This window comes from Tasmannia lanceolata, unplaced genomic scaffold (genome assembly GCF_043159265.1).
Source record: "Tasmannia lanceolata isolate RefF3 unplaced genomic scaffold, GAP_Taslan_0.1 ptg000008l, whole genome shotgun sequence".
NCBI classification, from domain to species: Eukaryota; Viridiplantae; Streptophyta; class Magnoliopsida; order Canellales; family Winteraceae; genus Tasmannia; species Tasmannia lanceolata.
Genome location: NW_027518685.1, coordinates 11,910,934 through 12,055,112, shown reverse-complemented (window position 1 = coordinate 12,055,112; position 144,179 = coordinate 11,910,934). Strand labels below are relative to the sequence as shown.

At 37.9% G+C, this 144,179-nt stretch overlaps 4 protein-coding genes and 1 non-coding gene across 6 annotated transcripts; all 5 read right to left on the bottom strand.

Annotated features, from left to right (window-relative positions):
* Window positions 1-17,840: 17,840 nt before the first annotated feature.
* Window positions 17,841-18,289, bottom strand: LOC143882973 (uncharacterized). Its single transcript, XM_077386346.1, has one exon. It carries the CDS (start codon window positions 18,177-18,179, stop codon window positions 17,952-17,954), a length of 228 nt encoding a protein of 75 aa, XP_077242461.1. The 5' UTR covers window positions 18,180-18,289; the 3' UTR covers window positions 17,841-17,951.
* Window positions 18,290-35,768: 17,479 nt separating this feature from the next.
* On the bottom strand, window positions 35,769-90,785 carry DEG7 (DegP protease 7). Of its 2 annotated transcripts, XM_077387884.1 has the most exons (25): window positions 89,968-90,785; window positions 88,771-88,841; window positions 86,720-86,854; window positions 85,350-85,408; window positions 80,138-80,174; window positions 69,398-69,523; window positions 68,448-68,537; window positions 65,367-65,432; window positions 65,115-65,171; window positions 64,923-64,988; window positions 64,126-64,233; window positions 63,816-63,896; window positions 63,428-63,477; window positions 60,910-61,075; window positions 54,914-55,426; window positions 47,555-47,737; window positions 47,367-47,472; window positions 46,036-46,206; window positions 45,846-45,925; window positions 45,509-45,586; window positions 45,174-45,401; window positions 42,797-43,012; window positions 42,452-42,609; window positions 40,183-40,294; window positions 35,769-36,558 (listed from the first exon to the last, which is right to left on the bottom strand). In XM_077387884.1, exons 1-25 carry the CDS (start codon window positions 90,251-90,253, stop codon window positions 36,382-36,384), a joined length of 3,420 nt encoding a protein of 1,139 aa, XP_077243999.1. In that variant the 5' UTR covers window positions 90,254-90,785; the 3' UTR covers window positions 35,769-36,381. The 2 variants fall into 2 exon arrangements, with proteins under 2 accessions (XP_077243999.1, XP_077244000.1); XM_077387885.1 differs by lacking the exon at window positions 45,509-45,586 and having other exon boundaries at window positions 89,968-90,783.
* A 3,225-nt stretch (window positions 90,786-94,010) lies between these two features.
* LOC143882968 (putative aquaporin NIP-type) lies at window positions 94,011-97,274 on the bottom strand. The gene is made up of 5 exons (XM_077386340.1): window positions 97,062-97,274; window positions 96,740-96,961; window positions 95,471-95,671; window positions 95,070-95,131; window positions 94,011-94,334 (listed from the first exon to the last, which is right to left on the bottom strand). The coding sequence occupies exons 1-5, from the start codon at window positions 97,143-97,145 to the stop codon at window positions 94,118-94,120; spliced, it is 786 nt and encodes a 261-aa protein (XP_077242455.1). The 5' UTR covers window positions 97,146-97,274; the 3' UTR covers window positions 94,011-94,117.
* Window positions 97,275-105,018: 7,744 nt separating this feature from the next.
* On the bottom strand, window positions 105,019-105,091 carry TRNAA-UGC (transfer RNA alanine (anticodon UGC)). Its single transcript has one exon. It is a non-coding gene; the product is annotated as a tRNA-Ala (tRNA).
* A 551-nt stretch (window positions 105,092-105,642) lies between these two features.
* LOC143884364 (uncharacterized) lies at window positions 105,643-111,005 on the bottom strand. The gene is made up of 2 exons (XM_077387883.1): window positions 110,488-111,005; window positions 105,643-106,725 (listed from the first exon to the last, which is right to left on the bottom strand). Exons 1-2 carry the CDS (start codon window positions 110,754-110,756, stop codon window positions 105,873-105,875), a joined length of 1,122 nt encoding a protein of 373 aa, XP_077243998.1. The 5' UTR covers window positions 110,757-111,005; the 3' UTR covers window positions 105,643-105,872.
* Between the last annotated feature and the right edge of the window lie 33,174 nt (window positions 111,006-144,179).

Sequence of the window (144,179 nt, the reverse complement as noted above, 5' to 3'; positions counted from 1 at the left end):
CAATATTATTTCATTTTCTTTTCTAATGATTTTCATTCCTAGAATTACATCAGCTTCACTCATATCTTTGGTTTTAAAGTTTGACATTAAAAATCTCTTAGTAGATTTAACTATGTCCAAACTAGTACCCAAAATCAGTATATCGTCTACATATACACACAAAATTACACCTCTATCATCATTAAACTTACTATAAACACATTTATCAGATTCATTTATATTATAGCCATTTGTAATTAAGACACTATCAAATTTGTCATTCCACTGTTTAGGTGTTTGTTTCAAGCCATACAGTGACTTAATTAATTTACACACTTTGTTTTCATGTCCATTTACAATGAATCCTTCAGGTTGTTTAATGTAAATTTCTTATTCTAAATCTCCATTTAAGAAAGCTATTTTTACATCCATTTGATGTATTACCAATTTATGAATAGAAGCTATAGCTAATAATATCATAATTGTGGACAACCTAGCAACAGGAGAATAAGTATCAAAGTAGTCTATCTCTTTTTTCTGTCTAAAGCCTTTAGCTACTAGCCTTGCTTTAAACTTATCAATTGTCCCATCAGGTCTTAGCTTCTTTTTAAATATCCACTTGCTATCTAGTGCTTTAGTTCCAGGAGGAAGGTCCACTAGTTCCCAAGTGTGATTTTCTATTATGGAGTTTAGTTCACTTTTTATAGCTTCTTTCCATAATACAGCATCTGGAGAAGTTACAGCTTCAGTATAAGTTACAAAATCTTTATCTATTAGATAGATGAACATCCCATCTCCTAGATTTGTTTCTTTCCTTTGTCTTTTACTTCTTCTGAGTTCTTGAAACTCAGAGTCCAATTCCTTTTCAGTTTCAGTTTGATTTCTTGAAACATTAGTAGGTTCTTTAGGAATTTCTTTCTTCATAGGGAAGTGATGTTCAAAGAACTCAACATCCCTAGATTCAATTATAGTGTTATATTCTAGGATATTTTCAACTGATTTCAAAACCAGAAATCTATAGGCAGTACTATTTTGAGCATATCCTATGAATACACAGTCACAAGTTTTAGATCCTAGTTTTCTTTTCTTAGGTTCAGGTATTCCAACCTTAGCCAAGCAACCCCAAACTCTTAAGTGAGATAAACTAGGTATCTTGTTATGCCATAAATCATATGGTATTTGACCCTTCTTCTTTGGAGGTATCCTGTTATAAGTTATCTACACACTAGCTTAAAATACAGTGGGGGCCACATTATTTGGGTGATCCAAACCATTCATTTTTAAGGCCCTCACATAGATAGGGTGTCCACAAAAAATTAGATCCATAGGATCATCCTAACCATTCGAACTGTGGAGGCAAAAAATGGACTAATTTGTGAAGGTTTAAAGACATCCATTTTACCTCCACAAATCGTAGGGTTGGGATGATCCTATGGATCTGATTTTTTGTAGACACCCTATCTATGTGTGGGCCTTTAAAATGGATGGCTTGGATCACCCAAACAATGTGGGGCCCCACTGTATTTTAAGCTAGTGTGTAGAGAACTCTCTACACATATGTGTAGGAACCGTTTTCTCTCTCTCTCTCTCTCTCTCTCTATATATATATATATATATATATATATATATATATATATATATATATATAACACGCCGACATAAGTGCTTTCCTCACAAGTTTAAGGGTAAACCAGAACTTATTAACATAGCATTGAACATATCCTTTAAGGTTCTGTTCATCCGTTCTGCTATACCATTTGATTCAGGTTGGTATGGGGCTCTGGTTTCATGGATAATACCATTATCATCACAGAACTTAGTTATAGAGTATTCTGTTCCTCTATCTGTTCTAAGTCTTTTAATTCTTTTATCTAACTGATTTTCCACTTCATTTTTATATTTGATAAAGGCTTCTTCAACCTCATCTTTAGATCTAAGAAGGTATACTTTAGTGTACCTAGAGTAGTCATCTATAAAGGTCACATAGTACCTTTTACCTCATCTAGATTTAAGATTTTTAAAATCAGCTAGATCACTATGAATTAATTCTAATAATTCAGTTTTTCTTTCAACACTAAAGTGAGGTTTCTTGGTGAATTTTGCTTTAACACAAATTTCACATTTTTCTTTACTAGGTTCAATCTTTTCATTTATAAAACCTAAGTTACAGAGTCTTTTAATGTAAGGTGCACTTCTATGACCCAATCTACCATGCCAAATATCAAAAGACTCAACTATGTAAGCAGAAGAAGAAGGTTTCTCATTCAAGATTTCAAGTACATTCAGTACAAACAGACCATTGGCATTATAGCCCTTTCCTACAAACACATTATTTTTACTAAGGATAGCCTTGTCTGCTTCAAAAGAGAGCTTCAGTCCATTCTTGTTCAAGAATGCACCAGACACCAAATTACGCCGTATATCCGGCACATGCAGCACCTCCTGAAGTGCAAGTACTTTTTCTGAAGTTAACTTCAGTAAGACCTTGCCCTTACCAACGACTTTTGAGGTCTGTGAGTTTCCCATGAAAACTTGATCCCCTTCTTTAACTATGGTGTAGTTGTAAAAGGAGTTTCGGTCTCCACAAATGTGCTTGGTAGCACCAGAATCAAGAACCCACTCCTTTGGATTGTTCACCAGATTTACCTCAGTCACAACTGCTGCAATTACATCCACCTCGGTTAGATTAACCTTGGCACTGGATCCGCGAACCGATGCTCCAAGATAAAACAGCCAAAGTTGGCTCCAGTCCACGTGCACTCGCTGACTGGTCCACCCAGAACCACCTTCGAATAGTGCTCAAACATAGAAAGATCGGAGGAAGAAGATGATAAAAAACAGTACAGAAGTTGCCTTTAGAAATCAGAATTCGTGTACATAAATTTGTTTTCCAAACAGTGTTGATCTCTCCTTTTTGTAGATGATGAGGAAGTGACCGTTGGGAGTGATTAATCACCACCATTAGTGTCTTTAACGTTTCTCTCTCAAAACATGGGGAGAAAAAACCGATTTAAATTTAATGGAAAAAATTAAATATGATTTGGGCACTAAAAAGATACTTTAATTGTACCCGGACCCGGACCTCGGGAGAAAGTGCTTCACCGTTTGATCTTCGCGTTTGAAATCAAGATTCTAAGATCGCCCAATCAAGATTGGACCAATAATAATGTATCTTTTGCTAATACCTTGTTTAGGTGTCATAATTGCATGGTTTTAAATTTTGGTCCCCAGAACCGAAATTTCAGCCGAAATCCTGAAATTTCGGTCAAAATTCTGTATAAGGTCCAGAAATGCCTGTTTTTGGACCGACATTTAGGCCGAAATTTGGTACATTTTGGCCATTTCGGTTTCGGTCTCGACCAAGATTATTTTCGGATTTTGGTTGAAATTTAAAACCATGCATGCTTGATTGGACGATCTCATCTGTTGGTTTTAGTAGAGCGTGATGCTTTGTTCAATTGCCATGTGAGGCGCCTTGTAATTGGCCACTAGATCAGCCGTCCATATTAAACACTCATGTCCCATGTGGGACCGATGATGATCTTTAGGATTCAACCCTTATTTCAATACGATCTGTGCTGTCCATTTTTATATAATGTTTAGCACTAAACAGCATTTTAGTGCTAAACATTATATAAAAAGCATTTTTATATAATCTCCACGGAATCCGTTTTCTCAACACGGATTAAAAGCAAAAAAAATACACCATTAAAAAGGCCATCCTGTTTTTATTTTCAACACGGAATCCGTTTTCAAAGTGTTTTCCTCACTAAATGATTTACATAAAAAGAAGATACAAGGCCCATATTAGTATTTCACAACCCTCCGATATATATGGTGCTAGTTTATTATTAAAACTTCTCCATTTGGAAATGAGTTATGTTAGGGAAACCGAGAATATGACCTAAAAGGGGACCTAACAAATTGATTCACGCCACCCCTGAAATTTAGAAAAATATCTAAAAGTAAATTTTTTTCTCAACACATGGCATATTCTCATTGCAGGTCCCCTGCTGGGTGGTACTCTCAGTCTCCATATAATAAAGGGGTTTGGTGGTGCTAGTTTATTATTAAAAGACAAGAATACCCTTTATTAATAGACAAGAATAACCTTTATGGTGCTAAACATTGTGGCCATGTAAAGGTTGTGCCCCATAGTAAAATGTTGTTTAGTGCTAAACATTATATAAAAATGGACAGCACAGATCGTATTGAAATAAGGGTTGAATCCTAAAGATCATCATCGGTCCCACATGGGACATGAGTGTTTAATATGGACGGCTGATCTAGTGGCCCATTACAGGGCGCCTCACATGGTCATGTTCACATGGCAATTGAACAAAGCATCACGCTCTACTAAAACCAACAGATGAGATCGTCCAATCAAGCATGCATGGTTTTAAATTTCGACCAAAATCCGGTCGAGACCGAAACCGAAATGGCTGAAATGTACCAAATTTCGGCCTAAATGTCGGTCCAACAAAAACAGGCATTTCTGGACCTTATACAGAATTTTGACCGAAATTTCAGGATTTCGGCTGAAATTTCAGTTCTGGGGACCAAAATTTATAACCATGCAATTATGACACCTAAACAAGGTATTAGCAAAAGATACATTATTATTGGTCCCATCTTGATTGGGCGATCTTAGAATCTTGATTTCAAACGCGAAGATCAACGGTGAAGCGCTTTCTCTTTCCCTTTCCCTCTTTCGTTGCGTTTTTCAATCTCCCTCCCTGGTAGGGATGCAACTCGGGTCGGGTTGGGTCGTGTTGAGGCCAATCCGAACCTGACCCAACCCGAGAAACCCTTTTTGCCAACCCGAACCCGACTTGACCCGAGTTCAACCCGACCCAACCCGAGATTTTAAGCTTATTAAATAAAAAAAATATTAAGACTGCAGGGTTCACTTGGGTTGGGTTGCCCAAGCCCTCAACCAGAACCCAACCTGAACTCAACCCGAACCAGACCTGAACTCAACCCAACCTGACTTTTTTCTGGGTTGCACCCGTTGGGTTCGGGTTGAGCCCGCCCGAGTTGCACCCCTACTCCCCGGATCGTATATTGGGTATGGGTTTTTATATGGTATAAGCCCCTATAGTCCAGAACTTATCAAAAAGTATTTAGGAACTGCATATTATGGAACACAATGTATATTGATTATGCACCCAAAATCATTTCCATAGGATGATCCCAACCCTCCGATATACAAAGGAACTGCATATTATGGAAATCTCTATAGATCGGAGGGTTGGGATCATCATATGGAAATGATTTTGGGGGCACAACCAATTTACGTTGTGGCCCATCAAATGGACTTTTTGGATCTTCCTGTGGAAATGGTTTTTGGGGGCATAACCAATTTAAGTTGTGGCCCATCAAATGGACAGTTTGGATCCTCGTATGGAAATGGTTTTGTGGGGCACAATACAACAAATTTATGTTGTGCCCATCAAATGGACAGTTTGGATCATCTTATGGAAATGGTTTTGAGGGCACAAGTCACAACCAATTTATGTTGTGGCCCATCAAATGGACGGTTTGGATTATCCTATGGTGTGTGCTATAGGATACTTTTTGCAAACCAGAGGACCCTCCTTGCAATAACGCCATAGGTGGAGACTCTTCTCTGATTTACGAAAATACATTCATATTTTAGCTTAAAAGTGAAAAAATAGGAAAATTAAGACATTGTTGTCCTGATAACAAATTACAATCTGGGTGATATCAGATTAACTAGGGGTTGGTTGTCTCGTTCCCACAAGAAACTGATATTCATCTATTTGGGCAGAAATAGGTTTTACATCATCCATAGCAAAATCCAGAAAATTTCCTATGACATATTTCCTATTACCGGCATCTTCTAAATCATACTTAGTTACCAAAGCATTTCAAAGATCAGCAGCATGTTCATAGGAATAGTAAACATTATATAATTCATTTGATAACCCATTCAAAAGATGGTTTTTGCAGATGTAATCGGCACTATTCCAGTTATCAAAATCAGCATCATCTTCATTAGGTTTTGATTGAGTAAGAACAAAAACAGCCCCAATTTGTTGTAAAGCAAAGAAGATATGTTGTTTCCACCGTTTATAATTCAATCCAGAAAGGCGTTCGATTTTGGAAAAATCTGGAACAGTGTTAAGGATTCTGTTCACAGCAGGAGTGCGAACACCCGTAGTTGGATTGGATTTCTCACCCGTGATGGGAAGAACAGAAGATGGGTTTGGATTATCAGAAGCCATAAGATCAGATCTGTTTTGTTACGATTCTTAAGATTGTGTGGACCCCGATCCGGGAGAGAGGTGGGGGACGAGCCCCCAGCGGCCTCTAGGATCATCCACGTGTGAAGGAGAGCTCTACCAAGGAACTCTTGAAACGGATGCCACCCTCATAGCATAGCACGAGTGGCGATATAAAAGAGATACCTTTCGATTCGGGAACAAGTCCGGATTCGAAACGTACCTAAACAAACTCAGAGTCGCCATCCACGGTATACGGCCATGGATCCTTTAAACAAAAATATGCTCTGTATACCATGGATAACCAGAAATATATATGGGTTCGTGCCTGATTACGAATTGAGAAGGTCTGAGAGCACCCCCAATTCGTCCGAGTGCAAGCACTTGGTCTCTTATGCCATTTATTATTAAATTTAAAGGGTTTCGGGCAAAAATCATATGAAATAGGAACAATTCTCAGGAATCGTCTACCTAAGCATGCATTTCCTGAGGATAAAGAAATAAACATACAAAATGAAATGAAAAATGTGTCACCTAAGCAAAGCTAGGTTATGAGTGACATGTCTAATGGGTGTCTAAGTTCTGGTGGACATACACATGCAAGCTACAGCTAAAGGTATAGTATCAATACAAGAAAGTAAGAAAACACATCAAAACATAAAACACAAATCAAACCTATATATGACAGGACAAGACAAGTCCTAACTCTAATGCGACTTGACTCGGACCAAGATGGCCGTCCATCCCAGCTGCTCTACGTATCCCGGCCTCGGGAAGAATCGGAGTCAACGTAGTTCGAATGACCTATTCTAAACTACGATGCCTAACCATCTAGAACCGCTATCCTAGACTCGATCCACTAGACTCGACTGATTTTTAAAGCTTTTTGCATGATTGCTTAAGTTCAGGTGAATTGTAATTTTTAGGATTCTCTATATGCCTTAACTAATGCAAGTTGATTAGCCTTAAGCTAATGCGGGTGGGCCCTATATCCTATGTGTAACTAGGTCATGCATCTTAAGGAAAACAATAGGATTACTATATGCTTCCTAGTCTAGCCATCAGTTCGACTAAATGTCTAACCGATCGACTCGAGGCCTCCTAACTCTAGGGACACTCACACGACAGGACACACCATATCAAACAAATCAGGACAGACTCCTAACTCTAAAACAAACCAAACAGCTAGGACAGACTCCTAACTCTAGGGGAAGATCTCTTTGAAAAAAGGTTTTGAAGAAGTTTTGCATTTTTGGAAGGTTTGACAAATTTATTTTTAAAAGTTTGGCTGGACTTGGGATAAAGATCCCAAGCTGCACTACGTACCTCATGAAAGAGGATCAAGCCAACGTAGTTCGAAACGAACTCTCCTAATACGCTCAAAAGCTCAAAAGCAATTCAAAATGACTAAAGATTTTTGATATTTTTCAACTGTTTTTTGAATTTTAAGATATTTCAATGTTTTTTTGAATTTTAAAATCTTCAATTGTTTTTGAATTTTAAAAAAAGGTTTTCACTCTTTTGGTCAAAGACCTAAAGAGAACACATAAAGCCATAAACTAGGGCAAAACCCTAAAGCTACGGGGAAACCCCGAACAAGCAAACTAGTGTCAAAGACACTTAAACTAAACCACAAACAAGAAACTGAAATTTTAAAGTAAAAGAGAACGGATAAGGGTTCCGAACAGGTTAAACTCGAACAAGACTAAGCCGGTCTCTAAGCATAAACCTCTAAACCAAACAACACTAAAAAGGAGTTACAAACATATCGAAGACACTCTAAATGAGGGCAAATGAGTCAAAGACTCTCTAAAACTCTAAGAGAAGGTGTAACTGAGTCAAAGTATAACTGAAAACACATAAAAGATAAACAAGAGTGCTAATGAGACTGAGAAAGTCTTCTATATACAAATGGAGAGGAGCGCTACTTGGACTGAGCAAGTCCCCTAAGGATGGGCTTGGGTTAAATTCAGCTATTAAGCTTCAAACCTAGGCTACTTGAACCACTCCTAAATTAAAAACCATAAGAAGAAAGAAATTATCTTCATCATGATCCTATAAATCAAGGCAAACTATTATCAATGAATAAATACCATTATTATACTACTAAGAGATATGATTCATAAGGACTAGTAAATGACAAAGATTTCTTATCTGTTTTACAAATATTTTGTAATAGAATGGAAAACTACCTAACACATACAATATTACAAACGATAATTTCGGCATAGAGCAACTGTTGAAGATGAAGTAATCGTATAAAACTAAATTATCGAAACAAATCATATGAAACTACTGTTTTATTTCTATAACCACTATAATGAATGCTTGAATCTACAACAAGATACTCATGACTTCGAAATCTGCGAAAAGTATATATAATCAAATTTTAAATTTTTATAACTATTGAGTTAAAGACAGGGCAAACTCTTTACATTTGTATTCCTACATTTTGATAACGCTAAGGTTGACAATTCAAAATATTAGTACAATTTTCATCATATATTACTATACATTCAAAACCTATTTTGAATAGGCACATGTAAATAACCACAAAATATAATTGTACATCATGTATTCTATGAATAAATTTGGAAAGGCAATTGATGGCTCCTGTGGCAAGTATTCAAGAATGGGAAATTTTCTAAAGATTCCAAAAATTGTTTTAAAATTATCCAAGGACAAGCTAGAAATCAGCAAACACTATCTCCAGGCTTTTAATATTAGACAGAGAGAAATAATGGGAAAGCTTAAATATACTAGAAAAAAAAAAATAACAGCAACGTAAATGTGGATGGTGTAAACTACTATAAGAAACTTAAAACTAAAATTAATACTTAAACTTCTACTGAAGGATTTGGAGCTTAAGTTCTAGGAAGACAATATAAAACCATCGTATTGAAATTATAATGAAGTAAGCCCACCAAAATAATATAAATACCTAATCATATGCTAAGCCAACATGATTGTGAGGTCAATAATATATATCCTTTGCTAAAAATCAATTAAAATTAGTATTAGTATCAAATGTGATATATAAATCAATTCAATGTCAAGTCTGTCTCACAAATAACTGGAAATAGTGTTACAATTGGGACTGACGCACAATTTCTTTTCTTTTTCTTTTTCTTTTTTAAAATATGATCATTTTAACCTTTCAAAAATAAAAAAAATAAAAAAAATATCAGTTATAATGTAGTGTAAAGACAAATGTATTCCATACATCATAACTCTAACGGATTTAAGCACCAAGTCTTCAACCAAGACAGTTAATGAGTTAATACAACTTCCAGGTCAATCAAATTATAAATCAATACCGAGAGCTTATAATGATATTTGACACAAGTATTACCTCACTTTGAAAACATGGAAACCATAATCAGAGTGGCAAAAACATAGTCACCATGAGAGTTAAAGGAAATTAGCAGGGAAATAAGTCAATTATAGCCATGAAGAGGGTACCAAATTCAAATCAAGGAAAGAAAAAAAAAATATCACATAGATCCTACCCTTATATTCCAAACACATATATCTTGAGAGCTAAAAAAAAAACCAAAGGATATTCAATATTATAACAAAATCCAGACTATTAAAATTGTTATCAGTTTATGAACATGACTACTTATTTGACTTATGATTCCATAATCCTATAGACAACATCAACTAATGATTTCAAACAATTATCAAGTTAATTGATAGTTTTATAACAATTAAAATAGAAATAACAGTCATACCTCATAATCGGGCTAAAATGAATCCACAAAGTATACCCACTGATTCCAACCAATTCTCTTTCAAAACATGATAAATACAAGATGACCTAGTGTTACCCTAAACATTTTTTAGGCTAATTTTCACAAGAATAATAAAACTATTCCAAAAATGATTATCAGAACCATTGTGACTGCCTGCTAGGCATGACCTGCACCTTAAAAGATAACTAAATTGAAACGAAAGGTGAAATCTCTTTCTTGTCTTTTCTTTTGACATAAAGTTATTTTCATTTTCAAAGAGGACCAAAGAAAGGATCAGCTAATTTTACCATTTTACATTACAACAGCTGTTTGGGGTTATATATATATATATATATATATATATATATATATATATATATATATTTTTTTTAAAGAAAACTAAACTAAAAAAATAATGACACCATGATAATAAAATAATAGATTGCTTCATATTTATAAGAAAACTTTCAAAGTTATCAATTAATTAAGATCAGCAAGTAGTTAACAACTTCAACAGAGAAGCATTTGTGGACTGTAAAATCATGGGTAGCAACATAGTGAAAACTGTGTTGAAACAGGGCTGAAGTGGGGAAAACTGTGTGAAACAGGAGGATGAAGTGGGTGAATCTATGTTAAAACAGAGATAGACTTGCGTGTATAAACTATAGAACAGCAGAAATGCGATTATGGGCATCACTTATGTGTTTTTATCACCAACATAATCCTAACAGTGAAGGACATAAATCATATTAATAGAGTAAAGAAACCCACAGGACAAAATTTGTACAAAAACAAAGGTTGATCTATCATGCAAAAAAAAAAAAAAATACTGAACCTAGATCAAAACAGGGCAGAACTGATGGACTGGATTGTGAGTAGAAACGTACAGAATTTGTACCAAAAAAATAAAGCAGATTTGCAGGCTACAACTGTGTTGAAAACTGGGGCAGCAATGGGGCTAAATCTGTGCTAAACATAGGGGCTGCAACATGGATGAATCTGTGTGTGAAACCGAGCTGAAATGTGGACAGATTCTGTGTTGAAATATGAGCTGAAATGTGGACAGATTTTGTGTAAAAACTGTGCTCAAATGTGGACAGATTCTATGTAAAAAATGTGCTCAAATGTGGATAGATTCTGTGTTGAAATATGAGCAAAATTGTGCTAAAAACATGATCTTCTAAACAATAGCCTTCCAATACTATATAAAGTTGGAAAATCTGTATAAGAAATCGATGAATATGACTTTATATAGCTTTTATATTTTAAGCTCAATAATATAGCACAAATCATGACAAAAATGCAAAGTAATCAACTACTCATTCCAATATCCATACTACATAAGTCAACACCTATGAACCTGAACAAGAATTTTAAATATACCAACAGATATAAATAGGAATCCTTGACAGTATATCTTTACAGAAACTTTCAAAATCAGAACCTTACAATGAAAATAACCTTGAGCTTTTCATAGGACTGATGAATAGTTCCCATGACTATGCTAGGGGAATGATACCCCAACAACCATGCTTATTTATTTGCACTATTCCATTTTGTCTTTCATTATTTGGAAGATTGCTAAGCATTTTAAATAGCTTTTCAAAAATATTACAATCGTACTGATTAAATAATGAAGACAAATTAAATTATTATAATTCTTTTGAACACGATGACATCAATATCAACCTATGAAAACAGTTGTAAATGTTGCCCTATTTTAATGACCACACTGACCTTGTCATATGAAATATTTCAATAGAATCCATAGACATTTAACTACACCTATTATAATCAAGATACACTTCTCTATACATATCCAACTGATAAGCTGAACCAAAGTGAACTAATAATAAAAAATTCCAACAGCCCTTTGAATACCCATATATACATCTATAAGTTATGAAGCAAATAACCATAGATCATTACTCTCACTAGGCATTATATTCACCACTTTAACAGCACTATACTAAGAAGATAAATACTGTTAATAATAAATTAGCAAAACACAATGAAACTATTGCTCTCAATTTTAAATCAGAAATACCTATATGCATATAGATATCCATAAAAAGAAAAAATGAACGTATAGCATAGATCTCTTCACTTTTACAAATATGACAATGTAAAAAAGGATATGAAAATGGATAGGGATCATGTTGTTACAAAATTCAAGATCAAAAGATAATGGTAATAGTAATAACACTAAATAACAATGACATGCATAGGCCCAGAATTAATATCATTTTAAATGTTCTGCTTAGAATTTTTCATTTTGGCATCTACAGCATAAAAAAAAATTGTAAAGCTAATATCATAATATGATTACACATACATCAACTAGTCTCATTATTCGATAATATGATTCAAACTTTCTCCCAAATAATCAAAATGAAAGGATTGGAATAACAACAATTTATTAGCCAGATTCCTTATTCTGTACATTTCTATTCTCTTGAACAGTTCTAACAGTCTAGTGTCATGTTATATAACTACTAAAACTATTCACAGATGATAAAGTCAAAGTAAAAATGAAATAAAATAATTCATCATATAATGTATAGCATCGATAAATCTACTTGTAGCTCATATTCAGATAAACATAAGAGAATAAAATCTACGGTCATTCTATCGTATGAAGTACAAAACCAGTCCAACAAGAACACTCAAATAAATGCCTAGATCATATAAATGAAAACTCTTTTTTTTTTAATTTATTTATAAACAAATGAAACAAAACATTTGACATGCAATGGTGCTTTAAATCATTTCGCTTTTTTTAACACCTGTAACCATAGCTTGACTAATACATATGTCTAGGTCATTTCAAGACAATATTAATACTGCTGCTGAAAATAATAGAAAATACTTATATAGAGAACATCCCTTACATCTTTTATGAAGATTTTTGCAAATCATACAAATGATAGAAAATAAGCTATAAAATCACAAATTCATGGGAATGTAAGCGACTCATAGCAGGAAAACCACAAAAAATAAATAAATATACAACAACAATAAATAGTAAAATAACCTTAGATCCCTAAAATTATAAGCACTAGGTAACAGTATAAGCATAAATTTATCATTTGAAACAAATCAGCGAGGTTGCAACTTATCAAAGAACAATAGAACTAATACTATAATTCAAATCTTACAGAAAATATCATAAAAATGACCAAACTTAATGAGAAAAGAATAATACCTCTTATTCTCTCTTTTGACTTCCTCTTTTTTTTTTATAATCCAGATCCAAGAACAGAAGAAGAAACAAAGAGAAAAAGCTGACTTGAGCTCCTCAGACAAACTCTCGATCAAAGCCTGTAGAACCTGAACTTCTTTTCTCTATCTCTTCTTAAACCTCTGTTTGTTAGCTTATACGATGATTGCTTGGACTCTTGCTAAAAATTCCTCACGGATTTCTTGCTTTTTTATCTTTGTTATCCACTAAGCTTTTCTTAAAACACTGATTTATAAAATATAACAAATCCGAACAATAGCAAATCAGATTTAAAGGCTTTGATGCTCGAATCTAAGCTAAGGAAGATCAGATCTAGAATTTATAGGGAGCTAGGATTTGGCAAAAAAGAAATTAACTCGAATCTGAAGTATGAGATTTAGCTAGAGCTTGCCGGAGAAGAAGAATGACCAGCCGGAGTTTGCTAGAGATCAGCTGAAACTTGATCGGAGAAAATGATGAGATGAAGAGATTAGAGTTTGGATCTAAAATTTTTAAAGCTAATAAAAGAGTTTAAAGAAGAATAGAATTCGAAACTAAGGCTTTTCAAACAATCAATCGGCAAAAAGAGCTAGTAAATGAGAGGATCTAACAGAGAACTACTCAGCCGGAGCTGTGCCGGAGATCGGCCGGAGAAAATGGATCGGGGAAGAAGAAAACAAATAAAACTAGGGTTTGGGGATTTTGGGATTTGGGGATTTTGATTTCTCTTCTTTTCTCACGAAAATGAAATTCCTCCCCCTTTTTTATTATTTTTCTATATATATAAAAGAAAACTGTTTATATTGGCACTACCAGTCTTAATGGGCGCACAAAATTGATAAGCGCACAATCCAGCCGCGACAAAAACGGGCTAATTCAACCCCCTCTTATATGAAAATAATATTTCTATCTCCTTTTCCCTATGGACAGCCCCTACCCTGATTAATTCAACCCCCCTCTTCCATGCTTACACCACGGTCCTCTCTCGGCTCGTTCGCTAGGCGAACGTGCTCGGATTTCGATAAAATTTTGAGGGGACCTCGGTAGGACCTTACCCTAGCTTAGGGTAAAGTTTGGGACCTTACCTAGTTGATTTGATGGGATTTCACACAAAATTGGAAGGTTTAGGGTACGGTCAAAATGGGGTGTCTACAGATTGTTGGAAATTAATGGTCTGATCTGTGACTTAATCGAACCCGAGAATTGTTACTTGAAAGGAGAACTTTTTTCTGTTGGAAACCACAAATGTAAATAAACCAGTACTTATCTTTTTTTGTAGAAAAACGTTTCTGGAAAACCCGATTAAGAAGAAAAAGGCTGAGTCGTGCCACTGGTCACTCTCCTTAAGAATCGTATCCGCCCCCTACCGGTGCAACCGGGATCCGCGAACCGATGCTCCAAGATAAAACAGCCAAAGTTGGCTCCAGTCCACGTGCACTCGCTGACTGGTCCACCCAGAACCACCTTGGAATAGTGCTCAAACATAGAAAGATCGGAGGAAGAAGATGATAAAAAACAGTACAGAAATTGCCTTTAGAAATCAGAATTCGTGTACATAAATTTGTTTTCCAAACGGTGTTGATCTCTCCTTTTTATAGATGATGAGGAAGTGACCGTTGGGAGTGATTAATCACCACCATTAGTGTCTTAAACGTTTCTCTCCCAAAACATGGGGAGATTAAAAAACCGATTTAAATTTAATGGGAAAAATTAAATATGATTTGGGCACTAAAAAGTTACTTTAATTGTACCCGGACCCGGACCCGGACCTCTGGAGAAAGTGCTTCACCGTTTGATCTTCGCGTTTGAAATCAAGATTCTAAGATCGCCCAATCAAGATGGGACCAATAATAATGTATCTTTTGCTAATACCTTGTTTAGGTGTCATAATTGCATGGTTTTAAATTTTGGTCCCCATAACCGAAATTTCAGCCGAAATCATGAAATTTCGGTCAAAATTCTGTATAAGGTCCAGGTTTTTGGACCGACATTTAGGCCGAACTTTGGTACATTTTGGCCATTTCGGTTTCAGTCTCGACCGGGATTATTTTCGGATTTTGGTCGAAATTTAAAACCATGCATGCTTGATTGGACGATCTCATCTGTTGGTTTTAGTAGAGCGTGATGCTTTGTTCAATTGCCATGTGAAGCGCCTTGTAATGGGCCACTAGATCAGCCGTCCATATTAAACACTCATGTCCCATGTGGGACCGATGATGATCTTTAGGATTCAACCCTTATTTCAATACGATCTGTGCTGTCCATTTTTATATAATGTTTAGCACTAAACAACATTTTACTATGGGGCACAACCTTTACATGGCCACAATGTTTAGCACCATAAAGGTTATTCTTGTCTATTAATAAAGGGTATTCTTGTCTTTTAATAATAAACTAGCACCACCAAACCCCTTTATTATATGGAGACTGAGAGTACCACCCAGCAGGGGACCTGCAATGAGAATATGCCATGTGTTGAGAAAAAAATTTACTTTTAGATATTTTTCTAAATTTCAGGGGTGGCGTGAATCAATTTGTTAGGTCCCCTTTTAGGTCATATTCTCGGTTTCCCTAACATAACTCATTTCCAAATGGAGAAGTTTTAATAATAAACTAGCACCATATATATCGGAGGGTTGTGAAATACTAATATGGGCCTTGTATCTTCTTTTTATGTAAATCATTTAGTGAGGAAAACACTTTGAAAACGGATTCCGTGTTGAAAATAAAAACAGGATGGCCTTTTTAATGGTGTATTTTTTTTGCTTTTAATCCGTGTTGAGAAAACGGATTCCGTGGAGATTATATAAAAATGCTTTTTATATAATGTAAAGGTTGTGCCCCATAGTAAAATGCTGTTTAGTGCTAAACATTATATAAAAATGGACAGCACAGATCGTATTGAAATAAGGGTTGAATCCTAAAGATCATCATCGGTCCCACATGGGACATGAGTGTTTAATATGGACGGCTGATCTAGTGGCCCATTACAAGGCGCCTCACATGGTCATGTTCACATGGCAATTGAACAAAGCATCACGTACGCTCTACTAAAACCAACAGATGAGATCGTCCAATCAAGCATGCATGGTTTTAAATTTCGACCAAAATCCGGTCGAGACCGAAACCGAAATGGCTGAAATGTACCAAATTTCGGCCTAAATGTCGGTCCAAAAACAGGCATTTCTGGACCTTATACAGAATTTTGACCGAAATTTCAGGATTTCGGCTGAAATTTCAGTTCTGGGGACCAAAATTTATAACCATGCAATTATGACACCTAAACAAGGTATTAGCAAAAGATACATTATTATTGGTCCCATCTTGATTGGGCGATCTTAGAATCTTGATTTCAAACGCGAAGATCAAATGGTGAAGCGCTTTCTCTTTCCCTTTCCCTCTTTCATTGCGTTTTTCAATCTCCCTCCCCGGTAGGGATGCAACTCGGGTCGGGTTGGGTCGTGTTGAGGCCAATCCGAACCTGACCCAACCCGAGAAACCCTTTTTGCCAACCCGAACCCGACTTGACCCGAGTTCAACCCGACCCAACCCGAGATTTTAAGCTTATTAAATAAAAAATATATTAAAAATGCCGGGTTCACTTGGGTTGGGTTGCCCAAGCCCTCAACCAGAACCCAACCTGAACTCAAGCCAACCTGATTTTTTTCTGGGTTGAACCCGTTGGGTTCGGGTTGAGCCCGCCCGAGTTGCACCCCTACTCCCCGGATCGTATATTGGGTATGGGTTTTTATATGGTATAAGCCCCTATAGTCCAGTACTTATCAAAAAGTATTTAGGAACTGCATATTATGGAACACAATGTATATAGATTATGCACCCAAAATCATTTCCATAGGATGATCCCCAACCCTCCGATATATTGAGGAACTGCATATTATGGAAATCTCTATAGATCGGAGGGTTGGGATCATCGTATGGAAATGATTTTGGGGGCACAACCAATTTACGTTGTGGCCCATCAAATGGACATTTTGGATCATCCTGTGGAAATGGTTTTTGGGGGCATAACCAATTTAAGTTGTGGCCCATCAAATGGACAGTTTGGATCCTCGTATGGAAATGGTTTTGTGGGGCACAATACAACAAATTTATGTTGTGCCCATCAAATGGACAGTTTGGATCATCTTATGGAAATGGTTTTGAGGGCACAAGTCACAACCAATTTATGTTGTGGCCCATCAAATGGACGGTTTGGATTATCCTATGGTGTGTGCTATACAGTACTTTTTGCACCCTCCTTGCAATAACGCCATAGGTGGAGACTCTTCTCTGATTTACGAAAACACATTCATATTTTAGCTTAAAAGTGAAAAAATAGGGAAATTAAGAGATTGTTGTCCTGATAACAAATTAGAATCTGGGTGATATCAGATTAACTAGGGGTGGTTGTCTCGTTCCCACATGAGACACCACAACAGACCCACATCATTTGTTCAAATCCCACACATTTATGCCGTGTCAAAGATTATGACAATCGATTGTGAGTCCAAAACCAGCCATCCGTTTGACTATCTGACTGTGTGGGTCCATTTACAATCGGGCATGTATTTTGGAGCTGGTGGATTTTGCATATCTTCCGGGCATCTAAATCGAAGGCACAAATAGTCCAGAAAACAGTTGAAGAAAAATTAGAGAGAGAAAAGAAAGAAGAAAGCAAGTAAATATATTCATTCATTCATCACCGGTTACAATTTATTTTGCACACATAAAAGCCTCCATTAGTTAATAAGTAGAAAGGGTGTTGTGAGACATTCATATGGGAATTGCATTAGAAACAGAAGGATATACAACCGTAACAGGATGGCCCATAATCCGACGGCCTTTCATGTGGTGAAAGCAATAAACAACGGCTCCGATTGGCCATTCCACGATCGCTGTAACCACAAACGCCAAGAAGCCTAGGGTTGGACCCACCACCTTGCAACGGCATGGATTGCTCCTCGTACCACATTCCACGCATAACGGAACTCCGATTCCCATGATTTCCGAGAGATTATTGTAACAAATCGGAGAAATAAGTTATAGAGAAAGGAGAGGGGGTTGAAGAATCAAAAGGTCGCGTGGAACCATGTTAGTGGTTTCAGAAACTTTCACTTGCGTGGGAATCTTTAAAAGAGTGAGTTTTATAGGACACGTGGCATTATCTATGACACGTTAATGTTTACGTGTTCGGACAGGAGAAGTTTAGAGTTTGGAATCCGAGGACGTATGTCGGCCTAATAAATCTCTGCCACGTTTCATGCGGATTTTTTTTATTATGACACGGCTCAAATGATCCCTGTCTGGGATGATCGGGACCATCCATCTCGGACGTATCACAAAGATGATACGACGGTCAGATCTCCCCAGATCAAATCTCCCCAGATCAAATCTCAATCTAATTTATATTAACAATTCTAATCTAATCTCACTATCCCATTTAGCTTAGTTGCCTAATATATCACAGAGATGATCCAACGCTCAGATCTTGCCAGATTTTTTCTCAATCTAATTTATTCTAACGCAATCAATTAAAACTTGAAGAGTTGAACAAGTGTATGAAGGAGAGGTCGAGCCACAGTAGCAATTTCTTTTTCAAATAAGTGGGAGCTATGGACGAAAACACTTTTTTTTTTCTTTGATAGGTAAGCTGGGATTGAACCTCTGACCTCACGCAATTGAGGTAGAGGGGTGCAACTTGGGTCGGGCTCAACCTGAACCCGACAGGTTCAACCTGATTTTGGCTCGGGTTGGGTTGGCATTTTCCTAGGTTGGGTTGGGTTGGAAAAGGCCAAGGGTTGAGGCCTCGGCAACCCAAACGTGACCTCTGTCATCTAATTTTATCATGATCTTCTTAAGATTATGTTTTTTTTTTTGGTTGTATTTTTCTGTTTGGCCCTAGATGAACCCGAAACTAATCCGAACCCAAACCGACCTGATTTGGAGGCGGGTTGGATTAGGGTTGACCATTCTCAACCCGAGGCTCTGGTTGGGTTTGGTTAGGGCTGAGGGAATGCTATCTCGGGTTGGGTTAGGGTTGGCCTCAACCAGATCCGAGTTGCACCCTTACTCAATCCCTAATGGAAGAAAAACCAAGTTCATGAAGATGAATGTCCCACAAGGACTCACAAGTCACAACCTCACTGCCTGCAGTGGGGTTCTACAGCTCTCGGATGGCCGTGACCTCACCGATTCTTAAATAGTTTGGACGATTTAGGTTAAAAACCCTCAAATAGGGTGTTTGCCCGACACAGGCTTGAGTGGAGTTGATGGGACCCACCTCATCAAAATATGATTCAAACAGTGTGTCCTACCCTATGTATGAGTCTGGGTAGAGATGGCGGTCCCCATCCCATCGAAACATAGTATAAAAATGGGGAGCCTAGCATATCAATGTAAATGGTGGACCCCATTCAGGCTTTTGCATGGTTTTAATTAAATGATGGGCCTCACCGTATCATAACATTTGTATAAAAATGGTAAGCCCCATTCGTATGCATAAGGTGTAAAAAAATCCACCATAGAAAAGCTTTCATGACCCAAAAAAAAAAGATTCATTATATTATAAGAGGAATCCTAAACTGAAGGGCGCCCCATTGGACTATCTCACCAATTTGTATTTATTATTCTTTTATTATTAAATTTTTGGTCCATTATAAATGCACTATTGTGAGATTGTCCAATGGGGAGCCCTTGTAGTTGGTGTTTGCAAGGGCGCCCTTCATTTTAGCATTCCTCATATTATAATATGATAGATGATGCAGGGGATGGAAAATGTTAGGAATTTTATAGAAGGCAGTGGCCTAAAAAAAGGAGGTATAGAAGCATCTCTTTTGGGAACTGAGTCGGAAGACAGTGGGAAAAAGAGATGGAAGATGGTTGAAGGACAAGGCTGGGGAGTCGACATTGCCTTGTGGCGGGCTCATGTCTGAAAACCTACCTGATTAAAATTATTGGGAAATGCTAAGAAAGCCACTTTTACATTCCTTCCTAGAGACACTTGTTGGGCCCCATATCCCACGCATGGGGTGACCAATACCATCATGGGATCAATGTCGTGTGGGTTGCTTTTTTAACTTTCTATAAAATCAACGGTCTTGATTTCACATACATGGCTCCACTAATTTCCTTTTTGCCATCGAACTATTGGTAATTCATCAAATAAAGAAGTTGGAGTAAAAGCACAATTCTGTAATTTTGGAACAATTTAAAGCTATCAAGATTTCCCCCATTGGAAAAATTATATATAGGAATGCTAAACTCAGGGGCACCCTTGCATAGATAAGATGTAAGAGCGTCCCCATTGGTTAAACTTGATAGTCTCCAAAGTGCATTTGATGGGGGGCACCCTTTCATCTTTTTTATGCAAAGGCGCCCTTGAGTTTAGCATTCCTCATTATTATATACGCAAAGGTGCAAAGGTACAACAGAAAAGAAAATAATCAAATCAAGATCAAAGTACTAGATGAATTAGATAGATAACTTCTTAATGGGAATTGATTTTTCCAACCATTTTTTTGTCTTCCCCTGATAATGACTTCGTTTTCAGGAAAACAAACATACAAAAGGGACCAAAATGTAGTCATTTCTTAGGAAAAGACAGAGAAATGGCGGTGGAAATATCATCTCCCCCCCTCTCTCTCTCTCTAGGTTACAAACTTACTATAACTCAAGCATCGGCATGGAAATTTCTAAGCACATGGCACTACACATAGTATACTGTAGGTTTATTTGGCCGACTATATAGGAAAAGATCGACAAGGTATTCCCCCCACTACTTAAAAAAAATAAAGATACAGAGAAAGAAGACAGGAAAGGCAAGAAAACTAAAGCAATAATAAAGGTCCTTGGCCTTTTTTGCTTACGCAAGGGAATCCGCTTTATTCGTTGAACGCCACCAACAAGGACATTTCAACCACAGCTTCCATTCCCTTTGTTTTTTCATCTGTCTCTCTACCTCCTTTGTAGAAAGACAAGAGTCAGAGTCGTCTGAGAGTAAATAAAAATAGAGGCAATATGTTTGGCTCTGTACAGTTGTCACACTCATTAAGGTTGTTAAATGGATTAGAAGTAGTCTCCATCTGTTTTCCTTTCACAAATTAAAAAAAACAAACGTAAAAGTTATTGAATTGATGATTTGAAGATAAGAAAACGGGTGATTAGTGAATGGGGCTAATCATTGCATGTCAACCGTTAGATGGCACAAATTAATCATCACAGACTCAAATGAAAGGATTCTTCCAATTCAAGTCATAGTCATCAGCCAGCCAGCAGCCCTTTTTGACCCTTTCACACCCCCTTCACGCTTAATACATGCATGTACATGTTTGATTTCAATATTCAATAGGGACGTGATATATTCAACCCCTTTTATTCCCCGTTTATCCCCTTGTAGTGTAAAAAGGTACACATAAATAGACTAGAGTGGGCTGTCACAGGCAAGAAAAAGGGACGACTATATTGTTTCCCTATTCAATATTCAATAATCCACATAAGTTCAATACAAAACGGCCCAAATTCTCATTTGCTTGTCTCTCACATGCACCCCTAACGTTTCGTTCTTCCCCTTCCCCCTTCTTCTTCTTCCGGTCATTTCACCGGAAAATGGCCACCAAATTCTGGCAATTGATCTACACCCTCTTCCTACTATCCACTTTCATGAATTTTCCGACTGCCGCAGTGTTGGAGACAAGGAGTACCGATCAAATTCAATACGGTTCGCCCCCTCCACCCGCAGAATGCCCATACCCTTGTCTACCACCACCCACGTCCACCGTAAATTGCCCGCCTCCACCTTCTCCGGCATTGCCGCCGCCGCCACCGCCGCCACCGCCTTCGAGTCCTGGATCTTACTACCCTCCATATAGTCCTGGCACCGGATATTACACTCCACCTTACTTTCCATTCCCTCCACCATACGTTATTACCATTGCCCCTCCCCCTCCTAACCCAATTTTACCTTATTTTCCTTTTTATTACAGGAATCCTCCTCCCTCGCCGTCCCTTTCTTCGACAACCAGTCCTAGTGGAGCTCTGTTCGTGGTTCTGCACTTGATTTTGTTAGCTTTTTTCTAAGTGAGCTTAAGTTTTTCATTGTTTTTTTTATGTGTCCATTAGTTTAATTATGAATCTGGAATTGTAAAAATTCTCGACTAATTTTAATTTTTCATGGTAGGGAGAGGTATGGGATGCTGTACTTCTTGTTTTTTTTTACTTATTTTTGTGAAGCAGATGATTGAAAGATGTATGTGAAAAAAAGGGTTAGAAATTGGATGAAATGAAAGAAAAAAAAGGTTAGAAAGAGATTGGTGGGGAAAGAAAAGGACGTGAATGGATGGTACATTCCTTCTTGTTCTCATCTTAATTACTTGATTAGGATTGAATTATATATTTCGGTTCCGTTACTATCCATTATTTATTAAAGAGAAATTATATGGTGGCCGACCGTGTAATTTACAAGGGCAGATGTCAAAATTCTACCCCTTAATTTTTTGATGAAGTGGAAAGTCAAAAAAGGAGTTGGACTTGATAAAAAAAAATCAAGGGGCAGAGTTTTTGACACTCTGCCCTTGTAAATCTCACGGTCGGCCACCATATAAATTCTCTTTATTAAAATAGGCTAATTACATGAACATTTCTCGTGTATGGCATAAATTAAAACACAAGTCCAACTTCACTTGCCTAACGTTAAGATACACTTGGAATTACGAAAATACCCTATAACGGAAAGACAAGTGTATGACTATGATGTTCTTTCCATTTGTTTCCCAAATTAGGGTATGGCATCACCATCACAGATTCCAATGGACGAATTGTCCAAACCCTCAATTCGGCAGAAGATCACATTCAGGATCAATCCTCAGATCAATTTTCGGCCCCAATTGTGGCTTTGTATGTGTTAGTTGAGACTGCTGATGTTGGAGAGTATCATGAGGCATTGAGGCGACATGTCTACGTGGTAAATGTGGGACCCAAAATCGGTTGCTAGTAAAAACACTAACTCATCTGTCATTTTAGCATTCTTCTGTAAAATTACTTACTGATAATGTGTTTTTTTTTTTGAAATGGTACTCACTGATAAAGTTGATAGTTTCAAAGGCCCAGAACTTTCATGAAACAAATTAAACTCCTACAGCTTTCATGACTTGTAATTAACTTGGAACATCAAAGATAGGCACAATTGAAATTGTTTCCAATATTAGATAGGAGAAATAATACACAGATGATTCGCTCATTATTGGGTCCATTGATCGGACCACGATCGTCTGGGTCGCCTTATGTAGTCTACAAGATCAGCAGTCTTAAACCATCATTACACTCAAGATTCGCTTTTATTATTGGAAACTCTCAAGAAGTAGCTAGGAGAGTCATCTCTGTATATATTGAAGAGTTCTAGACTGAAGGGAGCCCTTGCAAAAAAGAGGTGAAAGGGATCCCCCATTGGCTGCACATCACCATCATGCATTAATAATGGCTGGAAAGCCAAACATGATGCGACCTTTTACCTTTTTTTACAAGGTGAGAGTCATCTCTTTTTTACAAGAGCTCCCTTCAGTTCAGTTTAGACTGCAAAAAAGAGGTGAAAGGGATCCCCATTGGCGCACATCACCGTCATGCATTAATAATGGCTGGAAAGCCAAACATGATGCGACCTTTTACCTTTTTTTACAAGGTGAGAGTCATCTCTTTTTTACAAGGGCTCCCTTCAGTTCAGTTTAGACTTCATCGTATATATTATATAGAAAGAAGGGAAATAATTTATGTGGCCCCTTGTTTTGATAATGGCACCATTATTAAAAGTTAAAACAATGGAATTCCAATATCATTTTTCCAAATCAAAGAAAGAGCCGAAGGGGCAGTTTCATTGATTTGAGGAATGATAGAAGCAAGGGTGCCTTGCATAAAGAGCCGGAAAATGGCCCTTGATTGGATCCACTTCATTTTTTATAATCTTTTAAAATCGGTTGAGAAAGTAAAATCAGTTGCACTTGATAACGTGTATCCAATTAAGGGCCCTTTTCCGGCTCTGTATGAAAGAGCGCCCTTGCATCTATCATTCCTCCATTGATTTTCACTGCCATTTTGCCGTCCATGTCCTTTTCTTTGTAGTGGCCCGCATCATGCAAGGTAGGAATAGGACATGGAACCACTTGCCCCACTACAAATCGTTTTCACTTCAGTATTCCTCCAAACAAAACCAACCATGGAATTCTATTTCGCCTCTAATCCCCATGATTCCTTTTAATTTAATTTTAAGACCATCGTAACTTTCACCAATAATCAATCAGAGGCAAAAGGACCCCTTCAGTAGCATTCGTAGGTGCCACGGTGGGGGAGAGAGATGAAAAGTTGGCATGTTACAAAAATACCCCTCATGAATAGACATAAATGAACAGGAAAAAAATGAGGGCAGTTTTGTACATTAGCGCCTCCATTATAGGACACCCCATGGGACTGTGTTTCTACATTTGGGCCATGATAGGAAATAGAGAAATGATATAATGAAGGGCGCCCTTGCAAAAACCAGCTTCAAGGACCCTGCCATTGGTCAGTTTCAGCAAAGTGCATTTATGATGGCGTTCAAAAATGTTGATTGTGCAAAACAAAACCGAAACGGCTTTGACTTTGCTGAAACTGACCAATGGGGTGCCCTTGAAGCTGGTTTTTGCAAGGGTCTTTATTCTATCATTCCTCTAAGAAATAATTTAAGATCAAGGAATATGGATCCAATGGACATGATTTAGATCAAGTTGTTCCACCCAAATCCTCCATTACCATTCGGATCCTTTGTCCATCTGACTGTCAGGGTCCATTGACACCCCAAGTGAGACATTGTATTGTAGGGTGAAGTTTTAGAGAAAAGGTAGATAGAGGGGGGAGGCATGGTGGGGCTGGGATTGCATTTTGAAAACTTAGGACATGTTTGTTTCAGATTATGACAACCGATTGCAAGCCCTAAACCTATTATTGGACTCAAATTTAAAGGTAATTTTGAGCTTGATAATAGGTTTGGGGCTCACAATCGGTTGTCATAATCTCAAACAAAGGGGCCTTAGGGTGAAATCTATCCTGAAAGAAAGATTTTAGGATTATGTTGAAATATTAGGTATTGTAGGATGAAGTTTTAGAGACGAGGTGGTGAGAGAGGCGCATAGTGGGTCTGGGATTACATTTTGAAAAAGATAAATATTAGGATAGATTTTAAGATTATGATGAAAACATAGCTTTTTTACTCCTCCGACCGCCGCCGCCACCACCACACACATACACGCAAAGATTAAAAAAAAAGAAAAGAAAAAAAGAAAAGAAAAAAGGCCCTTCACTTTATATATTAGAACATAATCCTACGAGGGGGTGAAAAAATCATCTCCCATTTTCAAAATTGCAAGTTAATGAGATGTCAAGGTATGCTTTATTTTAAGTACCCTCAATTTCATTTACATGAAGCTATACAATACTTTCGTAACTGTTAGAGTATGATACATCTCAGCCGTTGGATCATGAGTAGTTAGTTTAGATTAGGCAGCCATTCTGGATTAGGCTTATCTCTTCATAATGTTGATTTGATCTTATCTTCTTATCTGTCTTGTTTATCTCTTAAGTGCTTTATATAAGCACACATTGAGATCATTGTAATTAACTGAGATTTAATCAAATCCATTACTCTTTATGGTATCAGAGCGGGTCGATCCGACCCGGGCCTGACACTGGTTACAACCCATCCAGTTCTGTTCACCGGCGGACGGTGGATGTAGCCATCCGCTGGACCGCCTGGCCAAAATCTCTTTTTCTTCTCTGCTTTCTCCCCAATGCTTATTCTCAAACCATTAGGCCATCTTCCTTCCCTCTAAACCATTTGTTCAACAAGAGATGAGAAGAAATCCATCTCCCCACTCTTCTGCTTGATTCCATCTCCTCTGGTTGTTCTTTTGCTACACTCAGGATCCGCCGCCCTTCCGATCAATCTCAGAACGTCGGTTTTCACAGCATCCTAAGGCTGAACCCCAATCGCTTCCGTGAAGAGAATTGCTGGTTTTGGCTCAGAACATATCATTTTATGGTTGAAGGTGAAAAGATTTAAAAAAAAAAAAAGAAGTTTTAGAAGCAAGAGATGAAATGATGAATGGTATTACATCAATGACACATGGCATGGGAGAATGCATTTTGCCTGTCGATCTTTCTCTCTCTGCATTCGTAGGTGCATTTCAGTTCGGGAACAGCATTTGAGCAAGAAGGTTGAAAAAAGCACCCCTCCTTTTTATCTTTACAATAGTCTTGTTTACATAGAGGATGTTATTTCTATTGAAAAATTGATGCAAAAGCCAAGGTTTAGAGAAAAGTAATATATTGAACTCTTACCTCCTATGGCAAAGTCATTTATAAATAACACTTTCTTCTTAAACAAATGGTTCTTTGTTGAAAGGGATATTTCTCTAAAGGCATGTTCAAGCATAATAGATTTTGGGGATTGATATTTCCCTCCCTCTGACAGATAAAATCCCCCCCTTTAACGTTATCCGTTAAGTTTTAAAGGCAAAGAAAAACGTTAAAAGGGGTGCATTTATCCTCAAGCAGTGAATCATTCTCACAGAAACCGTTTAAGGGGGGATTTTATCCCTTTAAATGGGGGGGGGGAGGAGGGAATATCATTTCCCTAGATTTTATGTTTATGTGTTTGATTAGCTTTCACGGGTTAAAAAGAACACATTATTGTGCACGTCGAAAGTAAGATATCACTAATATTTCCGATGAATAATGATAATCGTAAGACATTTCATAATCTAATTAGTGAGATCAATCATATTATTAATTAGATATATTCATCATATCTGTTTTACTCCCTCTCTTCATTATTTTTCCACCATTTTGGTAAGACAATTCTATATCTGCTGCCCTGGATGGGAATTCAGAAGAGAAACCAACATTTTTTTAAGTGTTATAGTAAACAAAAATGGATTTTGTCTCTAATATGACAATACTAAACCAACATGAGGGCATATTTCTTGAGAAGTCAGAACTGCATGGAATCAAAGATAATCTTGTAGTCATGATAACTAAGGAAAATGTCATCTACGATGAAGATGCTTGGTGGATTGACTCACTCTACGGTCAAGATGCATGGAAACAAAGATAATCTTACAGTCATGATAACTAAGGAAAATATCCTCTGCGATGAATATGCTTGGTGGATTGACTCACGTGTAATGAGATACGTTTGCACCGAGAAGAAGCTAGTAGCAGCACAGTTTTCATAAGAATGCATTTCACTTTAGTTTGCAGAGGAGTTTTCGCCCTTTTTATTTTTATTTTTATGTGCGTATGGATTTGATTCTAGTAATTCTCGTTCTCCCGTTTTCTCCCTTTTCATTTGCTCTTCCAACAGGAGAATGGGAATTGTTGCCAAAGAGGTCCTCAAATAAACATCCCTGAATCTAGTGTTTATCTTCAAGGCTCTGTTTCTAGGAATTAGACCTAAGATGATTTCAAATAAAAAAATTCAATCAATTTAATTTGTTGGAGTATGTTCGCAAGAATGAAACTCAAAGGAATTGGCGAGGCCCGCCCACATGAGCGATGGAGCATGTGGTTTAATTAAATGCAAAGCAAAGAAGCTTACTAGATTTGAGATCCCAATACAAGAACTATTCATAAATTCACAATATTTAATACTCAATAGTTCCAATTGGGCCTGGATTTTTTTTATTTTGTGTCAATGTATAAAACAAGTTTTATTCTTGTTTTGAGTGAAAAATGGATGTAACATTTGTTTTATGCGCATTGATAAGTGAAAAATAGGCATAAAATTTGTTTTACACCCCGGCTCATAAGGTCTACAAATGCGCTTCAAACACGCAGGGCGCTTCAAACACGCAGGCACATATTTATTCTAATCATAGCCTCATAGGGGCGTGTTTTGAATGGTGTTCAACCCGAAAACAGCAGTTCTCCGAAGATTAAGAAACAAAAGAAATAACAAACAGGACTAGACCTTATGGGCCAAGCCCAACATATATATAATTTAGTCAGTCTAAAAACAAGTTGGGCTCATAGGCCTTTAGCTGATTATGATGGCAAACCAAATTTTAAAGCCCATTGGGCTACCCAGCCCATTAACAGCACAAGAAACGAACCTACCACAAAAAATGGAACTGACCTTACTAGAAACTACCAAAATGCCACTGGTGCAGCAGTTACATGGAATAGAGAAAGGAAACCCTAGATCATGCAAATGACCGAAATGCCCCAACAGACAAACCAATAACTCAACGCACTAAACAAAGGAAAGGAAGCAGTTTTCAAGCTCAACTTTACAGACACAAAAAGTAAAGCCTCTCTTTCTTATTTACACTTTTCTGCAACCAAGAAAAAAACAAACTAGAAATGCTTAAATCAGCAATTTCTCAGCCAAGTTATCCTACTTTTCATTGCCAAGGAACAAAAGTATTAAAATAAATTAAAGAAAGGGAATTTCAGGAGTGAACAAACAGCCCACAAGACAAAGCCATTAACAGAACTGCAGCCTCTGCTTCTTCTTTCCCAGCAAATTTCCTTTCTAAAAGGAATAAAACCCTCTCTTGCCTTTCTTTCTTTTTCATCAAAATATCCCTTCCAACTTCAACATAATCAAAACCTCTTTTCCTACTCTTTCTGTACCTTATCCCACAAGCATTACACAGTGACTGCAAAAGGAAATAAGTATGAATAACTTAATTTTAGAATTAATAAAGTGTGAATCCAAAATCAACCCATTATCAGAATCAACTTATAATATTGAGAAAAGAATGTCAAAAATTTATTAGGGATGTTGATCCATGGGTAATAGAATCTGAAGCCTAATGTTACAATGCACAAGTAGAGAATATTAACCCAAAACAGTATTAGATTGCACTTTTTCTAGAAACATTAAGAATGAGAGGGACAGTTGATCAAACTGGATCAGTGAAATCACTTGGAAAAAAATAATCACTACAATAAAATTATAAACTAAGCCAGATAGGAGAAATTAAAGCAAACCATGATTAGATGATCATATCAGTTCATTAAAAGGATTTGAACATATGGAATGTCAGTGAACATGGACAGGTGAAACAAAAAAATAAAAACTGTAATTTCTCTAAATATAATTCCTACCCATTATCAGACATTTACTTACAAGAATTTTAAGAATTATTAGCTTCCAAAACCACTAAGAGTATGGGTCATTGAAATCACTAAACCCTATAACAAAAAATACTACTAAAATTAAAACAAACAGTCACAAATGATATGGAAAAAATAATGTAATTAAGAATCGAAACAAATATACATACTTTTGGCCCAGCTGGGCCATTTCTCCATAGAGGGGTTTTGGAGGTTTTGCAATCTGAACACACCCTTGAAATAGTTTGATCATCTTCACACAACCTAGCTTGAGGTTTTTCTGATGTGGGTTTTTCATTTCTCCCGCCCTTATTGAGGATTTGATTCCCTTGTTCATCTTTTTTGGCACCAAGTTTTGTTGGCTTCTTTACATCTTTGGGTTGAGGATGCTCTTCAAGTTGATGTTGATGTTGATGTCGATGTCGATCAGGGGCATGGGGGTCATGATGATGATGGTGATGGTCATCATGGTATTGATGATGATTGTAATGATGATGAGAATCCCAGACTGGAGAAATATCTGTTGATGGAGAAAACATGGATTCGAGAGAGAGAGAGAGAGAGAGAGAGAGAGAGAGAGAGAGAGGTCTTACTGTGGCTTTCTTTGCAAGAAAGGTTGGTATTTATTAGAGGAGAGGGGTCTATACGATCGTTGGGTTTATGTTCATAAGTATTAATTGATTTGCTTTGGGGATGATTAAGCCAATATTTAATTAGGTATTAGCAGGGACGAATGGCCACTAATTTTGGTTCTCGTATTAGCACGGAAGACGAAAAGAAAGTGGCGAGAATTTTCAAAATATTCTGAGATCTCTACATATTCATGACGTGATACTGTCAAGCTCATGGAAATGTATGAAGTTTCAATCAGACGCCTTTTTATTGACCCAATGACTTTGAATCTTGTAATGAAAATTGGGGCCCACTGAAATACCTCCAATGACAGTGCGTCTATAATATTTTCCATCCTTTCGCCCCTTCTTGTCACTGTGATACTACTCATCTTCCATCCTTTCGTTCATGTGGACCTCACTATGCCTTTTTGGCACACGTGCGATGTGGAGAACGTATGTTTTTCATGGGTGTACTAGGCAAGCTTATGCTAATTCTCGTTGTTAGTTTACTCTATTTTAATTTACTCATAAAAACAATGGGGTCAGCCATGCCACATGTATAGACATGGCAAGTGATCTAGTCCGTTAATCTGGTCTATGTCATGACTTAAAATCCAATCGTGCAAGTCCCATCACTGTGATTAGATGATCTAGGCAATTGATCTAAAGGCCCGTCGTCCCTTTTGGGTTTTCATCTAATAGATAGATGTGTTGTCATTATACTCACAGCAAGCTCTATTCCATTGGATCAACGGTTCTGATCATCCGATGTGGAGAATTGGCCTTATATATAAATTGTTGCGAGAAATTGAATATTCATCTAGGGGAATTGGGGGACAAAAATTTATGGATAGTGATGGGAAAAAAACATTAGTTCATTATTTAATGAGCTCTAGTACTATTCCAAACGTGGGAAAGATGTGTGAACTGTGATGCCTCTTTCTCACTTGAAAAAGAAAAAGATTTTTTGTTGGAAAGATGTGTGAATTGTGATGCCCTCTTTCTCCCTTGAAAAAGATAAAGAATTTTTGTTTTGAGCATTTCTACTGCGGGTATCGCCACCCATCAAAATTTTGGTACTTCCATCCATGGTTTTAAATTTCGTTCGGATTTCGGTGGAGACCGACACTGAAATTGACCAAAACCGAAACCGTCATTTATTTAGGTCGAAATTTCGGTTTTTTGACCAAAAATAACTGTTTTTTTAATATTAATTTAATATTTTACCGAAATTTCGACTGAAATTCCTTGGTCTGAAACCGGTACCGAAACCGAAATTTTAAACCTTGCTTCCATCCATGTGAAAAATATAGTCGGCAAGTGACCTAATTTTTAAGGTGGAGAAATTAGAGGAAAACAAAGCTCATAAAGAGAGAAATGACGTTTCACCTTTTCATTTATGCAGAGGGAGTCCTCTTTTGGTGCTTTAACCTTTCTGTGTATTTATAAAATATTTTTATAGCTCGCTGCTCGTACAGCAGTTAATATTATCTTAGGGAAATGATATCTAAGCGAAGGTATTTCGATGAAAGGTCTTTAAACCTTTTAAATACTACACGACAAACAAGATATCATGTTTAAGCAGATATCATTTCCTTTTTTTATCTTTATAGTAGGGAAGGCATTATTCCTAGGGTACTGATATTGGCACTGCCCATGTTTTAATAATTGCACATCATTATTGGTCCATCGCAGAAGGCATTTCAATATGAACAACCGAACAAGTGGTATATGCGGGGCGCCCCCTCAGTTTAGCATTCCTCTTTGCAAAATGACAAAAATTAATATTGAAGCATCCTCGTTCCTCTAAGAAGGTGGGCAATTTTGTAATTTTAGTAAAAAGGAATGGACATATAAAAAAACGAACAAAGCTTTGAAAGCAGAAATGTGGATGCAGGGGAAAGAAGGGTGGCAGCATAACATTTAATTGAAAGGCATTGTCAGAACCCCCCCCCCCCCCCCCCCTCCCCCCCATTTAATGCCTTCCCCACTCTCTCTCTCTCTCTCTCTCTCTCCAAACGAGTCTATTTTATTATTAGAGGAAGGACCAATTACCAATGGGGGACAAATATTAGGCAGAATTATCAACTGGACCCAGGCTTTTCAGAAATTACCAATGGGGGACAAAATCTGTCTTGTTAGTAAAAGCTGGACGAAAATACCCTTTGGCATATAAAACACGTTTTGACTTTGAAAGGGGGTTTTCAAGTCTCTACGATTGGGGTTATTAGGTATCAAGATGGGGTTACCAATTTCAGAATGGGCTTATCAAGTCCCTGAAAATTGGCCGAGAGTTCTGGAGTTTTGGAAAAGGGTTTTCAAGTCTTTAGGAATGGGGTTATCTAGTATAAAAAATGGGGTTACTAATTTCCGAATGGGGTGATCAAGTCCTTGAAAATTGGCCAAGGATACTAGAGTTTTGGAAGGGGGTTTTCAAGTCTCTGGGATTGGGGTTATCTAGTATAAAAATGGGGTTACCAATTTCTGAATGGGCTTATCAAGTCCTTGAAAATTGGCCGAGGGTACTGGAGTTTTGGAATGGGGTTTTCAAATCTCTAGGATCGGGGTTATCAAGTATCAAAATGGGGTTACCAATTTTCGAATGGGCATATCAAGTCCCTAAAAATTGGCAGAGGGCACTAGAGTTTTGGAAAAGGGTTTTCAAGGGACTTGATAGGCCTATTCTGAAATTGGTAACCCCATTTTGATACCTAATAACCCCAATCGTAGAGACTTGAAAACCCCCTTCCAAAGTCAAAACGTGTTTTATATGCCAAAGGGTATTTTCGTCCAGCTTTTACTGACAAGACAGATTTTGTCCCCCATTGGTAATTTCTGAAAAGCCTGGGTCCAATTGATAATTCTGCCTAATGTTTGTCCCCATTGGTAATTGGTCCTTAGAGGAATGATAGGGAGGGAAGTAAATAAGAGAGAAATAGATTGATAAATGAATATTTCCTTTCTACTTTCTTTAATTCAAGACATGTATGCGGCAAATCTTCGACACTCTTCCTTTTTACTTTCTCTCACTTCCATTTGTCTTGTATGCCAATATTTTATGACACAAATATCGGACGAGACTTTGGTCGGATGGATGTCCCTCACATACCCCACACGTACCTACACCAAATTCCTATTTTTAAATTGGTTACACCTGATGGAGGGTTAGGATTGTCTGCTATGTGTGGGCACAATACATTGGACGATCGTTTGGTTATTACACCCCGATAAATATTAGTATTACCACCCTTTGGATTCCAATTATATTAAGGGAAGTGATATATATATATATATCTGCTCCTTTTGATTACTTCGGACACCCCCAGCAGCAGTGTATCAGTATTCAGTGTACTTCACTGCTGGCTGGGGGTGTCCCAAGTAATCAAAAGGGACAGATATATCACTTCAATTTTAATAATTGTATCAAATTTTTTGTACTACATCTTCCCGCTACGGCGCTACCCTTCACCTTGTCTTTTATGACTTAAACTGATATGTCAGAGGCAATTTACAGTACAATTCTCTAACTCTCACAAGCCAATTAAATAAGAAAAGACAAGGTGAATTCGTTTTGTTACCAAAACATTGCAGTGCCAATCTCGGTAGCCATTTTATATGACCCAATATTTTAACTATATGTTGGCCGTATATAATTGCCACTCATATGGGTCATATGGGACCCACACGAATTACATGAGCAGATGTAAGTAGGACCCATTGCATTGCACAAATTCACAAAACATACAGATGTAAGTGGGCCCCACTGTATTGCACTAAACTTACTATTGCAGTATCTGCACTTCCAGATTTTAATAGTGGCACTACTACTCTCTTTTTTACACAATTTTGAGCACTAATCTCTCACCTGCTCATCAATTGATTAGTGCAATTATCAATATGGTAGTGCCGATATCAATCCGCATATATTACAAAAATTTTAAAACACGACGAAATAGGGGACCAGATTCGCTAGCCTAATATGGTCTATATGACCTAAACAGTGGTGGTGACACCAACCATGTACAATTTCCTTTTGAATGTCACGCCCCTACTCTTGTTGGAATTTACGCCATTGCCCACAAAAAAGCTCAACGGATTTTAAGGATTAATCGGTTTTTCGCTTCATTAACTTTTAAATGACTTTAGAAATAGATAAGGTTATTTTAGTCATTAGAGTCGACAACCCTGAAAACGTGGAGTGGTGGGTTCGTTGGGAGGTGGCTTTTGTTTGTTTGTTTGTTTGTGGTGGTACTGTATGAAAACTGGTGAGCGACAAATGGAAAATTAGTCACAGAGATTCCTATTGCCTATTCCTTTCCTTTGTCTCTTACTCGAAGGTGGCGTAGTACCACTCTGCTTTGTTGAGACAGTTCGGTCAGGATTAACGGTGACGATCAGTTTATGGAGGCATGTGCGTGCTATCAAGACCCTTCATCTTCGATTACATAACCAGGCTAATCGACCCAGATGGTCTAATGGATCTAAAGGTTCCGAATGTTGATTTTAGATCTATTTTCTGGCTGCTGAATAGAAGATATGAAGCAGGTAAGAAAGCAAAGCTTAGGATGCAACACCTACTGCTAAACGACCCATCTCCTTCATATTTCCGTAGTTTGAAGCTAAATATGAGGTGCATTTTTCATATGTTATAAAATAACATAACATTAAAGGTAGCTCCCACTATTCTCTAAGCTCTCACTAAAATATGAAGGGTAGTTTTTGTATGTTAGAAAGAAAAAAAAACCCTATGGTTTGACGTGAACAGGCACCACCTTCATATGTAGTATGGCCTAGGATATTCTGATGAACGGTCCAAATCGAAATGGATCATAGCCCAGAATATTCTCAACGTAAGCATGTGGTAAGAGAAATAAGAAATGAAGATGAGATAGAAGGCATGGTCCTAACCATGTGGTGAGTCACTACCATCAAAGATGTAGTATAAGAGCTCTTTAGTTTCTCCTTCCTCATACGTGGGACCAGAATTGGAACAGTTGAGTGAGTCCAATTTGGGGGTAGGTGTGGTGTTTATCTTCTTGTGCCCTCACCTGATCTCACTACATCGCAACTAAAGGGCATGGTTGGGATCCTATTTGGTGAAAAAAAGAAGACTAACAAGCATGAGATTGTGCCACTTAGAGGAACGATCCGGAGATAAAAGGCTACTACAGCATGAAGAGACATGAGCAGGTTAATCATAATGCGTTTAACTGGTAAGCAACCAATAGTCTATTAGAACTTCGGTCCCACTATAATTGGATACTAACTGACCTTCATCAAATATGGCATCTTTAGGCGCCCACCCAAAAAGCTAAATACAATTAGAGGGTATAGGTTAAAACCGGGATCATGAAGGTCAGCTCACCAAGGAACCACAGAATCAATGGACATTGGTACACATGTAACCTGTGTGGGACCTAAGGTTCGCCATTAAGAAAATATCTTAGCAATAATCATTTGGATAGTGACCTCATACATTCACGATAAGTTTGCACTGTGAGAATCACTCAAGAATCAGCATCTCATTCCGATTCCACAGCGATCGGTTTAAAAAATATGAATAAATCAGATGAAAGAATTGACACCGGGTAAGAAATAAAGGGAGGAGAAAATGTTATTTTCCAGCCCATGAGGTGGTATTCTGAGGTTAAATGAAATTTTGGAAATTTTTATTTAATTTATTTATTTTTGAATGGCTTAATTATTTTTTTTCCATTCAATTTTCAAGGGAATCAGAATAAGATGCCAATTCCGATTCCTAATCCTGGTAATATACCTTCTGGGCGTGCCCAACTCTACCGTAATCTGCAGGAAAAAAAATTAGAGGCAACGAACATAGCAAGTTCCATTTTCCTGTTTATATAAAGAGAGGAGTGAGGACAGAAAAACAAAGGGTATTAAGGGCAGCTCCCTCATCACCACTACTATGCCACCATTTTGGTACACAAATGTCCTCACACAAGACAAAGCTAGAAATTAATGTCCAAATAGAGTTCCATTGTGAAATGAAGTTCTTAGAAACCAATCTTCATGTTCTTTCAGCTGATAATCCTAAGCTTTAAATACTGCTACAACATATTGCCTAGATGCAATCCACTCAGCTCAAAATGACTAGAGAAATATGTCTTTCCCCGCTTTAGTCTAAAATATTACTTCCCTCTATGCATCAAAAGGTCTCGACAATCTAATCTCGGGTACTACCGACAACCATCTTTTGCTCCAATTTCTTCACCTTTCTGAAATAATTAGGCAATTTACAACATGTAAATATCGGTCTAATATCGCTTGTACAGGGATGCTCTCATCTTCCTGTAAAAGTATATGCCACATTTTATGCACAAAGGATCTTGGAGACTCCACAAACCCATCTCAGTGCCAAATTAGACCCTCTTATCTGGTGGGATCCTCAACACAGAATTTCGCTTCAAAACACTTTTTGCACATTAGCATCAGGCAGCAGCGCAATCCAAAGCTTTGATCGTTCTCCGGCGCCATGTGGCAGTATCGGGATCAAATTTCAGGTCCCAAGTAGGCCAATAGTGTAGATCCTGCTTCAATGTCATTACTCGAGGCTTCCCGTTCAGATGGACTGTTCTTACACGGACAAATTCTCCATGCTCCAATTCCTGTTTATTTAATAAAATTGTATGAAGGAAAAAAAATCTCAATCTATAAAGGCAGAGGCAAGTCCACAAACTGAAATGGCATCATTAACTAATAAGAAGACGATAAGCAGACGCACCAAGAGGCAAAATCATCATGGTTGCTTTAATGTGCAAGTGGGACTGTTATTCCACTGCTCATCAAAGCAACCTGGACTTATGGCCAGAAAACAATGGTCATCGTTGCTTTAATGTGCAAGTGGGTGAACTGTTACTCCACTGCTCATCAAAGCAACCTGGACTTATGGCCAGAAAACAATGGTCATCCCATTGTTGGGTCCTGGTTTTGCATCCCCCCTAGCATATCCCTAACTCATTACAACTAATGTGAAAATCAGGCCCACGTATAGTACACCTCGGTCACAGTTCCATAAATCTCAGGGCAAAATAGGCTCAAAGTATAAACAACATTCCATAATTTAACACTGACAAGAGTTTTAAGTGGCAGCTTTAGGGCATTGCCACTTTGCAAATGTTAGATGAAGCGTTGTAATTACATACCTCGTTAAGGGTATTTCTGACATTGTACATGTAACCTAGTTGCACACATATTACATGTTATGAGAGCGAGAGCTATTCAACTCTCTCCTCTCTTTCTCTCTACCACTTCTCTTCTTCTCCTTTCTTTATTCTTCTTCTTTCTAATGGAGCTTTGAATATGGCGAACATGGTATCAGAGCTATAAAGGTTCTAATTGGTTTTGAAGAAGTGAAAAATTAAAATAATTAAAAAAAAAACAAAAACCCAACTAGGGTTTTCCGGTTTAGTGTAGCCGCCGCTCCCTCCCCTCACAATCCAAAAACCCTAGCCAGTCCGCCCTTCGTCGCGCCAACAACAACCCCTCCCCCCCCCAAAAAAAAAAAAAAAAAACCCCATCCCATAAAAAATAAAAATAAAACCCTAGTAACAAGCTAAGAGAAGATATGGAAGAAGTAACGGAAGGGGAGGAAGCCATAAGACAAGATTAAGATTTTTTAACATAGAGAATGATTGTTAAAGATGAGTGTAGGGGCAGAGACCGAAAACAATTTGGGTAGAAAGAGTGAGGAAAGACTTGATAGCTAGGAACATAACAGAGAACATGACCTTGGATAGGATAAAATGGAAGAAAATGATCCACGTAGAAGAACCCAACTAGAGCCAGGATTAGAGTCGAATAGATTCCTTTCACGTTCTTCATGAAATTTTTCTAAAGGATTCATTTAGCCGACCCCAACTAGTTTGGGACAAAGGCTTTGTTGAGTTGAGTTGAGTTGAGTTGAGAGAATGATTTAGGTCTTATGAATGGTAGGGGGGGGGGGGGATTTTTTGAGCCTTCAAGAAGGTAGATTGAGAGGTGAGGGTTTCAATGAAATGGGAAAGGACAAGGATCTAGAGTTTGTGGATTGTAAGACTTTTAATGTTTCAAGTGGTCGAGGAGGAGATAGCGTAACAGTTTCCCAAAAGAGGGGATACCAAATTTGGGGTTAACGAAGTCTAGAAGGGGATTTTTAGGGTTTCGAAGATGGTACATGAAATTGATGGAGGAATTAGATGTTTTGGGTGGGAAAAGAATTTGGGTTTTTCGAACAACAAGAATTTTGCTTTAAAGCTACGAATGGAAGAAGATAGGATTTTAGAATTACCAAAGATGAGATATAGATATCAGAGGGTTTTTTTAATAGGAAGAGAGAATATAAGAAAGGCGAATAGAGATGGGAAGATCTCAAGGTGTATTACTTACCTTTCAAATGAAAGAATCACAAATTGTAAATGCACCCTGATCTGACATGTAAAATCAGCAAGCCGAACTTTAAGAGGAAGAAGATGGGAGACATGATTTCGCAAGGTGTATGTTCTCATTGACTAATCAAAACATCTATTACATCACTTGTATACTATTGGCATATAATTACAGAAATAGCTTCAATGACTCATGAATTCATTAACAATACCATCTATTCTTTTATTTACTAATTCTGACCAACTGCCAATAGCATATTCTGACTGCAATTTCATATTTACTTTGTTTCTCAGGTTGATCGCCACCCTTCTACATTTATACAAAATATTATGCGGCATCATAACCTGGTAACTGTTCCCATCTCAAGAGATTTGAAATTCAGATAGCTCAGATACAATTAATGTTTCTCAAGAGAATTCGTGAAACTGAAACAGATAGTCTTAACATAGATACTGAGTTACTGACATGATGACTTATCAGCACAGGCATTGACAATTATGATGTTAGAAAACCCAAATCACTTTTCATTCACATGCCCTGTTCTGTCAGTCCTTGATATTAACACCGATTTTACATTGCCTGGACCATTTTTAAGACTTAGTTCATGTCTTATCAGTAGTTCGGTTTAATGGTTTCTTGTTGAAGTTCAGTTTAGCTAGTTCTCAGTTGAATGTTGAAAGGTCCAATATCCACTTTGTTAATTGTTGATATGCTATCAATGATCATGCTTGTGATTTAAAGATATCATTACTATGAAAGAAACATCAACTCTGTTTAGCTAGTTCTTATTTGAATGTTGAAATGTTCTATTGGGAAAGTTGAATTGTTTCCCACCCCACAGGTTTCCTAGTTGTGGCGGGAAACAAAAGAAGAAAGTTTTTCCAGGTTTTCTAAAAGATTAGGCTTACAAAAGGGGAGAAAACATGTTTCTCTTTGGCGGAGGAGGCTCTTTGTGTGGCTGCTGCAAAGTGGAAACAAGAAAGAGAAGGAAAGAGGAGAGAAGGAGAAAGGGTTTTTTCTCGGGTTCCTCAAGTTTTCTCTTGGGTTTCTCATGTGTATGGTCTTTGTTGAGAGGGCAAGGAAAGGGTTGTGGGTTTGTGTTAATCCATTGTAATCCTCGTATATTTTTTCTTATATGAAGATCTTGTTCTCGCCCATGGATGTAGGAATCTTGGCCGAACCACGTAAAATCTTGGTGTTTATGTTTATCTTTTTACTTTTCCGTTTATTTTTGTACGATCGAATAGATTCGCCTGGTGGATTTTCTCAACGGGTTCAATATATAATTTGTTAATTATTGATTTGTTGCTGCTGCCGCTTATAACTACTACTACTACTATAGATAAGCTCATAAACAATTTTCCGGTTTATATATATATATATATATATATATATATATATATATATATATATATATATATATATATATAGGGTGTGTACCAAAAATCAGGGCCACATCTTTTGGGGGATCCAAAGCATTCATTTGGAAGGCCCTTCCATGGATAGGGTGTGTACCAAAAATCAGCCCTCTAGGACCTAAGGATCATCCTAACCCTGCCCTTTGTGGAGGGGAAAAATGGGCAGAAACATGGACACACAGTGTCTGTCCATTTTCCCCTCCACCTTTGATTGGGTTAGGATGATCCTATAGGGCTGATTTTTAGTACACACCCTATCCATGGAAAGGCCTTCCAAATGAATGCTTTGGATCCCTCCAAAAATGTACCCCCCCCCATGGTTTGTGAGCTCTGCTCAGATAAGCTTATCTGAGCAGCTGCTCACAAACCATTTCCTCATATATCAAAGTAGGTTACAAATAACAATCAGTAAAAAAATTCAAAATGCATAACATATAGGGAATATACCTTTGTCACATTCACAAAGGTTTCAAGATCAGGAGTGAGTTTCCCATTAATTTCAACTATCCACTGCAGAGCGTACAGGCCATACCTATGTACCGGACTCCCATGGCACCATCTGTAAAAGGAAAAGTGTTACAAATTCGAAGTTACGGAATTGAAAGAAAGTATAGAATTATAACTACCAGTAAACGGGTATCTTATCTTTTAAATAATTCTCCAGCTTTTCATCCATACACAATTTCCCAAATTAACTTCAACCTTTAAAAATTTCAAATAAAAGACATTTGCAATGTTGTTTTCAACGGACTGTTTACAGTATCAGGGCCCATTAAACAGTTTGTAAAATGCCTAGAATATTTTAGCCACTTCAGAATATATATATTTATATACATATATATATATATATATATATATATATATATATATATGAGGAAACTGTTGGTGAGCTTAAGCTCACCAAACTTATGGTGAGCTAGCTTGCCCAATCACATGGGTCCCACATTTTGGGGAGTGATCCAAACCATTCATTTGCAAGGCCTTATCATAGATAGGGGGTGTACCAAAAATCAGCTCCATAGGATCATCCTAACCCCTCCATTTGTGGAGGACAAAAATGGGGCAGATTTGTGTCTGTCCATTTTTGTCCTCCACAAATGGAGGGGTTAGTATGATCCTATGGAGCTGATTTTTGGTACACCCCCCATCTATGTAAGGGACTTTCAAATGAATGGTTTGGATCATCCTAACAAAGTGGGCCCCCATATATATATATATATATGGGGAGTGACAAATCGACCCCCTATTTGTCTTTCTCTCTCCTCTCTCTCTAACCCAGAGGAGAGAGAAAGAGACAGGGGGTTGATTTAAGATATTTGGTGGTCGATTTATCACTGCCTCTCTCTCTCTCTCTCTCATATATATATATATATATATATATATATATATATATATATATGAGAAATAAGATTGTACGCTCGACCGTACCTAAAGTTAGGTACGGTAGAGTGCCAAATCACATGGGTCCCACATTTTTGGTGAGCATATAAACCATTCATTTGCAACGCCCCATCATAGATAGGGTGCATACCAAAAATCAGCTCCATAGGATCATCCTAACCCATCCATTTGTGGAGGCCAAAATGGACAGACAGTGTTTGTCCACAAATCTGCCCATTTTGGCCTCTAGTTTTCGAGGGGTTAGGATGATTCAATGGTGCTGATTTTTGGTATGCACCCTATCTATGATGGGGCCTTGCAAATGAATGGTTTAGATGCCCACCAAAAATGGGGGACCCATGTGATTTGGCACTCTACCGTACCTAACTTTAGGTACGGTCGAGCGTACAATCCTTTTCCTCACACACACACATATATATATATATATATATATATATATATATATAGAGGAAAGTGAAGCTACACCACCGGTGTAGCTAACTTAGCTACACCGGCGGCTTAAAGTACAATGGGCCCACATTATTTTGGTGATAGGGTTGGGATGATCCTATGGAGCTGATTTTTGGTGGACACCGTATCTATGTGAGGGCCAATCAAATGAATTCTTTGGATCACCAAAACAATGTGCGCTCATTGTATTTTAAGCCGGCGGTGTAGCTAAGTTAGCTACACCGGTGGTGTAGCTTCACTTTCCTCATATATATATATATATATATATATATATATAAGGAAAACGGTAAATGAGGTAGAGCTCATTTACGCTAAATGAGGTAGAGTCCCACAAAAACATGGGTCCCACATTTTTTTAGGTGATCCAAAGCATTCATTTAGAAGGATTTACATAGATAGGGTGTGTACCAAAAATCAGGTCCATAGGATAATCCTAACCCATCCAAAAATGGAGGGGAAAATGGACAGACACTATAGGGGACAAATGTGCCCATTATTGCCCTCCACTTTTGGAGGGGTTATGATGATCCAATGGACCTGATTTTTGGTACACACCCTATCTATGATTTGGCCTTGCAAATGAATGGTTTGGATAACCACAAAAAATGTGGGATCCATGTGTCACACACACACACACACACACACGTATATATGTATGCATTATTTGCATGTTTTTGTGTGTATACGTGCATGTATCTGTAAGTTTCTGCCTGAGGTACCATGTTCATACCATGTCTGACCCAAAGGAACTGCCAGCAAGAAGAGTCCAACCCAATAATGGCCAATGGAAAACAACTGTCTTTTTTACATGAAAAAAGTGGGTTTCAATAGAAGAATAGCAACAAGCATGAGACAAATCTCTTACCTGGCCACATACACACCGTGCCCTTCTTCTGGAAGAAACCCAAGTGCACGCACTGCAGGGTGAGGATCCTGAACAATACACCCACACCAGTTTACCATCCGTGTAGTCCCGTTGCCATCTCTGATATCGGTGCCCACAAAAAGTTCGATTTCTCGATTCTGCCAGATCATGAAGCTAAGTTACGAAACACAATTCCTCTGGAGAGCTCTTGTTAAGACCTTCACATATAATCCCAGGAGGGAGAGAGAGAGAGAGAGAGAGAGAGAGAGAGAGAGAGAGAGAGAGAGAGAGAGAGAGAGAGAGAGAGAGAGAGAGAGAGAGAGAGAGAGGAATCCATTGTCTCACCTGCCGAAAAATAGTCATATGAAGCTTCTCCTCATTGTCTCCAGATTTATCCAACTCTTGGCAAGCGTATTCTATATCACGGAAGCATGTGATTGGCTCTTTTTTGATTGCTAAGAGCATGTCACCCTGTTCTAATATGGGGTCGGCTTTTGATCCCGCCAAACAACCTTTAACACGTAAGACTTGACGTTTTATAGGATCTTTCTTGGCTAGAGCCTGGAAAAGATAATTTATTCGGTAGCAAGATGTTATCGCAAAAAGATCACAATACGAAGTTACATAATAAATGCTCTCTAGAGTAGAACTAACAAAATTAACCTCAAATTCAGAAACTGACAACAATGATTTGATTTTAGGAACATGTAAAAGTACACTAAACAATTCATTCGAAGCTTTTATGATAGTACCATCTTACTGAATTCTAAAGAACAAAGTCACCAAGTCCTTCACTTCAAACCAAGGGTTTTTCAGTAATGTTACCACATATATTTCAAGTTATTAACAATATTTCTTTTCTGATAATTGGAATGCATTTCTAGCAAGCCACCATTGAAAAGTTATAAATCATAATGAAGACCAAGACTACAACAACAAAAAACGGTCTTTGCAAGCTTGACGATCAATTTAATTACTGGAATGACACATCTTGAACCTCCTCTCGGTTGAAAACTAGATTCACAGATTCATGGCCAAAAAGCAGTCAAAGTTGATAAAACAGTCATGTTCAACTAACATGACTGCTAGATTAGCTGGTCCAGCATGCTTTTTGTTCTTAAAATATTTTGCCCAATTTTTATTAAAGTTTTCTACTGTTTTATTCTATTGGATTTGTCAGACTGGCTGCTTAAGAAAGCAAACTGGGCACTCCAATCCAACAACCCACGCTGACGTTTAGACATTTAATTTGATACAACGCACAAAACCTTAAGGTTGGTAATCAAATACAAATCACTGAATGAGGTTCTCCAATGGATCAGGTACCCGGTACCCAACCACCAAACGCTAATCCTAAACTGGGCACTCAAATCAAACAACCCACGCTGACGTTCAGACATTTAATTTGATACAACGCGCAAAACCTTAAGGTTGGTAATCAAATACAAATCACTGAACGAGGTTCTCCAATGGATCAGGTACCCGGTACCCAACCACCAAACGCTAATCCTAAGGATTTCGGCAGCAAGAATCTTCGGTCAGTTATTCATTGTATCATATTGGTCTCCCTTTCTCGTTGCATAGTGGAAACTGAAGTGAACTAGATTAAATTGATAAATGCATTGTTATTTGATTATCTCATGTCTGTTTTAAATTCTAGTTGATTAATCCTGAGATTTATTAGTTCATTAAATGAATACCGTATTTATATTGTTGCAGATTATGATAGTAATCAATAATTTCATACGCATGTGCGTGTATGGCCATGTCACCGTTTGTAGATTTTTAGGGGTTAGCAAGTCAGACACCTCGTATCGAAACTTGACAAACGAATCTGTCCACAGATCATGATTATATACACTTTCTGTTCTAGCCGTGTCCGACGCTCCATGTCCATGTCAGTGTCAACACGTGACACTCATGTCCATGTCCACAAATCATTGCTTAAATCGGTTCTAGTATCCTTTATCTACTCATAAACACAGAATGAAGAGGGTAAATATGGAGTCTGGATAACATTAAGACAGTATGGAGTGCAGATAACATTAACTAAATGAAGAGGGCAGATGAATCATGGTCCATGAAAGCTACTAGATATCACTCGAAATGTAGGACTAGTCACTAAGTTCAGGTCAAATTACTTGAGCTGTCAAAGAAGGATTTTACTTGGTTCACGAGACCGCTTCAGAATATAAATCAAATTTAACTCCTACGAGCAACATGCATCACAATTTGTCTAGGATAGCTAGACATTAGTATGCGCACATAGGGTACCCTTATCAACATGATAATATACCAAGGCTGGTACTGTATACCAATTCAATATTAATGGGATATGGTTTAACAGCATCCCACTGTATCAGATCCCTTATTTTCTGAGGAGCTAACAATTTACTATCCTATCAGTGTACCAGATGAAATAATCATATCCACAGCTATGTGCCGCTTTTTGAGAAATATGTAATCATATTATTGCACCATTATCCCTGCCCATATCGATATCCTCTACGGAGGAATCATAATTCTTTGCTGACGAACTATGTCCAACAATGGTGCATAATGGCATTTGTTAATTCATGACAATAAACATGTATCATGCTCTCTGGTATATTATAAATTACAGGAACTCTTGAAGACTGGAATAGGATAAAAATGCATCCACGGTTCATGCAAGAAGATATAAACATGAATGGAAAATGGTATCACGAGGAAGCAGATGTACCTGAACCCAATCATCACTCAACCCAAAACTCCTTGCTTTTGAAAGCAAAGTTGGATAAAGTTCTGCCTCCAAAATCCTAACAAGAGGCATTGGCCTTTTTGTGCCATTGATAAGCAGATGTGGTCCCTTGGCACCATGAATTATTTTGTCAAGAACTTGGCTGATTGCATAAATTGGTATACCTCTAATAAATTGATGATCTTCAGATGAATTACAACCATACTTCAGCTGCAAATGAGGACGCTAACATTAAAAAGGCTGAACAAATAGAATAAGGAAACGAAATCAAAAGACTGCAACTATGTTACATGGATTCTTCTGAATTGGTGACATACCCGTGTCGGACACGTGTCAGATTCTAATACTTTAGGATTCACCACGACACTTCTAGATCTCTTTAATCTATTTTTTTTCTATATACAACAACAAATTTATAATTATCACATGTTTTAAGTGTTATCTATCCTAATAGTAAGGTTTTTAATATGGAAATAAAACATTACATTTACTTAACCTACAAAAATTCCTAATATATAACAATATTATCATGTTAAAGAATTAAAATTAGCCGAATCCATGAATCCTTCTTTTTTAGGTTAGTCGAAACCGACACTCAATACCCATTTCGGATTCCAACACTCGTATCCGTACTCGGGCAACATAGATGCAAACCTGAGTAGAAAAGCTGCCCCATAGTGCTTGGACCCTTCCACGCTCATCAGTTAGCACACCAGAAAATGTATTACCAAAATCTAAAACACACCCCCAAGAAAAAAGGAAATAGTAAGAAAAAGAAGCGTGCAGATCTATTCATAGAAATGCAAACTAGGATACACTTGAAGAAAGCAACTCTAAAGATTACCAGTATCAAGCTCGATGACTTCCATATTGGTCGCTCTGTAACGTGGGCTATCAGCTGAGCCAATATTCAAAGCAGCACCAGGGTTGGTAACAGTTGACTTCCTTGATGTTGCCTGCAAACTTCTGCTTAACCCGACAAGGTAAACTGAATCTCCACGACGTAAAGCGGGTTCTGTCATAAAACAAACCCCACAGAATACATTAGTGGCTACATAATGGTTCAGAATTATGCATATTTCACGTATCAACATTTCAAATTTCACATATGATTAAGCTATTTGCCTACGCAAAGTCCAATTGAAACCCAAACATTAGAGAGTTCAAATTTTTATTTTTTTTATCAATTCTAGTAGCAATCTAGAATTAAAAGAACAAATTAGTTGATTTTAACATTGCCTGGTTGTGCCACCGGATTCTAATCCAAATCTCTTATTCTCAAGACTCAACACATAAAAAGTGATTGTATGACTCCTACTTTGGGTCCAAGCTCAATACTGAATGCACATTACATGTGCAGGATGACTCGTCCCTGTTACTGTAATCCGGAATTGGCTACATTAATAAATTTATTACCTTTCAAAAAAAAAAGTTAAAAATGAGTTGGAAATAAGCATTCCTCATCTGAATAGGGGGAACAGCGTTTTCGCAGTTGGAAGAGGTCCAACAAACAATAACAGTATCTTATGTGCAAAGATGGCAATGGTAAGCCATAAGCTAGAGGGTGAGACACTAAACCTATGAGTTGTCTAATATTCCGGAACTGAACATATCTGGGCCTTCTGCTGGAATCTGAAATATATGGAAGCCGACAGAAAAACTCATCCCCGATTATAGTATAAATACAACGAACCATGTCATATTATAGAATGTTAAACACTTAGGGGCCGTTTGGATATGCGGATTTTAGAATCCGGGATTTCTTCAAAATTGTAGCTACGAGACAAGAGAAGAAGCAGACCAGCCGTCGTTTTTTACTTCTCGCCCTTCTTTCTGACAGCAAGAGAGTAGCAGATCCTCCCATATTTCCAGGTTTTAGAAATCTCAGGATGCAGGAGAGATTTTTAAAACCTGAATTTCTCACTTAAAATCCAAGAAACGCTGTCATGACAGCATACGGCTGCTTGATCATGAACCCTCTTTTACACTGTTTTCAAACTAAAAATCTGGATTCTAAAATCCGCATATCCAAACGGATTTTAGAATCTTGGATTTCCTCAAAATCATAGATGGGAGATGAGAGAAGGAGATTCCCATCCAGGATTTTGAGGAAATCCAAGATTCTAAAATCTGCGTATCCAAACGGCCCCTTAATATTTGATATAGTAAACTAACCAGGAAGAAGTTCAGCTGCACGAACAACCGAGGCACCAGATGCGCCCAGAGCAGAAGGATCATATGCCACGAGTGCATAGTTGTGTACAGGATGGAGAAAAACCACCTGAGATACAAAATACGTTAGTTATGAGTTGACTTCTAATCTGACCATGGAAGAACTCTATTGAATATAATCAGCAACTTACTTCCCCAGGGATTTCCATGGGATATGCAGCAAACGAGATCATCACATCAGAAACAGAAACACAAACTGTGTTCTTGTCAACGGCAACCAATCCCATGCTTTGAGAATGGTATACAATGACGCCTGTCCCAAAAAAATGCTGTGAGTGAACACCATCAAGCATACATGATGGTGGCACATGAACCTGGAAGTTTAGTCATCAACATAAATCAAATTGCCCAACACCAATAGATTAGAATAACATAGTAAACAACCAAGAACCCCCCATATTCTTGCCCACAAGTTAAAATCTCAGTTGAGATAGCAAGGCATACGACATTGACTAACAACCGTTTATAACAGATCTTGAAAAAAGTTGACCATGAACATCTACGTGCAATGAGCTCATGATGCCACACAATGACTCCATTTTAGAAAACATCTGTCATAATTGACAAATATGAAAACACGATAATCAGGAAACAAAAGCTTGACATGTCGGACAGATTTGCCCAAAATACATTTCAAGTACAAAATCAGAATAAAAAAAAGACAAGAAATCCAGTACTTTAAACATTAAACAAAAGAAATAAAAAAAATTACAAATGATACAGTATTTCACTGTAGGCACAAAGACCATACAAACAATGTCATATATTTGCAAAGTTTGGAGCTAAACCCATCTGCCACAAAGCACAAGGAAAATTTGAACATGTTAGAACAGATAAGGCAACGGAGGACCTGATGACACTAAGGTAGCCTCCCTTAATGGAAGCTCACAATCCAGCATGTATATAAATTGCAAATAATACTTCAGATATATCTATCTACACAGATACACACACACACACACACACACACACCACACACACACAAACACAAACACACACACACACACACACACACACACATATATATATATATATATATATATATATATATAGAGAGAGAGAGAGAGAGAGAGAGAGAGAGAGACCCACACACATGCATGCATACATAAAATTCACCATGCAAGATCAAGCCAAATATTATGGGTAGACATGTTTCATTTCACATGAAATTGTTCTCGTGATTCTCTGTGCAAATATTTGGTCCAAAACTTCCAACATGCATATGGATGTTTTGTGATATCAAAGGCAAGAACTATCCCTAGATGTAAGAGTTCATTTATTCAAAGATAAAATATTATATCAACTTCACTGTATACAACTAAAGAGCATAATACCAAGTTGTCATGATGTTTTGACTAAAATCTACAGATTTGTTTTTCCAGTTTCACCATTTCAGATCAAGCCAAATAACAAAGGAGGACAGTTTTTATTTCACATGACATATTCTCCAGTGATTCCATGTGTTCTTGCACCAACTGCACACCCCCACCCCCATCTCCCGCGGCCCCCTTCTCCTCCATCCATAGGCTCTTTACTCTTTCATAACTCATTATCAAGGTTTCAGTTTAAGCTTTGGTTTCGGTCGACATGGAAACGGAAACACTTCAGTTTTGGTTTCGGTGGAAATCTTGTAAATTCACAGAAACATATGGAAACATATGCAAATGATGCAATTTTAAGATGAAACTTTGGGAAACGCTACAATAAGCACAAATACTTACTTAGAAACTATGACATAAGCAAGAAAGTCATCCATAATGGCTTAATCACAACGAACACCCAATGGCATGTGTTGTCGCACATGTCTAGAACAGTAAAGTCAAAATAACTTAAGTTCTTTGAATTATGGTTGTTTTGGTCCCATACATATATTGCGAAAATTTAAGTGGGAGCACGTCTTTAAGCCTTTAAAGAGGCAGTTAGTCTTGATATAAATACTTTATGTTGTGTTTGGGAGAGAACACCACATTGATTTGTTATTTGATATTGAGAGTTTATGGGAGAAAAGGCTTTTTTTCTTCTTAAAGATGACAAATTTCATTAATATTCAAATAGCATTCAGGACCAGGAGTCCCATCCTGCAATACAAAATATTAAGATGAACTGGCATGGACATACCCGAAGCCAATTCAAAGGTAGCTAGAAAAAATACAAAAAACCAACTATTCCTCTCCTCTATTATACTGCAAATAATTATAATATGCACATAATCCTTTCCTCTATTTCTTTGTCTATTCCTTTCCTCAAACCTTTCGCCTGTACCTTTTTGAACTGCACATAATTCTAATTTTCCTAAATAAGTACTTTTTAAAATTATAGGTAAACCGAAATTTTTGAAGACTACCAATGCTTCAAGCTTCTAAAACTACTAAACTTACATGCTGAAATTCTAAGACTCTAGATCTACCATAGAATTTCAAGAAAAATAGCAGAGCTAGAGAATCCAGGCTAGAAAACCTAAGCGAAAGAACGAATCTCTCAAGCTATGGCTATTGGGAATCGAAAACTCTTGATAACGACTACCAATCACATTGCTTTTAAACAATATATACCTCGAAAAATTCTGGAGGGAATTTACTCACTACCATCCTACAACCCAAATCCTGCAATTTCAACCAGATCCACCAATCTAAATCAATACTGCACTACCCCCTCAGACACTTTACTGAGGGGAAAGTCAATACTCATCTCTGAAGCTAAATTATTTAATCATCTTCTCCAATCTTCTTTTCAATTTCTTTTTCTCTTGCCTTCTTTTTTTCCTTTTCTCTTGCCTTCATTGCGAGAAACATGTTTTTGCTTGCCCCCAAGTCTTCCCCGTATGTAAATCCCAAATACATCCCCCATCGGCAACAAATCTTTGAATTCTTCCTAGAACGATCCCCTACTCCTTGAATCTTCTGAGCTATCATCAACCTGCTTTGCCTTACCTTTAGGGTCCTTAGAAGTTTGGGTCCTCTCAACTCGCAGATCTTCAATCCGTCCTGAGATGGCCGAGGCAACAACTGCCTCAGGATTTGGGTTGGTTCGATTGTTTTCCAGTTTTCTTTCCTCCTCCCAGAGGCGCCGCCGGGTACGTCTTTCCTTTTCTAAAACTTTACTAAATATGAGGAGGTCAAGAGGGGTAAGTGCAATTCATTATCAGTAGTCGATTCAGAATTAGGTTCAAGACTGTTGATGGTGGATGAGTTTTTCTTTAGTTGGGCCCAACGCTTTTTTAGCGGGCTAAGAGAAGTCTCACAAGGCGTGGGCGATTCCTTCCTAGCAAGCTTTTCGTTATAGCGGAGATTTTTCAGCAGTTCAATATCTCCATCCTCATACGAAAAGATTTCCATCCTGAGCCGATTCCTTTCCTGACATGGCTGGCGAAGTCGTGGTGTCGAAATTTTGAAGGAGCTTCTGAGATTCCACAACTAGTCTCCTCCTCCTATGATTTTCTTTCCTAACAATACCTTTCAATTTTCTTGTAAATACTGAAAGACCACCTCGAGTAAGCTAGTACCTGTATTTCCGGGTTAGGACTTCTACGGTGTACGTTAACTTTTCCTGTACATAGGCGCTTGTCCTTAGAATTTTTATTATCAGTGTTGAATCTAGTTTTTATCTTTAGAGCCTTTTTCTCCTTTGCCGAAGTCAATATACACTGTCAGCAACATCTTTTCGAGAGGCTTTTCCTTTCTTGCCACGAGATACTGCATTTAATGTTTTCCGTGCGGATCCACTTTCGGCCTGACCCCACTTTCCAATCACAACAGCTTTCTTGCTTTATGACATTCTAGGCGAGTTGGTGGCGGTAAACTTGGGAAATTCAAAATTCAAATCGGGACCCACCAACGGGTCCCTGGAAGAGTCGCAGGTATAGAGATTAGTGCTTGTCACCTTTTCCGGTGAGGCATCCATCACAGGCAGCTGGACACCGGAAGCCTGTTCGGGGCCCTCACAAACGTTCATATTATCCTTACTACTTGATTCCCCCATAGCCGATACCGCCAAACTATAACTGCTATCCTCAGAAATCATCTTAAGTCCAACAGAATAAATGCTGGACTCCACTCTTATATTAATGGATGAGGGGATAGTTTTAAACAAGGGAGTTCAAACCAATACCGATGCGAAAGACATGCAGTGGTCGTGATTACCAAAGAGCTGGGTCTGGATCACCTGGCCCAAATGTTGCCCAAGATACTCCACAGTTGACGTTGACCAGGCGTGAAGAGGGATATTATAAAATCTGATCCTAATGGTTCTAGCTCCTGTATTATAAGCCGGGAACCAAGGCTGAAGGGAAGAGAGAAATCCTACCAAAGCGTCACCTCCACGCCCGAGGATGGCATTCGCCTAAGATTCTGACTCAAAACAGAAAAGGATATCTAATGGGTTAATAGGGAACGGCTTATGCAACTCCGGCAAGCCCCAACATCTTTTACCCACTCTCATACGTCCTCCAACAGCCAGGATACAGTTTTCAAGCTCCCAATGAGGCAGCTCTTTAAATATTTCTTTCTTTCCTCTACCAGTGTAATTGAGATCTCAAGAAGGTCCGACTTTAGGCCTCCAAACCATGGCTGAGGCTAATTTGGATCTGAGATCTGAGCATTTTCTACAAATGTTTCGCGATCCAAAGATTCTGTATTGGCATTTCGGACACATCCAGTCACTGCTACTGGAAGGCAATCGACGGTTAAATTCAGAGGCTATTCGGCCAGGAATTCTTCTGGCCCCGAATTCCAGTCGTCTCGCTCTGGTCTCCCCGTCCTCAATACTACCCAAGGACCCTGAATGGGATCTGGGAGGAGCCCATTGAGACCTATTCAGGTCGCTGCCTTGCCCAAACAAACTGAGAGTCCTCCGACAACAGAAATTAAGGATCCCTAAGGATTCAAATACTTCCAGAGCAGGATATCCTGCTCCAAGGAAATTTTGGAAGTGATTCACTGTAAGGTCAAGGTTAAAGTCGCATGGGCAAATAAGGGAATCCACCAGGAACCCAGACACAACGGTCGTCGTAGGAGGAGGCCGACGGCTTCTGAAGACGTCCCTAATAGTCATCTTTTCACAAAAATGGCTTCTTCATCTTCTTATTCTTTTTCCTTGGTGAGATCCCAATGATTCTTTGGTGAGATGCCAAGGAAACTCATGGTGTGAAGCCTTGAAATAAGTAGATTACTTTTTATTACTTGTCATTTTTTTATTTCTTCCAATATTCTTTCTTCTTTTTTATTTTATTTTTTTATAAACCACCTTCATGGGAAACCCTAACCTCTATTATTTTCATCCAAAACCACTTGCATTATTTCTCATCTATCTTCTACCCCAAACCCATTCAATATCCATTATAAAAAAAATTACCTACCTTAAAAAGATCATTCAAATTCCATTCGTTTTGTCCCAAAACTAAGCTTCCCGGCATTGTCTGCACCCCTCCAAACCTATCCCAAACCTAGTAGAAATATTTTCCCAATCTAATCACCTACTTTAGGACCCAAACCCTTAATTTTCACCCATCCTTCTCACTCATATTCCCAACCACAAAAGTCTACACTATCATGGCATAAATCTGCAAGTTTTCGGCTTGTGTTTGTACACCTCTAAGGCTCTAAACCTACCCAAGAGCCCTCTTTGAGGTCTAGAATCTTCTTTATAGGCATCTTGCTATTGTTTTGAGACCTTGTGAGATTTTGTAAGAGGGACTGAAATACATTTTTTTTGGGCTGGATGAAATTTCCTAATTTTGAGCATTGTGACTTCTTGATATTCTTGCGGCTTGTATGCATATGTGTAAATTGATTATACAATTAAATAATTTAAATTTAGTCATGGATAATTTTAAAATCTCTATTTTGTAATTATATTTTTGTCGTCGAATCATAGGAGTTGCATGTTGTCCAGATTCACGACAGTTTTGTTATTATCTTTTTCATATTCCTTAACGTCCAAAACTTGATAATTTGTCACCCTCGTTCCGGTTTCTATATAACACCAAATAAGTGTGATCCATCCTACGTCACTTTCCGTCTACTTCTACCTTTGAATGCTCATGCATAGTTGGAGATACTCCAACAGTAAAATCATATCAAAGCGACTACCATGGATTCCAAGAAGAAGACTAAGATCTAATATTTTGTTCATTTTTTCTTTCCTTTTGCCTCTTCCACTAAAAAGAACTACATTCATTTCTCTTTCCCTCCTCCGTTATTGAGGATTGAATCCGTTTTTTCTTTTGCCACCTCCATCATCAGAGATCGCATTCTTTCTCTTCAACTCAACCTCTTTCAAAACTCTAGATCTCCCCTTTCATGCCCTTGATCTGCACCATAAAACCCTAGATTTGAACTTTCAAAACTAGATTTATAGAATCTAACCGTAGATCTAAACCGTCTCTCACCTTTAAAACCCTAAAACCTATGACTAGCAGAATTAGCTGCAGGGAAACATGCATTCAGGTGTTGGATTTATATGGTGAAGCAGCCAAAGGTACTATTAAATGCTTAAAAGCACAGATGTTTGCAAAACGATACACCCAGACATTTTGTATTAACTACTGATGGTCGCAAAAAAGGATACACCCATATATTTGGTATTGGCAACTTGGAAACCTTTGCACATATTGCAAAATAAAACTCTGAAAGGGTAATTATGTCCATTGCTAAAAATTTGGATTGCTCATTGTGGCAACTAGATGTCAAAAATGCATTTCTAAATGGAGACAAACACATTGACTACTTGGAAAGTTTGCTTTTACAAATCTGATTCCATTTAGTAAGGATGATGCCCATACTTTATGACTGTGGGAGGCAATTGGGTCATTTGGGTCCATATTTAAATCATTATTCATCTATGAGGTGAGAACTTAGATCCTTCAAGTTATAAACGTAACTAGCATGATGGAAGAACACCAGGAAGCTTGGCCTTATAGAAAGGTAAAACAATATTCCTAATAAAAGAAAACATCAAAAACAGACCCTAGTTTGACTAGTATACGAGGCTATACCTTCCCTTTTTCTAACAAAAAAAAACACAATTGCAACTAATATACGATTGTTCATAATAACCTCTACAAATAAAGATAGTCTAGTAATAGAATCCAAGAAACATCCTACAAAAATCTCACCTAAATCTTTTGATTCGGCGATGTCATAGGTCGTAACTCCTGCATCAGCATTCTTAATAGCTCTAACCCATTGACAACAGAATGCTAATGCAGGTAATTGTGAGCAGTTTTCTAATAATACTATGAAGAATGGAAGCATAATAACCTACCAAACTGGCACTTATATAAACTTTATTAAGCAAATCAACAAGTTTTTTCATGGATAAGTTTGGGATTAAGAAGACTGCAACTGGAAAAAAAATGCATTAGAAGTTGAGTTGTTAATATGAGTTTCAAAAATCCAAATAGCATTTCTAACTTAGAACAAGACAAGAAAGGAGTTCAAGCAAGAACTAATCCACCTGAAATGCTTAATTTTGAACATACCAACATTTCCTACCTCAAACATTACAAGAGTGGGCTCTATCACTTGTTCTGCTATTGAAGAATTAACTGATGCTGCTCCTCGATCATCTATATGGACAGTGTTTTCCAACGTTCTAGGGTTTTCCATGGGTTCGTCTCTAAGTTCATTAACAGTACCATCAGAAATAACAATTCCTTCTTCTGTTGAATCATCTTCTACTCGCCGCCTTTTAGTCTCTGTGTTAAATTCTTCTCCAGAGTGTGATTCCTCGGAGACATTTTCACCATTAGTCTGCATTCTTTTACAGTCATTCGACCAATCTTTGTCATTATGTTGAAGTACAGGTTCTAATAGACCATCTCCAGCAATAACTGAGTCATCCATTTGGCATGCGAGATCTTTCCCATCACAATAGACATTAGAAGATAATGGCGGAGCCCCGGAGAGTATTACAGTTGTTGCTGTCCATAAACCAGTACTGTCATCACGAGTGTATATCTGAGGAGGGGCATACCATTCATGGCGGTCAATTGTGACAAGTACAGACTGCAACAACAACATAAACAATCAGAATGCTAACAGTATTTCAAACAATTGATCATTTAATGTCATAATTATGCCAGAACAGAAGAAGCATAAAAATTTAATACGGAGAAGAAAGATAAGGTTATTTCTTGGTACAAAAGTGTCATGATGTCATTGTCGAGCATCCCTATTCAATCAGTTTTTTTTGTGTGAATGTTGGACTCAAAATTTTAAAACAAGGGCAAAATCGTAAATCCCTTATTAAAATAAGAAGAGAGAGAAAAAGAGGTGGTTACGCATTACCTTATCCCTAAAGTAAAAAGATAAATATAAAAGTTAAATCCCTAAATTTTAGGACATAAAAATGACTCACAAAAGAAGTGAGTCGCCCACTTTTCAAAAAAAGGAGTTACGTAACTCCCCGCAAAAAGAGAAGTGATCATGAAATCCCAGATAAGGGATGAGGTGGCACTCACAATGGCTCCAAAAAAGAGGAAGTAGAGATCGTGAAGTTGAGAAAAAAAAGGGGGTGAGGTGGCAGTTGCTAACCACTTCAAGAGATTTCTATAAATAACTCAAAATCCTTTAGAAAAAGGGATCGGATCTGGGCGAAAGAAAACCTACGCGAGACAAGAAAGGTGAGAAAAGATTATTGACTAATAGTGCATTTTTTTTTCTTTGGTTCTTTCTTTGCAGGCTTCTCCCAAAAAGGTTCCAGAAAGGAGACCAAGAAGAAGACTTTTCTCCTTCGGGAGAAAGAGGAAAATCCATTTAGAGAATCTCTCTCTAAAAGTCCCTTTAGGATCTCTTCCCAGAAACTCCCTAAATGGAGAAGACCTTTCTCTTCTGAGAGAAAGATGATAAAGACGGCAGTTTATCCCAAAAGATAAAGACAACCGTTTCCCCAGAAGAAAGAAGACCTTTCTCTTTCGGGAGAAAAAAGAAAATCCCTTTAGAATCTCTTTCCAGAGGCTCTCTAAAGGTCCATTTAGGATCTCTTCTTAGAGACTCCGTAAAGGGAGGACATTTCTCTTCCGAGAGAAAGATGATAAAGACGGCGGTTTCCTCCAAGAGATAAAGATGGCGGTTCCCCCAGACGAAAGAAGACCTTTCTCCTTCGCGAGAAAGAAGAAAATTCCTTTAGAATCTCTTTCCAGAGACTCTCTAAAGGTTCCTTTAGGATCTCTTTTTAGAGGCTCCCTAAAGGGAGAAGACCTTTCTCTCCCGGGAGAAAGATGATAAAAACGATGGTGTCCCCCAAGAGATAAAGACGGCGGTTCCCCAGAAGAAAGAAGACATTTCTCTTTCGGAAGAAAGAAGAAAATCCCTTTAGAGTCTCTTTCCAGAGACTCTCTAAAGATCCCTTTAGGATCTCTTTCCAGAGACTCCCTAAAGGGAGAAGACCTTTCTCCTCCAGGAAAAGGATGATAAAGATGACGGCTCCCCAAAGGAAAGATGAAGAAAGTTTGGGGAATTGAAGAAAGTTATCAGGAAAAAGAAATTCCACCAGAAAGGATCTGTTAACAAAAAAAAATTAGATCTTTCTAGCGGATAATTAACAAAAGTTGTATTTAGATAGGTAACTTCTTGATGGATAATCAGAGGTGTTTTCTTCTTCAAGAAATGTAATTAACGGCCAATTGAGCTGGAAGTGTACGATCCCAACCAAAGTTAATAAAACCTCCTTTTACAAGAGGAAAATTTGATCCTAATTTATTTTACGTGTGTTATTCACTTTTTCATGCATGTGAAATTTGTTGCGAATAGTGAACATCCCTCCATGACAAGTCATTTCTGGGTCCACAATAATAGAGATGCAACGATCCAGCCACATAACCCAAATTTCCAGCAGAGCATTACCAAGATCTAACATTAAAAAAAAGTCTTAACTACCACATCACCTAGTTTCTACTCTGATTTTTAATAATCTCCCACAGCCTTATCCTATTACAAGGCACTAGCACCTTATTGCAGACAGTACAGTACAGTTGCTATTTGCTGGTGAAATGACACATAATAATCAGGGAATCATTCCTAAGAATCATATTGTTTAGGATGAATCCAGAATAAAATCAGCACAACAGAAGAAAATCAAAATTGTGCTACATTGAACCACCTAAAAATCCACCACAGATTAGATGTTCTTTGAGAAAGCTTAAGAATAGAACATACATATATATATATATATATATATATGTAAGAAACAATTCCATGAAAATTTTCAGCATATTGACACACATAAACTAAATTGCTATGTCGAAAACCCTCTTTACAAGTAAGTTTCTTTATTGAGTTTCAGCAACACCTCATGTAAGAAAAAACGAAAGAGTATGGACACTTAAAAGCAACATGAATGCACAGAAAAACTAATTGAATAGCAATATGTAACTACTTCATTACATAAGGACATTGTAGGTCCGATTCTTTTGAAAAAGAATAATCACAATGACAAACTGTGGGCATTGCTAATTTTTTACAAACTCTTAAAAAATCCGATTCAAAGGACATGTCTCTCAGAATTTCTGTTAGGTAAGGTAATCTTTGATGGCATACCATTACATGAACTAACAGCACAGCAGATTTTCTTTTAAAAAGCTCACATGTGAAAGACTTCCCTCAAAAACCCTATTGCTGCCTTCAAAAATGGCAGTATGGCACAGCAACTTTGATAATCAACTCAAAATTTGAGAAAAGCTTTGTTAGAGCAACTATCAACCTCGACAGCCAAAACTGTAACAGCTCCCCAGGCCCCAACTTCGAGAAGAAACTCATCCCGACAACCATCTATTTTGTTGGGAGAAGAAGACACACAATAAGCTTCCATCTTCATCAGAACACCAATCTCTTCACAAAAAAAAGATGTACGAGTGAAAGTTTGGTTCAAACTCGAGTTTCCTGATTGAGGCTCAACTAAAAAATGGCCAAGTTCAAGTCAATCCAATAAGGTCTCACGAATTTTCGTCGTCATCTGCATAATCATATCTCATATCATTCAATTGATAATTGCCCAGCAAATCTGGGTCATGGTGATCTCTACAGATAGTTACAAGAGAAAATGGCATGAGACTGCTTGGTGCAAATCCAGCAAAAAGAAGTTTGTTGCCAGATGGATGCTGCCTCCACTTGACTTGGTAAATCTAAATTTTGATGGAAGCTCTAATGTTAATCCGAGACCTGTGGATATTGGTGGAGTGATTAGGGATGATCACCGTTCTAACCTAAAAGTGTTTTCTGACCCCGATTGTTGTGGCAGATCCTAATGAGGCGGAATTATGGGGTCTTCTTGAAGGTTTAAAGGTGTTCATCACCATCTCACATTGATAATTTTGGGTAAAGGGTGATTCAGCTAGTGCTATCACTTGGGCTTCCAACAAGTTCTCGGATCAATGGCACCTTGCTAACTACATACAAAAGATTTAAGATATTTTCAGAAATAGGAGTATCTCATTCTCATATATCCCTTGGAGTGCCAATGATGTTGCTGGGTGGCTTATCTAGAGAGGGCGTTAATGGGAAGATCATTTCAGCGGGAGGTAATCTTTCCATTTTGAAATTGGGTTTTGCTAAGCATCGGAAAAGGAAAAATGCAATCATTTTACACATAGTTTCATAACTTTACACATGTTTTGAGATTCTATTATCAAAATGATTGCATTTTCTCTTTTCCAATGCACCTTAACGAGTGCCCTAAGGGCACTCGTTAGAAAAACCCTTTGCAATTTGCTGTTTTTCTTGTCTTCTGCCCTCTCCTTGTTGAGAGGATCAGCTCAACCCCTTTCCTTTTATCTTTGCAGCCCAACCCACTCCGAGATTTGTCTACCAGAGCTCACGCAGCTGATCTGCTGTAAGCTACAACTGCCAAGTATGTCCTAACTGCCCAATGCCACACCACTCATATGTCAGGTAGCAGCAACAGAATAATGTGGAAAGTGAATAAACAAAAAAAAAAAAAAATTTTGAAGCCTTCCATCATTTAAACCCACATCAATGCCTCAAACTTTTCACCTCCAAATGGTTACAGTGCACCATCTGCAACCTCTGACCATATATGAGTAAATCCAACCCACAACAGGCCTCTGTGTTGGCCCTTGGGTCTCAACTTTTGATCTCCAAATAGTTACACTTGGTTTAATCTTATTTTCTCTTGATTAAGGGGCCATTTTAATTTTAATTACTCCCAATATGATCCTTGATTTTTGTAGATCAACATAGTTGGAGGGATTAGGACATTACCTTCTTCCTGAGTATCCAAGCTCTTTTAATGTTAGCCCACCTCTCTCCAAAAGCTTTTTGCTCCAACTCTTGGGCCCAGCTCCACAAATTTTAGGGTTGTGATAGTCTAGAATTTCGTGGAGGTAGGCCTCCCTAGAACAATTCTACTGCCGTTAGGATAGTGCAAGGTATGACCTAAAGGGATCTTCTACCTAGGCCCTGTAAGTTTTTGGCATGGAATTCCTACAATGCCGCCTAAAGAACTCTAGTGGACAAGTCTTATGTGTCACTGAAAATCATACACCCACAGAGGGAAAACATGATTGTAAGTATAAATGAACTTAGTAGAATAATTACATAATGAAAAGCTAAATACAGAAGTCCAATGATAGTTTTGAAGGCACACAACTCTAACATACAATATACATGCTTGTAACCCCTGACCATCTACGAGCAAATCCAACCTCTATATTGGTCTTTGAAAGGGCACCTCAGACTTTTATAAATAAGTTAAAGTGTTAAACCACCTTCGTGGAGAGCATCGCAGACCTGATCCGCATGCTTTATTGTGTCATCTCACAATTTCTCTCTATCTATTGTACACTATGTTGAATCAGTACGGATACGAGTGTCGGAATCCGAAAAGAACAATTCGTGGATTTGCCAAAATATTTAAATCAGTTTTCAAATTTTGTTTTCTTACATAATAATATGGTTATGACAAGAAATATATTGAAAATTGTAATCGGTTAAGCATATATAATATTTTATTTCTATTTACGAAACCTACTGGTAGGAATGGGTAAAACTCAAAACATGAGGTAATTGTAAAGTTGTTGTAGCGGTACGCAGAAAAAATAGATAAAAGAGATCTAGAAGTGTCTCAGAGAATCCTGGAGTATTGGAATCCGAGACATGTCCGACACGTATTCTTCGCACATTTAGAAGAATCTACGTAACATAGATTGTACATAATGCAGATTAGGATGTATATCACAGCAAATAATCAAAACTAAACATCTTGTTTTGTTGCCTTACTGCTTTGATTAGCTCGCAGAAAACATTTGCAATATAAAAGTGAAGTGTTTCAGCTTCATAAATATTTAATCCAATAAAAAAGTATTTAATATTATGTCCACTTCAAAGAATACAACAAAGTGCTTGTATTTAGGGAGCAGTTTGTACATGGGCATGGCATACAGTAAAATATTGCAGAAATAAGCAGAGTAGCATAATCTAAATAAATGTAAGCACGATCATTATGAATGCAGAAATACAGAATCGCCATGTACCTTGCTTCGGTGACGATCCATGTAGCTTACATATTCCAAAGGCACTCGAGCACCTCTAGCTAGATTCTTAAGAACAGCAATTAGTTCATTCAGTACTGTTATCTCTTCCCCTGCAAACTTCTTTATAATGGCATGTCGAGGAACTCCTGCCCTAGAGAGCATGTACCTGCATTTTGCAATTCAAATACTCCCTCTTTCACAAATGACTGATTTGGGAACTGTAAATAAAAGGAGATATTTGCCCCAGCATTCTCTTCCCCATGGTACATCAGACATCTCATGTGCTTTTCTAAACATGCCCACCCACCCCAATTATTTATTTATTTGGAAAATGACACCCACCCCAAATATTGTTTACAGACATAAACCCATTACAATAGGGTTTCATTGAAAAATGAAAGAAAACTAAATAAAAATATTGAGATCAGAATTCTCTCTTTGAGAAAAGATATTGGTTTAGTGAGAAAACACACTCCCGGCTTCTACCACTGATTATATTCTTTAAACAAATTTAGACAAGCAATTATCAAGCAACAGGTTTCATACAAGTTACAAATATAAAATTTACAATATCAAATATATGACATGAAAATGTCTCCATGGAGAGAGGCTTTTTTTAAGTGACGCGACACTTTGTAGAGAAACATGCAAAGAGAACAAGCATTGACTGAGATGGTCAAGGAAAACCAAGAACAGAGAAGAAACAGACAAAACATCTCAACCATGATCCACAAAAGAGAAAAGGTCACAATCAATCAAGGACTCCTGGGCCACAAAACATCTCAACTGATAAAACACATATTACCAAATATTTGGGCATGATACCACAGATTGGGTGGGAGGGAGTGATGCACATTACAGGGTTAATATGTCAATAATATTAGACAGGATATTTTAGTTAATTGTATATTGTCAAGGGCAGTCATGAAATTCTTTGTACACATAGATTAACTTCGAATACACAAAAGGACTCCTGGGCATGCTAAGCAATCTTAATTCAAGCGTGGTTTTAAATTTCTGCCGAAATCGACATGAAAAGACTGAAATGTTTCTGTTTCCATCCCCACTATATGATACCAAAATTGAAATGCATACTGAAATCAAAATCGCAAGTACATTAGTGGTATACTATATCAGTATATGTTATACAATTATATTAATATGAATTGCATGTGCAATGTAGTTTATGTATTATACATAAATATTTATATAGAATACATGTGAAATGTGGTATGTACCGAATTATAATACACGGACACATTGCATGTCACTAGGTGTTAGATATTATTAGACAATTTTTTACGGCTGTCTAGCTTAAGTGGCCATTTTAAGTGTGTATTTGTGCTTATTCCAGCATTTCCCGAAGTGACATCTTAATATTCTACTATTTGCATGTGTTTCGATATGTTTCTATGATTTTACAGGATTTCTACCGAAATTTTCAACCGAAATCGTAGTGTTTCTGTTTTTGTGGCGTCGAAACCTAAACCGAAACCAAAAGTTAGAACCTTGAATTCAAGTTCTCTGGGTTGTCAAAGCCCCACACCAATAACATGATCTTGGAACCAGTAGGATGATGGGGATAAGCAATTGTGCAAGTGAAAACCCGAGACTTCAATATACTTTCTGATCAACTAAAAGTTAATGCATCAGAGAACCCATAAGATATCCATTATTGCAATATATATGCTCCGACTGCATTCAGACATGCATTCTGATCATCAACCCGAGGCCTCTCTTTGACTGCAGTAGTTGTGATAGCGATCCAAAACTCCTATTTGTGGTCATCACTCCCGAATTTATGTAATTTTGAGTTGATAATGATGAGTTACTCGTTTGATGCATTAAGAATTTAGCATTTCAGATTCAGAAACATTTACATCAGCAGTTTGGAAAACCATAGATGTTGAAGACAAAAACTACCAGAATACTACAAGCTTCCTTTCTGCAACCAAGGTTTTAAATTTCGGTTTCGGTTTCAGCCACTACGGAAATGGAAACATTTCGGTTTCGGTTGGAAATTTCAGTGGAAATCCTATAAAATCAAGGAAACATATGGAAATGATAAAATTTAAAGATGAAACTTCAGGAAATGCTAGAATAATCACAAATACACACATAGAAACCGTCGCATAAGCAAGACTACCATCCATAATGGTTTAAAAATATTAAACAGCTAGTAAGATGCACTGTCGCGCATGTCTCGTAATTTAGCACTTACAAAATTACATGTTATTACACTTAAAATTTTGGTTTATGCATTTCGGTCATTTCAGTTTCGGTTTCGGTGGGGATGGAAATGGAAACATTTCGGGCATTTCGTGTCGGTTTAGGTGGAAATTTAAAACCATGTCTGCAAAAGAATCACCAATGATATTGGAATACTATCACACAGAAATCCACAAGAAACTTCAACTAATAGAGTGCAGCAGGCCACAAAAATCGAAAGAGGCATGGGATAAAGGAAAGGATCCCCAAATGACAATGATGATTCCACTTTCAAAAAGAATACACTTACCCCGGTTCGGTAACGTACACCAGACCACAATTGAAGCGAAAATTTCTAGCCTGTATTACAATGAGAAATAAACAGCATTAGACCGTTCAAAGTAAAGATAATACTGTACCCGGCACGAATTTGTAAAATGACTCCTCAATAAATATATTTTCTTAACTATTGCAAATAACAATTTGAAAGAATAATGCTAGCCAAACATTCATTATCCTCCCTTTCTGTTCTTCATCAAGGTGCCTTGTACAAAACATGCATAAACAGCTGGCAGTAATTTCCTACTAACAGGCCCATGTCAAACTTAAGAGAAATAAAGTTGAGCCTTTTGAGGGTACCGTGTGATCATCAGATTGGGTCACATGGTTCTGAAAATTTAAATCATAAACACATCTACCTGTTGATAGGAAAGGGGGTGGATCACAGCGCCACTGACTTCCAAGAAGTAATTAGGAGTTATAGAGTGCAAATCCTGAACCTAAAAATCATTATCCGATGAACATGTTAAGTTAATGAAAGTAACTGATCATACAGCAAGATCCTAAATACTATTTAAACACCACATCATTAACTATATTTTTTAAGGAGAGCATTTTAATATTAAAAATATCAGTAACAATATTTTTCTCACATGAAGAAAAAAGTTACTCCCTGCAGAATTAAGTACAAGAAATGCTAAAGGTAAAACAACAGGAGCTTAACCTTACCATCAATTTTACTTCCAAGGAAGTGCCACCCCTCTCAATCTGCAAATCTAAGTTCTTGTCGACATTATCATCTAGTAATGTCTCCATTTTCAAAAACTGAGTAATAACCTGCACTAAAATTTTAACAAATTCAAAATCCATCATCTTCTGACAAATCTCAAAGGACAACTACCAGTTAAACACATGAACACTTTATTGTAATGAACAATGACAGAAGAAAGGATGTTCGTTGAGTCCCTTGGGACAATGGTTCTACATACTAATAGTATACCGATTTAACCCGAGATACAAGTCACAGGGCTCAAAACGTTGAATGCAGTTGAAATGTTCAGGGAGGACCACAATCAGATTAATTAGAGGACACAAAGGCAGTCCATGCAAGTGCTTCTAAACTACGAAGTATACAACATCTAGAAATGACATAATCTTTTAATGGCATTCATGTATATTTAGCAAACTCAGGCATAAGAACGGAAGTTTCAATACCGATGTAAATACAGCAAAAGACGAGATTTTTTTTTGAATGGTGATATACTAAGGCAAAGGAATCACTTCCACCAAGATGGTCAAAGGCTACACTCGAAATAAAGGCAAAACAAAATAGCCCCTCAAGAGGGAAGACTATCCAATACAACCAAAGTACCTCGACTGAGAAGGTCAAAGCCACACACAATAAAATAAACTATTCCAATCATCAAAACATAAGATGTTATGGAAATTCATACCTAAAATTCATGTATAGGAAAAGATTAAAAAAAAAAAATCATGCATAGGCAATTATAGAAAGATTAACTCACTTCCCCATTCACCCGAACAAGCACATCGCCTGGCTCCAAATGATTATGTGCAGGCCCACCTGGCACCTGCAATAGGAAGAGTATGCTGGGAAGCCTCAACCAAGACAACATAAACTTACCATATTTTTACATTATCAAATACTTTAATAAAATTAAAATTTTTAGGGCAGGAATAGAGGCATCTGCACTCACCACAGAGTCAACAACAAGCATTCCAGTCTCATCAATAGAAGATGCATGCCTCACAATCTAATTAATCCATGAAAAAAAAAAAAAAAAAGCGGGCAAGAGAAAATAAAGTCAAATGAACAGAAGAATCTCCTATAAAATTTATAAATCTGTAAAAATTAAAATAAATGAAAATAAACTGAAGGCATTAATACAAATGAAATCACAAGTAAATCATTCCTAGCGGATGATAGATTTTAAGTATGAATTAGGTACCTGTTCTGTTTCACTACAAAGTCCAAGCCGGCGTGTCTCATCAAATCCTTTATGAAGGAATGTCACCTACAACAACGAAATGTAAGCTACAAGGAAATTGAAGGCCCAACGAAAGAATTAATAAATCCTTGAACATTTTAGACAGATTAAGAAGTAATGAGAAATTTTCTGTGTGACACGTCTTCTATTTTTCTTGTTCTGTGTGTCTACACATGTATGTCTATGTGCACCCGTAGCTATCCACAAAGTGCACTCATATACAGTTCACATGACAATAAGAAAGCATCTAAAGGAAGGTCCGGCTTAAACATAGAAACAGAGAGGCACTCTTTACAATGTTGTTTCAGGGTATCTTATGTTCCTTAATTCTTGACAACTTGGGGTTCAACTCTTGATCATAGTATGACCTATAGTTTCAGACCTCGGCCGACCCTCTTTTTCTCTTGAATTACCTTTGTTGCATTGGCTTGTTCATGAGCTTTGCTTGCATCAGCTCCCACCAGATTGTAGAAAACTAACTTTCGAGTTTGCTTCTTCACGTGCCAACCACTTATAACAATTACAACACCTCCCAAGTCCTCTTTTGAAAGCCACACACCTTTGCTTATACACGTGTTCTTTCATATCTTACCTCTTGATTTATTACAACCAATGATGGAGAAAACAAACAAGAAGAAAGAGAAGCGGGAGACGTAGTCTTCATGCATGTTCGCAATTATGGCAAATAGGAACAACCCACGACATATTAAAACAATGTAAAGGAGGTAGCAGGTTCAGTGGCAATTATGGCCATTCACGACTGGTTTGATTAGAGAAACGGTCGAGAATGACATATTCTCAATTTTGGACTGCCGCACCACCTTGGGCGGATATGGTGAAAGTTTATTATGATGGTTTCTATTTTAGTTAGTCTCTAGAATCCATTTTAGAAAAGTTCATATGTTTCTATAGGTTGTTTCTATCCTGGGACTGTTGCCTTTTTAGTTGTTTGGATTAATTAGGATAGTTTCGATTTTGGGATTGTTACTTTTTAAAAGGTTTATTAACTAGGACTGTTAGGAGCATGGTTTTAAATTTTCATCAAAACGGACAAGAAATGACCGAAATGTTTCCATTTCCAGCCGCACAAAGATGCATACCGAAACCAAAACCATAAAAGTATTAGTGGTACACTATACCTTTATGTGTTATATAAGTATATAACTATATTTATATTAATGGCATGTGAAATGCGGTGTATGTGTTATGCATAAATATTTATACGAATTACATGTGAAATGTGGCATGTACTAATTATCAGACATCTAAGCGATAAAGGCATAAAGCGTGTCACAAGGTGTGTTGTACAACATAAACTCTTATCATTCACAAAAAAATACAACTTAAACTATGATAGCCTATAGGTGATTTTTTTCCTTCTTAAAGGTTTTTACTGTGTATTTGCGCTTATTCTGGCACTTCAAGAAGTTTCTTGATTCATCTCAAATGCTCATCATTTGCATGTCTCCATACGTTTCCATGATTTTACAAGATTTCCACCAAAATTTCCATTTGAAACTAACATGTTTCCCATTTCCATCACGATTGAAATGCGCGCCAAACCAAAAACCTGAACACTTGATTAGAAAAGTTATTTAGAAACTACTTAGTTTGAATAGGATTCTAGCTTCTAAATTGGTTTAGTAGTCTAACAAAGTTGTGGAACATTACCATTCAAAAAAAAAAAAAAAATTTGTGGAACATCTCTATGTATGGCAAGGCCCTACAGCCATCAACTTTATGAAGATTTGGTGAATAAAAAATAAACTTTTGCAATTTTAAGTAACATATGAAATAGTATCCATCATTCTTGAGAAGAAGCTCAAATTTTTCAAATCTTTCTCGAATAACACTAGAGGCTTAGAAATGAGTATTAACTAAACGTCATGTTTACCATCCAACACATTCTAAATCCCCAATTCATTGCTTTCTATGAGATTTTCAAATTTGTTCACGATCTCCCAATAAACAATGTTTTAATTGGATCCTTCATTAACAATGAGGTTAATAGTTTTTCTCCGAAGGTACACCTTATTCGAAAGATGTTAGATTGCTGCCTTGCCACTTCATGATGATCACTTGAGGAAATACGAGTTTCACTTGAATCAGCAAACAGCACTGTCATGTTTTAGAAGCTATTCTAAACAAAAAGAGGAGTTCAACATACTACAAGGAAGATGAATTAATATCATATCTTTGTAACTCTTAAGATGCTCTATTTAAAAAGCATGAATGGATCGCTGCAATTCTAGTTTCCCCAATCCATAACTTAGATGATCAATTATCGACCAGTATCCATCTATGCAAAAGGAAATCTTCAGATTAAAACCAAAGCTTTTTATTCCATACGGAGATGTACTTACAGTTGTAATACCAAATTCGAGCTGATCTCCCCAGTTAATGAAAGAACCTATTAAAGGATAAGTGCTTATTTTCATTTTATTTTTTTTCCAATTTTTCTCTATTTTCTCGTTCTGTTTTGTTGCGAACGCCACCACTTCAATTCCCAACACCAATGATGCACCAACAGATGGTGATCTCAAATAAATAAAGGCCATTGTCATCTCCCCATCCATTTTTTTTGAATGGTATTGTCATCTCCCCATCCTTAAAAGAAACAAATATGATTCAAACTACTATATAAATTGAAGAAACTAAGTTTACTGTGAAGTACAATTTCAACTTGCTTAAAAGAACATTAGTGCATGAATGGCAAATATATGGCATCAAAGAGGTACCAGGATCATTTGTCTAAGAGCCCACACACGCAACTACTTAGTGGCTTTCCTCTTAAAGAAAGAAACAGAAATAAGGTTTCTCAAACAAATAGCATAATGTTTAATTACATATATTTATCTATGCAAAAATAAAGAATCATATTTTTCATGAGTAACTTGAAAGATACTATCTGGAGATACTTTCCCACTTTTCTGCCATTGACCAAAAAAGGCAAAGCTGACTGTAGACACATTTTTTTTATTGTGGGACAATCTAAAAGGCCATCGATTAATGTGAGGATTGTGAGGATAAGAAGCAACAAACCTGAAGTGTACCACGAGGAATAGCTACGGCCTCCCACTTACTTCCAAAGGCATCCCTTCCATTCTGTATAAATCCTAATGCTCTCACAACCTGCCAATGGTTAACACTAGGATTTAGCCTTTTGCTGCACTTAACGAGTGTGATGCTTGAACCTAAATCTAAAGCATCTCATTTCCACGAATATGTATGAAACTTATCAACAGGTTTCCGGATTTTTCCACTCCCTTCACCATACATACAAAGAGAATGTATAGGATGTATGCTAAATAATTGAAGCACATACATAATATGTGTGTGTGTGTGTGTGTATGGGTATATGGATATGTGAAATTAATTATATGGTGTGTGCCTGTGTGTGCATACATGCTCGTACTCGGAGGTACAACAAAAGTGCCACTGTTGATATTTGATCCAACAACAGCCTCTTATACAATCAGCTGCTGTTAGATCAAATATCAAGGGCAGTAAATTGATTACGATTTACCAGCAGGTATGCCTAGGCACCAGATAAAAACTATGTGTGTGTGTGTGTATAAGAAGTCAGCTTTTGCAGCCTGATATTTGATGAGCACCATATAAAAACTGTGTGTGTGTGTAAGAAGTCAGCTTTTGCAGCCTGATATTTGATGAGTACACCAATGACGACTTGCCAGATTTTGGTAATTAATTTCAACATTGATTAACGTGTAATGACTAAGAAACTAGATCGTAGTTGATGAATAAGATACATAAACCAAAGAAAAGCAATTACATAACCTTAAACATTCACTAGGCCTTTTTTTTTTTTTTTTGAGACTACTCATATTACAAACTCTATAACTTATCTAGTGCTACTAAACCCACATGCACTACAGGAGAAAATATAGCATTTAAGAAGTTACCGTACCGTTGAGAATACAAAGAAGCACAGGTCAATGAAAATTAGATAACAGAGTAAAATGAAAACTCACTCGCTCTAAAGGAAGGAAAAAAGCAGAAGCACTTGAAGATTTGCTCCCAGCATTCAAGGCAACAGCTCTACCTTGCCAATCTATCACCGGAGAACCACTAGATCCTCCCTTTGTCCCAGAAGCAGCCTGCAGAAAAGGAAAATAACCAAAAAAAAACAAAACAAAGAATAAGAACAATAAATAAAGAAATCGAGATATGCGATCAAGAATATGTAACCGAATAGATTAGCCAAACATGCTATAAACTATAGAATGCAAAAAACAATGCATGGAAATCCATTTGGCACGAAAAGAATGGAAAGTAAACATTTGGCAGGAGTTCTTTGATCCAAGAAAGGCTTCCTATTATTAACATGGTCACTTGAAATATTCAACATTTGTGGAAGTAAATCGCTGAGCATCTCCACCTACAATCAACAGCCACTCATCCATCTGCCGTTTTCTAAATCACTAAGCAAGACTAGAGATCTAAAAGAAAATATATTGCACAGAATCCTAGTATTCTAGGAAAACTTAATCCGAAATTGCTTGGATGAAGTGAAGTTCTGAAGTCTTATGCACTTCCTGGAATGATATTAAAAACATGGAGGATACCTACAAACTCCAAGATCAAATTTAAGCCAAGATTATAAGGGATGTGAAGAGAAAATCACATGTTATGTTCTTTGTAGACATATCTATTCGAGAGTGTTCAGATCCCAACCATGATTTTACTGATCCATGAAGAGGTTCAGAGGCACAAGAAAGATGCTGAAGATAAATGTAAGAGAGTTTAATAAAGAGTGATTGGTACAAATCATTCGCACCATATTACACAGCAAGAACCTTCTAGCTCTCTGATCACAATGGACAGCTAGGATTTAAATCGCCGGGCTATTAGAAGTTGCATGGGTTGCAACCATAAGCCTTCATTTACCCACCCCACCGACCTGCTCTCCAGCCACTCCCACTCCCACTTTCTTCTAAACTGACATTCCAGCAACTAAGAAGATCCAGCAAGCACACCAGAAAAAAAATGGTCCAAAGAAGCACAATGATCTGGCAAAATATAAGGTATGTTGTATTTCAGAAGGGAGTTACACTGTGAGTTTGGAACGATTCCCCAGATTTTGTAGTGGCATCATCCTGAGATGCTTTCAAGGTTTTAAATCTCGGTTTCGGTCATCACCGAAACCGAAACGTTTCGGTTTCGGTACGAAATTTCGGACGAAATCTTGTAAAAATTTCACCGAAATTTCACCAATTTCGGAAATTTCCGAAACGTTTCACCGAAATTTCCGAAATTTCGGGTGAAATTTTGTACTTCACCGAAATTTCCGAAATTTCGGTGAAATTTCGTCGGCGAAATTTGGTACTTTTCCGACTCACTGTGAATTTCGTTTCGTTTTCCACCGAAACCGAAATATTTCGGCCGAAATTTAAAACCATGGATGCTTTAAATCACCCAGAAGTTTAGAAGTTTATTGTCATTCGCCTTCTACTAGCTAGAATAAAGCTCCACCAGACACGAGCATAGATAGTGTAAAGGTCTGGGTGATTGTTCCCACTGTTCCTACACCACAATGAGAATGAGCAGATCAAAGCACCAGCACCAAGCAGAGACCATGAAGAGAGTAATTCTTCCTCCAGAATGAGTGAAGGGTAGAAGAGGGGATGTGGGGGTCAGTGGTCTTCAAGGGTACAGGTAATGATGTCAGAAAGTTGGACAGCACCATCTCGTAACGACTAAACAGACCGCCTAACCATCAGACAACATGGCATTTCTGAAAGTGGCTACCGGCTAGATTATCTCTCCCTCCTCCATGTTAAGGCATGTTGAGGAATTCAACTCGATTCAGAACTTGGCCACATGATGGAGTTATGGTAATATGGTAAGTGCTCAGTAAAAGGCATCGAGAGAACAATAAAGAGCATGTTGATTCATTTTCTCCTCTCTCTCTCTCTCTCTCTTGTGAATGGGACTAAAATTTGCAAGCAAAATTGAATGAAAACACAAAAAAGCTCCTCAAGAAACTAAGTGAAGATATTTTCCCCGCCCAAACGAAATCTCCTAACCTTACCTCTTCCGAATTGAGAGATTAGACTTTTAAAGCCCATAGCACTAGCACCTGGTTTTAACTTACCAAATTTGTTAAATACCGCACGCATATCCGCATATTACAGATATCCCTTAACTATAAAAATAGATAGCTCAAGAAAAAAAATGCACAGCTTAAATTTAGGTCTACCGTCTTAATTATATAATTTTAGCGAATTACCTTTAAAGCATTGTGACACAAGGCACTGTGATATGAGCTCACTTCTAAAAATTAAAAATAGGTATTTTTGGCAAGACGAATGATAAAATCCTCATCCATAACATTTGACTTGTTTCAACAAATACCCTTCACAAAGCTCAGCAACAAGCTCACCCATAAAATAAGATATCTCCCTCACAAAAGTTAAAATGTTGAAGTTTGTTCTTACCAAAATTGACCTCTTAATAAAGTTCACCTTAATGTGACCTGTAAAGATAGATCTAACATGCCATAACGATACAAAAAGGGCACCAGTTTTTTGGAGAAGTGATATATTTGCCCCCTTTTTTTACTGGGGACAGCCCCATCTGGTGTATTTATGACTATTCTATTACACTAGAGGGGGCTGTCCAAAGAAGAAAAAGGGGCAAATATATCATTCCCGCCTTTCGTCATAATAAGCGGCTTTGTGCATTTAATCTTGTTAGACGAAAGTTTAGACAGAGAAAATAGAATGAGTTAGGGTTATCTCCCCCTGACTCATATCTTTATACTAAAACATAAAGGGATGTACAAAGTCCTAAATGCCCTTAGGCAAGTTACATATTCCAACACTCCCCCTCAAGCTGGAATGTAGATATCATACATTCCTAGCTTGTTACATATATCACTTAATTTTGACTTATTTAAGGACTTTGTAAACATATCAGCTAATTGGTCCCCTGACCGAGTAAACACAGTGCAAATCTCTCTTTTCTGGATTCTTTGACGGATAAAATGACAATCCACTTCAATATGCTTGGTGCGCTCATGGAAGACTGGATTGTTGGCAATGTATATTGCAGCTTTGTTGTCGCAATAAAGCTGCGAAGGAGAAGATGAAATGAAGCCAATTTCAGAAAGAAGTGAACGTAGCCAAATAAGTTCCGTGCTTGTCTGTGCCATTGCCCTGTATTCAGCCTCTGCACTGGACTTAGCTATAACATCCTGCTTCTTACTCTTCCATGAAACAAGATTGCCACCTACAAATGTACAATACCCAGTGGTGGACCGTCTATCTGCTGGGGATCCAGCCCAATCTGCATCAGAGAAGCCTTCAACTTTCATATGGCCATGTCTTTTGAACATCAATCCCTTCCCTAGAGCCCCTTTCAAATACTTGAGAATCTGTGTCACCGCAGCCCAGTGAGAAGTACGTGGAGAGCTCATATACTGACTGACAACTCCAATAGCATATGAAATATCTGGCCGAGTAACCGTGAGATATATAAGTTTACCGACAAGCCTACGATACCTGCCAGGATCCAACAACTCTCCTTCTTCTGGAACGAGTTTCACATTAGGATCCATGGGTGCAGAAGCTGATTTAACTCCAAGATTGCCTGTTTCTTTTAGCAAGTCCAAGACATACTTTCTCTGTGATAGGAACAAGCCTCTAGAAGAACGAGCAACCTCTATCCCCAAGAAATACCTGAGCTGGCCTAAATCCTTAGTAGAGAATTCCTTTTGCAAGAAGGTTTTCAAACGTTGTATACCATGTGAATTGCTCCCTGTGATGATTATGTCATCCACATAAACTATCAATAAAATACACCCAACTGAAGAGTGATAACTGAAGACTGAGTGATCCACTACGCATTGTTTCATGCCAAAGCGCATGACTGCCTCACTGAATCTCCCAAACCACGCATGCGGAGATTGTTTGAGGCCATAGAGTGACTTGCGTAAGCGACACATGTAGGAGGAAGTCTCCCCCTGAGCAACAAACCCTGGTGGTTGCTCCATATACACCTCCTCAGTCAGGTCGTCATGGAGGAAGGCATTCTTCACATCCAGCTGATGAAGGGGCCAGCTATGATTAACAGCAAGAGACAGAAGCACACGGACAGAGGGAATTTTCGCAACGGGACTGAATGTCTCAGTGTAGTCAACACCAAAAGTCTGAGTGTATCCTTTCGCGACTAACCGTGCTTTTAAGCGCTCGACAGTTCCATCAGGGAGGTATTTGATGGAGAAAACCCACCGACAACCAACAAGACGGGCACCAGGGGGTAGAGAAACCAGATCCCATGTATCATTACTATGAAGAGCGCTGGGTTCATAACATCACGCCAGCCAGGATGGTCAAGAGCCTCAGCCACTGACTGTGGTAAAGACATAGAAGACAAGGAGGAAACAAAGCTCTGGAAGGTACTGGTGAGCTTATCATAAGAAACAAAACTCGAAATAGGATGTGCAGTGGAACAGGATCTCGTACGAGATGCAATAGGAGAATCAGAAACAACAGAGGAAGGCGGAAGAGAAGATACCTGAGAGCGGAAGAGAGGGATCATCGGCTCAGAAGATGATTGGGCGAGAGGAGGTAGAAGAGACATATCTGTAACTTGGAGCCACTGATACTGCTGTGTAATTTTAGGTGGAGCTGGCTTCTCCAACGTGGCAGAAGAAGTAGAAGCTGCAGAAGCGGGCCGCAGGGAAATAGGAGATGATGGAAGAGAAGCAGGTAGATCTGGTAAGGGAAGCGAGACCTCGGACTCGAGAGAAAGGGTGAAAGATGCCGCGTCATGTTGGAAGAATGCCTCAGGCTCAAAGAACGTAACATCGGCTGAGACAAACCAGCGACGCAAACGAGGGCTATAGCAACGATAGCCTTTCTGCGTACGGGAATACCCCAGAAAGACACAACGCTCAGACCGGGGATCGAGTTTGTCACGGCCAGGTCCAAGGTGATGAACAAAACAAACGCATCCAAATACACGAGGTGCCAGAGGGAACTGTTCCTTACTAGGAGATAAAATCTCGAAAGAAGAGGCACCCTCTAAGACAGAGGAAGGAAGGCGATTTGCTAAGAAACACGCCGTGAGAAGAGCATCACTCCAGTATGCCTTAGGAACACTCATCTGAAAAAGAAGAGTGCGACCTACTTCAAGCAAATAATGAAGTTTCCTCTCAGCAACACCATTCTGTTGAGAGGTGTACGCACATGAAGACTGATGTAAAATCCCATGTTGGGAGAGATAGGATTGAAAGACATTAGTATCAAAAAAATATTCTCTAGCATTGTCAGTACGAAGACATTTAATATTGCAATTATATTGATTCTTAATTTCAGAATGAAATGTGCGAAAAGCAAAGAACACGTCGGATCGACTCTTCAGTAAATATAACCAGGTCATGCGTGAGAAGTCATCAATAAACACAATAAAATACCGAAAGCCAGTAGTAGACGCGACCCTAGAGGGTCCCCATACATCAGAATGGACTAATTCAAATGGACTAGACACTCGACTAATGATCCGGGACGGAAACGACACACGACGGTGCTTCCCGAGTTCACAGGACTCGCACTGAAAACTAGAAAAAGGTCCGGGAACCAGAGAAGTCTGCTGCAGCCGCTGAAGTGAATGATGCCCCAGGCGACAATGCCACTGAAATGTATCCACAGAGCTATGTAAGACAGTAGGCGGCCGGCAGTCAAGACAATAGAGTCCATCTACCTCACGACCCGTTCCAATCGCTTCCCAGTCAAGAGATCCTGAAATAAACAGTAAGATGGGAAAAATGAGACAGAACAGTGAAGAGATTTAGTAATTTGGCTAACTGAAAGTAAACCAAATGGTGATTTTGGTACACATAAAACAGAAGATAAGGTAAGAGCAGGATGAGGGGAGATATGACCAACACCAGTGATAGGTGTAGTGGACCCATCAGCAAGGGTGATAGACTGAGAGAGAGACGAGAAAGAGCGAAAAGAATGAAGCTGAGAAGAGTTACCAGTCAGGTGATTGGATGCGCCAGAGTCAATGATCCATGACCCTGAGCTAGATAGAAGGGTAGTGGGTGAACTACCTGGCTGGGCGAAACCTGCAGAGGGAGGACGAGAACTGCCGCAGACGCTGAAACTCCTCACAATCGGCACGGGATAATGTATAGGCGGAATCAGCTAGTGTAGGAACAGAAGCAGAGGGAGCGCAATCTGAAGCCGAAGCAGTAGTAGCACCCATGTGAGTCGAGCGTGCCTGACGAAGCTCGGGATGCAGGGTATAGCAATGGTCAATATAATGTCCCTCGCGCTGACAGTGAGTGCAAAAAGAACGGCCACGTCCACCACCAGAACGACCACCACCACGGCCGGCACGGCCACGGCCACAACCAGAGGAGGCTCCACCACGAGGCGGGCGAGTACTGCCATCATAGGTCGCGAGAGCAGAACCATCAATAGGAACAGATATCATTGGATCACCAAGAGAGCACTGCTGGGCGCGGGAGTAAACCTCAGTAAGGAAAGGAATAGCGCCAGAACCGATAATCTGCTGACGAAGATGCATGTACTCTGGACCCAAACTCTCAAGGTACTGCACAACACGGATCTGATCCCTCTAACGGGCAGCCTCTGTGAGATCCATGGTAAGCGGCATGTAAACATCAAGCTGCTGACAGAGGCCAACGAATTGGCTGTAATGGGTGGCAAGAGGAAGATCACCACGGCGGAAACGCACCCACTCAGAATAGGTAGAGCAGATCCGACTAATGTTTGCCACGCCAGAGTAAAGAAGAGTAACATGATCCCAGATCCGTTTCGCAGTAGGCAGAAGCATCAAGGGCCCAGAGACGTGAGGGGCCATACTCTGCCACAGAAGGGTACAAACAAGAGCATCCTCCTGTTCCCATCGATCAAAGGTGGGATCCGTCGTAGGAGGAGGATCACGACGAATGACGTGGGCTTTCCCACGGGCAATAAGATACTTCTCGACGGCTGCTTTCCAAGTAACGTAGTTTGCCCCATCCAACTTAACAGTAGTGATATGTGGGAATGATCCATCCACACAGAGAGATGATGACGAAGAAGACGCCAAAGAGGGTGTCGGACGAACACCAGGAGCCACTCCTGTGGAAGGATTGTCAAGCACCTCCTCCATAACAACAAGCAAGAAAGAAACAGACAATCCAAACCAAGACGAATAACAGGAGATAACAAAATAGGTGGGCAAACTAGGATACGCCAAGAAAGCTAGACGCGGCTCCAAGAATGACGGACATCGACGAAGCTTGACAAGAGGGAAGCCATGAGGCACAGAGGGGAGCCGCAAAGACAAACTAGAATCAAAGTAGGGTAAGAGTAAGAGATGAAGATCTAACACATAATAACAAGGAGAAAAGAGTGGTAGGGTTTACCAAGGGATGAAAGGAAGAGGAGGAAAAATGATGGGGGTTGAAAAACTTGGGGTGTGAGGCTTACCAGCAAACCTAGGAATTGGGGGCTGGATATCTTTATACTAAAACATAAAGGAATGTACAAAGTCCTAAATGCCCTTAGGCAAGTTACATATTCTAACAAATCTCAAACAGAAGGATTAGGATACACGACACCTAAACCATAGAACACAAGACTCTGGACATTGTGAGAAATCTCCCCATCTAATTTAAGCATATTAGGAGGGACACAAGTTCTACAGCAGGTTTTCTTGCTAGAAATGGGCTGAATCAACCTTCTATGGTTATTAGTGAATAGTGACCACCTTCTTTTAGCTCTTGGGAGCATAAAATTTTAGTTATAATTTCACTCATGACCAACTCAATCATCTTCTGGTTATTGTGTTTCATTTCCCATTGGTAAACATCCCATTCTATCATTGAGAGAGAGAGAGAGAGAGAGATCTAAGCACTGAACAAAAACTCAAGGAATTGATCAAAGATAAAATGTGAAACTACTTTTCTTTTAGCTTTTGATTAAATGTTTTCAAGGCTTCTTTCAGTATAATCATGGTAAATTAGCAAAATGATAGAAAAATCAAAGCAAAGTGCTTATAGGAAGACAAATTATCAAAGAAATAAATTGGGGGAAATTTAAAAATTAGTGATCTCTAAGGCGGAATTGTAAAGGCCTTTTGGTGGGTGAAAATCAATAGTAATCTCTTAACATATCTCATCTTCAATATGTTGATGATGTGATTACATATAAAAAAAAGGGTGGCCCAGTGCACGAGGCTCCCGCCATTGTGGGGTCTGGAGAGGGCTAGATGTACGCAGTCTTACCCGTGCTTTACAGAGAGGCTGTTTCCGTGACTCGAACCCGTGACCACCAGGTCACAATGGAGCAACCTTACCGTTGCGCCAAGGCTCGCCCTCTATGACGTGATTACATATCCTAACAAAAAATTGAAGAATCTCAAAAATATTATAGCTACTTTATGATGGTTTGAGGAGGTTTAAGGGATGAAGATCAACCTATCAAAAAGCACTGCCATAGGCATAAAGATTGGAAAGTCCTGATCGTTTTTTTTTTTTTTTTTTAAATGGCAGAGAAATATCATTAATGAAAAGAGAAAGTGGGCCGATGAGGACCACTACAAGAGAACAAGAAACACAAAAACAGGAAAAACAAAAAAGGAGAAATACTACTCTCACGAAGGGAGGAAGTCAAACCACTCCAAATGGAAAGTCCTGATCGTTCAATATGGCCAAGGCTTTGGGTTGCAAGACGGATACTCTTCAGATTACTTATGTTGGTCTTCCTTTGGGAATCGAAGTCGCCTCTAACTCTAACACCTTGTGGTAAGTGGTCATAGACAAAATCGAAAGGAACTAGCTTCATGGAAGAAAAGCTAGCCATCACTGGAAGGGGGAATCGCTCTCATCAGTTCATCTTTTAGCTAATCTTCTAGTTTATTATGTCTCCATTTAAGATTCCTTCCGTTATTGCAAAGAAGATTGAAAAACATAAGCGGAACTTCCTCTCGATGGAAAGGAAAACTTCAAAAGCATAAGCATTAGATAGATTGAGAAAGTGCTTAGCAGGGCAAAAAAAATATGGCGGCTTGGGATTGATGATCCCAAAAGAAATTGCTCCTTTCTCCGCAAATGGTTCTAAAGATATGGAGTGGAATCAAATGCTATTTGGAATAAGGCTATTCAAGTAAAGAATGGCAATTACAATTTCCCTTGGATCACTAAAAGCTCAACCAATGGTAAAGGATTTTCAGTTTGGCATTTGATCTGCTCGGTTGTCGATTATCTTCTCAAAGGTACTAGACTTTCATTGGCCAAGGTAACGCACTAACGCTATTTATTTCTGGGAAGATTGCTAGCTGGATAATGTTCGTCTTTGCGACAAGTACCCTTCTCTATACCGGATTTGCAGGAAAAAATTTGCAAAGTGGCCAAGGTTATCAACAAGGTTGAATGGAACTCCAGTTAAAAAAAAACAAGGATGAATGGAATTCCAGTTAAAAAAAAACAAGGTTGAATGGAATTGGAACATCCGATGCTTCTTTAAAGATCAGAAAGAACAGTGCTTTCTTGAGCTTAATTCTAGGATGGACCAAATTTACATTTTGGGTTCCCAACCTGATACGTGCTGCTGGATATGGAAGTCAAATGGTAGCTTCTTGGAAAGGTCTTTCCACAGATATCTTGGCACAGAAGATTAAATCTCCCATCCTAGAAGAATGGCTTGGAGAGTTACGGCACCACCTCAGGTAGCTGCCTTTGTTTGGAGATTGATTACTGATAGCATCAACACTGATGACAAGCTGAGAAGAAAAAATTTCAGTTTACCGAACATTAGTAATCAAGTATAATGTGTAAGAAGAAACGGTCAGAGACCCCTTCATTCATTTTGAGTATACCCATAAAGTGTGGTGTAGCATCTTGAGATGCATTGGAGTGGACTGGATATTCAATAACTATTGGTCTAATTTGCACATCAGCTGGAAAAACAGTGAAGTAAGAAAGAAGGTAAAAGCACATGGAACCTGACTCCCTTTGCTATTGCTTGAAAATTATGGAACGAGTGTAATGGTCGCATCTTTGAAGATTTGAAACGAAGGTATACAAGCTTGTCTCTTCTATAAAATTAGATATTCTCAAGTGGGCAATAGCGGAGCATCAAACTGACCCATTTTGAAAGAGTAGAGCATTATGAATAAAAGTAGATCACTAGGAATAAAAGTTTTGGGTTTTCGTAGAGTTCCTCTAACTCACACGAACACCTCTTTCCCCATCGTGACTTCTTCCTTTCTCCATCTTTCTTCACCATATGCAATAAAACGCTTGATTTCTATTGCTTGATTTTTTCATACTCGTCAGGTATCCTGCTAGGATAACTAGTGAAATAATGGATTAAATAAAAAGATGGTCTTTAAAGCCAGTCAAACATCGTGTACAAACAGATATTTTTAGTATTCCGATGCAATTACTTGTCAAAAGCATTGATAGTTTTTTGGATGCATGATGTTTCTACATAAGATAGGCCATCAGCAACACCAACCCAAAATTTTGAAAGGAGTCCAATTAAATGTTTATTATGGGTGAAGCATAAATGAGAAAAAATGTAATAGTCGAGGGCAATAGTCAAGCATAAATAAGTATCAGAAGTTGAATATGAAAAAACCATGTAACATTTGGAAGCATGAACACAAAAATCACCCTGGTCTAGAAATAACCATTTTGTAACTACAAGCAAGATGTAAGGACGATGTCCATCAAAGATCAGGTAACATACCTGCATGTAGAATGTGTTGAAGTCATTATAACCATCTCTGCATAAAATAGTTATCCCATTAGTTAACATGAACATAAAAATGTTTAGTCAAACCCCATTTTAACTTAAACATATATGTATGTGTCAAAGACTGACTAGAGAAGCTAGCATAGTACACCCTACAAAACCCAGCACATAGACTGCTGCTTTATTTGTTTATGCTGCTTGAATTTTTAGAGCTTGAATTTTATTCTAGTTGTTGACTATTTCCTTTTCAAATTTGTGAGACTGGTTATTCTTCATGTTTGATCCTTAGTTTGGGAGAATTTGAGTTCACAATCTGAAAATAACAGACATCTGAAATTTCTTAAAATCCAAAAATTTCGGACTGAAATTTTCTAAATAAATTTAAGAAAAGACTGAATTATCCTGAGAGATATGAATAGAAAAGTAGTGGTAATTTGTTTTCTAGTTGCCACTTGCATCAAAAGAGAAATACATTAAAATTTATGAAATGAACAATAAGTCCAAAAGCTTAAGCTGTTGGAGATGGTGTGTCGAGATGCAAGAAAAAAGCTACGATTTGTGGATACGGATTCATGTGTCGAGTGTCGACACGGATACAAGGTGTTACATACATATAAAATTACTTATATGATCGTAAGTTGTAACAATATAAATACGGTACTCATTTAACAAACTAATAAATCTTACGAGTAAGCAACTACAATCTAAAATAGACATGAGATAATCAAATAACAGTACATTCATCAATCTAATCCAATTCTCAACAGTCTCTGATAAGCAACAAGAAAGAGACCAATAGGATACAATGAATACAATATTGGAATAAGAGTCTATTTAGGGTTTTAGGTTTAGAGGAGGGGAGGTAGCAACAAAGATTAGTTAAAGGTGCTAGCAGAGAGGACTGAGAAAGGAGTCTTCGCCATCTCGCATAACCAAAGTGCTTTTATACATAGAATGCAAATTTTGGACAATGTCCTAGTGATTAACGAATCTTAACAACCTCAGGGAGTCCTTCGTAAAATCGACATGGAAGGCCTATGATAGAATGGAGTGGGGTTACCTGGGCTATGCCATGAGGAGGATGGGCTTCAGCATTAGATGGAGGAACTGGGTGTATAAATGCATTTGTTTGGCATGGTTCTCCGAAATGATTAATGCGTCCCTTCATGGTTTCTTCAAATCTACTCGTGGATTAAGATAAGGTGATCTGCTTTCCCCATTTCTCTCCATTATCCTTGAGGAATCCTTGAGCAAGATGAATGATAGGGCCAAAAAACTCAATCTCATAGAAGGCTTCAAATTGGGTAACTCAGGGACTGAAGTTACGCAAAACCTGTTTGTCGATGACACTTTGACTTTTGTACTGTTGATGATGTTATAATTAAAAGTCTGAAGGCTATCAATCAGTGTTAAGAGGCGATATCAGCTAAACGCACTAATTTCAGAAAATCAATTTTAATGGGCATTAATCTCAATGTGGAGGACGGGGAAAGATATGGTCTCATTTTGGGGTGCAAGATAGGGAACATTCCAAGTACCTATATGGGCCTCCAGATCTGCTATGGTAGGCCTCGAAGGCCTCTTTGGGATCTCATTGTTGAAAAAATAGAGAAGAGGCTTTCATTGTGGAAGAGGAAGATGTTATTGGTGGGTGGCAGAATCATGTTGAACAAACATGTTCTATTTAACTTGCCCCTTTATTTTAAATCTATATTAAGATGTCCTGTGCGTGTCATTAGCCGTATTGAGCAGCCCCAGAGGAATTTCCTGTGTGATGACTCCGATGAAAGGAGAAGATTCCGCCTAGTCTGGTGGGAAGATGTATGTAAACCTAAATCTACTCAAGGTTTGGGAATTAGAAATCTAAAGGTGATGAATAGACATTTTTAAGCAAATGGATGTGGAAGTTTGGAGAGGACCAATCTCACATTTGGCAAGAGGTGATATCGGGTAAATATGGTGTGGGGTTTGGGGACAGGCACTCAGTGGATGAGTATAGTCAAAAGGGGATAACTGTGCGGAGGGATATTATAGGAGGTTGGCCGGTTATTAAGAGAGGGAATAGTTTCATAGAGTGCTTGGGTGGTAGAATCAGATTTTAGACAGATCCTTGGTGTGGACAGCGAGCCTTGATAGATGAATTCTAGGTCCTATTCAGGGTGGCGTATGAGCAGGATGTGTTGGTGAAAGACTCTTTTAGTGTAGAAAATAATAAGATTGACTAGATAATAAACTTTCATAGAAACCTTTTCGACGGAGAGATCATCAAGGCTGCTGCTTTAAGCATTTCGACGGAGAGATCATCAGCGTTGCTGCTTTAATGGCTATACTAGAGGTGATGTTCATTAAGCGGTCCGCGGAAGATAAAAGAATTTGGAGGAGACAGAAGAACTAGACTTTCTTTTCTTTTTTCTTTTTTCCTTTTTTTTTTTTTTTTTTTAATGATAAGAAGAACGAGCCTTTCAAACTAGTACTTTTTGTAATCGGCTCTATTACTTCTTCAATAAACGCTGGTTCTTCGATCAAGTTTTGAATGACTTTCTAGTTAGATCGTTCCTGTGTTTCGGATATGAAGTCTTATTCGAAGCTTTAGACAAAGTGCTTTGAAGGTGGAAAACTGATGGAGTGTTCTTTGTTCATTCTTTCTACCACTGTCTAGTGCAGTGTCATCATCCTCGCCCCTGCATAAAGCTTGAATTCCATCCCCGCCTAGAGTTTGCACTTTTTTCTCGAAGATGTGCCCTAGACAAAATACTCACAATTGACCACCTTCGAGGTCGCAGGAAGGTGTTGACCATTATGGCTTATGTATTGAGATAGGGGAGATAGTCGATTATTTATTCATTCACTGTCGGATGGATAGAGCCATTTGGGCTTTAGTGACATGGCCTGGGTTTTCCCGGTCATATAGATAATCTTTTTGAGGAATGTCTTCGCTACCTAGCCTTCGGGGGGGTAAACTCTGACGCCTTGCTCTCCTAGCTTCCATCGAGGATATTTGGAAGGAAAGAAACAATCAAATTTTTAAAGGGGCCACCAGAAGCCTTCTGGGTTTCTGGGCATCTTGATTGCACCTCACTAGACACCTGCTAAATATTATAGGTTTCAAAACTCAACTCAACTAAGCCTTTGTCCCAAACTAGTTGGGGTCGGCTAATGAATCCTTTAGAAAATTTTCATGAAGAAGGTGAAAGGATCTACCCGGCTCAAATTGACTAAGTCTAATCCTGACAGTAGTTGGGTTCGTCTACATGAATCATTTTCTTCCATTCTATCATATCCAAAGTCATGTTCTCTGTTATATTCCTAGCCCTCAAGTCTTTTCCCACTGTTTCTACCCAAGTTGTTTTCAGTCTGCCCCTACCTCTTTTTACTCCATCAACTAGGCACGAGTCGCTTTTTCTCACTGGAGCATCCAAAGGCCTACGTTGGATATGCCCAAACCATCTTAAGTGGTAGTCTCTCATCTTCTCCTCAATTGGTGCCACCTCCACCTTTTTACAGATGTCTTCATTTTTAATTCGATCTAACCTTGTGTGGCCACACATCCATCTAAGCATTCGCATCTCCGCTACACTCATCTTATGCAAATGCTGCTTCTTAGGTGGCCCAATATTATGGGCCATACATCATGGTTGGCCTCACAGCTGTCTTATAAAACTTTCCCTTCAACTTGGTAGGTATTTTACGATTGCACAGAAGTCCGACAGCATGCTTCCATTTCAACCAACCTGCTCTTATTTTACGGATGTCTTCAATCTCTGTCTTAGTCCTGCTTAGTCTAAAACCTTTGGATTCCAAAGTAGTTCTCCATAACTCTAACTTAGCATTAACTCCTGCTTTAGTTTCTTCAATTAATACTGTGTCATCTGCAAATAACATACACCACGGCACCTCATCCTGGATTCCCTCTGTAAGTTCATCCAAAACTAGAGTAAAAAGATAAGGCTTAGAGGTGATCCTTGGTGCAGTCCTATTGTAATTGGAAACTCACTAGACATGCCATCCGTAGTTCCGACACTATTTACTGCTCCATTGTACATATCCTTAATCATATCAACATATTTAGTAGGTACTTTTTTCCTTTCAAAGATCCACCACATAACACTCCTGGGAACCTTATCGTCCGCTTTCTCCAAATCAATGAAAACCATATGAAGGTCCTTTTTGTTTTCTCTAAATATCTCCATTAACTGCCCAATCAAGAAGATAGCTTCCATAGTCGATCGTCCGGGCATGAAGCCAAACTGATTCTAAATATTATAGGTTTCAAAACTAAATTCTAAATATTGTTCAAATAAACCATGAGGTACAAAAAGTGGGAATGCTGATATGTGCACTCCCTAATTTTTTTTTCTGATATGTGCATGGATCTTCTTTGGGAAACTTGGGATTGTCGTGTGTTGGGGGCCTTCTGCGTGATTCATATGGTGGTACCAAATGGGCATTCTCTGGCCCATTGAGCATTTTGGACAATATCATTGCAGAAGTGTAGGTCATTCTCATTGGTACTCACCTAGTGGCGGCAAACCATGAGTGTCTTATAGTGGAGGAGACTCTCTCAATGTCATTTGGTGGTTGAGAACCAGTGCCTCCTACACATGGAGAATTGCGGACATGATGGAAAGGATTTTGGATAGGTTTGCAGTACATTCTATCAATTTTTGTCACGTTTGGAGGTCGGCCAACTCGGAGGCGGAACGGTTAGCTAGAGACAGAATTGGCAGGGGCAGGACAGCCTTAGAATTTTTCAATTTTCTTCCCCCTCGATCAATTGCAGTTCTCTCTTTTTGTGTGACTTGGACCTAACCACCTCAGTCATCTATGTTCTAAATAAAATCGTTGCCATTCAAAAAAAAAAAAAGTTACGTACAATACCTTCAAAAGTAAGCCAGGGTCGAACTCGCAATCTCAAGGTTGTGACACAAAGCACCACCCAATTGAGCTACGCGCTCAACCCCGACTTATATTACCTTAGAAATTGAGTCATGACACATAGAAACCAATGCGACCCAAGTCATCAATAATATTAAAAGAAATATAACTAATATAATATGGAGAAAGACAGCATTCCCTATTAACCAGTGCTGAATATGCAAGTAAGAGAGCCCATATGATGCACACAAATGTAGTGCAATGTCTGAGTAACTTTTCCTTCAGGCATACACAAAAAAAAAATATGACCCTGTAAAAGAACGCCGCATACTTTTTGTAGTGAGGAGCATCTCTATCCAAGCGAGCAAGAGTGCCAGCCAAAATTGAAACCTGCAAATTCATAATGCTAGATCAGCAAGGAAATTTTCTGTTATCATGATAGTAGTCAAAGAACCAGCAAACAAGGCCAGCGAAAAATATGTTCCGCATCTTACAACCATAAGAACATGTTTAGTAATTGTGTCATTAATGCAGCACCAACTGAGCATTGATAAGTATCTTCAGAATATTAGACAAAAGATGATCCATTAAGGCCAATGGTCCTAGTGGGAATAGAAAATCATGTGCTAAAAGCAGATATAATGATTAAGCTTACACAGCATTTCCACAGTTCTCAAACCATGATGCCCCAATTCATTCCCGTTAACATGATTAACATCTTGACAACAAAGAATGCATTCAAGCATTCACTTGCAGGGTCATAAGATTTGAACTTTTAATATGAATCTTGCAAATGCAATATCAGTTATGAAAATTTAATTCTTCAAGAAAATTTATGAATAATTAAGCAAAGATATATCGAGTTATTCTCCCCAGTGTAAACATAGTTTTAAAACTCCCCCATGTCATCGTGGACTTCCTCGAGTCAACTCTCTTTTCCTTTGGCCCCATTACGCGTTTTGCCGCCGCGTTCCGCATTTTGCCCTACAAAGTCAATAAAAACTCCTTTGACTCTCCCGAATTATGACTGTGTCAACCTAGTACTCAGCCGCGTCAACCGCGTTCTTGGCCGCATCTGCGCCGAGTCGACAAGGATTTTTTTCTTGGCCGCATTTTGACCCACATCCACATTTTTAATCACTATAAATGATTATAAGGAAGCGAAAGAACGGCAACTTCTCACAGGTTTACATATTTTAAAGGCAGAATTAGGGGTGCGGGGGTTGCGGAGACAAATGTGGCAGGTGAGTACTCTAATGTGACTGACTACTTGGGCAAAAAGGTGTCATGCTGGGGAAGTTGGCGAACATAGAACTGGAAATCATTTGAGAGTTAGCACCCCTATTCTGGACTTGTCTTAAGAAGATTCAATTAGATACTGCATGACGTGGATAGAGAAAGTCTAGATCAAGCATCTTTTCACATCAGAGATTCCCTTCATTTCTTGTAGTTACTTCTCTAGCTGTTTTTTTTCTGTCCTTTTTATTTTTCTTGTTATTATTTTGAGTAATATATTGTAAGCTTTTAATCTGGGGTCACTGACTTCCTTTTCTTCATTTTAATGCATTGACTGTTATCTTACCGAAACAGAAGAAAAAGACAAGATAGAAAATGTGCATGCGGGTTTGAAGAAACCATAGCCAATAGAAATTAGGTAATGTCCCAAAAACAAAAACCAGAAACAATAAAAAAAATACACACCTTCTCGCCACTGTCATTACCAACCACCCTGATCTCTAGTCCAACACATGCAGCTTCAGGAGCGAGAGGAATCTCATCATACTTAAGAAATTGTATTGCCCCAGGGTCATAACGAAAGAAGCCAAAATCATGAACCTGGAAAGAATATGAAATGAAATTCAAATACATTAGTCACATTTACACTCATAAACATATGCCCCATAGTGAAAGTATGCATGCATTTGTGGAGACATACACAAGTGCATTAACCATAGAAATGTACAAACTGCATAGATGCTCCCAATTGACCTAGTGGAACAGATCATGCTTCAATGAAAAATAAACTATAACTGGAACTTGGCAGTTACACTCCAGATTCTTTACAGGCATATCGGGAAAAAAACAATCTTTTTTCGTAAGATCACTGTATCAAACAGAAGCAACGGCTAAAACAGGTTCAATCATCTCATAAAATTGGAATTAGGGTATATCCTAAAAACAGTAAAAATTCAATAAGGAATGGATTAGAAAAACAGGGTAGAAATGACTATCAACTTAGCACCACTCTTCATCAAGAAACTTAGGCATGGCATATCTTGACATCAGACATGCAAATGTCTTGGACACTATGTTCCCCAAATAGCCGACATACGTCTATTGTTATATGATGAAAATTTATGGTATAGCACCGTCGTAAAAACACTGGTTCAGATAAGAGTGAAACAACCAATCTAGCACCTACCCAAATCCATCCCAACCAAATAAATAAGTATAGAACTATTCTTAATTAATATAAAAATAATACAGAAAAAATAAAAAATAAACGAATTTAACATCATCGAATAGCCATGCTGACCAATTTCCTCCCAACCCGTCCATGGTAAGAAGCATTGTCTCAACGAAAAATATGTTTCTTTTTTTTTTTTGAAAAATTACAGTCAAGGAGTAATATGTTATTTCCACTAAATACAAAAAAAAAAAAAAAAATGACATTACTTTTAAAGCCCTGTGTGCATTTTTCTATTTGAAAGAAATATGACTCAGAGAGAAGGAAACCTTCTACGGCACAAACCCAACGCACCCGTATGAGCTTTTACAACTAAGGTTGTTGATAGTTGTTAGGGGAGAAAAGGACAAGCAACCTCCCAATATATATATATATATATATATATATATATATATATATATATTTTTTTTTATTTTTTATTTTTATTTTTTATTTTATTTATTTATTTATTTATTTTTTATTTTTTTTTTAAATGGAAAGCAACCTCCCAATGCAGTTACATTTGTTGGAACCTCTTCTTTTCTCTCATTTATGTTCATTATACCCCTAGCTTCTAAGGATGGAATGGAAGTCATTAATAAAACTTTTGAGGGTAACATATTAACATAAAAATTATCATAGCCACAACAATTCTTTTCGCCTTTTACTTAGTGTTATGATATTTTCAAAGTCTTGGTGCATTTTTCCATTTTAAAGGAATGGACCATAGAAAAGGAAATGCTTCATGTCTAATCAAGCACAAACCAGAAACACCCGTACGAGCTTTTACTACAAGATTGTTCATAGTTAGGAAGGGAGAAAACAATGAGCAGCCACCCAATGAAGTTACATTTTTTTGAACCTCTTCTTTTTGTCTCATTTATGTTCTCTCTAACCTATGACCACAAGGTTGAGGCACAAACCCTCGACTAATTGAACTACAGGCACAAACGCAAAAATATCAGAAATGAACACTAGAGGAAATGCCTGAACCATTCCAATATCTTGTTCATAACTCTACATTTAAAGAACTTGTGTCATGCATCAACGCATATTGCACCATACATATATTTGATTCAAAGCAAGACTCGGATGAGAAAAACAAAATCACAAATTCAGAACCAGGACCTGGTCAGAATACTACTTAAGTACAAGAAATGGATTTTCAGAGAGAGTGGACAACGAAATACTGATACGATAATATAACCCATAGAAGTCAATGTGCGCAAGCAACCGGTTCCAAAATTTCCTAAACAATGAAAGACCGAAGTAAAAAGTAATATAACATTGGGAGAAGATGACTTACAGGATCCCTGTATATGGGATGTACAGGAATTTCTTCGCGGTTGACAAACATTGCTTCTGCGACTACCGGCCCTACAAAAACATAAACACAGTAAGATAAGAATTATACATACAAAATGCAAATGAAAAAGATAAAAGAATTCATACTCAACACTTAAAACTATAACTAACACGGGGGAAAGATTTGAAAAGGATGTCTAAAATACAGGGGCTTAACAACATGCCAATTACCACTAAGATAAGAATTAAACATATAAAAAGCAAAATGAAAAAAGATAAAAGAATTAATACTCTGAGAATTAAAACTATGACTAGCAAGTGAGAAAGATTTGACAAGAGAAGCTAAAATACAGGGCTAAACTACATGCCGATTGCCACTAAGATAAGAATTAAATATATTAAAAGCAAAATGAAAAAGATAAAAGAATTCATATTCATAACACTTAAAACTACAAATACCAAGTTTGACAAAGATTTGACAAGGGAAGCTAAAATACAGCGCTTAACAGCACGGCGACTACCACTAAGACAAGAATTAATAAACATACAAAAAGCGAAATGAAAAAGATAAAAGAATTCATAATCTGACACTTAAAACAACAGATAATAAATTTGGCAAGGTAAGCGAAAATACATGGCCTAACAGCACCGCGACTACCAGTAAGATAAGAATTAATAAACATACAAAAAGCAAAAAGAAAAAGAAAAAAGAATTCATAATCTGACACTTAAAACAACAGATAACAAATTTGAGAAGGGAAGCTAAAATACAGGGCTCAACAGCACGGCGACCACCAGTAAGATAAGAATTAATAAACATACAAAAAGCAAAATGAAAAAGATAAAAAGAATTCATAATCTGACACTTAAAACTACAAATAACAGATTTTGACAAGGGAAGCTAAAATACAGGGCTTAACAACGCGGCAATTACCAGTAAGAAAACAATTAAACATATAAAAAGCAAAATGAAAAAGATAAAAGAATTCATACTCTAACACTTAAAACTACAACTAGCAAGTGAGAAAGATTTGACAAGGGAAGCTAAAATATAGGGCTTAACAGCATGCTGACTACCAGTAAGATAAGAATTAAACATATAAAAAGCGAATGAAAAAAGATAAAAGAATCCATACTCTGGAACCTAAAATTACAAATGCGGAGTGAGAAAAAGATTAGACAAGAGAATCCAAATTACCAGGCTTAACAACATGGCGATTACTAAGGATGATTCCCCTTCGCTTATCAACGACAAAACCCGTGGCATAGCTCGCTCCGGCCGCCTCTGTATCAAACGCTCGAGGAGCCGTCGTCCTCAGCACGACCACGGCCGGAACGACCTTGTGCAAAGCCTTCCTCCAATCCTCTGCTGTTGCAGAATTCTGCCTGAAAGGAGGATCAATGTCCATACTCAAATCCTCCTTCATACTCGATTCCAATCCAACATCTGCTTCAGATCCCAATCTTTCCAAAGGATCCCCCATCTTTCAACCCAATCTCCACAAACCTCCAAAATTGTTTCCCCTCTTTTCCCCTTTTCGTCAAAAATTGTAAGTTTCGGATTAAATTAGGATTAATGATTGACTGAATTGAGCAGGAAAGAACAAGAAAGGTGAAATTAGGGTTCTGTATCGAATTGTATAGAAATTAGGGCTGAGAACGAGAATTGGAGAGAAAGGAAGAAAATCTTGCAGATCTTAGAGATTCAGGACGCTGAATTTCCGTCACGCGGCCGGAAAATCTCAATCCGGGAGGATTTCCCGGAGAATTGAAGACTCCGGCGGGACGGAAATAAAATCGAGCGAGGGTTTGAGAGAGATTTTTTAGACCTGGAAGCGACGAGTGTGGGAAAGGCTTTGTCGGAAGCTCATGTCTTTCAGACACCACTTAAAAAGTGTAATTTTTAGAACCTCTTTTTCCGTTTCGGCGTCTCTTCGGGGGTCAAATTACGAGAGTCAGGGGCCTTTTTCTCGAGTGGAAATCCGCCCGTGAATGGCTGAGACTAAAGGACCTTGCTTTTCAGTTAGATTAATATCGGCCGTTCCCTTAAAAGTGATTGGACTGGTTTCAATCAAATCCTTTTGACGTATAAATCACTAGTTTTTATAGGGAAATGATATCAACACAACCATGTTTGATAGTTGCACTAACTCATCTTGTATTTTACTATGGGAAATGATATCAACACTGCAATGTTTTGATAAGATGCACGCAACATCCTGTCGTTTAGCATTTAAAGGGCTGTTAGAAGGATATTACATTTCTCAAAAGGCTCTTACAGGCATTTAAAAAAGAAAAGACAAGCTGGGTTTATGCAATTATTAAATCATGATTGTGCTGATATCATTTTCATGTTTATATGGTGCGTGTTAAGGTTGCAACTTGGGTCAGGTTTTACCTGACAGCCATAAACTTGGACCGAAAATAACCTGGGTGGGGTTTATACAAACAAAAGACAAGCCGGGTTATGCAGTTATAAAATCATCTCTCTCTCTCTCTCTCTCAGGTTCAAAAATCTCCATGAATAGAATGATTAGGATTGTTGATCCAATAGATAATTGGATTGGAACATCAAACACTGGGTCCTACCAATACTTTTGTTTCGAGTAGTCTCTTTAGAAAAACATGGCAAACACCATGTAACCCCCTATTTGGTTTATAATATTTTAGGAAGCAATGTAAAGATACAAAACGAAAGAGATTCGTGGGAAGTAACAAAATCGAGTGGGTGGTGGTGAGTCATCTTCTTTTTCTTTTCTTTTTTATACTACTTTTGAGTGTACATTAGCTGACGCAGTCCAAACGATAACACTAAAAAAGTAACGCAAGCTTTATTTGCAGCACAAAAAAGACCAGAAGGAAAACACTTCTAAACGGGATCCAGTGCAGAAAATATAGGAGGGGTGAATAGGGCCAGGGACGGAGCCAGGAATTTGGCCTAGGGGAGGCAAAGAATGGTTGTTATAGCAAATTGGGACCCACACTTTTACACTTCATATTTCGATAGGTGAGGCCCACCATCACCCACTCACCCATGCATTAGAGGGAGCCCACAATTTATACAGCATATTTTGAGGCAGTGGGGCCCACTATTTTACACTTATGCATAGCATGGCCCAAGAACGCCAGTGATTTAACAAATTCCAAGCCCCCACTCGCCCAAAGGATTGCTTTCTATTTTGAAAATCATAATAATTCCCGAGATTTTATATGTTGTGTGAACGTGAAGCCCAATATTTTTTAAAAAGAACTATCGGCCAATGTGATAGGATGATCCAAAGTGTTCATTTGTCGGGTCACAACGTAAATAGGTGATAGGATGATCCAAAGTGTTCATTTGTTGGGTCACAACGTAAATAGGTTGAACCGCATAAATCATCTCCATGGGATGATCCTAACCCTTTGATCTATAGAGGTTTCTATAATGGTAACCCATTGTAGAACGGATAGTTAGCATAATCCTATGGAGATATTTTATGAGAAGTGGCCTATTTACATTGTGGCCCAGGAAATGAACAGTTTGAATCATCCTAGTGACCTCCCCCTATTGTTTCTGCGTTTGCCTGTTAAATCAAACATTCCCTCCCTTGGCCGGTTAGCCTCTATCCAAAAATTTTAGAGAGTGAGAGAGAAAGAAAGAGAGAGAGTTACTTTAGGTGGATTATTGAGAGCTACTTATAACGGGAAAAAGGCTAGCTTTATGAGAAAAACTAGCATTCTTCATCAAAAAAGCATTAAATACTACGAATTTCAAGGGGGTAAATCCTGAATTTAGAGGGGCCAAAAGTATTAATCACATGAACTTTGCGATGGATTTGGCTATTTATAGGGTTTTTTGGTATTTCTTGCGATACACGCTTCATTATTGGTCGTTCCATGTGAGGATCTAATCGTAGGCAGATGTGAGATGTCAGTATGAGAAGAAACGGTCAAGTCAATGGGCCAATGAGCAGTCGCTTGTTGGTACCCAGGAAGATGGGTGTACTAGTCTCTTTTAAGCCTTTTCCACATCCATTCACTTTTCCATCCTTGTAATCCCTTGGCATTCGATCTTTGCTTTTGGCGTCCCCAAGAATCTCCCCTTTCACACTGGGTGGCACGGTGTTAACTATGGACCAGCATATCACTTGTTGGGACCCAGGTACCCAAGTCCTTATGAGACCTTCCACATCCATTAACTTTGCTGATGTGGGATCTTTGATTTTTGCGTGAAATCCCAGCATCATCGACTCACAAGATATTTGGGATTATTTGATGGGTGAGATTTTTTTTTACTTCTATGATGAACTCGCATTTTGATAGCAATTCTAAATCAAATGATATGGAATTAGGATCAAGTTCATCAGTGCAAGATAGGTAGGTTTACAAGATTATGAATGGATGAAACAAAATTTACTATATTGTGAACTAGCGCACACAGAAGTGTAGCGGGAAAAAAATTTTGTGGGCCATGTTATTGGTGATCTAAACCATTCAAAAGTTGGGCTCAACATAGATCGGCCATGCCCCAAAAATCATCTCTACAGGATGATTCTGGCTTTAAAAATTTGGTGCGAGAAGAAGAGACTTGAGAGGGCATGAGTAAGGAGAGCGTGAGAGTTGCTAAAATAAGGGGAAAATAAATAATATTTTGGGTGGAGTTTAATTTTGGGAAGTGATATATCCACCCCTTTTTGGGACAGCCAGCAGAGGGGATGATGTCTTTCACATGGGAAGGATTCAATGGACCTGATTGCCACTGCTGGCTGTCTCATGTAAAGAAAGGGTGCATCTATCATTTCCCTTAATTTTTCCCCTTGTTTTGCGCCTCCGGATTGGGTAAGCAAGGTTGTGTTCTTTAACCACTCTTCAGATTTTGGTTCTAAAAATGAGGATTAATTTTTATCCTTTAGAGTCCTTCCGAATCATAATTGTGTTTTTTAACTAATTACTATCTCTGAAAATTCTCAATTTTGTGTGGCAGGTGACGTGGAAAATGTGGTTTCAAGCTAAATGGTTTAAGAGTGAGCACGTTTCATGCTAAAAAGTTGAGTGGAGAGGGGGAAAGATCCTAAATTAGTGCAGGATTCAGAAAATAATGCCTAAAAATTAGGATGAATTTGTTGAAATCACTAAGGAACAGACTTCTCATTTTTTATGGCTAAAAAGCGGAAAATGAAAGGTTAAAGAATGCCCCCTAATAATCCCTAGAAAAAAAAACTCATGGTTGATAAACATGGCCTAAATCAAAGATAAACCATAGAAATCAAAATCCAAAATTTCAATTAAATAATAATCTGTAACAAGATTAGGAAACCTAATTTCTCAAATTACAAGGCAAAAAACCAAAGTTCTAAAGTTGGAGGCTCCTAAGTGGGGCATCTGGATACACTCTTGAGGAAGGAACCACTATTGGTGAGCTCTCGGAGCGGTTTCTTTGTGAACCTGATGAGATTATACACAAAAGCACCACCTATGGTACCGATGACCGGCCCCACCATGTAAACCCACACCCCTTTATAGTGATGCATAACAATGGCGGGTCCCAAAGTCCTCGCAGGATTCATTGACGCTCCAGAGATCGGCCTGCACATATACCACTTTTGTGTGTTAATACATAACTAATTCATCTATATAAACCAGGATTAGGGAATTGAGATTTGATGAGAAATGATCTAGTGCATTTGATCTAAATTAAAAATGTGACTAAGATTAATATAAGAGTATTATTTGTGAATAAGAATCTACGCGAATTTCAAGGGTAAGGTGTAGCCCCTTCACCACTGTGGTAAGTGGTAACCACCACGTTTTACCGTTTCCGTGTGTGAAGACACCCTGTGAAATTTTCAGGGTACAAAGTGGCTAGCTTTTCCTTTATTGTTTGCAACATTCTTCTTTAGACATTTTTTTAGTTTTTTCCAAGGTTGGGGTCCTTAATCTGGACATCATGGACTAACCATGTCCCATAAATCACACTAGTGGAGTTCTAACTATCAAGCAATGAACTTCAAAGCAATCAGGGGGGAAATGGCCAACAATCCAGATTTTAATGGGTCGATCAAATGTTAGGACCATACTACCAGTGTGTTTTGTAGTCGATGAGCCATCCATGACCTTGTACACATGTGCTACCTGTACTAGATCAATGATACTAATAGACGAAAGAAATATGAAGACTTAAATCAGATATACATTTTCCTTATTATTATTACTATTACTGTGACTACTATATACTATCACTATTGTTGTTATTATTGTTAGAACATCTTTCTCTGTCACATTTTGTTGTAATTAAAGAGCATGGAGTGGAAGAGGAGTTACCCTCCAACAAAGACGTTTAACGTTATGGTCGATCCAACTGCAAGCCCCGCTAGCTCTCCAATCTGCAAAATGCTTAAAACATTTATAAGGGGACGAAAATTTGGAGAAAAGAAGGAAAAACCACCATCTACTAGGGCTAACTTGGATGAACAGTAAAAAAAGAAAAATGATAAATTCGCCCGCCTTTTTTTAATGGGGGCACCCCACTCTTTGGCCTTTATTGACACTCTTAAAATTAGGCACTATGGTATAAATTTATGCAATGTGTAAAGCAGAAACTAATAAAAACAAGCCAAATAAGTCTAATGCCTAATTTTAAGAGATTCTTTACCATTTCTCTTTCCAAATTCTAGTTATTCCAATTGAATTGAGAGGAAGAAAAGAGCCTAAATAAAACTCACCGCTCTGCTATCTGTTGCCACGCCAGAGATGACGAACATCAAGAGGAAAGAGATAATAATCTCAATGATAAATGACTGAACATTGGAACCCGCTGGAACAGTGCCAAAGAAATGTTCGGGTTTTGATTCATAAAACACCAATGCCAATGTTCCGCTGGCCAGAGTTGACCCGAGTACCTGAGCAGCAATATACCAAGGCACCTGCACATTGTAGAATGAAAATCAACTTATAAATGTAGTAGATAAATTTAAATTTCCCTTAAAAACCATGCTTGCCTCTAAGTTAATAAAGGGCAAAGATTTTTCCAGCATTTTCACTCATTTTGGTTGTCTTTCTCGAAAACTTTAAAACAAGAGGTAGAAATGACATCATTTTTTTAGAAGAAAACAACTCATTTTGTTTCTCTTTCTCAAAGTTAAAAAAGGGAATGAAAATCAATATACCAAGGCACCTGTACATGGTAGAATGAAAATCAACTTATAAATGTGGTAGATACATCAGAAGCCTCCTTAAAAACCATTCATGCCTCTAAGTTAAAAAAGGGAAATGATATTTCCACCCCCTCTTCCAGAATTTTCACTCATTTTGTTTGTCTTTTCTAAAACTAAAAAAAAAAAAAAAGGATGTAGAAATGACATCATTTTTAGGAATAAGCAACAACCAAAATGGGGTGGAAATATCATCTGGCTGAGACAATGGAAGGAGGTAGATGCAATTTATTTGAATAAAATGTTTTTCCTAAATTATACTTAATTAATTATAATGGATTTATTTAATATATAATCAGCATGCCAAAGTCAGCTGCAAAATGGCTCTCCGTGAAATTGCCTAGCAAATCACTATAAATTAAGGGACAACTAATAATACCACAACAAAAAGCCATTGTTGCATGGGAGAGTAGCCACATAGGCTCACTTTTAAATAGATCTTGTCTTCTTCGTTTAATTCATCTGAGGCAGCTGTTCTCTCTTGCATAACCCGGCTATCGAACCATAGCATTTCTGCGATGGTCCCTAGCAAATCCCTTAGGCCCTGTTCATTTCAGATTGTGAACTGATGGTGAGGCCCCAACTGATTATTGGCCCAAAATCCAATGGTATGTTAGGGTGGTACAATCTGAAATTACAGGGTGTTAATAATGTAAAATTTTACATTATACTATTTCGGAAACCCAAAGACTTGATCGTATGGATATGTAAAATACAGGAAATCCAATGTGAAATGGATTTCTTACATACACCCAAAATGAAAATAAAAATGAAATCTACCTCCATTAAAGGGAATCTTTGGAAAATGGCATGGCTGATCGTAACCGCTGGATTGAAATGGGCACCTGAAATATGACCCACAGAGTAAACCAAAACCATGACGATCAAACCCCATGTAACACAAATCCCAGGAAATGTCACTTCTCCATAGATTTTATTAACGGCAACAGAACCACATCCGGCAAAGATCACAAAATAAGTCCCAATGATCTCCGCTATTAACTAAAAATCAAAAACAAAAAAAAACCCATTAGCCAAATAATAAAGAAAAATATAGATGTTATCAATGTACAACCAATGTAACATTTTATAGACCACTTACCTTTTGTGTGAAAGTCACAACGTAAGCTGATGAGCAACAGGTAGCACGCTCTTCAGGGCCTGATTCGATGCAATCTGTCGCCATTGCCGCAGTTTAGTTTGGATTGCCGGCCGGAGTTTGGGTAGATCACCGGCGGCAGACGTTTTCCTGTTGCCTTCTTAGGTTTCTTTATCTCCCAAGGGACTACTTGTTTTGGTATGTTTGTAACTAGTTATGAAAGGAGATTTTATAGGGATAAGTTTAGGAGGATTAGGCAGTTACGCTTTTTATAGAAAGTAAGCTTTGAAGAGGTAAACGAGAACTCTCAAACCAGTTATGACGTGAACGTGGCACGAAAGAAACTCATTTTTACTCGTTCTCCTAAAATGCACATAAATGGCTCCACTTTTGCCAGTTGATTTTTCAAAGAGCCAATCTTATTCATTTCTCCTTCATCTCAATCTACGTACGTATAAGCTGGAGTGGAGAGATTTGATTGATGGATTCTAATCAATGGCTACAAATATTTCCGTTTCCTGCTTCTTATCTCTTTCAACTGTTTTCGGTTTGGATTTCCCAATTTAAATTGACTAGTTGAGTACGTTTCCTGGCCTTATATTGTTTCGTTGGATGCCGTTTTTAGAATGTCTTGAAACTCGGCGAAGTACAATGGCATGAAGGCTTTTTATAGTTCTTTTACAACCTTGTGTGGGTTTTTGTTACAATCTCTTTGCATTCTATTATGGGAATTTAATTGGCTAACGTTTACTTTGGCAATTGTCATCTGATGATTGAGAGTGACTCTTCCTCTTTTATTTATTTTTTGAATGGCAAAGAATTATATTAAATTAACTTGTACGGGTGTGGCCCTCTGGCTTAAAGTCATGGGTATGCTCCCCGTTAACCCGAGTTCGAATCCCCCGGCCTTACCCGGGTTTATGGGTGATTGTGCTTGGAGAAAAGTACATAATGTAGGTAATAGTTTCGAGAAATTATGGATTTTGCATGCTTTTTAAAACAATCATCAAACACGGGTGATTCTTCTTCAAAAACAGTAGAAAAAAAGACCCAGGTGCCCTTCTGACATCAACATAAATCTCCTTTATCTTCCTTTTTCATTACAGAAAACCCCGCTGTATTTAATGCCCATTAAATTGGCGCGCTTCACAAGGCTTCTTTTGGTTCGTCTGAATGTGTATTTGAACCGACAAAACCTTGGGTGTATTTAATGCCCATTCAATTAGCGTGATTCGCTTCTTTTGGTTCGTCTGAATGTGTATTTGAACAGACAGAACCTTGGGTTCATTTCTATCTTGGTCGTCGGAAATAACCAGAGACGGATGGATGCTTTACACGTGTTAAAAAACTTTTTGGAACGCTGACGCCTCTATATACAGCTGGTTTGGTTTGGATTTGAAAATTTCCTTTAAACCCAGAGTCCCTTGGGTTCGTTAAAATCTTGACCGTTGCCAATATGCATAGACGGTCGGATCCACGACACGTGGACATCAATATGGAACAATGGCATCTTCTAGTAGTATGAGATTTCGCCGGCGTACCAATTATTTACGCCGGCGTACCCCTGAATTCCACCAGCATCCACCCTATTTCCGCTTACACCCTATTTCCGCTGGCGTACACCTTGATATTCAGGCGGCGTACTTGATACGTTTGGAACACATGTTTGAACCCAGAAAATCCGGCGGCGTACTCGATATTCCGTCGGCGTACTCTAGAGTCCGGCGACGTACTTCATACCTTTGAACGATGGGTGTTTCTTGAATCCGGTGGCGTACTTGATATTCTGGGGGTGTACTCTAGAATCCGGCGGCGTTCCCAGCCAAAAGAGATGTGAGAAATAATAAAATATTCAATAACGTTGCCGTTCTCAACCAAAAGAGATGTGTAAATAATAAAATATTCAATAACGTAGCTGTTCTCAACCAAAAGAGATGTGTAAATATCTTTTCTAAAGAAATCTGGTAGGGGTCCGCCTAACCCCAGCTTACCCATAAAAAAAAAAAGAGATGTGTAAATAATAAAATATTCAATAACGTAGTTGTTCTCACCCAAAAGAGCCGTGAGAAATAATAAAATATTCAATAACGTCGCCGTTCTCAACCAAAAGAGATGTGAGAAATAATAAAATAAACTTTAAAGATAATTATTGACGTTGCGTTGTGAAATTGTCAGGAAGGGTAACATACGAGGACTCCGATCATGTCGAAGGGTATTGAGGTCTTTTTTCCACCCGTTTTTGAGGAATCACCCGTGTTTGATGATTGTTTTAAAAAGTACCCGAAATCGATAATTATTCCCCGCATTCCATACTTTTCTCAATTTGGGGTGGGGATACCCTATGTCATGAAAAAAAAAGAATCTAACTACTATATATAAAGGCGGAATCGTGGGTTAAGTTCTTCCACCCTTTGCCAAAAATCCCATCTATATCCCAGCTGTATTATGCCTATTCTCTTTAATAATAAGTTATGATATTAACTACTTTCTTTAGGGTAAAATTGTAATCTACATACGAAAAGTACCGACACGGTACCTGTCTATGACAATTACGAAAAAAAATACCAAGAAAAGGTAAAGACATATGACAATGACGAAACTACTACTTGATAATTTATATTACTCATGCAGGACACTTTCAAAATATTGACGGATTCAAGGCACCTCAAGAGGAACAACAATTATGGAAACCTCTATCGATTGGAGGGCTAGGATCAGCCTATGTTGATTGGAGGGTTAGGATAATATTAAACAATATTAATAATTACTGAAGAGGAACTATAATTATGCAAACCTCTATTGATTGGAGGGCTAGGATCAGCCTATATCGATTGGAGGGCTAGGATAATATTAAATAATATTAATAATTATTTAATATTATCCTGAAATTTTAGCCGAAATTACAGAAATTTTGGTCAAAATTCTATACGAGAAAAATAGTCGTTCATTGATTTAGTCGGATTTTAGGAGAAATCAGCGAAATCCATAAAAATCAATTTAAAAGATACTTTAACTCGGTCAAAATTTCAGTAATTTTGGCCGAAATTCGAGGATAATATTAAATAAGGGATAAAATCCATATTTTTTTGGGATATTCCTTAAATTTCAGAATGGGATTTCGGGGGGAAATGAATTTTCGATCGAAATTTTGAAAATTCGGTTAAATTTCATGTTTTCGTTAGAAATTTCATACAACTTCGGATTGACCGGATTTGGATTACTGTCGAAATTTTAAGAGCAAGATTTTAAATTTCAATTTAAGTTTCGATCGTCTTGGAAATGTGGACGTTTCGGTCTCAGATGAAAATTTCGGTAAAAGGTAAAGTAATATTGTTTTCCCTATTACATGAATAGATCCTAGGTAGTTGTTCCTTTTAATCAACTACAATATTAGATTGCCACTTCATTTTGCACTATTTGAACTGATATTTAGGTCCCACGGGCAACACACGTGCATTTTTCCTAGTTATATTAAAAGGAAAAGAAACACGAGGAAACCACCGATGTCAGATATTTCATCTACCAAGTACCAACCGGGCAAACCGCCACGGATGAGATGATCTACCATCTAACCACTTTATCACATTTAAAGAATTGCACTCCATAATTACTTTGTCTAAGCAATCTTTCTCTAGCATCTGTATTCCTTGGTGAACCGCCCTCATCTCCGTCTCATTAGAATTTGCGGCTCCAATAGAGCCCCAAAAAGCCCAAATAGTTTTCCTTTCTTCATCTCTTAGGCTGCCACCTATCCCCGCCGGTCCTAGGTTTCCCATGCTATAGCCGCCAAAGTTTGGAATCCGATGCTAGGAGGCTCCTACAGTTGAGCAATAACCAGCCTCGCCTCCCTACTATTAGACACCATTAACCATTCTTCCCATAGTTCATGAGCTGAAATAAATCAAAAATTAGCCAAGCCTCTTACCCACACATGTATAAGCGCAATGACCTTTGTGTAGAGAAAATGGACGGGATTTCACTAAGCCTTAAACACCCTCGCATTCCTTTCTTTCCATAAAACCCACATTACCACTAACAATATCACATTCCACAAAATCTTATCTTTACTTCACCAAGGCACCGAAGACCATCATTCTAGAAGCTCAGTAAGTTTGGATGGAAAACCCCATGATATTTCAAATCTATTAAGAATTTTACTCTACACATACCTTGCCATTATACAATGGAGGAAGATGTGGTCGAACGTTTCTCCTGCTTCTACACACAACGAACAATGGTAGTCTATGACAGAGTGATTCTTCCTTTGTTGTCAATGCTATTCGAAAGAGATCCAAGCTTCTAAGGAATTAGACGTTTTTCAAGGACAAAGAAGCTTGTTTGCAGATTTAATCACAACGTTGCTTGCAGGACAACAGGGGGAAGCGATGGATAGCCTTCCTCCCTCCTCCGTAGCAAGAAATCACCTGATAAAACAAGAAGAAGAAAAAAATCCCATCAAGGGTTACCGTTAGAGACTGGTTTCACAGCATGATTTGGTGACACATGTTGAAGAATTATCAACTCACATTGGATCATTCCATCTCCCTGTCTTGGAAGATGAAGGATCAGCTGTGGCTGCCCCCTATGAATTTCAGCGAGTAGATCGAAATCATCGCCATCTGATCTTCATCAAGTGGTGATTAAGTATTAGGCCCACCATATTAGTCCTGCCCTAAATGGGGTGGGGATCCCGCCCACTACTAAGGGTGGCCATGGCAAGTGGTGGGTCTCAACAATGGCGAAATGTGTTCTTTGAAGAGGGGTGATTACGTGTGAGAGAAGATCACCATTGTCCATTCATCTGATCAAAATGGAATGAATGGTGATCAAGTACCGGGTTCATTACCTATTTCTCTAACTGATTAGATGGTGGGATCTACATATGTTCATCGATCAATCGATGACAATTTTGGCTTGCAATAGCTCGCAAAGAAGTGTATAGAGCAGCAATAGAGAATTTTCAGCCCCCGCCCGGTTTTTGCTCTTATAATTTATCAATTCCTTGCTCTGTTGTATTTGGCTCCATGTGAGTCTCGGTTGTGGTTTTTTATCAATAAATTCTCACCATTTCAAAGGAAAAAAAAAACCTACACGCACCTCAAAATTTCGCAAGCCTTGATGAAAATGTAACCTGTCACAGAAAGCGCATCACTCATTCACCACCTTTGAAGAACCGAAGGTCTAGAATTTCGTCATCTTGGAGGACTATGGTCACCCCTCTGGCATTGATGTGCTTTTGGAGGCCCTCAACAAGCTCCACCTTAGGGCATGAAGGAGGTTTAGTCGCATTAAGCTTCCTAGAACTCTAGGGGACTTGGGGAGTAATGTGTTAGTCCTACCCAAATTTTGGCTTCCACCCCAAAAACCCAAGTCAATCTGTTGAGGTTCCACGCATAAGCAAATAATCCCACATCGATAAAGTGATGGGGATGGGTTATAAGGGAATGGGCACCCTCCCTCTAACCGCTAGCTTTTAGGCGTAAGTTCTACCTGGTTAGATTCCTTACAAATGGTATGAGAGCTTAGGGTGTAGTAAACCCGGTTTGCTTTCAAGGGCGGAAATTTCCCTCGGGGAAGATCAAACCCGGTGTAGTTATCTCGTTTTTCCCACGTTGCCGCCGCGTGGAGGGGCGAGATGGTCCACATTGCTTCTGCGTGAAAGGGGAGATTGTTGGGGTCCCATACAAAAGCAATTTGTCCCACACCGGTAAAGTGATGGGGATGGGGGCGGGTTATAAGGGAACGGGCATCCTCCCTCTAACAGCTAGCTTTTAGGGGTGAGTTCTACTTGGTTAGACTCCCTACACAATCGGGAGGTCCTGGATTTGGGCGAGAGATCCCCCCATAAAACCATTCTTGTGTTAGAACGCTCATTTGAGATTCCTTTTCAGAAGGGTAAAACTAGTTCTAACCATGCAACTCCTTCCCCTAATATTGAAAATGAACAAAATACTTTTGCTCTCATAAAAAATGATAAAAATATAAACAATAGAAAACTTCTAAATAGAAAAAAAAATTCAAAATACCGATGTTAAGGAAAATGAACAAACTACCATTATCCCATGAACAATGAGAAAAAGAAAAAAAGAAAAAAAGAAAAATTGAAAATATCTTAAAAAAGAAAAAAAATATAAAACATCCATGTCGTGGAAAATGACCAATTAAATGCGCTTACATCAGTGAAATATGAGAAAACATAGGAAAAATAAAGGGAAATGATATTAGCACAACCATGATTTAATAATTGCACAAACGTGGGTTATCTTTGGGTTTAATGCAATTACCAAAACATGGTTTGTGCTGATATCATTTCCCACAATAAATCCTAAAATACCTTATGTCATGGAAAATGACCAAATGCCCATAATCGTATTGAAAATAACCATATCCCCGTATCATGAAAAAAATAGAAAAATACAAAATTTTCTAAAAAGAAAAAAAATCCTAAAATACCCATGTCATGGAAAATAACCAAAATGCCCTCATCTTGTGGAAATGCCAAAAATTCCCTTTTATTGTGGAAAATGAGAAAAAAATAGAGAATCTTGAAATAGGAATTTTTTAATTTATAAATCACCCATGTCTTAGAAAATAAACAAATAACCTTATCTCATGAATAAAAATGATAAAATAGAAAAATTGGGAAAAGGAAAAAAAATCTTAAAATGCCCCTGTGTTTGTAAAATGACCAAAGTGCCGTTATCTCATGAAAAATAACCAAAACATCCCTATCTCATGTAAACATGAGAAAAAAAGGAAACAAATAGGAAAAATGGAAAAACTGTCGTTTCTTGTAAAATGATCAAAATACCCTTATCTCAAAAATAAACAAAATGCTCTTTTCTAATAAAATTACCAAAATACATTTATCTTATAAAAATGACCATAAATGCCCTTATCTCATGGAAATTAGCAAAATAGATTAGTATTCTTGGGCCCACCTATATGCATCATCTAAACCATTCATTTATTGGTCTTGCCATTGGTAGACCCTTGTTTATTTGGACCCACAACTAGGTTTCACAAACTTCGCCGAATAACAGTAAAAGATTAGAATGCAAAACCTTTTAGGACTTCAAAATCCATATTTCTTTAAGACTAACGCAAGACTTCAATGACCCAATTACTTTGACGTATGTGTTGAAAAGTCTAAGCTATTTCATTGAGTAACCTACATTCTGCTGGCTTTCCCCAAAGTGACTAAGCCCCCAATGGTACTTAGCAAACTTAGTACCAATGAAAGGATCATTTTGTGCCCGAAAAATGCATTATCTCCAGCCCCAAGTTCTTGCTAAAGAGCTCCAACATCATTCTCTCACCCAACTTAGCGCTGCTTCCAAAACACGTTAGTCAATCGCATCCCTTACAATCAAAAGAAAAGAATAGTAGTACAAAAATCACTCTATTCACTCTGTGTTGAAAAGTCTAAGCTATTTCATCGAGTAACCTACATTCTGCTGGCCTTCACCAAAGTGGCTAAGCCCCCAATGGTACTTAGCAAACTTAGTACCCATGAAAGGATCATTTGTGCCCGAAAAATGCATTATCTCCAGCCCCAAGTTCTTGCTAAAGAGCTCCAACATCATCCTCTAAGCCAACTTAGCGCTGCTTCCAAAACACGTTAGTCCATCGCATCCCTTACAATCAAAAGAAAAGAATAGCAGTACAAAAATCACTCTATTCCCGAAGTATAACTTGAGATCCATATTCATCTTTTGGGTTGGGCCAAGTGTTTGTTTGGGTTTCTAAACCTAAACTCACATTGGGCTTGGGCCGAAGAACCATACCGGGTGGGTCAGGTCTCACAATTTAGTCCCACCTCTCTGTAAGATAATGCGCCCACTCTTAACGTGAATTCTGGGCAGACTGTAATTGCTTTTTGAATAAAGCCACATTAAAAGTGGGGCGCGTTATATCCTACACAGTGGAGGCGAAAATATCTTTGTCCAAAGAATTGTGTTGGAGATGCAGGGGATCGAACCCTGTACCTCTCGCATGCAAAGCGAGCGCTCTACCATTTGAGCTACATCCCCGGTTACATGAAAGATGCACCTTTTAAAAGTTTTACATATAAAAAATACCCAAAGAATAAGGGAGCTCCCTTCGTTAGCTCTTGTTCTGATATTGACAGCCCTTTTGTTTTACACTATCATTGGCTGGTACATTATCCGAGAAGCAATGTAAAGCCAAGAGAAGCCTAAAATAAAGAGATTGGTGGGATTGGGCCTGTGGCTCTATGGTCGAGGCTTTGTTTCTCAACCTTGAGGTGGCAGGTTCGATCGCAGCTTACCTACCGAAAAATATAAAATAAAATAAAGAGATTGGCTTGATTTTTGCCCATTGAATGTTTGATTGTTGCTTTTGTTTTGATTAACTGCACCTTTACAGTTAACAGGCCATGTATTGAATGACTAATATCGTTTGAAGACAGTCTGTTGCCCAGATTAACAGTCCTAATTAGCTCCATAAAATCACATTCATACTTACCTTCAGCTTAGCAAATAAAAGGAAAAGGAAAAGGAAAAAAAAGAAGTAAAAGAGTCGTTGATTCTTGGTGGGTAAATCAACAGTTCTGAAAGTAATCTGATCAAGACACAAATTTACTTTTTAAAGGATAACATCCAAGATGTAAATACAGATTATTTTACAGGCCAACTAAAGAAAACAACCAAATGCAATCCCCAAACATATGTAAACATTTACCAATCACTTGCTACCATCATGGCCTGGACTGGCATATCCTTCTATCTTATTCTTATCTATGTAAATCTGATCTCCCAAACTCAATAAAAAACAAACCCATTAACCAAACAATCATTTTGAAGGAACTTCTGCAGGACAATTTGCAAGAGGCAACTCAGTTTGAGTGCACACCAAAGCCCTCCTTTGTAAGTGTCTCAAGCTCTGCTCCATGCTAACTTGTACCATCTCTGCTAGCATCTTCTTCGCCTTCAAGCATTGGTCCTCACCATCAATCTGAGAAACAATGTTACATACAATGTTCTCTAGGGTGTCGGGATGTAACTCGGATCTTGGGTAAGGGGAGTCCCTCAATAACCGGAGGAGTGTGCGAGCTTTAGATTGTGACTTTGGTGTACCCTGAACGGTGAGCTCGAGAAGACCTGGGATGACCCCTTCCTTGAGAATTGCTTCTCTGTATCTACATCTATCACTCTCACACATTGTTAGAAGTGCACCAACCGCATGTTCACGACTTTGCAGTGATCCATCCTCAAGAACTTCAACTAGTGTGAGCACTCCACCTTCCTCTGCCGTCAATGCAGTCCTTGCCTCATCAAAACCCAACAAGGATTCCAGTAGGGCACTGCATTTTTCTGCTGCTTTTGAAGATTTCTTACTACTCTTTAGTAAGTTAATCAGAGGGGAAATGACTCGGACAGAAAGGATGATGTGAAGGTTATCTGGTAGTGTAGAGAGATTGTACAGAGCCATTAGTGCATCAACTTTGGATTGTGGGTTTCCATCTCTAAGAACATCCACAAGGAGAGGGATGGCACCTGAGGCACTGATGGTTGGTTTGTTGTCGGCGGAAGCAGAGAGGGTAAGTAAAGCAGCAGTGGCATATTCCCTCAAGTTTGAACTGGGTGACTGTAGGAAACTTATAAGTGGTTCAAGAGCACCAGCATCCACAATCTTGATCTTATTCCTATAGGGAAAAACAAAAAAACAGTAAAGCTCAACCGAAGGTGTGTATTAAGACTAAAACTGAATATCATATTAAAATAGAAATCAGCTGTCATTGTGAAAAGGGCGTCCCAGTGCACGAGGCTTCCGTCATTGCGGGGTCTCGGGAGGGCTAGATGTACGCAGCCTTATCCCTGCTTTGCAGGGAGGCTGTTTACATGACTCGAACCCGTGACCATCAGGTCACAATGGAGCAACCTTACCGTTGCGCCAAGGCTCGCCCCTCAGCTGTCATTGTGAAAGCAAGGGGTATTTTAAGACAAGAACTGAATATTATATTAAAATAGAAATCAGCTGTCATTGTGAAAGCTTCTAAAAATCTAACATGCCTTATCAAATTAGCAATCCACCTCAAAAGTAATTGCCATTGCACTCGTTAAAACCAAGTGAGCTCTTAGTTATTGCAGATTATATATGCAGACATCAGAAAAAACAAAGAACACATTACAGCAGGAAAGGGATAATGTTAGAGGGGTCTGGTTTGTGCTGTAAGATTTTTGCATAGGTGGGAATGGGACACCTTGTCCCCATGAATGTACTCTGATTACATCAATAATAGAGTCATTATCTTTTAAAAAAAAAAGAAAAAAGCAATACGGCAGGAAAGAACTAAGAACATGTTGCCAATCTAAAAAACAAAAGAACAAAGAACATGTTCTCTTGCTAGTATTTGGAAATATTACAAACTTTAGGCTACATGCTAATCATAAAATACTGTCACATTTACAACTCCTAGGAATAATGTCTGAACCCTAATTACTTGTTTCTAACGATAAGCTGTTGATTATACTTTGTGCACGTCTTTTAGCTAAATTAGATGGCTGCATTCACCGGCTGCATTCTCCGTTGCCGCTCTGCATGAGATAGGAATTGGAATGCTCATAATCTATTGAGCAGCCTAAGATGGCTTCCATTTCTAAATATAAGACAGTGCCATGATGATGGCCATGGATTCACACTAAGTAGGCCCATCTTATAAATGCATGTGGGCTGGTCTGAACTCGGAACCAACCAAAAAACTATATGAAATACAGAGAATTCATGAGAGTAAACAGTGTGATGTAAACTTAGTTACTGACATGCACACATTTCATACTTTGTCGTTAGGAAGTGCAATGAAAATTTCAGTGCTACCTGAAAATAGTTACTGACACCCTTACAAGCTGCTTGAAAATATAAGATTCTGAATCTGCAATCCTGAACATGGGACTCACAGGCTTTGCTATTTCCCAGGAACCAATGGTATTCAAAGACATCACTGGAAATGTTAGTACTTGCTATGGAGCAAATGACACTGAAAAGAGCATCACAGATCCATGGAGAGAAAAATCACTCAATTAAGAAACGAATATAACAGAAGGATTGGACCCATGGACGCAGATAAATAATGTATCACTTGTGGGAACTGAGACCAACCAGTTTGCCACTCTCTCTTGTCCGTCTTAAATGTTCTAGACCACTCTAGATCTTGTAGCAGACATCCACAGACCCTTCTTTTCTAGGCATCTACATATTAATAGAGTTCAATTTCCATTGGACAAAAGAAGCCATTATGAGAGATCCAATAAAATATTTTCAGAGAAGACAACCGACCTATGTTCTCTTTCCTAACCGAAAAAGTTCAGTCCCTTCCGAGAGGGTTCCCTGAACCTCTTGGATTGGTGGTAGTGATGGGACCCCCTGATATGATATGGGGAAACACCCCCTCCCAGTAATGGGAGTGTGTGTAGGACCCAAAATTCTTTGTCCAATCTCATTACCCAAACTATCTGTTTTGTGTGAAATAAAAGCACATTAAAGGAAAATGACCAAGAGCAAGAGTAGAGGAAGAAGTAAACACAAAAAACACTGGAGATGAGAACTTGAAATTCAGCCTGTTGCAGAATTGACTCTAGGGTGTCCAAGAATTCAAATCCCATCACTGAAGCTGGCAGAATGGCCACAAATCTCATTAGTTATCACATGAACATTGAAAACCCAGAAGAAGCTAGCAAGTCTAAGGTTTCAAAATTCTCCAGAGAATCTGACTCAAGCACTAATAATTGGTATTCTAATTTGCAAACACAAGCATCACCTCTGATTCATCAAGATGATGAATAGATGATGGTAAATGCGAATTCTTTTTCTTTTTCCCCAATACCATAACAATGGAATTATGAACAAAAACAAAAAGATCATGAATAACATCGGTGCAGTAAAATTACTCACAATTGGGGTTTATGGAAGATCTGGTTTTTCTAGTTCACCACTTTTTGACTTCATCGTAGGTTAGTTGCTAAAAACATAGTAAAGTGAAGGGCAGAGGTCATTCAAGCATGGCAGACAAATTAAAATTCGTTTTTGCAGAGAAATCCTTAACCGACTAAATGGAACTCAATTAAAAAATGTCGACCCCAACAACACAAACGGAGCATTTCAAGCAGAGGTCAATCTTTCTATAGAATTAGACTCTATAAACAGCATCTTTGAGAGTTTCAATCTTTAAGCCTTATGTTACAATCCTAAGTATTGTAAGGGCCTAGCCTAAAACATTCCATCAGTCCTGGTGCTTTTGCCATATTGGTTAGGTACCTAACATTAGGTTTCAGAGCCAACACCATATCTTGTGTTCGAGTCACAGAAGGGGTGACCTCCGAAAAGGGCTATTTGGAGCAACCGGAGTGAAAGCCATGACGAAGCGGGCAGTTGGATGGAGGGAGTGACCTGTGAAAAGGGCTACTTGGAACAACCACAGTGACAGACATTATAGAATGGGAGGCCGGGGATGTCGTATGGGAGTGTGGTTGAATGTTACGATCCAAGGTAGTTTAAGTTCCTAGCCTAATGTGTTCCATCAGTCCTGGTGCTTCTGTTGTATTGATTAGGTACCTACCATCCTATTGGTAACATGTACTCTCTTTTACCTGTTCAATCATACTTATCGTTCCTATCATACTTATCGTTCCAAATGGACCAAATCCATTTCAGCAGAGTGGGTTACCTCCCAGATTCACAAATATAAAATAAGAAACAATTCCTATTACCTCCACATCCTTCACTAATCCATGGATACAGATACAACTAGACATTTTTTGAAAAGCTGCAGATATGATGAAGGCACAAGTACCCTCCCTAACAAAAGTACATACCAAGAAACTAAATCTCCGGCCACATTACTTTGGCCCAAAAGAAACATCAGGATTCAGTGGTTTTTCATATTGAATTATTGGGTTACTCTAATAAAATCTAAAAGAATTTTGTGAGGATTTTATAATTTACACAGAATCCATGTTCTTCAACCTTTTTTTAGATAGATAAGCTCTTCAAAGTTCTTGCAAGATATAAAACATGTATTGCAAGAACTAATCGAACCAATACCGACTCCAACAAGGAAAAGTACCAAAAAAAAAAAAAAAAAAAAAAAAGAAATAAAGAAAGAAAAAAAAAATTCGAACTTTATCAATTTCTCCAAAATAATAGTGATGCTGAAAAAAGCAAAGGCGAAAAGGAAAAGAGGAAAATAGAAGAAAAAGGAAAAAGAGAGAATAAAAAAAGGAAGAGTAAACTTTGAAGTAAAGAACATTCTTCCCATAGAATCCAAAGTAAAGAACATGCTTCCCCTCTAAGAAAAGCATCAAAATTTTCAGCCGAAAATAATTCGAATTCGCTCCTATGTTTCAGAAATTCAAAATTACAAAATAAAATCCAATTTTCCATGAACCCTAGAAAAAAAGAAGAAGCTCACCTTTCGTCTTTGACGGCGAGATTGAGAAGAGCGAGAATCGCTGTTTCATTGAATTCAACACTTTCAGATCTGAGCATCGAAATGAGTGGCTCAATGGCGCCGGAGAACTGCCGCCGGTGCTTCGAAGACGTCTTCGTAAGTCGCCGGATTTCGCTCGCCGCCTGAATTTTGGAGTCCGGTTCGCCTGAGACGATGAGCTGTAGGGCCTTCTGGACGATTGCCGGAGTTCTGCCGGAATCCTCGCCGGAGTTCTGACTCTCCGACGCCATCAAGAACAGTGAAACAGAGATCGAGAGAGAGAGAGAGAGAGAGAGAGAGAGAGAGAGAGAGCGCGTTTTCTTGTTTTTGCCCTTACTGTTTTCTTTCTGTCATAAGAGATGTGTAAATATGGAGATGGTGGGGAAAGGAAATAATGGGGTTTTAATCATGATATTAACGCCGTTAAGTGTTGTGTAGGGAAAACGCGAGAGGGCCGTCAAGCAACTGCTTCCGGTAGTTAGTGCGATAGGATTATTGTTGTGAAATGATCCATGATATAAATGTCCCTCTTTAATGAAATGATTTCACCTCGATATCCACACGACCCTATTTTGAATTTTGATAATGGGAAAAACTCACAATTTTTTTTAAAACTGATTAACTAGCTGTGAAAGGTTATTACTAGGGATTTGCTAGGGACCATCCCTGAAGGCATTTCGCGGGCTAGCTGATGCATCAGTTTAAATGAATAAGACAAAATCTGAGCTATTAATTAAGTAGCTGTGAAAGGTTATTACTTCCAACCATTAATTAGGTGGCTATAAGATGATCAAATTTATGTCTATCAACATATGCAAATCAGATCAGATCCATCCATGTCCCAGATATGATTTGTTCGGATACTAATTTGGGGCTGTTCGGATACGTGGATTTTTGAATCCATGTTTTTAGTTTGAAAACAGTCTAGAAGAGGGTTCATGATCAAGCTGTTGTATGCTGTCTTAACAACGTTTTTTGGATTTTAAGTGAGAAATTCAAGTTTTAAAAATCTCTCCTGCATCCTGATATTTTTAAAACTTGGAAATATGGGAGGATCTGCTACTGTCTTGCTATCGGAAGAAGGGCGAGAAGTAAAAAATGAGTCAAAATGACTGCCGACCACTTCTTCTCGTCTCTTAAATACAATTTTGAAGAAATCCCAGATTCTAAAATCTGCATATCCAAACGGCCCCTAATTGTTTAGGAGGATTTCTCTCATCCTACTTTCCGTCGCTAAGATATTTTGAATCGGGCCGTCCTAGATTCAACAGTAAAATGTTCAAACGAAGACCACTGCTTTGATTTGTTCAGAGATGTTTTTTTCTCAACTACTTTTTTTTCACAAAAATACTCTCCTTATTATTTAGTTGTGCGTGTAAGTAAAAATAATAAACGTGAACGGTCAGTTCTGACAAATAGTGTGGGTCCCAATCCGAAGTGGTTTTGAGCAGAGCCAGCATTATTGTAGGTCCCACTGGTTAAACCAATTAGGATATGGTGTAGATATTAAGTCTTGTTTGCTTGCACTGTTGTAGGTCCCACATGCATTTTCTCAAAACAAAACTCCCTTCAACTCTTCTTTGGCTCTCTCAATTTCTTTGACGTTTCTTGCTTTTGCTTTTCAGAACATATTGCATTTCATGCACGTTTTCTAAACCAGTAACAGTGCTGAAATAATATTCAATGAAAAATGATATATTAACCACCTTTTATTCCCCGGGCACCCCCTTGTAGTGTAAAAAATAAACTATAGAGGTTGAATGGAGGGAGAAAATGGGGTGAATATATCACTTCCCTATTTAATTCAGCCAAAATTAATCACATGAAGCACGCCATGTTCATAATTCTTGACTTTTGTAAAGGGAAGACGATATTCACATGCCCCTCGTTTTGATCGATACGCTCTCTCCCCTTTCTTCTTTTGAACTTTCTTCCATTGATTTGTTGCCATTCTCGATTAGGAAATGGCCAATGAAACAAGGAAGGAGTTTATTTAGGAATAAGAGAAGAGTGTATTTATCAAAGGAAGAGGGCGTAAATACGTGATTCTATGCTAATGTTGGACTATAATTTCCACATTTGGAATTACCCATTTAGTCTACATGCTATTAACAAGACAAGTTCATTAAAGAAAGATATCTTTTGTACTTGAATCTTGCTTAGTATAGGTGCACCAGATTTATAAGAATCTAGCATTGTCTCATATGAAGCGGCCCCGGCCACTTCTACACTATATCTACTACCCACCAACATCTGGCTATAAATATCATTAAGAGTAGAAGAAACACATCCTTTCAACGTTTTAGATTGCACCAGTCACAGCATAGGTTCAACGTTATTAAGAGTAGATCCCAAATTTCACAAAATCTTCTCTGATTATACTGCATTCCAAATCACTTGACCGAACAGTGATTTAACTATATATCATTCCATTCTTGATTAGTTGTTTCACAGCCTTCGACGAATATACCACGTGCCTTTCTAGAATGCCACCAATTGACCGCAACAGTGTCGAGGGGTGACCCATACATGTAATTGGTCCTGGCTGGATCTAAGTTCGTCTAACTTTTGACCTAATTATTTAGAGGCCGGGCCATGCCATTAGCACCTTTTAGCAGCAAGCATATGATAGTAAAGTTAAAAATTTTAAACCATATCATTGGAAGAAGATTTGTTGGGTTAATTATAATAATCCAATCATACCCCATCACACATATCTTTGTTTGGTCTGTAGTGGGTAAGTTGGGTACAAACACGTGCACCCCCAATTTCTACCTAACAAAACCACGTCACCACTTCATTGGGCATAGATGAATCTAACATTTCTACCTTACCTAGTTACCTACCTTGAAAATTATGCTGCCGGTATATAATATTAAAAAACTACTTGAAAAGCCCACAGAATTTAAAGGTGAAGAGTTGGGAGCATGGAGTGAGGTGTAAGGGTCGCTTTTTAAAACATGTGATTGTTATCATTAAATTAAGGGGGATGAAATTTTCACCCCCCATGCAGCACGCATTCGCCCCCTTCTTAACGTGATTCGACGTCAAAGAGCGATAAAGTTGCCCACTGTTATAAAGGAGCAATGCGTACTGCAGAGGGGGTGAAAATATCATGTCCCTAAATTAATCACCGTATCTAATGTTTATGCCAATTAGTTATTAACATACATGGGATGATAAACCTTTTTTTGACAAAAAAATATCCCTTCAAGCAACAATAAAGCGGGACTTTTTTGGCTTTTTTTTTTTTAGCTTTTTGTATCCTTATGAAATTACGATCTCTTTTAATGGGGAATTAAGATTAGGAAATTTTTTTATAGGTCATGCTTGGCAACAATGAAAATTTAAAATTGTTGGAGTATTTTCAAAATAAGAGATTTGCTTGTGTCCATCGCAAAAGGCATTTCACATATGGTTTGTTGCATCTCACAACAGCCAACTTGTTAATGAAGACAAAATCCGCCTAATGAACCATTGGAATCAACTCCTGCACCTCATAATTCTGGACGACCAACACGGGATCGACATCGTCCTAATTACTTGTAGGATTATCATTGTGAGCTTGCCATTCATCCCTCACCCAATTCGTCACTTCCCTCAATAGCAGGACCTACAGTAAGTACTCATCACCCAATCTCTCATTTCTTTTCTTATGATAAACTCTCCCCATCTCACCGAGCCTTCTCTGTAACTATCTCTTCTATTATAGAACCAAAGTCTTTTCGGAAAGTTGTTAAAGATCCAAAATAGTGTGACGCCATGGCTCTTGAAATTCAAGCCTTGGAAGCCAACAACACTTGGACACTCTCTTCCTTGCCAACTAACAAGGAACCCATTGGATGCAAATGGGTGTACAAGGTCAAATACAATTCAGATGGGTCCGTTGAACGCTACAAGGCCCGCTTGGTAGCAAAGGGATACAATCAAAAGGAAGGATTGGATTATCAAGAAACATTTGCCCCGGTTGCTAAACTTGTCACCGTTCGATGCTTATTAGCTGTTGCAGCAATTAACAATTGGCATCTTCACCAATTAGATGTTAACAATGCATTTTTACATGGGGACCTCGATGAGGAAGTATACATGGAGATTCCTCCTGGTTTTGCCCGGAAGGGGGAGACTCGGGTCTGTCGTCTCAACGAATCCTTATATGGGTTGAAGCAAGCCTCTCGACAATGGTTTGCAAAATTTTCAGCAGCCCTTCTCGCCGCTGGTTATAAGCAATCAACAGCCGACTACTCCTTATTCACTCGGTTCGTTGGGACTTCTTTCACTGCAGTACTCGTATATGTAGACGACATCATTCTTGCGGGAAATGATTTGAGTTCAATTACTGCTCTCAAAAATTTCCTTCATACCCGCTTCAAGATCAAGGACCTTGGTCAACTTAAATTCTTCTTGGGTATTGAAGTTGCTCACTCTAGCAAAGGTATCTATCTCTCACAACGGAAATATGCTTTGAAAATCCTGGGTGAAGTTGGTCTTCTTAGATCACGTCCCGCAACATTTCCCATGGAGCAAAATCTCAAGCTCACAAAAGATGAAGGCGCGCTTCTTTCAGACCCATCTCGTTATCGCCGTCTCATAGGCCGTCTCATTTATCTCACTATCACACGGCCGGATATTGTTTATTCTGTCCAAATTCTTACCCAATTCATGGAGAAGCCACGCCAACCACATCTAGACGCTGCCCATCGAGTTCTTCGTTATCTCAAACAAACACCCGGACAGGGCATCTTGCTGTCATCCTCTAGCTCTCTTCAACTTACTGCCTTCTGCGACTCAGATTGGGCTCGTTGTACAGAGTCTCGATGCTCCATTACTGGCTACTGTGTTATGTTGGGTGCTTCTCCAATTTCCTGAAAGTCCAAGAAGCAATCTACTGTTTCACGCTCATTTGCTGAAGCCGAATATCGAGCCATGACAAGTACTTGCTGCGAGATTACATGGCTACTCCATTTATTACAAGATCTTCAAATTCATCATCCACAACCAGTTGTTCTGTTTTGTGATAATACAGCAGCCTTACACATAGCAGCCAATCCAGTTTTTCATGAACGGACAAAACACATTGAAATTGACTGCCACATTATTCGTGAGAAAGTCCAGTTAGGCTTGATCCGCACAGCTTACATCTCCACAGCCCATCAACCCGCGGATATATTTGCCAAGCCCCTCGGTGCATCTCAATTTCATCATCTCATTCGCAGGTTGGGCATTCACAATATCCATACCCAACTTGAGGGGGAGTATTAGGAAATCAAGCTTATTAGGAAATCAAGCCTTTTGCCAACAAGCCTTTTGGCAAGTAGCTGACTGTAATATGTACAGCCGTTTGGCAAGAAGCCTTTTGGCAAGTAGCTGCCATCTTGGAAATCCTTGGTCAATGCATTCCGATGCAATCTTCCTAATATGTACATCATCCCCTCCATCATGGGACTACAACCATTGTAAATTTATTCTCTTCCCTATTTGGGGCACACTCTCTATCTCTATATATTGAATACATTTGCATCAATAAAATATACACATTGGAAACGATTCTGTTTCTTATGAAAAAGTGCATTTTATTTGTAAAGTGGGTGCTTAATTGAAAGAAATGAAAAAGTGCTTTGTTGGAAGAAAACATAGTCCCATAAAGGAAAGTAAAAAAGTTGAAGAGATGTTTATATAGCTTATCTTATCTCTCTCTCTTGCTTTTGTAGCACATGTGGGTTTTGGCAAATGGTGGATCTGCATGCGGCGTGGGCAAGAACTTTGCACTTCACATGACGCATCGGTAGGGATGATTGATTTTTTTCCAGATTGGACCTGGGTCGTTAGATCAAGATCAATGTAATCCAATGGTGATCCCGAGCGGATGTGATCCAGACTGTAGGATCGCGCTCGGATGTGTTCAACGACTACTGCTGGATTGAGTGTGATTTGGTGCGTTGAATCGGGATACCAACAATCGAAGCCGATCAGTTGTGATCCGGGTTGTGGATTGATTGGTCGCTATCTCGCGGCCACGGGAGAGTGCGGAGGTTTTACACAAACTAATAGTCACTCCAGAATTGATCTGAACTATAAAATCGTGGTTGGGCACAATCTAAAGGTCACATTTCAAACCGATCTAAAAAGTTCCTTCTAGGAATGTTTTTTCACAGGGAAAAGACATCGGAAGGTCTATTAAAAAAGCAGAAACTTGCCATTTATAGGAATATATGAAATTCCACTGTGGAGGCTTCCAAATTTAGAATTTATAAAGTATTTCACTCTCTTAAACACTTTTTAAATTCAAGTGGTTTGTTATTCTGTAGAAATTCTAGGATCTGTTACGGTTTAGTGCAAAACGTTCCATTGTGGAGAATTTCCAAATTGAGAATTCAACTCTCTTGAAAACCTTTCAATTTCAAGTGGTCTGTTATTCTGTAGAAATTCCAACATTTTACCGTTCAGTGCAAAACATCAAATAATTGGTGAATAATTCACCACACTTCATTTTATCTTGGAGGCGAATTCGTGGTTCTCCTTGCATATATAATTGGTAGGGGCAAATATCGTCTTAACCTATTCAGATCCTAACCAACCCAAGGACATGACAACCCAACCTGAGCCAAAATTGGGTTGAATGACTTGCTAGCAGCCCAAGTTTTACACCTGCTCCCAATTGGTGAACGAGAGAGAGAGAGAGAGTAACACATTTTTTTTTCCGGGTATTTTATTCGAGGAATGCCAAACTGAAGGCCAGGGCGGCCAATTCCATTTATAACGACCCAACAAGGAAATGATATAATATTCGCCACCCTTTTTTTTACTTGGGACAGCTCTTAGTGTAAAAGAGTAGTCGAAAATACCCTAGAGGGGTGCGAATAATTCACTTCCCTAAACAATATTAAAGGAGTGACTTAAACGGTTGGGCGACGTAGATCCTTCCGGCTGGATTTTTGCATGATATTATTGGATTTCTGCAGGTGCCCTCATATAATATTTAGTCAAACCGGCTTTGTGGAATGTATTTCTGTTTGGAAGCCTCTCCCAAGTTTCTCCCACACTTAGTTTAAGTCCCATACCACATGCTCTCTCCTTATTTAAAGCATCCCACACACTCTCTCCTCCAAATCCGAAGAAAACTATCAATCGAAAAGGAAAAAGATGGATCTTTTCTCTTCACAATTTTGTAAGAGTATACAGAAAATCTGGAGCAGGAGAAATCACCAGCGCTTGGAAGGGTCCGGCAAGAAGAACCCGAAAACCATCAGACTCGGTGGCAATACTCGCGGATTCAGGAAGATTCGGCCCATCTCGAAGCTGAAGCTAAAGATCTCCTCGCCCATTCGGATACTGGGTCGGGTCCGGGATGCTTATATGAACTCGATGCTGAGATTGGCGGGAACTACGGGCTCTCTCCCGGGCGGTAACATCTTTGGAGGAAAAAGAGTCCCCAGGGCTAGGACGGTTAAGGAGTCATCGGGGGACTTTGAAATTCGAATGATTCTTCATGTTTGCAAGTCCTTTGTGGCTTCTGGGGATTTGTCTGCTGTTTGAAGGGAAAAAACTGCATATAGATTTCTTTCTTTTCTTTAAAATTCTTTGTTCTTTGTGTAAAAAGAATGGTGTGAGGGTATGAAGTCCAGTATGTTTCAACGGGTATAGTGGACCGCACTTCATAGGATGATCCAACGTTCCAAACTGTTCATTTGTAAATAGGTTGTAACCGTTAAATCTTCTCTATAGATGTTTCTACAATGTGCATTCCATCTAATAGGATATATTGGGTCAAACTGCGGAGATGATTTACTGGTACAAGCTATTTACGTTGTGGCCCAACAAATGAACGGTTTGGATCATCCTATGAAGTGGGCTACACGGTGCTTTGTGAAAAATACTAGAATTTTGCATGCGTGCAACATATAAAATCTTTCCCCCGCCTTTTTTTAAATTGTAGGCTTGATTGGATGACAGGATTAATGACAAGATGCATGTAAGCTGATGATGTTCAAAATACATTTAGGGATGTAAAACATTTCTCTTACTCTTACTGAGAGTATATGAACTCTTCCTAATCAAATTGGGATATATTTTTATGCTGCTGGGAGGCTCATGATACACATGGCGATTGTGTCCATGCGTGTGTATAGGGATTGATCTAGTGGGCCACAACTATGGTTTTAAATTTTGGTTTCGGAATGCGTTTCGGCCCTCACAGAAACCAAAATTTCTGCTGAAATCGGGTACACCATTAAAAACTGATATATTATTTAATACCAAATTTCTGCCAAAATTTCTGAAATTTCGAGAAAAATGCTATATAATTAATAAATTTGAGATTTTTGGGTTCAATTTCGAAATTTTGGCCGTACCATTTTGGGTTTTGCCAATTTCGGTTTCGGTGTTGATCGAAATTTAAAACCATGCAACTATGCATTCTATTAATTTGTTGAGATTCGTTGATTAGTATTATCTATCAATTAGTTAGATTAGAGTTATCTATGGGAGTCTTTATTTCAGTCTTCTATTTCATTGGGCAGTAGAGTCTTAGTTGCTTAGGATTCTATTCCTAGTTTCATGGTGTTGGAGGATGCATGTAATATGTATTTAATCTAATGAATGAAGAAGGAAATGGCATGCGTTGATCTATATCTTTTTCACAACAATGCGAATACCCGGAGGTCTGAGTTCCCTCAAAGCAACCTACTCATTTATTAGCCTTCTTTCATGGTACGGTCTAGAATAATAATAATTGACTTGTAAGCATGGTTTTAAATTTCGTCGGTGGGGACCAAAACCGAAATTTTCCGAAATTCCTAAGTTTGGCCTTTGCCAAATTTGGGCCAAAATTTCAGAATTTCGGTAATTTTGGTCAGAAATTTCTAGAAAATGCCATTTAAAAAAAAAAAAAAAAACGTTACCAAATTTCGGTCCGAAATTTCGAACCGAAGTACCGGATTTCGACGAAATTTTGGATTTCTCAAAATTAGTACCGAAACCGAAATTTAAAAGTTTGCCTGTAAGTCCCATTCTTGTAAAATTGCCTTCTCATATATGTAATACTAGTAAGCGGTAAGCCACACCGTGAATATAAAGATGGAAGTTGGAAATGTAGCTTCTGCCTAAACACATGGAAAAAAAAAGACATAGTTTGACAGAGTTTGCTAACCATACCCTGAATATAAGACTTAATCATGAATTCCTTTTAACACCAGATCACCCTAATTTGACAACTTCAAGATTTCCGTAGTTATCCTTGCAAGAATCACTGAGTAAGAAATGAAATAAGAAATCAGAAACCACATCCTCACATTTTAATTGACAGTTTCTTTGGGCATCTTGTATGAAATCAGAGTACAGTTCTAAAAGCATATGAAATTTAAAAGTATCATTCCAAGAGCATTTCAAAACCATTTCAACAAAAAAGAAAAGAAAAGAAAAGAACGCTATTTCATTGTATTAATTGCTTGAACACTATCTCATGTAATTAATTACAGCATACAAATCTAGTGGGAGTAAGAAAATGACATAAATCAATCAAAGCAAAAGCTCTACTTTGTAAGAAATGACACGAATCAATCAAAGCTCTCACTCTCACTCTCTCTCTCTCTCTCTCTCTCTCTCTCCCTCTGCGACACAACAGTACCAGCCTCCCTTGATGGCTAACTGTTTATGCTCTTCATGAAAAAATAATCCATATTTTTGTCTGATCCCAGCAATTTCATATTTCATGTTGTCTGAACTTTGAACTCTAATCATATGAGCAGGCTAAATAAAATAGATGTAAAATATCAAATTTGAGGAGCTCATCTTCATCTAATTGGTTTAGATTATAATTTAGAAAGGCCTGTAATTATTGTGTTGCTGATATAGATACAGCCATTGCCTTAAACTCAACTCAACTCAACTCAACTCAACTCAACTAAGCCTTTGTCCCAAACTAGTTGTGAGGGGAAACAATTTGTGAATTAAACTCACTGATTTAAATAATTTGTGAAGGGAAGACCTATTTTTTAGATGCTTCAAATTGTTTACATTTGATCTAATTAAGGTAATATAAAAGCATTTTCTGGAGCTCATTAAGAGTAAGATTTTGTGAATTTGCATTAAGATGCAATTGCATTCAAAATCCTTGGAAATATAAAACATCCGATAAACCCACAGCTCACCTATACTTATACAATTGCATCCAAAATCCAACCAAGCTGCCCCGCAATCAAAGAAGGTATATCCAATCAATAATAGACAATGGCTAAGATTGAGGAAATAAGCATTAAATTCTTTGCTTTAAAAAACAGAATTTATGTGAAGGGAAAAAGGAAAAAAATTAACAGCAAAATTTCATGAAACTCCAACACAAAAAGATCAGGGAAAACATTTTAAAAGGAAGGGAAAAAGGAAACATGAAATTGACCCAAATTTCACTAGAGGCTGCAAATTCATGAATACACTTCCCGGATGATCAAAAGATCAAACAACCCCTACTTCTATTCTCTCAAACCCATCAACGAGAACAAATTTCTTCACCAAATTAACCTAAGAAAGGCTAAAAATACCACCAAAATTTTCCAAAAACCTATGTAAAAGCTTCAGATGAAAAAAACAAGAATAAAATACGTAATGAAAACTATACCCAAACGACCAAGAACTGAATTGATTACATAAAACCCACCAAAATGATCAAATATTTGCAGGAAATTAATAAAAGAGAAGCTCACACTCGACGTGAAAGATATGGGCTCGATCCGACCCCATTGTACAAACAAAGCTTAACAAAAAAAAAAAAACAACCTGCCTGATTGAAATGGAAAACTCAATTAAAAAAATAAGGAAGTCTATTTAAAAAAAAAAGAAGGATAAAAGTAAGACTTGCAAAGAGAGTGTCTATCGAGATTATGCAGAGCTGCAAAAGCTCCTCTTCAAACACCATTGTGATACTCAGCAGACCAAAAAAAAAAAAAAACAACCAGCATGAATTGAATGGAGAAAAGTTGAAAAAATTCATTAAGAACCTCGACTTGGATGTTTTGGGACGAAATTATGGAAGATTATGTCTTGGAAAAACTTCTGTAAGTACTTTTATCTAATAAATTTAAGAGTTATACCTATTCAACATATGCACATCGACACGAATTTATACTTCCAAAATCCATCAATAAAATCATCAAATACTGGAGTAACAATGGCAACTACATACCAAGAAGCTTTAGAAAAATGCCCAGTATGAAAATATTAACTCCATAGAGAAAGAAATACAAATAAGATATCAGAGAAGCCCATATTGCACTAAAGAATTTAGAAGTTCTTAGCTTCATCTGAACTGAGACAGAGAAAAGCCCACACAATTCATCTCATTGAAAATTCAAACAAAGGAAAAGGACAAAGAATTCCTAGCATACATTTGCCAAATCACCATATTTACATTTTTTTGAAAGAAACACATGAAAATACCCCAAACACAGTAGAGCCAATTCGAGTTACAACAAAGAAGAAAACAACCTCTACAAAATCGTAACAATGCACATTTCAATCTTACAATTGAAACAGCACTACAAACAATAACTTGCATTCTAAAATTACCTATTTTTCACAATGATAGCAAAGGCTTATTTAAAAAGCATTACATATACCTAGCAACAACAAATGCATGCATTGCATATTAATGAAATCTCATCTTGAAATTCATGGATATGAACAAAAATACAGATTATGTGGGTGCATCATTGAGGATTGATTCAAAATGACTGGAGTACTGTGAGTTTTGGGAAGTTGCAAAATAATTATTTTCTTTGAGACATTTCATCAAGTACTTGTGTGCACGTGAAAATCAAAGGAATTTTGCAAATATATTATTAAAAGCAAATTAAAAAAATCAGACTTAGATGGACTACAACTAAGAGATTGCAATGATCTAACGAAGAGTAAGATTTTTCTGATAGGCATGCTATGCACCATACACGAAAATACACGAAAATCCTCGAAGTTCTCCTTCAAATGATTCTAAGCCTTTGATTTACGGAGGCCATAGCTGATGAATGTAGAGATTTTATTTTTTATTTTCTAATCATGCAATTTTTTATTTTCTAATCATCCACTTAAAGACCATAAATTAGAGGCTTAGAAATGGGGTTAATTCTGGTTCATGGTTTATCCATAACACAACCTAGTAGATAAATGGTCTAGATTATTGAACAAGTAGCCCCCAGTTGTACCCAACCCTTGAAGAAACACTAGAGTCCGCCTCAAATATACAGACCATATAATGCAAAATGAATCAATAATCCTCTCATCTCTCATGGGGAGGCGGGAAAGACTAGTGCAACTCCAACGTTGCGTGACCCTAATACCTGTCTCCACTACAAATAAGCAGATATGACAAGGAAAGCAACAACAATCATGTGCTACACCTAAGCAGATAATGAACAGATATCAAGAGATAATGATAAGGAGGCAATAAGCAAGTAATACTACAACTAAGCATGAAAAGTCATGTGATCTAAGCAAAACTATGCAAAAGAACAGTAATCTAACACATGCTAGGATAAACAACATCTAAATATGCAAGCAATAGTCATGCAAGCAATCAGGGAATCAAAGGATCAATAAAAAGATAATAAGCAAAAGAAAAGGGGTAAAGGCACGATAGGCTAGAGAGGGCAATCATCATTACCTATCGCCTAGGTCCAATGAAATCAACAGATTTCGATCTCATTGTGGCGTCGACCAGGGGAAGAAAAGCCTTTTCTTTTTTGTTTTTGGTTGAAAACTGTTTTTTTCTTTAATTTTCGAAAACCGTTTTATTATTTTGAATATATATGAATGGCATACACGAGATTTTTTTGGTTTTGTTTATTAAATGTATGCAGTATGGACTATAGAATGATATATATTTTTAAAATATATGAAAATATATATATATATATATATATATATATATATATATATATATATTTATAGAGTACCAGAGCAACCCAAATTTGCACTCCAAATCGACCCGCGACCTAAAAAATAGCCAATTGACTTAGCCTACCCTCATCGTACCGCGTACCGGACTACCATCGTACCCCCTACCGATTCCCGTACCGCGTACTAGAATGAACCGCGTTCCAGGTAACCTTGGACTAGATTTGGGTGGACTCAAGCTGCCTACGTACCCTGTGAAAAGGGATCAAGCCAACGTAGTTCGGAAATAGCATTTTCGAACTGAATCCTATAAGACTAAGTAAGTCTCTAATGAAAGGGGAGAGACAATGGTAGGCTCTGAGTATTCTCATCATTGCCCTCGATGATGAATAGAATTGATCTTGAAAAGACCTAGTTAGTATCTAATGAAGATAAGAGGGAAACACCAATGAGGCTAACAAGTCTCAGACAAGAAAAGGGTAAGAAGGAAGATGTGGGCTCCAAGTATCCTCATCATTGCCCCTGCAATGATAGAAAAGAACATCGATGAGATTAAGTAAGTCTCGAAAGACAAGGGGAGAAGAAAATGATGGGCTCCAAGTATCCTCATCATTGCCCTTGAAGATGATAGATTGCTAGACTAAGGGATAGAATCCTAGACTAATGGACAAAATCCTAAGCTAATGGACAAAATCCTAAGCTAATCCTAAAACATGTCGAGAAATCCCTTAACCTGTGAAGACCTCTAATACAGGAAGGGAATAGGTTGGCTCAAGAAACCTTCCGTCATCACTGAAGCCCGAGAGAAAGTTCCTGACACCCGATGACAATGTCGAACCCTAATGATGACCTCTTTTTAATGAAAATCCCGGACAAAAAGAGGAAGCCCTGGAGATTTCAAATGAAACCCGAAAATTATTACCCAACCTAAAAGGAAGAAGGAAAGAGACAAGAAGAGAAGGGGCTCCGAGTAGCCTCATCATAGGCTAGCTTTCAAAGCAAGAGGCCTATTTTGAAAAACATGACTAAAGGGGAATCTCATCTGTAAAATATCACCTTAGAATCCATTGGACTCAAATCATCATTCAAACGGATGACTAAGGAATCATTGAATTTGATCCAACAACACTTCACAAATTCTAACCTTACACAAGCATTGAGTCATATCCATACACAGATATTCAAGGAAGTGTATTTGAAGTACGCATGCTTAACGAAATTGAGAGCCTGCGATTATCCAAAATAGCAATGCCAACACCAATAATCGACAAACTAATTACGGACAGTTACTTGCTTGGATAATTGACTTTACTGGAGACTATCAAGACAAATTGACCCAACCCCACCTCATTTCTTGCTACTGACAAGGATGATAATCTAAAAGAAAATTGTAAAAGCCTTTCATCAATACATTGACCCACCTTGCCTCTCATTGTTTGAGTAGACTCTCGAGATTATAACAGTTCTAGAGTGAACATTGATAACTGCATTCATGGAAGAAAAGACATGTTGGCTTGGAGTGGCTATCAAAACGAAATGGTGCTAACATTTATAACCAATGATCAATCATCCTAAGAACAGTTAGCCTTCTCTGAGATTCAAGCGGCTTGACTAATTAAAGAAAAACCTTTCTTTGCTAATACCGGCAGCGAGCATCCTCTCTCTATGTACATACACTCGATAGCCTAAAAGAAGCTAGGATAAAATTGAAACACAGAACCCTATGCTACCTGGACATGCTTTAAGGCAAGAATTAGAATGAAAACTCCATGCTTGTTTCCTCTTCCTATACATATAAGAGACTAGAATCCAAGTATATTATGGAGCTAAAGACAAAGATTCAGTCTAATCTCATACCAGACAAAGATGTAAAGTACCAAAATTCGAAATAAGATCACGGGGTTTAAAGCAAATGATTCAGGCTTTCGAATATCCAAGCATAGAATCTCAAACCAAAGAAGAAACATTGATGAAGCCCTAAAATCAAAGTTCCATGCTCATGCAATCTTATCATTGTCTATCTGTTTTCAATATAGTTAACCACTCAGCGAGCCAATTCTTCATCAACTAGACATCAACTTAGGCATGATGTATTAGCAGCCATGAACCAGTGTATTGTTGTTTCAAAGAATAGGCCTTCAAACCGTAATTAGCATATCTAAAATGTCCCAAGGAAAATCAATGTGATACAAATATTCGATACTTAGTGGTATTTAATCAAACAGATCATAAGCACGAGTAAAACACATATCTGTCATCTGCTTTCCCAAACCAAAACCAAATAGCATGAAATTGAGGTCATAAAAAAAAAAAAAATGGTTGATTGCAATGATGGAACTAGAAATGGAAGAGCGAATGATCTAATCATCCATGGACGAAATCAAAAGGTTTTCAGCTCTTAAACATAACCCAGTTATACCTTTTCAAAAAAAAAACATAACCCAGTTATAATCTGTCTTCAAACCCTTCCTAATGAAAGAGTACTCAATGATGTAGAGCTGGACAATTCATCACACATCACATAATCAAATTAACATTCTAACACAAATCATGCCATCCTTGAAATTATTATATCTACTAAAAAAGGAACCAAACAGCAAAAGAGAAAACGTTGAAGAAGAAGACTCATCTAACATACCAATTCCTTGATCTAAATCACATTGAAGCACTCTAAACTAGCATGAATAATCCGTTTTAACCAAACTACATGCCATTTCATTAACATTCAGATGCAAACCAAGACATGCAAGAAACCAGAAATTGAAACCAAGAGTCATTTAGTGCATTATGACTACTCTTTTACTCTACAGAAGGGGGTGACTCGGGTAACAAGACCCCATATAAGCGATAGGTTCACCTTTTTTCCTTCCCTAGACAGACCCCTCTAATGTTATTCACCCTCCTCCTCCTTTCAAGACGGCCCCTGGTGATCTTGGTCAAATGACTAATTTTTATGTTCTTTTTTTGTTGTCTGGTTCCAGGTGCTGTTCCAACGACAATACTCGCGCGAATGAATGTTCAAGGCCTAACTAGGCAGCATGTTGCAAGCCATTTACAGGTTAGTTGTTAGACATCTAAAAGTTTTCTTAAAGGATTTCATCCAGTGTCATCGACTTACAGGTGCTTCTTAACATGTTGATTGGAACTAAGATTGTGTAAGGATGTTGAAATCCTTGGATGTATTGTAGAAAATGGTGGAATTGTTGTTTAGAGCTTAAAGAATGACTTGCCCTTTCCATTTGAGAAGTACTAAGAATATAAGCGTTTCCTGTTTCTAGTCATAGAAAATGTGCAATATGCTGATGTTATGTATAATAGATTATGTGTATACTAAACTTGGGTGACTACTATGTAAAGATTTCAGTGATTATTTTCGACCCTTGGCCTATTTACTAGATGCAGTAAAAGATGAATCTTATGTTGCTAGAAACACAAATTCTGAAATCTAAACAGCCCTACCCGACTAGTTCAATATGATGTTTGGACTGATTTGTTATATTTCAGGTCATATTTCAGAAAGTTGTTGAACCTAGTTCATCTCTAGTGCGACTCATTGTAGTATCTAGAGTTCCGCTAAGGTTTTGTTACTAATAATTCATTGAAACCCTAACCACTGCTAGTGTTTTAACTTCCTATGATGACACAAAATTGAGCGAAATCAGAATCATCACAAGGTTATTTATCCCTTATTACACTCTGTCTAGGCATGTTCAGAACTCCAAACCTTAAAAACTAATGAAAAAAATAGGTCCTAAGCTTTAGGCACGTTGTCACTGCAATTGTTTTTCCTATGTTCATCTAAATTCTAAATATATAAGAATGTATATAATTGTTTTGGTTACGAGAATTATTGTGTTTGTTGAATTATTTTATTCAGTTCATTTTTTAACCCAGAAAAGACTGTAGCCAAGGGGCGTGTTAAGGTCCTAAGTGAAGGCCTACCTAGGTATAGGACTAGGTAGGATCTAGCATGGTATGGAATATATAGGTGTAAAGGGCCTAGCCTAATGCGTTCTATCAGCACTAAAGTTTTGGTGTATTGGTCAGGCACCTAACATTTGGTATCAAAGCAGTCACCGTGTCATATGTCCAAGTCACAAAAGGGGTGATCTATGAAGAGGACTACCTGAAAAGGCCTACCTGCTAAAAAAAAGCCAGAGTGAAGTTACCACAAAGGCTGCCATGATTTAAAATGATAATGTTGTTTTTTTACGTTTATGTTTGTTTCATTAGTATTTTTTTATCCAAGAGAGTTTGGCCCCGTGGTGGACCTCAAAATATCATAAATAGATCTTAAGTGTATGAGGACCACTAGCCACCAACACCAAGAGGGAAAACCAGAAACACAAACACCAACAATATACAAAAGAGATGAAAGGAAACCTCCAGCCCCTCTTTATCCTCATCTACAAGGATGAAGATTGGGAAATCCCAAGGCATGGCATCTAAAAGCCCCTGTGGCGGCTTTAGACATTTCTTTCCAAAAGATATAAACCTGGTTGAATTTCGAGTGACAAGCTTCATTTGGGAGAGTATTCGCCATTGAATTTCATTCATTTTGTAAACCTGGTTTTTTTCTTTAGCATGCAATAGGGTTTTTCTGTAAGAATTGAATGAATCATATATTTATGTTTTTTATTATCTTTTTATTCATGAGTATACAAGAAGGTTTTCCCCTCTGAATTGAATGAATCAATATGCTAAAGTAGTTGATATGTGGTTTACAACAACAAGATTGTAGATTCAAACCAGCTTACCTATTAATAATAAAAGAAAAGAACAAAAGAGATCTATGATTTATAATGATAATATTGCAGGTAATATTTATGCCTTTTTTCCAGAAATATCGCAAGTTTTTACGAAGGCAGGAGGAGCATGCGACAAGTCAATCAATGCCAGGAAGTTCAACCCATCCCACTAGCAGTGTTCTAAAACCACCTTTCGGACCCATTCCTCTATTTGCAAATCAAAATATGCAAATGGGTCTTGATTCTGTTAATATGATACAACCTCAAAATGAGATGGAACACGCGTTTTTTGCCAACAACGACCAGTCTGCTAGTTTCATGGTCCCAAACGCTCAAACCCATAACTTTTACAGCTTTGGGAACATAGGAGCAGAGTTAACTATGGGAAATATGGGGTTGTACCAACTATGGAAAACATTAGATCGACCATTGAAAACTTTACGCAAACCCCACTACTAACACATGGGAATAACTATGCCGATTGCAACTGACCTTTAGTGGAGGGTTGCTTGTATCTCCACCAACTGGTCTGATAGGGGAACCAGGAAAAATAATGCATTACCAACTGGTCTGATAGGGGAACCAGCAAACAATAATGCATCAAGCTCCTATGATTTCAGAGTTGGAAATCAAACTAACGTGATGCATTCTTTCCGTGGGTTTGAAAATGGTGAAAGCAGTGCATTTGCTTCTCTTAATGGGTTTCCCAACAGTGCAACTAATGGGGTGGCCTCTTTTGATGGGTTCCCAAATGGTGGAACTGATGGTATGGCTTCTTTTGGTGGGATTCCCAGTAGTGACATCACTTCTGAACACAGACCAATATGCTTCTCTTAATGGGGTTCCCAACAGTGCAACTAATGGGGTGGCTTCTTTGGATGGGTTCCCAAATGGTGAAACTAATGCTATGGCTGCTTTTGGTGGGCTTCCCAGTAGTAAGATCAATGGTGGTTCTTCTTTCTTGGAGCCTCTGAACACAGACCAATTTGACAAGTTGGGAGATGTGTTTCCACAAAATGATGATTTCTTAGCAGGGCTAGAGGGTGATGATTTATTAGAACTTCTGAAGACTCCTACACTTGATAGCAGCTCACTTCTCCCTCTGTTTTGTGATGCTGACCTTGAAGATTTGGAATTCAAGTAGGTAAGTTCTTTGAGCACAGAAACCAAACCATGTGAATGAAAATTGTGGTGAGAACTCATCCCTAAATAGAAATAAAAATATTTTAAAAAATGCAATGGGTCCACCTTGTTTGGGTGATCTAAACCATTCATTTGTTAGGCCCTGATGTAATAGGTTGCACCCAAAAAGTTCTCTCCCAACCATCCGATCTGTGGAGGTTTCTAGACTATGCCATTCATGGGTGACCTAAACCATTCATTTGTTAGGCCCTGATGTAACAGGTCGCACCCAAAAAATTCTCTCCCAACCGTCCGATCTGTGGAGGTCTCTAGACTATGCCATTCATTTTAACCCTCCAAAGACGCCCAAAATTTATGTTTATTTAGGGATGAGTTCTCACCAAAATTTTCATTCACATGGTTTTGTTTCTGTGCTCAAAGAACTTTCCTACTTGAATTCCAAATCATCAAGGTCAGCATCACGAAACTCAGGGAGAAGTGAGCTGCTATCAAGTGTAGGAGTCTTCAGAAGGTCTAAATCATCACCCTCTAGCCCTGCTAAGAAATCATCATTTTGTGGAAACACATCTCCCAACTCGTCAAATTAATATGTGTTCAGAAGCTCCAAGAAAGAAGAACCACCATTGATCTCACTACTGGGAAGCCCACCAAAAACAGCCATACCATTAGTTTCACCATTTGGGAACCCATCAAAGAAGCCACCCTATTAGTTGCACTATATATTGGGAACCCCATTAAGAGAAGCATATTGGTCTGTGTTCAGAAGCTCCAAGAAAGAAGAACCACCATTGATCTCACTACTGGGAAGCCCACCAAAAGAAGACATACCATTAGTTCCACCGTTTGGGAACCCATCCGAAGAAGCCACCCCATTAGTTGCACTGTTGGGAAACCCATTAAGAGAAGCAAATGCATTGCTTTCACCATTTTCAAACCCATCGAAAGAATGCATCCCGTTAGTTTCATTTCCATCTCTGAAATCATAGGTGAATGATGGATTATTGTTTGTCAGTTCCCCTATCAGACCAGTTGGTGATGCATTATTATTTGCTGGGTCCCCTATCAGACCAGTTGGTGTAGATACAAGCTATCCTCCACTAGAGGTCAGTTGCATCCCGACATAGTTATTCCCATGTGTTATTTGTGGGGTTTGGGTAAAGTTTTCATTGATCGATCCAATGTTTCCCATAGTCAGAAACAAACCCATATTTCCCACTGCTAACTCTGCTCCTATGTTCCCAAAGCTGTAAAAGTTATGGGTTTGAGTGTTTGGGACCATATATGAAACTAGCAGACTCGTCGTTGTTGGCAAAAAATGCATGTCCCATCTGATTTTGAGGTTGTATCATTTGAATAGAATGAATACCCATTTGCATATTCTAATTTGCAAATAGAGGAATGGGTCCGAAAGGTGGTTTTAGAACACTGTTAGTGGGACGGGTTGAACTTCCTGGCATTGATTGACTCGTCGCATGTTCGTCCTGCCTTCGTAAGAACTTGCGATATTTGTGCAAAAAGAAAAATAATAATACTTGTAATATTATCATTATAAATCATAGATCTCTTTTGTTCTTTTCTTTTTTTATTGATAGGTAAGCTGGCTTGAATCTACAATCTTGTTGTTGTAAATCACATATCAACTACTTTAGCATATTGAATCATTCAATTCAAAGGGGAAAGCCCTTTTGTATACTCATGAGTAAAAAGTAAAACATAAATATATGATTCATTCAATTCTTAGAGAAAAACCCTCTTGCATGCTCATGTAAAAAACTAGTTTTACCAAATGAATGAAATTCAGTGGCGAATACTCTCCCAAATGAAGCTTGTCACTCCAATTTCAATCAGGTTTATTTCTTTTGGAAAGAGATGTCTAAAGAAGCCATAGGGTCTTTTAGATGCCATGCCTTGGGTTTTCCCAATCTTCATCCTTGTAGATGAGGATAAAGAGGGCTGGAGGTTTCCTTTCATCGATCTCTTTGGTATATTGTTGGTGGTTGTGTTTATGGTTTTCCCTAGGGGTGTAAACGAGCCGAGCCGAGCCGAGCTTGGCCAGGCTCGGCTCGGCTCGTTAAGCTCACAAGTGCTCGGCTCGGTCAGGCTCGCGAGCGGCTCGCGAGCCTTACCGAGCTCGGGTTATATTATGTTCACACCCCTCATCTTCCCTGGACAGCCCTACTAGTGTAATTTGACTACTTTTTTTACACTATGGGGGGTGGTCCTAGTAACAAATGGGGTTCCAAAAATGAAGTGACATATTTTGCCCACCCTTTTCACTCCATGGACAACCCTTTTAATGTATATATTAATATATAATATATATATTTAAATATATTAAATTCTTAACGAGCCTTAACGAGCCGAGCCTGGCCTAACTAGGGCTCGGCTCGTTAAGGATTCGAGCCGAGCTCGAGCCAAGCTTTTTTCGAGCCGAGTTCGAGCGAGCTTCCGAGCCCGAGCCAAAATTGACACCCTTAGTTTTCCCTCTTTTTATTTTGAGGCAAAGTGGCTATTCCTCCTCATATACTTAAGATCTATTTATGATATTTTGAGGTCCACCTTGGGGCCAAACTCTCTGGGATTAAAAAATACTCATGAAAAAAACATAAACCTAAAAAAGAAACATTATCACTTTAAATCATGGCAGTCCTCTATGTGTTGGCTTCACTATGGCTTTTTTTTACCAGGTAGGCTTTTTCAGGTAGTCCTCTTCATAGTTGGCCCCTTTCGTGACTTGGACACATGACACAGTGACTGCTTTGATACCAAATGTTAGGTGCTTGACCAATACACCAAAGCTTTAGAGCTGAAAGAACGCACTAGGCTAGGTCCTTTACACCCATCCTGTACCATGCTATGTCCTTGCTAGTCCTATACCTATGTAGGTCCTCAGTTAGGACCTTAACATGCCCCCGGACTGCATTCTTTTCTAGGTTAAAAATGAACTAAATAAATAATTCAACAAACACAATAATTCTCGTAACCAAGACCAATCTCTATATTCTTATATATTTAAAATTTAGATCAACATAGGGAAAACCTAAAGCTCAGGACCTATTTTTTCATTAGTTTTTAGGGTGTGGAATTCTAAACATGCCTAGATAGAGTGTAATAAGGGATGCTTAACCTTGTAATGATCTGTTTCGCTCAATTTTGCTCACCTAATTGCTATCTAAACCTTGCTCAATTTTGTGTCATGATATGGAGTTGTAACACTAGTAGTGGTTAGGGTTTCAATGAATCAAAAGTAAAAAAAAAAACCCAAAGCGGAACTCAAGATACTGCAATGAGTCACACTAGACATGAACTAGGTTCAACAACTTTCTGAAAAATGACCTGAAATATAACAAATCAAATCAGTCCAGACGACATATAGAACTAAACGGTTGTAGCTGTTTAGATTTCAGAATTTGTATTTGTAGCAACATAAGGTTCATGTTTTATTACATCCAGTAAATCTGCAACGGCCGAAAATAATCACCAAAATCTTACAATAGTAAAGAGTTGTCATCAAAAGCCAAACCAAGAGAGAAAGGATGTTGAACATATGCCACATCGAAAGGTGAATATGTTCGATCTGAGAATTGCAACAAGAAATTGAGGTTGCGAAAAAGCGAATTAGCATTACAAAAACATCAATAAACAATACATATACTGAATCCGTAAAAAAAGTTTCACAGTGGAGTCACCCAAGTTTAGTATACACATAATCTATTGTACATAATATCAGCATATTGCAAATTTTCTTTGACTAGGAACATGAAACACTCATATTCTTAGTACTTCTCTAATGGATATAACATTTTCCCATTTTTTCCCCATGATTGCAATCTTTCTGGACACATGCAGGAGATCATGAACATATGGAAAGGTCAAGTCATTGTTTAAGCTCTAAACAACAATTCCACCATTTTTCTACCATACATCCAAAGATATCAATATCCTTAAACAATCTTAGTTGCAATCATCATGTTAAGAAGCACCTGTAAGGTGATGACATTACATTAAACCCTTTAAGAAAACTTGTAGATGTCTCACAACTAACCTGTAGCTGGCTTGCAACATGTTTCCTAGTTAGATCTGGAACATTCATTAGCAGGAGTATTGTTGTTGGAGCAGCACCGGGAGTATAGTGGGATGCAATTGACCAGTAGTGGAGGGTTGCTTGGATTGACACCGACTAGTCTGATCGGGGAACCAGCAAACAAGAACGCCTCATGCTCCTATGATGTCAACGTCTAAAATTTCAAAAACGAAGCCAATGGGATGCCTTCGTTTTGTGGGTTTCCGAACCGTGGAAGTAATGGATTTACTTCTTTTGATGGGTTCCCCGATTTTGGGATCGATGCATCTTCTTCTTTCTGTGGGCTTCTAAACACAAACCAAACTGGAGATTTTGGAGATTTGTTTCAGCAACAAAATGATTTTGTGGCTGGGCAAGAGGGTGATGGCTATTCAGACATGCTGAAGGGAACAATATTTGAGAACAAATCTCTTCTCCCTGACCTTGATGATTTTGGTTTAAGCGGAGGAGTTCTTTAAGCACTGAAACCAAAACACGCTTTGTCAATGAAACGGGTTCCTTGTTTTATAGATGGTAGATACCCTCGCTTCTAAGCTCTAGCATTTATTTTAAAAGATTTTCATAACTGTTGAAATCTTTATTCGCAGGTGATTGTTTACATCTGGATTCCAATACACATGCATACATACGTGTTACTATATGCATCACACAATTTCAACTAACTTATCCTATTCTTCGAAAGTGGCTATTAATGTATCGCTTGCAAAAGATTTGAAAAATCTTATTCTTGGAAAGTTGCCATTAATGTATCGTCTGCAAAAAAATTTAAAAAATCTTATTTCCAGAGGACGGATTTTACAAGGATTTTGTCAGTTTTCAAAGGTGTCACGCCCCGAACCCAAAATCCAGGGTCCGGCACACGTGACAGCCGCCGCACGCCCATAGGGTCACCCCCACAAGCATGCAAGGCTTCCTCTCAACCAACTATTCTCAATATTCAGATCGATTAATAAATGTGGAAATTTTAATCTCAATTAAAGCTCCAATGAAATATATCTATAGCTCCATAATTATAAATCCAACAATAATTATTCCAAGACAATCACCTTAATAAAATAACAAAAGTTTCTAAATTGGAATAATGAAATAAAGAAGGAAATCTCCTAGGCTCCAATCCAAGTGCCTGATCTCAGCAAGTCTACTGCCGCTCCTCTGTATCTGAAATTGTTAAACCACATAATGAGCTAACAGCCCAGCCGGTTTTCCAAATCCAAGTCAGCTAATAGGAAAACGAAAACATGCTGGTGCGGAAAAGAAGTAATAGTTGAATGTCATTATGCATGGTATCCTTTAGTCTTGAAATGTTTTCATTCCTATACATAAAAAGCTTTATGAAGAACATGATTTTGAAAACTAGAATTCATGAAGCAAAAATTTGAAAAGCATTTTGTTTACGATATGGTTTCCATGGATTGGAATGGGCGGAGTCCCCTATGGCTTGAAGCGTTTACAAAATTTATGGCACGGTATTGCAAACATTAAATTGCTTCTCTCTATATTTGTATACAGTCTTGGCATGGAATGGATTCCGCCAGTAAGGTTGATCTCTGGTGGGGATCTAGTGCCCAACCTGCCAGTGGGTGAGTACACTGGACGTGATCACGTAGACCGGTCGAGTTTATTTGCCCGTAAGGTTGATCTCGGGTGGCCAGTAGGGAGTCCTCTGGCTATTGATATTGTGATATTGCGCGCTTCAGCACCTGTGAGTCCTGCGAACGAGTGTTCGCCTTGGGTTATGCTACTTGCCAATAAGGTTGGAAATTGGCCACAGAGAAGACTGTTAAGTATTTGTTTTCTAAATGGAAAACTGCAAAACCAAGTGTTTGAAAAATATATATTCTTTGTCATTGATTTCAAAGTGGAAAACTGCATAACCGAGTGGTTGGAACCGTTTTTAGTAAAAGAATGTATTTTTCTTATGTAACTTATGCATAAATGATTTTCTTGATTCTTATCAATTTCTGCATTGGCTAAATTTTATTGCATGTTACTTCTTTTTTTTGTATAGATAACGAAGCATGTTAAGACTAAAGCATTTCATGGATAATGACAATTCAATCATTTGGTATGACATGCTAAAAGATATCAGTGAGAAACCTTTTCAAAACAAGTTCCATAAAATGAACTGTAATAAAAGCTTGCAACAAATCTAAATATATGCAAATATACGTAATACACTGACATAGGGTAGGATCACCTACCTTAAGCGCTACTCCAGGAATTTCCTTTAGCGAAGCACCCAGTTTGAAACTTGTGGCTGCTATATTAGCGGCAATTCGCCAACAGATGGAGTTATTTTGGCCGAGATCCATGGTAACATAAAACTTCAGTCAATTTGTGAACATCCACTATCAAGAATATGACTTTTATAATCTGTTTGCAGGTTGCCGAAATCCAAATGATGAAGGACAACAAGGGCTTCAATTGGATCAGAGGAATGTCTTCTTGGAATAAAGAACTACCGGGTGAATTTCAGCAGCTTATAAATCTTAGAAGAAATCAACAAGTGGCAAAGAATTCCATTGTAAAGGCCGGGTTAGAAGGGAAAATTATAAGGTTTCTGGCCCTTCCAAAACTGACGACCACTTATTTCCAATGTAGAGGTTTTCAATGGTTGCATTCCATCTATAAAGGCACTCTTATTTCTAGAAGGTAAATCAAAATGAGTCAGCCACTACCAATAGATTTCTTCTCTTCCTCTAATAAGAATGGAATCCCATCTAACTATGGAAGCAAAGACCTCCAATTAGCCTATGAAGCAGCTCCTTTCTAAAGATACGATAACCCAATATTTCCCCCATAGGAACTGTCCAAAATGATGTGGCTCACATGCCTTATTCGATATGCAAGCAATATTTCGAAACAAGGAATTATTGACCTTCCCATTTTCCTTTTTGAATATATAGATGCTACCTTATTCTCTATTAGCTGAAAATCCATAGGAGGAAACCTACCAGAAAATCCATAGGAGGAAACTTACCAAGATTGAATCTTGAAATGATAGAGCTTCCTAATATATCCTACCCACTAGTGGAAGATTCTATTCAAAGCCAAATTTAACTTAGTGAAGGTGTCATATTCGGTCAATCTAATTGTGCTTTCCAAAATGATAGAGCTTCCTAATATATCCTAAATATCATGCTTCAATTTGAAAAAGACACCCATTTCCAGGCAGTTATTCTTATACAGGATTTGGTAACGACACACATTTCTAAGCAATTAATCCTGAGCTTGATTTTTGGTAATGACACCCATTTCAAGTAGTTAAAACAAGTTCAAGCATTGGGGCTGGGTGTTACAAAAGGAGCTCATCTCCTTTATATGAATCTTATTTGCAGAGTAACGATTTTATTGGGATTTTGTTGGCATCTGAAGTGGTGCACCATCTGTTTTTAGTCAGGAGTGCAATAATGTGTGGAAAATTTCAAAATTTATGTCTTAGGGAAATGATATTTTCACCCATTTCATTTCCTAGCATTTCTAACCCGTATTGTTTGTCGTTTCTAGTGAATTATTGAACTTCGAATTTTCTATTTGAATTTCTCTAAAAATAAGGTCATTTGCAAGAAAGGACAAACAAAATGGGTAGAATACCTAAAAGGGATGAAATATCATTTTCATAATTTTGCTATATTTATTCTCAAGTCATATAGTTAATATCTTTCAAATAATAATAATTTGATATAGATTTGCTAGGCAATTCGTTGAACATCATTTCGCAGATGGCTTTTGCATATGATAAACAATCTGATTAAAGAGAGTCCGTCCTTCTAGGTGCTTGAACAACGAAGTATTGTGCCGTCTATCTCAATAATTTTGGTATTGTTGTCTACTAACCCACTAGATTAAAGAAGTTCTCTTTAATGTAAATAAAGTCTTAAACAAAGGGTATTTCATTAAATCTGGTTTTTTTTACGCAACAAACAATCTGATTAAAGATAGACCGTCCTTCTAGGTGCTTAACAACAAAGTGTTGTGCCGTCTATCTCAATCATTTTGGTGTTGTTGTCTACAGACACACTAGATTAAAGAAGTTCCCTTAATGAATAAGACAAAATCTGCCAAAAAGCCAACCTGTGTGGCTGTTCTCACATGCAAAAGCCAGCCGCGAAATGGCTTTCCTCGAAATTGGCTAGAAATCCCTTATTTTTATATAATCTTATGTGAAAATAGACTTTTAAGTTAACTATGATTATTTTATAATGGGTGTCATAGTTAATGCTTTCAAAGAGGGATTAGAGTGTCCCATTTGCAAATAGGACTAACTTAATAATAATCTTCTAAGCAAATAAGGACCAGTTTTGTTGGCATCCAAAAGGTCCCTAATTGGAGATATCTAAAAATTATATGTATATATATATATATATATATATATATATACACACACACACACTATAATAAGCTGGGAGGAAAAGCCCATGCTTTTTTTGAATTTTTTGAAAAATTGGTGGGATTTACTCCTCACTTTTGTTGACTTTTTCGAACAAAGGCACCCATCCAACCCCCATATTTTCAATCCTACCCCCTCCGTTATGCTTTTGATCATCCTATGAAGTGGGCTACACGGTGCTTTGTGTAAAATACTAGAATTTTGCATGCGTGCAACATATAAAATCTTTCCCCCGCCTTTTTTTTAATTGTAGGCTTGATTGGATGACAGGATTATTTACAAGATGCATGTAAGCTGATGATGTTCAAAATACATTTAGGGATGTAAAACATTTCTCTTACTCTTACTGAGAGTGTATGAACTCTTCCTAATCAAATTGGGATATATTTTTATGCTGCTGGGAGGCTCATGATACACATGGCGATTGTGTCCATGCGTGTGTACAGGGATTGATCTAGTGGGCCACAACTATGGTTTTAAATTTTGGTTTCGGAATGCGTTTCGGCCCTCACAGAAATCAAAATTTCCGCTGAAATCGGGTACACCATTAAAAACTGATATATTATTTAATACCAAATTTCTGCCAAAATTTCTGAAATTTCGAGAAAAATGCTATATAATTAATAAATTTGAGATTTTTGGGTTCAATTTCGAAATTTTGGCCGTACCATTTTGGGTTTTGCCAATTTCGGTTTCGGTGTTGATCGAAATTTAAAACCATGCAACTATGCATTCTATTAATTTGTTGAGATTCGTTGATTAGTATTATCTATCAATTAGTTAGATTAGAGTTATCTATGGGAGTCTTTATTTCAGTCTCTATTTCATTGGGCAGTAGAGTCTTAGTTGCTTAGGATTCTATTCCTAGTTTCATGGTGTTGGAGGATGCATGTAATATGTATTTAATCTAATGAATGAAGAAGGAAATGGCATGCGTTGATCTATATCTTTTTCACAACAATGCGAATACCCGGAGGTCTGAGTTCCCTCAAAGCAACCTACTCATTTATTAGCCTTCTTTCATGGTACGGTCTAGAATAATAATAATTGACTTGTAACAATGGTTTTAAATTTCGTCGGTGGGGACCGAAACTGAAATTTTCCGAAATTCCTAAGTTTGGCCTTTGCCAAATTTCGGCCAAAATTTCAGAATTTCGGTAATTTTGGTCAGAAATTTCTAGAAAATGCCATTTAAAAAAAAAAAAAAAAACGTTACCAAATTTCGGTCCGAAATTTCGAACCGAAGTACCGGATTTCGACGAAATTTCGGATTTCTCCAAAATTAGTACCGAAACTGAAATTTAAAAGCTTGCCTGTAAGTCCCATTCTTGTAAAATTGCCTTCCTCATATATGTAATACTAGTAAGCGGTAAGCCACACCGTGAATATAAAGATGGAAGTTGGAAATGTAGCTTCTGCCTAAACACATGGGAAAAAAAAGACATAGTTCGACAGAGTTTGCTAACCATACCCTGAATATAAGACTTAATCATGAATTCCTTTTAACACCAGATCACCCTAATTTGACAACTTCAAGATTTCCGTAGTTATCCTTGCAAGAATCACTGAGTAAGAAATGAAATAAGAAATCAGAAACCACATCCTCACATTTTAATTGACAGTTTCTTTGGGCATCTTGTATGAAATCAGAGTACAGTTCTAAAAGCATATGAAATTTAAAAGTATCATTCCAAGAGCATTTCAAAACCATTTCAACAAAAAGAAAAAGAAAAAAAGAACGCTATTTCATTGTATTAATTGCTTGAACACTATCTCATGCAATTAATTACAGCATACAAATCTAGTGGGAGTAAGAAAATGACATAAATCAATCAAAGCAAAAGCTCTACTTTGTAAGAAATGACACGAATCAATCAAAGCTCTCACTCTCTCTCTCTCTCTCTCTCTCTCTCTCTCTCTCTCTCCTCTCTCTCCCTCTGCGACACAACAGTACCAGCCTCCCTTGATGGCTAACTGTTTATGCTCTTCATGAAAAAATAATCCATATTTTTGTCTGATCCCAGTAATTTCATATTTCATGTTGTCTGAACTTTGAACTCTAATCATATGAGCAGGCTAAATAAAATAGATGTAAAATATCAAATTTGAGGAGCTCATCTTCATCTAATTGGTTTAGATTATAATTTAGAAAGGCCTGTAATTATTGTGTTGCTGATATAGATAGAGCCATTGCCTTAAACTCAACTCAACTCAACTCAACTAAGCCTTTGTCCCAAACTAGTTGTGAGGGGAAACAATTTGTGAATTAAACTCACTGATTTAAATAATTTGTGAAGGGAAGACCTATTTTTTAGATGCTTCAAATTGTTTACATTTGATCTAATTAAGGTAATATAAAAGCATTTTCTGGAGCTCATTAAGAGTAAGATTTTGTGAATTTGCATTAAGATGCAATTGCATTCAAAATCCTTGGAAATATAAAACATCCGATAAACCCACAGCTCACCTATACTTATACAATTGCATCCAAAATCCATCCAAGCTGCCCCGCAATCAAAGAAGGTATATCCAATCAATAATAGACAATGGCTAAGATTGAGGAAATAAGCATTAAATTCTTTGCTTTAAAAAACAGAATTTATGTGAAGAGAAAAAGGAAAAAAATTAACAGCAAAATTTCATGAAACTCCAACACAAAAAGATCAGGGAAAACATTTTAAAAGGAAGGGAAAAAGGAAACATGAAATTGACCCAAATTTCACTAGAGGCTGCAAATTCATGAATACACTTCCCGGATGATCAAAAGATCAAACAACCCCTACTTCTATTCTCTCAAACCCATCAACGAGAACAAATTTCTTCACCAAATTAACCTAAGAAAGGCTAAAAATACCACCAAAATTTCCAAAAACCTATGTAAAAGCTTCAGATGAAAAAAAGAAGAATAAAATACGTAATGAAAACTATACCCAAACGACCAAGAACTGAATTGATTACATAAAACCCACCAAAATGATCAAATATTTGCAGGAAATTAATAAAAGAGAAGCTCACACTCGACGTGAAAGATATGGGCTCGATCCGACCCCATTGTACAAACAAAGCTTAACAAAAAAAAAAAAAACAACCTGCCTGATTGAAATGGAAAACTCAATTAAAAAAATAAGGAAGTCTATTTAAAAAAAAAAGAAGGATAAAAGTAAGACTTGCAAAGAGAGTGTCTATCGAGATTATGCAGAGCTGCAAAAGCTCCTCTTCAAACACCATTGTGATACTTAGCAGACCAAAAAAAAAAAAAAAAAAAACAACCAGCATGAATTGAATGGAGAAAAGTTGAAAAAATTCATTAAGAACCTCGACTTGGATGTTTTGGGACGAAATTATGGAAGATTATGTCTTGGAAAAACTTCTGTAAGTACTTTTATCTAATAAATTTAAGAGTTATACCTATTCAACATATGCACATCGACACGAATTTATACTTCCAAAATCCATCAATAAAATCATCAAATACTGGAGTAACAATTGCAACTACATACCAAGAAGCTTTAGAAAAATGCCCAGTATGAAAATATTAACTCCATAGAGAAAGAAATACAAATAAGATATCAGAGAAGCCCATATTGCACTAAAGAATTTAGAAGTTCTTAGCTTCATCTGAACTGAGACAGAGAAAAGCCCACACAATTCATCTCATTGAAAATTCAAACAAAAGAAAAGGACAAAGAATTCCTAGCATACATTTGCCAAATCACCATATTTACATTTTTTTGAAAGAAACACATGAAAATACCCCAAACACAGTAGAGGCAATTCGAGTTACAACAAAGAAGAAAACAACCTCTACAAAATCGTAACAATGCACATTTCAATCTTACAATTGAAACAGCACTACAAACAATAACTTGCATTCTAAAATTACCTATTTTTCACAATGATAGCAAATGCTTATTTAAAAAGCATTACATATACCTAGCAACAACAAATGCATGCATTGCATATTTACGAAATCTCATCTTGAAATTCATGGATATGAACAAAAATACAGATTATGTGGGTGCATCATTGAGGACTGATTCAAAATGACTGGAGTACTGTGAGTTTTGGGAAGTTGCAAAATAATTATTTTCTTTGAGACATTTCATCAAGTACTCGTGCGCACGTGAAAATCAAAGGAATTTTGCAAATATATTATTAAAAGCAAATTAAAAAAATCAGACTTAGATGGACTACAACTAAGAGATTGCAATGATCTAACCAAGAATAAGATTTTTCTGATAGGCATGCTATGCACCATACACGAAAATACACGAAAATCCTCGAAGTCCTCCTTCAAATGATTCTAAGCCTTTGATTTACGGAGGCCATAGCTGATGAATGTAGAGATTTGATTTTTTATTTTCTAATCATGCAATTTTTTATTTTCTAATCATCCACTTAAAGACCATAAATTAGAGGCTTAGAAATGGGGTTAATTCTGGTTCATGGTTTATCCATAACACAACCTAGTAGATAAATGGTCTAGATTATTGAACAAGTAGCCCCCAGTTGTACCCAACCCTTGAAGAAACACTAGAGTCCGCCTCAAATATACAGACCATATAATGCAAAATGAATCAATAATCCTCACATCTCTCATGGAGAGGCGGGAAAGACTAGTGCAACTCCAACGTTGCGTGACCCTAATACCTGTCTCCACTACAAATAAGCAGATATGACAAGGAAAGCAACAACAATCATGTGCTACACCTAAGCAGATAATGAACAGATATCAAGAGATAATGATAAGGAGGCAATAAGCAAGTAATACTACAGCTAAGCATGAAAAATCATGTGATCTAAGCAAAACTATGCAAAAGAACAGTAATCTAACACATGCTAGGATAAACAACATCTAAATATGCAAGCAATAGTCATGCAAGCAATCAGAGAATCAAAGGATCAATAAAAAGATAATAAGCAAAAGAAAAGGGGTAAAGGCACGATAGGCTAGAGAGGGCAATCATCATTACCTATCGCCTAGGTCCAATGAAATCAACAGATTTCGATCTCATTGTGGCGTCGACCAGGGGAAGAAAAGCCTTTTCTTTTTTGTTTTTGGTTGAAAACTGTTTTTTTCTTTAATTTTCGAAAACCGTTTTATTATTTTGAATATATATGAATGGCATACACGAGGTTTTTTTGGTTTTGTTTATTAAATGTATGCAGTATGGACTATAGAATGATATATTTTTTAAAAATATATGAAAAAAAAAATATATATATATAGAGTACCAGAGCAACCCAGATTTGCACTCCAAATCGACCCGCGACCTAAAATAGCCAATCGACTTAGCCTACCCTCATCGTACCGCGTACCGGAATACCATCGTACCCCCTACCCATTCCCGTACCGCGTACTAGAATGAACTGCGTTCCAGGTAACCTTGGACTAGATTTGGGTGGACTCAAGCTGCCTACGTACCCTGTGAAAAGGGATCAAGCCAACATAGTTCGGAAATAGCATTTTCGAACTGAATCCTATAAGACTAAGTAAGTCTCTAATGAAAGGGGAGAGACAATGGTAGGCTCTGAGTATTCTCATCATTGCCCTCGATGATGAATAGAATTGATCTTGAAAAGACCTAGTTAGTATCTAATGAAGATAAGAGGGAAACACCAATGAGGCTAACAAGTCTCAGACAAGAAAAGGGTAAGAAGGGAGATGTGGGCTCCAAGTATCCTCATCATTGCCCCTGCAATGATAGAAAAGAACATCGATGAGATTAAGTAAGTCTCGAAAGACAAGGGGAGAAGAAAATGATGGGCTCCAAGTATCCTCATCATTGCCCTTGAAGATGATAGATTGCTAGACTAAGGGATAGAATCCTAGACTAATGGACAAAATCCTAAGCTAATGGACAAAATCCTAAGCTAATGGACAAAATCCGAAGCTAATCCTAAAACATGTCGAGATATCCCTTAACCTGTGAAGACCTCTAATACAGGAAGGGAATAGGTTGGCTCAAGAAACCTTCCGTCATCACTGAAGCCCGAGAGAAAGTTCCTGACACCCGATGACAATGTCGAACCCTAATGATGACCTCTTTTTAATGAAAATCCCGGACAAAAAGAGGAAGCCCTGGAGATTTCAAATGAAACCCGAATATTATTACCCAACCTAAAAGGAAGAAGGAAAGAGACAAGAAGAGAAGGGGCTCCGAGTAGCCTCATCATAGGCTAGCTTTCAAAGCAAGAGGCCTATTTTGAAAAACATGACTAAAGGGGAATCTCATCTGTAAAATATCACCTTAGAATCCATTGGACTCAAATCATCATTCAAACGGATGATTAAGGAATCATTGAATTTGATCCAACAACACTTCACAAATTCTAACCTTACACAAGCATTGAGTCATATCCATACACAGATATTCAAGGAAGTGTATTTGAAGTACGCATGCTTAACGAAATTGAGAGCCTGCGATTA

Bases quoted from the DNA above. Each gene is read 5' to 3' on its own strand.
- DEG7 (XM_077387884.1), bottom strand. From the start codon at position 90,253: ATGGGGGATCCTTTGGAAAGATTGGGATCTGAAGCAGATGTTGGATTG. The intron at 65,433-68,447 runs GTTTGTTGCTTC...TCGTTGTTGTAG, and splicing joins TTCCTCGTGGTACACTTCAG to GTGACATTCCTTCATAAAGG. The intron at 61,076-63,427 runs GTAAGTGTATTC...TGCAAAATGCAG, and splicing joins GTGTACGTTACCGAACCGGG to GTACATGCTCTCTAGGGCAG.
- LOC143882973 (XM_077386346.1), bottom strand. From the start codon at position 18,179: ATGGGAATCGGAGTTCCGTTATGCGTGGAATGTGGTACGAGGAGCAAT.
- LOC143884364 (XM_077387883.1), bottom strand. From the start codon at position 110,756: ATGGCGTCGGAGAGTCAGAACTCCGGCGAGGATTCCGGCAGAACTCCG. The intron at 106,726-110,487 runs GTGAGCTTCTTC...TTTTCCCTATAG, and splicing joins CTCGCCGTCAAAGACGAAAG to GAATAAGATCAAGATTGTGG.
- LOC143882968 (XM_077386340.1), bottom strand. From the start codon at position 97,145: ATGGCGACAGATTGCATCGAATCAGGCCCTGAAGAGCGTGCTACCTGT. The intron at 96,962-97,061 runs GTAAGTGGTCTA...TTTGATTTTTAG, and splicing joins TTGTGACTTTCACACAAAAG to TTAATAGCGGAGATCATTGG. The intron at 94,335-95,069 runs GTAACTCCTCTT...GTATATGTGCAG, and splicing joins TTAAACGTCTTTGTTGGAGG to GCCGATCTCTGGAGCGTCAA.